This window comes from Anguilla rostrata, chromosome 5, assembly GCF_018555375.3.
Source record: "Anguilla rostrata isolate EN2019 chromosome 5, ASM1855537v3, whole genome shotgun sequence".
In the NCBI taxonomy this organism is placed as follows: Eukaryota; Metazoa; Chordata; class Actinopteri; order Anguilliformes; family Anguillidae; genus Anguilla; species Anguilla rostrata.
In genome coordinates, this window is record NC_057937.1 from 64034741 (window position 1) to 64178919 (window position 144179).

The 144179-nt window shown below is 43.1% G+C and overlaps 3 protein-coding genes and 3 long non-coding RNA genes across 11 annotated transcripts in view; 4 read left to right on the top strand and 2 right to left on the bottom strand.

Annotated features, from left to right (window-relative positions):
• LOC135255974 (semaphorin-4F-like) overlaps positions 1 to 4918 on the top strand; it is a 12971-nt gene extending 8053 nt beyond the window's left edge. For both annotated transcript variants that reach the window (XM_064337838.1, XM_064337839.1), the window contains 7 exons: positions 33 to 214; positions 1314 to 1446; positions 1736 to 1949; positions 2059 to 2162; positions 2259 to 2404; positions 3889 to 3944; positions 4050 to 4918. In XM_064337838.1, the coding sequence (XP_064193908.1) occupies positions 33 to 214; positions 1314 to 1446; positions 1736 to 1949; positions 2059 to 2162; positions 2259 to 2404; positions 3889 to 3944; positions 4050 to 4477 (1263 nt within the window). In that variant the 3' untranslated portion in view covers positions 4478 to 4918. The remainder of the gene's footprint in view (positions 1 to 32; positions 215 to 1313; positions 1447 to 1735; positions 1950 to 2058; positions 2163 to 2258; positions 2405 to 3888; positions 3945 to 4049) is intronic.
• Positions 4919 to 26506: 21588 nt separating this feature from the next.
• LOC135255976 (E3 ubiquitin-protein ligase TRIM39-like) lies at positions 26507 to 39686 on the top strand. Of its 2 annotated transcripts, XM_064337843.1 has the most exons (8): positions 26507 to 26661; positions 29778 to 30912; positions 32137 to 32232; positions 33051 to 33284; positions 34394 to 34541; positions 37721 to 37765; positions 37961 to 37987; positions 38514 to 39686. In XM_064337843.1, exons 2-8 carry the CDS (start codon positions 29788 to 29790, stop codon positions 39056 to 39058), a joined length of 2220 nt encoding a protein of 739 aa, XP_064193913.1. In that variant the 5' UTR covers positions 26507 to 26661; positions 29778 to 29787; the 3' UTR covers positions 39059 to 39686. The 2 variants fall into 2 exon arrangements, with proteins under 2 accessions (XP_064193913.1, XP_064193912.1); XM_064337842.1 differs by lacking the exon at positions 26507 to 26661 and having other exon boundaries at positions 28966 to 30912.
• A 2198-nt stretch (positions 39687 to 41884) lies between these two features.
• Positions 41885 to 50257, top strand: tex261 (testis expressed 261). Of its 3 annotated transcripts, XR_010330337.1 has the most exons (7): positions 42705 to 42905; positions 43096 to 43175; positions 43413 to 43566; positions 44603 to 44670; positions 46994 to 47096; positions 47896 to 48206; positions 49545 to 50257. XR_010330337.1 is itself a non-coding variant. In XM_064337845.1 (6 exons), exons 1-6 carry the CDS (start codon positions 42031 to 42033, stop codon positions 48009 to 48011), a joined length of 591 nt encoding a protein of 196 aa, XP_064193915.1. In that variant the 5' UTR covers positions 41885 to 42030; the 3' UTR covers positions 48012 to 48991. The 3 variants fall into 3 exon arrangements, 2 of the variants coding, with proteins under 2 accessions (XP_064193915.1, XP_064193914.1); XM_064337845.1 differs by lacking the exons at positions 42705 to 42905; positions 49545 to 50257 and adding an exon at positions 41885 to 42100 and having other exon boundaries at positions 47896 to 48991; XM_064337844.1 differs by lacking the exon at positions 49545 to 50257 and having other exon boundaries at positions 47896 to 48991.
• A 568-nt stretch (positions 50258 to 50825) lies between these two features.
• Positions 50826 to 64207, top strand: LOC135255982 (uncharacterized). Its single transcript, XR_010330342.1, has 3 exons — positions 50826 to 51772; positions 62466 to 62488; positions 64087 to 64207. It is a non-coding gene; the product is annotated as an uncharacterized LOC135255982 (long non-coding RNA).
• LOC135255980 (uncharacterized) lies at positions 54993 to 71874 on the bottom strand. The gene is made up of 4 exons (XR_010330340.1): positions 71795 to 71874; positions 56843 to 64667; positions 55603 to 56619; positions 54993 to 55492 (listed from the first exon to the last, which is right to left on the bottom strand). It is a non-coding gene; the product is annotated as an uncharacterized LOC135255980 (long non-coding RNA).
• Positions 71875 to 92544: 20670 nt separating this feature from the next.
• On the bottom strand, positions 92545 to 108630 carry LOC135255979 (uncharacterized). Of its 2 annotated transcripts, XR_010330339.1 has the most exons (4): positions 108549 to 108630; positions 94616 to 102441; positions 93121 to 94389; positions 92545 to 93010 (listed from the first exon to the last, which is right to left on the bottom strand). It is a non-coding gene; the product is annotated as an uncharacterized LOC135255979 (long non-coding RNA). The 2 variants fall into 2 exon arrangements; XR_010330338.1 differs by having other exon boundaries at positions 92545 to 94389.
• Positions 108631 to 144179: the final 35549 nt, after the last annotated feature.

The window sequence follows — 144179 nt, forward strand, 5'->3', positions numbered from 1 at the left end:
TCTCTCTCTGTCTTCATGTGTCTCTCCCTCAGGGGGATGTAGGAGGTATGAAGACGCTGCAGAAGCGTTGGACGTCCTTCCTGAAGGCGGGACTTGTGTGTGAGGACAGAGAGAGAGGCGAGCGCTACAACATCCTGCGTGCCGTCCACACCCTCGAGCACCAGCCCGGAAAGCCACACAGCACACACTTCTACAGCATACACAGCTCAACATGGTACAGCGCTTATACACTACACACACACACACACAAACACACACACACACCCAGCAGCACCAGCCCAGAGAGCCACACAGCACACACTTCTACAGCATACACAGCTCAACATGGTACAGCGCTTATACACTACCCACACACACACACACCCAACAGCACCAGCCCGGAGAGCCACACAGCACACACTTCTACAGCATACACAGCTCAACATGGTACAGCGCTTATACACTACACACACACACACACACACACACACACACCCAGCAGCACCAGCCCAGAGAGCCACACAGCACACACTTCTACAGCATACACAGCTCAACATGGTACAGCTCTTATACACTACACACACACACACACACACCCTACACACACACACACACAAACACACACACACCCAGCAGCACCAGCCCAGAGAGCCACACAGCACACGCTTCTACAGCATACACAGCTCAACATGGTACAGCGCTTATACACTGCACACACACACACACCCTATACACACACACTACACACACACACGTGCACGCGCACACACACACAACACACATGCGCGTGCGCACACACACACACACACACTGTACACATGCACACACACACACACACACACACACACACACACACACACACACACACAAAAACACATTTTCCATACACATGCAGTATAAAGTTTATCTCGGTTTGCAGGGATCTGTATCTCAGTGTGTGTTTGCAGGGACTCTGTATCCGCAGTGTGTGTGTTTGCAGGGACTCTGTATCGCAGTATGTTGCAGACTCCTGTATCGCATGTGTGTTGCAGGACTCGTATCCACAGTGTGGTGTTGCAGGGACTCTGTCATCCCAGTGGTGTGTTGCAGAAACTCTGTATCCGCATGTGTGTTGCAGGACTCTGTATCCGCAGTGTGTGTCTTGCACGGACTCTGTATCCCATGTGTGTTTGCAAGACTCTGTATCCGCAGTGTGTGTGTTTGCAGGGACTCTGTATCCGCAGTGTGTGTGTTTGCAGGGACTCTGTATCCGCAGTGTGTGTGTTTGCAGGGACTCTGTATCTGCAGTGTGTGTGTTTGCAGGGACTCTGTATCTGCAGTGTGTGTGTTTGCAGGGACTCTGTATCTGCAGTGTGTGTGTACAGCCTGGCTGATATTCTGGAGGTCTTGAAGGGCCCATTTAAACAAAAGAAGAGCTGCGAGAGCTCATCCAATCCAGAGACTCTCCTCAGGCCCCGCCCTGGACAGGTATGCCCCGCCCACATAATACAGTTCTCCTTATTGTACCTTACCCTGTAGCTGTTCCTTTCCATGTAACTGCTCTCTGTAGCTGTTCTTTACACTGCAGGTTTTCCCTGCAGTGTAGCTGTTCCTTACAGTACATTTCAGCTGTTGCTTATCATGTAGCTGCTCCTTATCATTTAGCTGTTCCTTATTCCATAGCTGTTGCTTATTCTGTAGCTGTTCCTTGTCTTGTAGCTGCTCTCTGTAGCTGTTCCCTGTAGCTCCTCCTGCTGATCTCCCTGTTGCTCCACAGTGCATCAGCGCGGCCCTGAAGGCTGAAGGGTTTGAGTCCTCTCTCAGTCTGCCTGATGACGTGCTGTTCTTCCTGAGGGACCACCCCTTGATGGAGAACAGTGTGGTAGCAGTGCCCCTCATGGTCCGGAGGGGAATTACATACACCAAGATTGCTGCTACTTTGATGTCTGTATCCAATGATAACCCTGCTGCCATTCTACACCTGGGCACAGGTGAGAGGAGCACAAGAGGTGAACAAAGCAGGAAGTGATTCTAAGAAATGTGTAATATGTGTTCATGCATATGTGTGTGTGTGTGTGTGGGTGTGTGTGTTTCTCACAGATACAGGGGAACTGCACAGAGTCTCAGTGGGGGGTCAGTCTGCCACTCTGCTCCAGGAGATCCCACTGTTCCACACACCCGTGAACAACATCTTATTACACCAGGTACTGTACACACACACACGCACACAGGGCACACATTCACACACACACACGCACACACTCTCTCTGACTGTGTCTCTTTGTGTCTTTGTGTTTCAGGACCAGGTGATAGTGAGCTCAGGTGTCTCAGTAGCTTGTCTTCCTGCAGGGGGCTGTGGCCTGTACCCCAGCTGTGAGCTGTGTGCCCTCACCAAGAGACATGGTTGTGTGTGGAGAGAGGGGGTCTGTACCCCCATCACATCCAGGTCAGCTTTCGCACACCTACATCACATCCATATATCACACACCTACATCACATCCCTATATCACATGCCTACCTCACATCGCTACGTCACATCCCTGTATAAAATCCCTATAGCACAGTGGTGTCAAACTCGTGCCATGGAGGGCCGTGTGTATGCAGGTTTTCATTCCAGCCTCAGATCTTGATTATATAATTAGTTAAATTATTTGCTGAATTAGGGATGCAGGTTTGTGCACAATGGTGACCCGACGTCTATGGTGACCCGCATTGTCTAAATAAAAATTTTCTTATATTCTGTGCTTCAATGCAGTTAAACGCATATGGCTGAATGAGTAATTGGACTCAATTAAGGCAGCATTAATTGGTTGGAATGAAAACCTGCATACACACGGCCCTCCATGGCATGAGTTTGACACCACTGCTATAGCACATCTCTATAATCACACACCTACATCACATCCCTATATCAAATCCCTATATCACATCTTTATATCACACACCTACATCACATCGCTACATCACATCCCTACTGTCTATCACATCTCTATATCACACACCTATATCACAGACCTACATCACATCTGTATATCACACTCATGCATCACATCCCTATATCACAAACCTACATCATGTCTGTATATCACACACCTACATCACACATCTACACCACACACATACATCACATCCCCATATCACATCTCTATATCTCATCTCTATATCACACACCTATATCTACATCACATCCCTATATCACATCTCTATTTCATGCACCTACATCACACACATACATCACATCCCTATTTCACATCTCTATATCACACTGTGGTGTGGGGGTGGTTGGTTTAAGCAGCCACACCTGCCCTGTGTCAAGCTAATTAGACCTGGCCAATTGGATAATTGGTTAAGAATTAGATAATTGGCCAGGCTAATTGGACCCAGGAACAGGAGTGGCTGCACCTGTGCGTAGTGAGGTAATCACTGCACACAGGTTAAATCTGCCATCCCCACCCACACAGGGGAGCCTCTCTGTCATGACAGTTTTAACATCTGCTCCTTGGCAGCAACATCTTGCCAACCCTTGTAAATAAATCTTGACTGCTTGAACATCATCTCCCTGTGTCTCTGTGCTGGAGGGCCCCAAGGAAAGCCACTTCGGTGGCCTGTGGCAGGCGTGTTTGCCACACACACCCCTACATCACACGCTATATTACATGCCTATATCACATCTGTATATCACGTCCCTATATCACATCCCTATATCACATGCTATATCATATCCCTATGTCACATCTCTGTATCACATTCTATATAACATCTCTATTTCACGCTCATACAGATATGGGTCTCTGACTATGTTGGTCTCTGTGTTTTAGGGGACCTGTGCTGTTCTCTGTGTTTTAGGGGCCCTGTGCTGTTGTCTGTGTTTTAGGGGCCCTGTGCTGTTCTCTGTGTTTTAGGGGCCCTGTGCTGTTCTCTGTGTTTTAGGGGCCCAGAGGCTGAAGGGCCTGAGGAGCCACAGTGGGTGTGTGAGAGTGCTGAAGGTGAGTCTTAACAGCACCCCCTGCTGGTATCTTATATTGCCTTGTATCCCAAGCAGACTTTAGACAGGACTGACTCCCCCACCCCTCCTCTCCTCCCCCTCTCAGCACGCTGTTCCCCAGATGTGCAGGTGCTCCAGGTGAGGGCGGGGCTGCAGATCCTCCTGCCCTGCGTACAGGTGTCACCCCGCCCCTGCTTCTGGACACACCCCCCCGGGCGCAGCACACGTCTGCAGCACTGGGACCTGGTGGTCATGGTAACCACAGAAACAGTGGGCTCGTACTCCTGCTACTGCCAGGAGGACCGGGCGGGGCAGGAGGGGCGGGCCCAGTGTCTGCGGGCAGCCTATCAGCTGGTCCTGGAGGACCCCAGCACGGGCAGCAGCGTGGGCGCCCCCCAGCCCCGGAGGTTCGTAGGGCTGTACCTGGCCTGCCTGTTCCTGGGACTCCTGTTTGTGGCCTTGCCATTCGCCAGGCTCCGAGCGCAGAGCCCCGCCCCTCGCCACCTCACGCAGAAGGAGGGCAGGGCTTCCTGAGGGCCTGCTGAATTCGATCTCAGTTCAGCCGAAATCAACAGAAACCCCGTTCCTGAATGAAAAGCAGTTCATTTCTTGCACTCACTGACTGAGCTGAAGGGGAAGTGACATCAGTGCTCTGGGATGGCTTTGGCGACACCAGCACTTCATTAGCATTTTACTCCAATTTCTTCTTATTTCTGTAGAGAAGCACGCCAGCACCAGAGGCGCTCCCTTTTCCTTTCAGACGTTACTGACGCTGGTCGGCTCACTAACCCCTAAAGCAGGGAAGCACTGTGTGCACTGGGACTGCAGACGCCTTTAGGGCTCAAATCTTTATGCCAATGTGTTTCTTTTCAGTGTAAATATCCAAAAATCAAGAGTGTTTTTAGATGTGCTGACCACACATAAACTGGTGTTAATGATGTTGTCGAATCATCATAATAAAGCATTCCATCACCATACCTGCCTGGTAAACACATGGAAATAAAAGAACCATGAGGGGCATTACTTGCAACTGCAAATATGATTTTATTTTATTAATTTTTAGCATTTATTTATTTAGCATCAATTGTATTAGCTGTAGGAGAAGTAGCTGTTTATAAATAGATTCCTATGTTGCAGATGGATAGAAAGGTAGATGCATCAGATGTGTGGATGGACACAACATAACTCAATATTTTTACTTTTATTAATTTTGCCTCCTGGCAGCACAGCTCAGACTTTCTAATTTGATGCATGTACGTAAAATTCATTAAAGAGTCACATGACCAAGTACAGGTGGCTCTGTACTGTCGTACAGCATCAGAACTTGTTATTCAACCAGAACTTCCTGTAGTTAAGAAGCAGAGGAAGGAAAGAGTACAGGAGCTGAGTATCTGGTGCCACTGTGGAATCTGTAGGGTAAATGTGTTTTGTATGATCTGTGGGGTAAATGTGTTTTGTATGATCTGTGGGGTGAATGTGTTTAGTATCCCATTACATTACATTACATTCATTTAGCAGACGCTTTTATCCAAAGCGACGTACAAAAAGTGCATTTTCATGATCGTAGACAACTGCTGAACACGGGTATCCCCTGTGGGGTGAATGTGTTTTGTATGATCTGTGGGGTAAATGTGTTTTGTATGATCTGTGGGGTAAATGTATTTAGTATCCCCTGTGGGGTAAATGCATTTTGTATGATCTGTGGGGTAAATGTGTTTAGTATCCCCTGTGGGGTAAATGTGTTTAGTATGTATACAGAGTACCAGGGTGGGACGTGCTGTGGTAACAGCAGAGAGCCTGTGGGGGGTGCTGTGCACTGAAACCCCTTCAGATCAGCCAGTGTGCTTCCCCTTCCTGTCAACAGGTCCCTGTACCTCTCCGAACTCTGCTGTGCTGGCGGTCAGTTTGGACACAGAGCAGGCTGATTGGAGGGCGTTTGGACACAGAGCAGGCTGATTGGAGGGCGTTTGGACTCAGAGCAGGCTGATTGGAGGGCGTTTGGACACAGAGCAGGCTGATTGGAAGGCGTTTAAACACAGAGCAGGCTGATTGGAGGGCGTTTGGACACAGAGCAGGCTGATTGGAGGGCGTTTGGACACAGAGCAGGCTGATTGGAGGGCGTTTGGACACAGAGCAGGCTGATTGGAGGGCGTTTGGACACAGAGCAGGCTGATTGGAGGGCGTTTGGACTCAGAGCAGGCTGATTGGAGGGGGTTTGGACTCAGAGCAGGCTGATTGGAGGGGGTTTGGACACAGAGCAGGCTGATTGGAGGGGGTTTGGACTCAGAGCAGGCTGATTGGAGGGCGTTTGGACACAGAGCAGGCTGATTGGAGGGCGTTTGGACACAGAGCAGGCTGATTGGAGGGCGTTTGGACACAGAGCAGGCTGATTGGAGGGCGTTTGGACACAGAGCAGGCTGATTGGAGGGCGTTTGGACTCAGAGCAGGCTGATTCCAAGTTGAACTATGGGGCGACATAGCTCAGGAGGTAAGACCACTTGTCTGGCAGTCGGAGGGTTGCCGGTTCAAACCCCGCCCTGGGCATGTCGAAGTGTCCTTGAGCAAGACACCTAACCCCTAACCCCCAACTGCTCTGGCGAATGAGAGGCATCAATTGTAAAGCACTTTGGATAAAAGCGCTATATAAATGCAGTCCATTTACCATTTACTATGCGGTTGTTCCCTGCACTTGGACTGGTACTTCTCTCTAGGGTTTTCGTCATACTTGTTCCTGGTTATGGTTATACACTTTGTTGTACGTCACTCTGGATAAGAGCGTCTGCCAAATGCCTGTAATGTAATGTAATGTACTTGAATAGTACGGGATCTCAAAAAATCTTTTATCCAATTCAACATCCTGCCCCGAATCCCTACATCATATAACTTAATTACCAACCCCTCTTTCCACAACGTATCGTAAGCCCTCTCTGTATCTAGGAAGACACCAATCACTGCCTCCTTATCCACTAGAGCTATCTTAATGTCTCTAACATCAGGATTGCGTCCATTGTTGCTCGACCTAGTCTAAACCCGCTTTGAAATGGAGAAAAATGCCCTCTCTGCTCTAGTCTATGCACAAGCCAATCAGTAGCCATTCTTTCCATTATCTTACAAATAACTGCTGTAAGGGCAATAGGCCTGTATGATCCAGGACTGTCGGCTTCCTTCCCAGGTTTCAAAATCGGAACGACCACTGCGTGCTTCCACTCAGCCGGAATTAGCCCCTCCTCCCACACTGTATTAATCAAACATAACATCTCCCCAAAAGCAAAGTCATCCATGTGCTTAAACAACTCATATCCCAGACCATCTCTTCCAGGGGTGGTATTATGCCCTTGCCTTACTGCACGCTTCAGCTTTTGCATAGAAAATTAATCCCATCCCTATTATTTTTTATTTAACCTTTATTTGCCCAGGGTAGGTTCACTGAGCACGGATGCTCTTTTGCAGGAACGCCCACACTCATACACATTCACACCTGGGAGCTGTGCAGTACAACCACAATCCTCCTGTTGTTGGCCACTGAGCAGCTCCACTGAAGGGAGAGAACATTTTTTTTAGCCAATAATGTAATGTAATGTGTAATGATTGGAGGGAGTTTGGGCACACAGCCACCTGATTGGAGGGAGTTTGGACACAGAGCAGGCTGATTGGAGGGTTGAGGACAGAGGGGGGAGCAGGGAATTTTGGCATGCCTGATTTTGCTAATTAGCAGCTCAACAAGAACTGTTGAATGAGGTGTGCTTTATATGGGTCGGAGTCAAAACCTACAGGACTGTAGATCTCCAGGAACAGGGTTGGGCAGCCCTGCTCTAGCTGTTGAATGAGCTGTGCTTTGTTTGGGTCGGAGTCAAAACCTACAGGACGGCAGATCTCCAGGAACAGGGTTGGGCAGCTCTGCTCTAGCTGTTGAATGAAGTGTGCTTTGTTTGGGTTGGAGTGAAGATGTACAGGACTGTAGGTCTCCAGGAACAGGGTTGGGCAGCTCTGCTCTAGCTGTTGAATGAGGTGTGCTTTGTTTGGGTTGGAGTGAAAATGTACAGGACTGTAGATCTCCAGGAACAGGGTTGGGCAGCTCTGCTCTAGACTGCTCTAGTCAGACTGTTTCCCTTAGAGTGTCCTCCTCAGACTATTAAATGCATTAGCAATTGTTTAAAATGAATAAAGATTTCACAGAAATAATCAATGGTCTTTGCTAACACCCGCTAAAACTGTTTGACCTCCTCTAAATCACTGACACCCGCTAAAACTGTTTGACCTCCTCTAAATCACTAACACCCGCTAAAACTGCCCACCCTCCTCTAAATCACTAACACCCGCTAAAACTGCCCACCCTCCTCTAAATCACTAACACCCGCTAAAACTGCCCAACCTCTTCTAAATCACTAACACCCGCTAAAACTGCCCAACCTCTTCTAAATCACTAACACCCGCTAAAACTGCCCAACCTTCTCTAAATAACTAACACCCGCTAAAACTGCCCACCCTCCTCTAAATCACTAACACCCGCTAAAACTGCCCACCCTCCTCTAAATCACTAACACCCGCTAAAACTGCCCGACCTTCTCTAAATCACTAACACCCGCTAAAACTGCCCAACCTTCTCTAAATCACTAACACCCGCTAAAACTGCCCAACCTCCTCTAAATCACTAACACCCGCTAAAACTGCTTGACCTTCTCTAAATCACTAACACCTGCTAAAACTGCCCAACCTTCTCTAAATCACTAACACCCGCTAAAACTGCCCACCCTCCTCTAAATCACTAACACCCGCTAAAACTGCCCAACCTCTTCTAAATCACTAACACCCACTAAAACTGCCCAACCTTCTCTAAATCACTAACACCCGCTAAAACTGCCCAACCTCTTCTAAATCACTAACACCCGCTAAAACTGCTTGACCTTCTCTAAATCACTAACACCCGCTAAAACTGCCCGACCTTCTCTGTCTGTAGCGCTTGTATGTGTGTGTAGAGCTGTGTGTGTGTAGGTGTTGTGTGTGTGTAGCGCTGTATGTGTGTGTAGCGCTGTGTGTGTCTGTAGCGCATATGCGTGTGTGTAGCGCTGTATGTGTGTGTGTAGGTGTTGTGTGTGTGTAGCACTGTGTGTGTCTGTAGCGCTTGTGTGTGTGTGTAGCGCTGTGCGTGTGTAGCGCTTGTATTTGCATTCTGAAAGCATTCTGCACATAGATGACTGCTTTGTAATTTGAGCACAGAGTAGATGGACAGTTCATTAATGACAGAGCAGATGTGTGGGCACAATACACCAGCAGAGGGCGCCATCCAGACATTTGAAGAGGCCAGGTGAAAGGTAAGCATGTGTGAAAGTTACTGTGCTGTTACCCCTGTGCTACAGTGTATTTATGGCTGTGCTGCTACCTGTGCTACAGTGTATTTATGGCTGTGCTGCTGTCTGTGCTACAGTGTATTTATGGCTGTGCTGCTGTCTGTGCTACAGTGTATTTATGGCTGTGCTGCTACCTGTGCTACAGTGTATTTATGGCTGTGCCGCTATCTGCTACAGTGTATTTATGGCTCTGCTGCTACCTGTGCTACAGTGTATTTATGGCTGTGCTGTTACCTGTGCTGTGTTATGCAGGACAGTGGAAGCGCAGGGTGGATAGGCCCACTACCGGGGCCAGTGTTGAAGAAGGCTCGCTCCAAGCCCCTGTTCCCTACCAGATGCCCCCATTCAACCCCAACTGCCCCATTGGGCCTGAGATCCCAGAAATACCCCAGCACAGTGCAATACAAGACACACACACACACACACACCACTGACCCAGACCTACAACTGCACTGGTGCTGAACATGCGCACACACACACCGCACACACCACACGCATGCATGCACGCACGCACACTCGATTTCACGTAAAGTTACATTCTGAAATATTTCACCTGAAATTCTTAACGCAACGCAAACCCAAGCTGCAGTTTCAAGCTTCGCAGCAAGGGGCATTATAGCAGGTAACAACAAGATGAAGTCGTCTTCTTTTATTTGTGCTTTTTTCTGCTTAGTCTTTCGCAACTGTCCTGGATCGTCCACCTCGCACGTTGAGTATGCACAACCAGGATGAGCATTTGCTGTGCGTCGGCTTGGCATTGTCATTTGTGTTCACATACTTGTGTAGGGTATGTTTCTGGCCTAACACTGGCGATGCATGCATGCTTGCACGTATGGTCTTGCTCTGACTGTCCTATGTGCTGTGACAGGGATGGACTTCCTGGTTCCAAAGAGAGGGTTCTTCTGCCAGCTCTGCTCCATGTTTTACAGTGGAGGTGAGGTCACCAATAAAGTCCACTGCAGCAGCCTCAAACACTACAAAAATATGGAGGTACAACATATTTGGCTGCTGGGAAATGTTGTGCAGTATTGAAGTGCAGTGCATTGTATCGTCCTCGTTGTGATCGTGTGTGTGTGTAATGTCCTCATTATGATGGCATGTGTATCCTCCTTGTTGTGATAGCGTGTGTATAACCTCCTCGTTGTGGTGGAGTGTGTATTGTATCATTTGTGACGGTGTGTGTATAATATCCTTGTTGTGATGGTATGTGTCTAATGTCATAGTTGTAATGGTGTGTGTATCGTACTCATTGTGATTGTGTGTGTGACATCCTTGTTGTGATGGTGTGTGTGTAATGTCCTCATTGTTATGGTGTGTGTAACATCCTGTTTGTAATGGTGTATTTATAACATCCTCATTGTTATGGTGTGTTTGTAATGTCCTTGTTGTGATGGTGTGTGTATATAATCCTCATTGTTATGGTGTGTGTAATGTTCTTGTTGTGAGGGTGTGTGTATATAATCCTCATTAATATGGTGTGTGGGTAATGTCCTTGTTGTGATGGTGTGTGCGTAACATCCTCATTTGTGATGGTGTGTGTGTGTAATGTCATCATTGTTATTGTGTGTTTGTAATGTCCTTGTTGTGAGGATGTGTGTATATAATCCTCATTGTTATGGTGTGTGTGTAATGTCCTCATTGTGGTCGTGTGTGTGTAATGTCCTTGTTGTGAGGGTGTGTGTATATAATCCTCATTGTTATGGTGTGTGTGTAATATCCTCGTTGTGAAGGTGTGTGTGTAATGTCCTCATTGTGGTGGTGTGTGTGTAATGTCCTTGTTGTGAGGGTGTGTGTATATAATCCTCATTGTTATGGTGTGTGTGTAATATCCTCGTTGTGAAGGTGTGTGTGTAATGTCCTTGTTGTGAGGGTGTGTGTATATAATCCTTATTGTTATGGTGTGTGTGTAATGTCCTCGTTGTGATGGTGTGTCATGTCTTTACTGTGGATCCACAGAAAGCAAAGCAGCGAACGCCTAATTCTGCAGTGAGGAGAGAGGGCGTCCATTGAAAAATCAAAGTCAAAGTGCCTGAGTCAGCTTCTGTATACGAGTACAACAGCAGTAGCTAATGCAATAAAGCAATTTCATTACAGAACGGCATTAGGTCTGTCTGTACTGCTTCATCTGTGTCCGTGAATTTGTGTGTGTGTTTGTGTGTGTGTATGTGCGTGTACATACGTGTGTACGCTTGTTGTGTGTGTATGTGTGTGTGTGTGTACGTGCGTGTACATACGTGTGTACGCTTGTTGTGTGTGTGTGTATGTGCGTGTACTTACGTGTGTACGCTTGTTGTGTGTGTGTTTGTGTGTGTGTACGTGCGTGTACATACGTGTGTACGCTTGTTGTGTGTGTGTGTGTGTGTGTGTGTGTACGTGCGTGTACATACGTGTGTACGCTTGTTGTGTGTGTGTGTGTGTGTGTGTGTGTGTGTGTACGTGTGTGTACATACGTGTGTACGCTTGTTGTGTGTGTGTGTGTGTGTGTGTACGTGTGTGTACATACGTGTGTACGCTTGTGTGTGTGTGTGTGTGTGTGTGTGTACCTGCGTGTACATACGTGTGTACGCTTGTTGTGTGTGTGTGTGTGTGTGTGTGTGTACGTGCGTGTACATACATGTGTACGCTTGTTGTGTGTGTGTTTGTGTGTGTGTACATACGTGTGTACGCTTGTTGTGTGTGTATGTGTGTGTGTGTACGTGCATGTACATACGTGTGTACGCTTGTTGTGTGTGTGTGTGTATGTGCGTGTACATACATGTGTACGCTTGTTGTGTGTGTGTGTGTACGTGCGTGTACATACGTGTGTACGCTTGTTGTGTGTGTGTGTGTGTGTGTGTGTACGTGCGTGTACATACGTGTGTACGCTTGTTGTGTGTGTGTGTGTACGTGCGTGTACATACGTGTGTACGCTTGTTGTGTGCGTGTGTGTGTGTGTGTACTTGCGTGTACATACGTGTGTACGCTTGTTGTGTGTGTGTGTGTACGTGCGTGTACATACGTGTGTACGCTTGATGTGTGTGTGTGTACGTGCGTGTACATACGTGTGTACGCTTGTTGTGTGTGTGTGTGTGTGTGTGTGTACTTGCGTGTACATACGTGTGTACGCTTGTTGTGTGTGTGTGTGTACGTGCGTGTACATACGTGTGTACGCTTGTTGTGTGTGTGTGTGTACGTGCGTGTACATACGTGTGTACGCTTGTTGTGTGCGTGTGTGTGTGTGTGTACTTGCGTGTACATACGTGTGTACGCTTGTTGTGTGTGTATGTGTGTACGTGCGTGTACATACGTGTGTACGCTTGATGTGTGTGTGTGTGTGTACGTGCGTGTACATACGTGTGTACGCTTGTTGTGTGTGTGTGTGTGTGTGTACTTGCGTGTACATACGTGTGTACGCTTGTTGTGTGTGTGTGTGTACGTGCGTGTACATACGTGTGTACGCTTGATGTGTGTGTGTGTGTACGTGCGTGTACATACGTGTGTACGCTTGTTGTGTGTGTGTGTGTGTATGTGTGTACGTGCGTGTACATACGTGTGTACGCTTGTTGTGTGTGTATGTGTGTACGTGCGTGTACATACGTGTGTACGCTTGATGTGTGTGTGTGTGTGTGTACGTGCGTGTACATACGTGTGTACGCTTGTGTGTGTGTGTGTGTGTGTGTACTTGCGTGTACATACGTGTGTACGCTTGTTGTGTGTGTGTGTGTACGTGCGTGTACATACGTGTGTACGCTTGATGTGTGTGTGTGTGTGTACGTGCGTGTACATACGTGTGTACGCTTGTTGTGTGTGTGTGTGTGTGTGTGTGTACTTGCGTGTACATACGTGTGTACGCTTGTTGTGTGTGTCTGTGTGGCACTGGCGTGTTTAATTTAAAGGTGGGAGTGTTTGATCGTTGCTACGCTTGATGTGGATGTGCCATTCACCCCAACCTGCGCTCTACAGGTGGGTGCTACACACATTGTTACCTACAGCATGTGAACATACGGTTGCACATAAAACGCTTTATGCACATCTTCCTGATAAATCTCTGTTTTATATGTTGTGTTCTTCGCTGCGCTAGCTTCGTGGCGTAAGCCAAGTATTACTACTGTATTTCTTCATCAACTTAAAATTGAATATCTTTACAAGATTATTAGTTAATGGCAACTTCGTTCAACAAAAATCTTCCATTCGTCCGTACTGACTACACGAGCAGACTTTCAGGGCTTCCACTTGTGCTTGCTTTTTGTGCAGTTTCTGATTCATCTTTTATTTGCATAGTATTTGGTTTGACTTTCTAAATACCATCTGACAAATTAAGCTGGGCAGAGTGATATTACAGAGTAGTAAAATCGTAAGGAGACAACAAAAATTAATGAAACAACTTGAAGCACAACAAACTGTCCAGAGAGGAAAAAGTGTAATGGTCCTTTCCTCACATCCCCTGAATCATGAGATCTTTGGCATCAGGAAAAAGACCGAGGTCTCTATCCTGTAAAACTGGGAGAGCACTCTGAAGCTTTGGGCCAACATCTGTTCACCTCAACAATCACACAGCACACCTTCATTTTAATGTGTAATTTTCTGATTTAGCATAGTCTGAAATCTCCTGATTTTAAGTCATTTATATAAGTCCAATGTAAATTCTATACTGAATTTATTGGGTTACAATTTTATTAATTATTTTTTTAAATTATTTATTTCTAATTTGTAATAATAGTAATGCATTTTGGAATCTTAAAAAAAAATTACTTTAATGATAATTTTGTAATGTAAATGTAATTTATGAAAATGATTTAATTTCACCAAGTTCCCCTTGGGAAAATGTTGTTCTATTCTGTTCTCGGTAAAGATTCTAAATTACTCTGGCTAACCCTTTCACTCAAGGTCTATAAAATGCTTTAATTCATCACCTCCCTCTGCTCACCTTCAGTCAGTTGATTTCTGTGTCTAACAGAAATTTATGTCACAGTATGTATATAAGGGTGCTTGGGAGGATTTGCAGTTGGAGATGAATAGCTGCTTTAGCAAATTCAATATTTGGGTGGGTGTCTCGGGTCAGTGTCTCGGGTCAGTGTCTCGGGTGGGTGTCTCGGGTCAGCGTCTCGGGTGGGTGCCTCAGGTCAGTGTCTCGGGTGGATGTCTCGTGTCAGTGTCTCGGGTGGGTGTCTCGGGTCAGTGCCTCGGGTCAGTGTCTCGGGTGGGTGCCTCGGGTCAGTGTCTTGGGTCAGTGTCTTGGGTGGGTGTCTCGGGTCAGTGTCTCGGGTCGGTGCCTCAGGTCAGTGTCTCGGGTGGATGTCTCGGGTCAGTGTCTCGGGTGGATGCCTCGGGTCAGTGTCTTGGGTGGGTGTCTCGGGTCAGTGTCTTGGGTGGGTGTCTCGGGTCAGTGTCTCGGGAGGGTGCCTCGGGTCAGTGTCTCGTCGGTGTTTGGTCAGTGTCTTGAGTGGTGTCCGGGTGGGTGCCTCGGGTGGTGTCTCGGGTCAGTGTCTTGGGTTCATGTCTCGGGTCGGTGTCTTGGGTCAGTGTCTCGGTCGTGTCTTGGGTCAGTGTCTCGGGTCGTTTGTCTCGGTCAGTGTCTCGGGTGGATGCCTCGGGTGGTGCTCTGGGTCAGTGTCTCGGGTCGGTGTCTTGGGTCAGTGTCTCGGGTGGATGCCTCGGGTGGGTGCCTCGGGTCAGTGTCTCGGGTCGGTGTCTTGGGTCAGTGTCTCGGGTCGGTGTCTCGGGTCAGTGTCTCGGGTCGGTGTCTTGGGTCAGTGTCTCGGGTCGGTGTCTTGGGTCAGTGTCTCGGGTGGATGCCTCGGGTGGGTGCCTCGGGTCAGTGTCTCGGGTCGGTGTCTTGGGTCAGTGTCTCGGGTCGGTGTCTCGGGTCAGTGTCTCGGGTGGGTGCCTTGGGTGGGTGTCTCGGGTGGGTGCCTTGGGTGGGTGTCTCGGGTCAGTGCCTTGGGTGGGTGCCTCGGGTCGGTGTCTCGGGTTGGTGTCTCGGGTGGGTGCCTTGGGTGGGTGTCTCGGGTGGGTGCCTTGGGTGGGTGCCTCAGGTCAGTGTTTTGGGTGGGTGCCTCAGGTCAGTGTTTTGGGTGGGTGCCTCGGGTCAGTGTCTCGGGTGGTTGTCTCAAGTCAGTGTCTCCAGTCGGTGTCTCGGGTCAGACTTGCACACAGATGAACAGCCTCCACCAGCTTTGCCCACCCCATGCCCAGGACAGCTCCGGGCAGAAGGAGGCCTTTGCTACCATTATCCTCACATCATGGCTCGATGGCCAGCCAACAGCTGGGCTCTGTGATTGAGCAGGTGTGTGGTGAGTGGAGGCAAAGTACGACACCTGTGTCATTCTTTCCTGACATTGATATGCAAAGCACCTGTCAGCACTAATGATGGTACATGGCCATTGTACTGTGTAGTGGAAAATGAACTCTGCAAGGTGGAGCTTTGTCAGGATCACATATTTCTGCATGATCGCACTGTGGCCCTCATATCCTGCAGAACCAACAGGCTGCCACTCAAACAGCAGAAACACTTCAGTCCAGGTCTGTACAGTGCTTTTATCCCTCCTTCTCTGTCCCGTCATTTCATCTGTTCATTTATCTGGTTTTTCAACCATACAATCTGTCTTTATCCACCATCTCTGTCTTTATGCCATTTGGATCTGTAATGGGAAAGGAAATCTGAGAGTTAAACATTGCAGCTGTGATTGTGGTTGGGTTTTAGATTTGGGTATGTACTGTATGTGGATGAGAACTGGCCTGTGCTTTCACTGCCTCAGAATTAACTCATCCTGACAGCTTTTTATTTCATACAAAAAAAATGCATTTAGCATAATTACTGATTTATTTGACTTTGCAGTAATAGGTTTTTTGTATATAAACATGTCTAGAGTTTGCTTGCTTTAATATGTCCTATGAATGTAATTTTCCTCTGTTTTCTTGTCAAATATTTAGCTATATTGAAACTTTAATATTTTTATCATTTATGTGGCTGAATGATTTCCTTAAATACCTTCATACAGACGATGCAGGATCGTGTAATTTATTACTATTGCAATTTTTACACGGCAAAATCCAAACTGCTAAATTGACATTTTGGCCATAAGATTATTGATGTCTCTTCATCAGTGTTGATTTTAAATTTTAAATTTAAGAATCTTCCCTCTTAATAACTGCTGCATGGGGAGGGAGGAAGGTCAGCAGATACTGGCGGGCATTAATATACGCATTTTATTATTATTATTATTATTATTATTATTATTATTATTATTATTATTATTAATAATAATAAACACATTGGGTAAAATTGGGTAAAATCTTGGCCATCAGAAAAAGGAAAATGTTTTAAGTGTCTTTGGAGTGGTATTTTGCAAAGACTGGGATATTTGGGTTTTTGTTGTAGGCCTCCTCAGTCTACGCCTGACCAAAGGACAACTGAAACCTCAGCCTGGCACCTGAGGGCACGCCTGCCAACTGAGCACACGCCTGCCACCTGAGCACACGCCTGCCACCTGAGCACACGCCTCCCACCTCAGCACACGCCTGCCACCTGAGCACACGCCTGCCACCTCAGCACACGCCTGCCACCTGAGCACACGCCTGCCACCTGAGCACACGCCTGGCCGAAGGATGAGCAACTCCTCCGGAAGCGGAAACAGCTCCGTTGCCACGGAGAACGGCTTCATGACCTGGAGGCCGGACACCTTCAGCGTGTTCCTCTGTGCCACAGGTGGCAACATCTTGGTGGGCTTCCCAACCAACAGCTGGGTTCTGTGGTTGATCGTGAGAGGGTCGAGAGAGGCACTGTTCTCAGAAATTTTCACCTTAAACCTGGCTGCGTTAGAAGTGGCCTATTGCCTGCAGAGTCCTCTAATTATAGTAAGTCATTTAGCCTGGAAACAGAGGCTTAGTAAGTATTTATTTTTCTTCAGTGGCCTCATTATCTTTGGCCGTCCCCTGTTCCAAGGTTGCATCTGTGTGGAGCGCTACCTGGCGGTGGTCCACCCCATCACCTTCCTCAGATATAGGCCTGAGAGGTACAGGTTGGGGTGCCTGGCTGTGGTCTGGTTCCTTACGTTTGTGGGGTGCTCATGCTGTGTGCTCGTGAGCTTCTCCGTCCTGAATAAGATGCTCCTGCTGTTCATGCTGGTCCTCCTCACACTGAAGTCCTTCTGCTGCCTGGCCGTGCTGCAGGCACTGAGACGTCCCGGGCCAGGGGGGCCGGGGGCAGGGGCTGGGGGGCTGCAGCACGGTAAGCAGAGGGCTTTCCGGATCATCGTGGTCAACCTGGTTTTTACCTTTGCTAACTACCTCCCAGTGATGGTGGCAATCCCACTGCAGGATCTCCTCTCTGTGACGCAGTTTAACACCGTCTATGCCCTCTGCTTCTCCTTCCCTGTGCTCTGGGCCTTCGTCCAGCCCATCCACTTCCTTTTACGGGCGGGGAAGCTGCAGTGCATCGTGGGATGCTGAAGGTGCAGGGAAATGCCGGCTCACTGCAAGCTGCCCATTTTGCCCTGCACCTGTACGCACCTGGGGTTGGATGAGCACACAAACCAGCTTTTCTTTTTAATGTGAAATGCCCACAGCTCCCTAAGTAATATTCCACCATGTTATCTTCCAAAATGTCAAGAGTACCTCCAAATGAGCCTGACGCGTCACTATATTTTCTGTGACCTGTGACCTGATTTCCAAAAATTCAGACTCTTCAGGACTCTTCACCTGTGGTTTTTAAGAAGACCTTGTTAGAAACAAATTCAGTTATTATATGCACATATACTTTGGTTAGTTCCTGAATTTATCTTTTTTTCAATGTTTACCTACAATAACACAAAAAGACAAGTATAACTTAAAAAATATTAGACACAATTTTCCTCAAATTGGCCTCCTTTGGCTTTAATTACAATTAAATACATTTTTGGAAGTCTATCCAATGATTTAGGAAGGTTGGAGGTGGAAGGGTGGGAGGGGCGTGGAGGGGTAATTTATTTCAGTAAAGCACAGGTAGCCTATAATACCTTTAGAAAGTATGCAAATTAACACATGGCTTCACCAAGTAACAAACCAGAAGCTCAGTACTTTCTGTGGGAAAGAGTTGCCATAGTAACACTTGGTGATTTATGTTCTTTTCAAATTTCCTGAGAAAATAATATATGCTGCACAGTCTCAGCTTTTACATTACTTATTCTGTACTGGTTCAAGAGGCCCGGACGTGAGTGGGACAGGCTGTGGGGTATGAGGTTGTGAGTGGGACAGGCTGTGGGGTAGGAGGGTGTGAGTGGGACAGGCTGTGGGGTAGGAGGGTGTGAGTGGGACAGGCTGTGGGGTATGAGGGTGTGAGTGGGACAGGCTGTGGGGTATGAGGGTGTGAGTGGGACAGGCTGTGGGGTATGAGGGTGTGAGTGGGACAGGCTGTGGGGTATGAGGGTGTGAGTGGGACAGGCTGTGGGGTATGAGGGTGTGAGTGGGACAGGCTGTGGGGTATGAGGGTGTGAGAGGGACAGGCTGTGGGGTATGAGGGTGTGAGTGGGACAGGCTGTGGGGTAGGAGGGTGTGAGTGGGACAGGCTGTGGGGTATGAGGGTGTGAGTGGGACAGGCTGTGGGGTATGAGGGTGTGAGTGGGACAGGCTGTGGGGTATGAGGGTGTGAGTGGGACAGGCTGTGGGGTATGAGGGTGTGAGTGGGACAGGCTGTGGGGTATGAGGGAGTGCTGAGTCATCGGACACTGGGCATGAGGAGATTAAGTCTGATGTGGAAATACATTTACATACACTATAGGATTCTGCCTTATTTTTACATCTGCCTGATCTGTCACAGGTTGCAAAAAAAAACCTGTACTGAGAGCTTCATTTCTTCAATGAACTAAATTAAGAATTTAGGATTCTGAGGTCAAAGTGAGGTCTGAGGTCAATTGTTATTCACTACTGATCATATTTTAAATTTATTGCATATCTTTTATGTCTGTTATTGTATAGGTTTTGTATTTATTGTGTTGCCTTCTTGGCCAGGTCTGTTTTTAAAATAGATTCTTTATCTCAGTGGTATTTTCCAGTTAAATAATATAAAAAGATTACGCAAAAAATAAAAAATATTATTATACAATAATTTATGTGATTTGTTTGCGCCTCACATATTTCCAAGTACGAATATCTAACAAATCATCCAAGGGCATTAAATAATACTATTTTTAAAATAAAACATTTATATACATATAAATAGTTATTGTAACTATTTATATGTATATTAACTTACTCTTCCTAGTTACTGAGCTGCTTGAACCCCACCACCAGCTCTGAGGGACACTTAAGTCAATTATAAAATGGAGAAATGATTTTATACTTCAAAATGATTCCTCATCTTCATTAGAAAGTACTGTATGCTAATGAAACTGCACCTAAATCTTTTTTTTTTTAAACTACAGAATGTAAGGCGTGTTTTGTTGTTTTTTGCATCACTTTACCTGTTTGTTTGATTTGCATTAGCTTCGATAAATTAAATAAAACACTGAAAAGTTTACCTGGGTGGAATACATTATGCTCTTACACAAATTTGTCCAAGTCCTATTTTGTGCAGACAAGCTCCTGCACATCAGCTGGCAGCGGCGTCAGATTTATCCAACATTGCAATGAAGTGAAGGCGTAAGGACACAACTCAGTTTGAGTTGCAAAGCCTGCTATGGACCTCTTTTTAGATGAGTGAAATAAAAAGCTGAAAGAATGTCAGCGTTTGCACTTCTAAATTACAGTGGTTTTGTGATGTACGCTACAGGGAACTGTATCAAGGCTTATTACAGAAACACTAAAATGTCCATGATGGAACACAAAATGGAAATGGAAAGTTATTTCGTCAGGCATAACAAATTCAGCACATATTTCCCTCCCTTCTCCTTGGAGTGCTCCTTTACATGGCCTACGCACTGTCTTTCTCTTCTTATCAATTCCACAGAGAACACACAACCTTGGTGGTTTGCTGGGACCGCACACACACAAATTGGTTACATTTCACACAGTTGCCATGTATGGAAGACTAAATGTCCCAAAATGAAATAAAAAATAAATGTGAAATTATAGAAATAAAAAATACATCATGAAATAGATGAATAATTAAATTTAATTTAATTTCGAAATAATTAAATAATTCCCTGTTCATGTTTGTCCTTTTCACAATAACGTGATTAAATTGAATTGAATTTTTATTTAATAATTACATGAAATATTTCCATGACACTTTCGAATGATGTATTTCCAAATGGTGTTTTTAATTCCAAACTTCCTTTTTCATTTCATAAAGAGACTTTTCAAAATAGTAAGCCCTCCTGTCAATCAACACGAGTGGGGTGGGGTCATTCATGGTCATTGGTTCCTCAAACATTCAGGCCAAAGCAGAAGCACAGAAAGTGTAGATTAACATTATACTGGAGGGCAACTCTCAGACAACTAGCCGTCAAATTAAGCAGATGAGGAGAGGCTTAAAGGAGACTGAGGTGTGGCCCGGGCGGGCATCATCCCCTTATTGTTACCAAGGGTTTTCAAGGCTGCACCCAGTGCTCAAGTAAGTATTTCATTCATACTTGGCAAAGAAAAACAAGCATAATTTACCCATGAAAACCTTTGTTCTAAACAAACAGAAGGTGTGGCCAGTCATTTGGGAAGAGGATGATGCAGAATGCTCTCTAGAAGACAAATGCAGAGTGGCAGCATACCTTAGGTGTTTCATTGAAAATGGTAATCAATTTAGTGCTTATGCTGGAAGCTACAGAGGACCTGGTTGAATATTGTGCTGAAAAGGGGTGAACATTACATTACAGGCATTTAGCAGACGCTCTTATCCAGAGCGACTTACACAACTTTTTACATAGCATTTTACATTGTATCCATTTATACAGCTGGATATATACTGAAGCAATGCAGGTTAAGCACCTTGCTCAATGATACAACAGCAGTGTCCCAACTGGGAATCGAATCGATCCTGTGACCATTTTTTAGGTTAGAAGACCAGTTCCTTACCCATTAGCTACCTTTTTTCTTAAACAAACTGTTGTCAAAATGTGCTAAATGTTGATTATGAACAATCATTCACACTGGAATTGACCTGAGCCCCAAAGATGTCACAGTGGTCTTGTTTTATTGTAATACATAAAACATTACAAACACCTCTGTTTTAGCCATTTGTGTTCTCACAAATTAGAAAATTACATATAGAATCTAATTTCAAATCATGGTAATTTCTAAAAAGAAATAAATGTCAAAAATGGCACCTTCCATCATCTGAGTAGATATTCTGGTTCTATTTGTGTCCATGTTGACTTGCATTGTAAAAGTATTATCCCAGCAAAAGTCAGTTCCAAAGAAAGGTTAAATGCCCCTTTATAGGGTGCCAAGGAATCAGTCATGACCTTTGGTCTTCCAGGTCCTGCCCTAAGCTATTTGATCCGGCATTACGCTGGTATGAGGCATGGTTTCAGTGTAAACTGCCAAAGTCTGACAGGATCAGGCATTAGGGTTTGGCAGTGCAGCAAGGTCTGGTTCATTCAAAGGGCGTGAGAGCTTCAGGAACGGAGACACCCGCTGCGTGGTGATTGTGCGGTCCTGCCCAGTCCACAGTCTTGATCAATCTGAAATATACAGAAGTTTGCATAATCTCATAATTTGTGCCCAATTCGAAAAAAATCATCATGGTGAATCAAGTTACTATGTCTTTTGAATGAGATGCTTTTGCTAGAAGATATTAACATGTGCTTTAAAGTAATTTTCTGTACTTCAGCCAGGATATATCAAGAAAAATGTTACAAGAATGTTGGTATGATCATGTAGCTCCGAAAGAAAATAACCTCTCAGAAGGAAAAATGAATTTCTTCATATGTACCTGTGAGGAGTCTAGCCCCTCTTTATGCTGATGACGCTAACGCTAACCCACGGGCCTCATGCTGATTCCATGCCTGTTTGAAACTCTGCAGGTCATGTTGGGTTAGGGTTTGCACCTGGGTAAAAGCACCTGTCCTCTATTGTCTGGGTTGTGAACAAAATGACAGGAACTACTAATAATTTAATTGAGGTAATTTTTAAGTCCCTAAAGCTCTGGTCTATTTAGTGTTATGGGAAACTTTCCCTCTGTGTCTCTCTGCAGGTGTGTGTTTGCTTAATTGAGAAACTTGGTGCTGACTCCTGGGCGAATTGCATCAAAGAGACAGGAAAAAGGGTTTGAATCTGAATAATATTGGGCATATTCGGGAGGAGAGAAGGCAGAACCCGAGTGTTGCCTAGTGTGGTATTCGTATTTGGCTCCATCCCTATGGGCCTGCAACAGGTTTTAGTGCCCTGGCTTCTTTTTTCCCAGCTGTGTCTGACGGCATCAGGCAGGAAATGGCAGGAAAAGGGGGTTTTCGGCTGTTTTACGACTGCAGTCCTACCCTGATAATCACACGCACGCATGCTCAGACAGAAAAGCACTCTCTCAGCCAACTCGAGCTGTGAAACACCCAGAATGACGGCTGTGCCATTTTGAAACTCGATTCATGATCATGATGTTCCATTTGAAAAACAGATTGTGAAAATATGTTTAAATTTTTGAGACAAATAGTACAGTACAGTAAATAAATAATTTGTATGTCCTTACATACCTTTGCACTTAAAATGCTATTTTTGTCTGGGTTCATAACTTCATAACTTTGTGGCAACATATAGCAGAGACATGAATTATGGCATTGGTTGAAGGGCAAAAATGTGAAGTCAAGACTATGTATGAAATCCTAAGAAATATGTGAGGGATTAATCATGGTATACATGCAATGTACATTAAAATGCAATTTTACTGTTTATTTCACACAATACACATCAACATCAAGCAAAATTACTATACACACTCTCCAACATGTTTCCTACCATTGGAACACAAATTGTGCAGACAACTAAAAGCAATTCAATCCTGCAATGGTTTTTCCAAGATGTCCCAAGACCTCTCCGCACAGATAATGTTTTGAACAAGTTATATATGCCAAAAAACAAGTTTTATTTTTTCTAAATTACATATTTTGAATTGAGGAAAAACAATTCTAACATTTCTGAGTCTCAATATCTTACAAGAATTAACATTATGTTGAATGTTGAAATACATGTTTGCTTGCAGGAATTACCACAGAAAACTAATATTGGATCAGGCTGAACTCTACATTGCTACTGTTAACATTACCATGCCAGAGATTTTGTCTGTTGGAAGCTTTGCAAAAGAGAGAGAGATGGCCTGTATCTGTGGCAGCTGCAGTGACCAATTGTGATGTCAGCTGCAAGTGTGTTGTTCAAATTCTGAACATTTCATCAGTGTTATTCAATGAGAAATTTTTTCCAGATAAAATCATAAATATCTAAAAAAAAATTTGCTCTATTGACACAATAAGTATGAAAACTAGGTTAAGCTACTAGCCAAATGTGATAGGTCCTGCTGAAAAGGAGGAGTAGCGTAAGAAGATGAAAAATTAGCCTTTTCAGTAAATTTACAATCCCACCAGTTGCTAGAGCCTCCTCTTCAAGTGAGTCTCAGCTTTTTCAAAGTCTGATTCAAAATGCTTTTTAAAGCTCTTCAGTTACTCCTGTCACAGTATAAAACTTTTGACTCCAAACCACCCATGAAATATATTATAAATTAGAATATATTTTATAGCACAATATTAAGTTGTTTTGAGAACTAGCTCACTTCAGTCTGTGTGCACTCCCTGCTTATCAGCAATCTACATTATGCAAAGGGTGGGGAGGGATATGCACTAAGATTACACCTGAATGGCTGGACGCAAGGACACCAATGAAGGCTCATTTGAAAAGCTACAGTTATATTTCAGTTGTCCTATTGCTTGATTGACTTAACAGTAAATCTATCACCGTTCAGAGCATTACATTTGTGCTGACTAAAGGAGTCCTGTATGTATGAGTGCATCAGGTGGTCTGATGTGCCGGCCATGTTCTAAGTGGAAACTTGTTGAATTAAGTTGAAAATGGTTTCTGACCTAGCAAACAGCTTTAGCTGGAATACGCGTGCTGGCATTTTTGAACCATAAAGTTGCGAGTTCTGGATAGACTGAAAGTGGGTGCAATGTAAGTACAATACATATGGACATTTACAGCTGTTCTGAATTATTTATTCTGGGATATGAGTGTGAATTTCCAGCATGTTTGTTGGCCACTTTTAATAAACTATGGATTCAATTTATCCCCATTCTGGTATGAGACTGTCCATACCACTAGGAGGCAGGAGGGATAGGGCTACTTCACAAAGTAATCAATACTATCAGAGATTGCCCGTTCTTCTTAATTAGGCTATTTAGGCTAGTGAAATTTTTTTAGCATTACGAAATTTTACACATTTTAACAACATTATTTAAAATTATGGAAACGTGGACTTTTTTTTCTCCACACCCAAACTTGGTGAATAGGTTATTCATGAAAAAAATCTGCAAAGTCCACATATTGTAAGTTGAAGTAGCTTGAAGTGCAGATTTTGTTCAATAGCCTGAAATGCAGGTTGTGTTTAAAGGGGCAGTTTCACACAAAAATGAAATTAAGGTGTTTCCACTGACTCAAAGTACTATCTATTCATCCACATAGTTTTGCTGTGATTTGATGAGATTTCTAGATATATGCTGCAGCTCATCCTGATCCTCAGTACCTCAGTGCGTCTGTAGTTTTTGTGGTGCACAAAGCACCAAAAGTTTACATTAAAAAACTCAATAATGTCTCTTATGACATGATGCAACAGTTACTCACGAATATCTGCAGAGCTTAATTGGTCCACAGTTTCATCTAAAACTATTTACTACAGAGTATGTAAACTGTGTTTTTCCACCTAAGGTCTTAACCAAAGCACGCCAGAATTATGTCAACTCAAGCATACTAGCTAGACTAGCAATTAATTCTTATGAAAATATTGGGTGTGACAAGAATAGTGTGGTTAACGGTGTGTGTTTGAGTAAAGAATAGTGTGGTTAACAGTGTGTTTGAGTAAAGAATAGTGTGGTTAACAGTGTGTTTGAGTAAAGAATAGTGTGGTTAACAGTGTGTGTTTGAGTAAAGAATAGTGTGGTTAACAGTGTGTTTGAGTAAAGAATAGTGTGGTTAACAGTGTGTGTTTGAGTAAAGAATAATGTGTTTAACAGTGTGTTTGAGTAAAGAATAATGTGTTAACAGTGTGTTGAGTAAAATAGTGTGGTAATGTGTTGAGTAAAGAATAATGTGGTTAACAGTGTGTGTTTGAGTAAAGAATAATGTGGTTAACAGTGTGTTTGAGTAAAGAATAGTGTGGTTAACATTGTGTTTGAGTAAAGAATAGTGTGGTTAACAGTGTGTTTGAGTAAAGAATAGTGTGGTTAACAGTGTGTGTTTGAGTAAAGAATAATGTGTTTAACAGTGTGTGTTTGAGTAAAGAATAGTGTGGTTAACATTGTGTTTGAGTAAAGAATAGTGTGGTTAACAGTGTGTGTTTGAGTAAAGAATAGTGTGGTTAACAGTGTGTGTTTGAGTAAAGAATAATGTGGTTAACAGTGTGTGTTTGAGTAAAGAATAGTGTGGTTAACATTGTGTTTGAGTAAAGAATAGTGTGGTTAACAGTGTGTTTGAGTAAAGAATAATGTGGTTAACAGTGTGTGTTTGAGTAAAGAATAATGTGGTTAACAGTGTGTGTTTGAGTAAAGAATAGTGTGGTTAACATTGTGTTTGAGTAAAGAATAGTGTGGTTAACAGTGTGTGTTTGAGTAAAGAATAGTGTGGTTAACATTGTGTTTGAGTAAAGAATAGTGTGGTTAACAGTGTATTTGAGTAAAGAGGGGTGTGGTACCTGTGTGTGTTTGAGTAAAACAGTAGGAGAAAGATGTTCAGCAAATATGTGTGCTGATGCTCAGTGTCCTCCCTCCCACAATCCAAACACAACCGTGTGGGCTGCGCCACAGGTGTAGACCAGGATGACGAGAAACCCTTCACTGTCACCTGTTGGGGAGTTGAAGTTTTACTGCAACAGCACGTATGAAACATAACTCACCAAAATGAGTGATTTGATGACCACAAAGGGCCAATATTCCTTGATGCTCTTCAGTGTTAAGCTGTGGTGTGTGGGTGATGCAGCGCAGTGAACGGGATGTGTGGAGAAAGCAGGAACAGCGGCAGGCCTGACACAGAGGCTGAGGCGCTGGTCTGACCAGTTTGTGCTGAAAAGCAGAGAGGAGGTGCCAAGGACACCAATGACAAGGCTGAAGTATGCGGCCCTGCCCTGCCTGGCCCCGCCCTCTCTGGCACAGCCAGCAAACGCTGCACACTCCACCGACACGGCAGGACAGGAGAAGGACCGGGAACCTGGAGAGCACATCCGCACAGAACCGCCACATCGCGCTCCAGCCCTACAAACCCCCAGCAGGAGGACCAACTGTCAATCAGGTACCACAGAATCCAGCAGAACATTCTGGATAGATTGGCAGCTGGAGATAGAGATCCAGCATACGGCACCTCAGCTATCTGCTCAGAGTTTGCCTGCATGGTGCTCAGCTGAATCAGGGGACTACCAGGTTCAGGTTCAGACAGCGTAACTCAGCACAGCAACCAGACTCTCGGGGGTTGCAGGTTTGTTCCCAAGACAGGGATATAGAGTGGATGTAGGTTAGTGCCCCAGATGGGGATAAAGGGTTATGTAGTGATTGGAGTTTTATTCTTGTTCTGTTAAAGAGCAACTGGTGTTGAGAAAAAGAAAAGTAACCTGGCATGTGAACAGAACTCTTGTTTGAGTAAGATATGCAAAGACGTGTGTGTGTGTGTGTGTGTGTGTATACGTGTGCATGTGTGTATAATAGAGAGAGATAATATTATTGTGTGTGAGTGTGAGTGAGTGTGTGTGTGTGTGTGTGTGTGAGTGTGCGTGTGAGAGAGAGTGCGTTATTACCTCTGCCCTCACTGAAGGGTTGTGTGTGTGTGTCTGTCAGTCCTTTGATAATACTGTATGGGAAATGGTCTCTCTGCTCTTGGGTGCTCTGTGTTTAAAAGCTTCACGTACACACATATTTTCTAATCTGTGTTGGTTGTGGCTCTGAGCTGCCTGGCCGCTGATTGCTGGTGATAGCCGGCTGAGGACACAGCTGATTTTCTGGAATAACTAGTGAGGGCAGGTAAACAGCCTCCTGCAGCCTGGTCTTCCAGTTTTGCTAAAGCTTACCTGGTTTTAGAAAATGACTGCAAATACCAAGTTTTCCCTGGTCTGTACAAGGACCCCCCCCCCCCCCCGGCACCCCCCGGCACCACTTGGTGTTTGGGTCAACCCCCCCAACGATGGCTCAGCACAGAACATACTTACTGCCTCTATGTTATGTTATGCTAAACTGTCTCAGACCCATGGAGATATCTTTCCTGTTATTTAAAATATTCTGAATTCTTTTGTAAAGGAGTCTTTTCATTCCTGTTGAAGAGAAAATCTGAAAGAGACAGTGAAAGATTTGAATTACTCGGTGAAACAGTTGAATGAAACAGTGAAAGATTTGAATGAAACAATGAATGTTTTTTTTCATTCATGTTGAACTACAGAGAAAATCTGAGAGACAATGAAAGATCTAAATGACACAGTGAAAGATGTGAATGACAGTGAAAGATTTGAATAACACAGTGAAAGATCTGAATGACAGTGAAAAATCTAAATGAGACAGTAAAAGATTTGAATAAGATTTTAATGGCACAGCGAGAGAATTAAATGACGGAAAGCTCTATATGACACAATGAAAAGTTTGAATAACAATGAAAGATCGGAGTGACAGTGAAAGATGTGAATGACACCATTGCCATAATAAACATGTTTCAGACCAAAAAATAAAGAAAATAACCCTATCTCCTAACCACAAAAACAGAACCACTGACACTGACAGTTGAATGTTTACCACATGCTGCGTAGCGACTCACCAAGGAAAAGAGGTGGTAAAAATGCAAAACATCTCCAGCACTGCAAAATACCCAGGCAACATCTATAAAGTGTTTGCTACCTTAACTGTATCTATGTAAGATCTCTAATTTAGCTGAACTGTATCTATGTAAGATCTCTAATTTATCACTAATGAACATGAATTCCCTAGTGGCAGTTAGCTAAGAGAAAATGTTTGTGTGTGAATGTGAGTGTGTGAATGTGTGTGTGTGTGTGTTTATGAGTTGTGTGTGTATGTGTGTGTGATTGTATGAGTGAGTGTGTGTGTATGTGTGTGGGTGAGAGATAGTGTTGGGCACGTGTGTACGGTGTGAAACATTGCTTCAGGTATTCCTGCTGAGGTGAGCTTGTTCAATGGCAGAGGCTGTGTTGCACCGCCTCAAAGTCTAGCTGGTCAAACCTCATTCCAGCATTGAGAGAGAGAGAGGGAGAGAGGTAAGAGCGAGGGGGGGAGAGAGAGAGAGAGAGAGAGGGTGAGAGAGGGTGAGAGGGAGAGAGAGAGAGGGTGAGAGAGAGAGGAGAGAGAGGTAAGAGCAAGGGGGGGTGAGAGGGAGAGAGAGAGAGAGGGTGAGAGGGAGAGAGAGAGAGGGTGAGGGAGAGAGAGAGAGAGAGGGTGAGAGAGAGGAGAGAGAGGTAAGAGCGAGGGGGGGTGGTGAGAGAGAGAGGGTGGGAGTGAGGGGAGGGGGGGTGAGAGAGAGAGAGGGTGAGAGAGGTGAGAGGGAGAGAGGGTGAGGGAGAGAGAGAGAGAGAGGTAAGAGCGAGGGGGGGTAGTGGTGAGAGAGAAAGAGAGAGAGAGAGGGAGAGGGGGGACAGAGAAAGTGATTGCTACCAGAACTGGGCCCTAGCAATTAACATGACTGAAAAATATAACATGACTGCCCAGGTGTCAGGGAAACTCTTATCACTTCACCATAAATCATGCAGCACTTGAAAACGGTGTTTTAGTGTGTTTAATTTTCGTCTCTCTCTTTCTCTCTCCCTCTCTCTCTCTTTCTCTCTCTCTCCCTCTCTCTCTCTCTCTCTCTCTCTCGCTTTCTCTCTCACTCTCTGTTGTTTTCTTTCCTTCTGTCTCTCCCTCCAAATCTCTTTCTATAAATTTCAATTTCCATTTAAAGGTACTTCATTGGCATGCCAATGAAGTGTTACTAAAGCAAATGTGACAAAGAAATAACAATGACAAAAGATAGAATATTTAGACCACTAAAGTCTGTACAGGTATGTCAGTCAGGAAAGCTCATTCAATTGAATATTTTAATGAATTAAACTGTAATTGTTGTTGCTTTGGCGCTGACTAGACTGGCTTTAGGTGCTAACCTATCAAACAGGGAGTACAATGCAAACCTCTCCTAAACGAGGGAAACCCCCCCCCCCCCCCAGGTGAAATGGTCATGGAAGGTGGGCACAGTTCTGAATGCATGCAAAGAGCAGCCCTGCACAGGCGCTCCATCAGTGATGTGTGTCTGTGATTGGTTGAGTATGAGAATATGTGGTTGCTGAAGATGTACAATGGTCGGCTGCTGCAGGAGTTTCCTGACCAAACTTGCTCTGAGCATTTAATGCACGCAGCTCACACTTTCTCTGTGCACCCTGGCAGTGCCGTCGCCATGGCGTCATCTCGAAGCTTCCTGTCGGAGGAGCAGTTTCTCTGCTCGATCTGCTTGGATGTGTTCAGTAACCCGGTGTCCACGCCCTGCGGGCACAGCTTCTGCAAGACCTGCATCGGGGGGTACTGGGACGCGCAGAGCAAGCTGTGGCAATGCCCGCTCTGCAAGGAGAGCTTCCGGAAGCGTCCTGAGCTGCACATCAACCGCACCTTGCGTGAGATCACCGAGCAGTTCAAGCGCATGTCCGGGGGCGGGACTGCAGTGGGTGGAGCCCCAGTTGGCAGTCTTCCAGTGGGCGGGACTGCAGTGGGTGGAGCCCCAGTTGGCAGTCTTCCAGTGGGATGGGTCCCAGTGGGTGGAGCCCCAGTTGGCAGTCTTCCAGTAGGCGGGATCCCAGTGGGTGGGGTCCCAGTGGGCGGGGTCCCAGGGGGTGGGGTCTCGGTGGGCGGAGCCTCTGAGGAGCGGCCGCATAGACCTGGTGAGCTGCCGGGAAACCTCTTCGCAGAGATGAGGAAGCGGTTCCTCAGGCCCTCATCCAGTGAACCACAGGCTCCACCCCCTGCACCCTCCAGCTCTGCCCCCAGCTCAGCCCCTCCCACGGAAACTACCTCTCTCCCAGCACTGGCTCTCAGGCGCTACACCCTGAGTGACATTCGCTCACATAACCCCGTCCTCTCACAAAGCTCCACCCAATCCCATAGCCCAACCCCCTACCAAAGCCCCATCCCCACCCATAACCCCGTCCCCTCACAAAGCTCCACCCAATCCGATAGCCCAACCCCCTACCAAAGCCCCACCCCTTCCCATTTCTCCTCCCCCTCACAATGCTCCACCCACTCCCATAGCCCATCCCCCTCCCAAATCCTTGCTTGCTACTCAAACCCCGCCCCCTCTCACAGCCCTGCCCCTGAGGCCCCTCCCCCCGGCTCAGGGCTGGGTCCGCGGCGCTACACTCTGAGTGGTCCTGCCGACTCCCTGGACACGCCCCTCTGCCCGCGGCATGGCCAGCGCCTCGAGCTCTTCTGCCGGGCGGAGCAGGAGTGTGTGTGTGCCGCCTGCATGGAGACCATGGAGCACCACGGGCACACTGCCGTCCCCGCCAAGAGGGAGTGGCTTATCAAAAAGGTGAGACTACGCCCAGCTCAATGCACAGGAAAACACATACACATTTATGCATACTGACTGTTACCCAGTGTGAGTGAAGATCAGGCTCTGGGTTGATCTCTCTGCACTGTTTCCCAGTGTGAGTGATGATCAGGCTCTGGGTTGATCTCTCTGCACTGTTTCCCAGTGTGAGTGATGATCAGGCTCTGGGTTGACCTCTGCACTGTTTCCCAGTGTGAGTGAAGATCAGGCTCTGGGTTGATCTCTCTGCACTGTTTCCCAGTGTGAGTGATGATCAGGCTCTGGGTTGACCTCTGCACTGTTTCCCAGTGTGAGTGAAGATCAGGCTCTGGGTTGATCTCTCTGCACTGTTTCCAAGTGTGAGTGATGATCAGGCTCTGGGTTGACCTCTGCACTGTTTCCCAGTGTGAGTGAAGATCAGGCTCTGGGTTGATCTCTCTGCACTGTTTCCCAGTGTGAGTGATGATCAGGCTCTGGGTTGATCTCTCTGCACTGTTTCCAAGTGTGAGTGATGATCAGGCTTTGGGTTGATCTCTCTGCACTGTTTCCCAGTGTGAGTGGTGATCAGGCTCTGGGTTGATCTCTGCACTGTTTCCCAGTGTGAGTGATGATCAGGCTCTGGGTTGATCTCTCTGCACTGTTTCCCAGTGTGAGTGAAGATCAGGCTCTGGGTTGATCTCTGCACTGTTTCCCAGTGTGAGTGATGATCAGGCTCTGGGTTGATCTCTCTACACTGTTTCCCAGTGTGAGTGATGATCAGGGTCTGGGTTGATCTCTCTGCACTGTTTCCCAGTGTGAGTGATGATCAGGCTCTGGGTTGATCTCTCTGCACTGTTTCCCAGTGTGAGTGATGATCAGGCTCTGGGTTGATCTCTCTGCACTGTTACCCAGTGTGAGTGATGATCAGGCTCTGGGTTGATCTCTCTGCACTGTTTCCCAGTGTGAGTGATGATCAGGCTCTGGGTTGATCTCTCTGCACTGTTTCCCAGTGTGAGTGATGATCAGGCTCTGGGTTGATCTCTCTGCACTGGTTCCCAGTGTGAGTGATGATCAGGCTCTGGGTTGATCTCTCTGCACTGTTTCCCAGTGTGAGTGATGATCAGGCTCTGGGTTGATCTCTCTGCATTGGTTCCCAGTGTGAGTGATGATCAGGCTCTGGGTTGATCTCTCTGCACTGTTTCCCAGTGTGAGTGGTGATCAGGGTCTGGGTTGATCTCTTTACAGTCTCAGCTCAGTATCTCAGAGGCGGAGCTGCAGGACCTCATCCGGGACAGGGAGCGGAAGGTGGAGGAGATCAGAGCTTCTATAATGAATATGAAAGTGAGTCCAAACCCACTGACTAAACCCTGCCACTTTACGTCTGTGTGCTGCGCAAGTGACCAATCACCTGCCACTTTACAGATATGTGCTCTCCCACTGACCAATCCCATGCCACTTTACATCTGTGTTCTCCCCCACTGATCAAACCCATGCCTCTTTACATCTGTGTGCTCACCCATTAACCAGTCCCATGCCACTTTACATCTGCGTTCTCCCCCACTGACCAATCTCCTGCCTCTTTACATCTGTGTGCTGCCCCAGTGAACAATCTCCTGCCAATTAACACGTACACATTTCACCTGATGCATAAAAATAACTTTTGATCAGAAACTGGATCAGAATAAAATCTCCAGAGATGTTTTCCATGACATTGTTGCGGTTGACTTTGGTCATGGGGGGGGGTGGGGGGGTGACATTAGTCGCTCACAAATAAAGCTGAAAGGAACAGAATTTTCCCACTTTGCTTTTCTTGAGGTTCAGTCATCTTCTGAACCTGGGGATAAGGCCGGAACAACTCTGCAGGCAGTGCAGGTGCACATACTACACCTGTAACCTGTATTACACCTGTGGAAGGTGCTCTGTTCCACACCTGTGGGAGGTGCTCTGTTCTACACCTGTGAGAGGTGCTCAGTTCCACATCTGTGGGAGGTGCTCTGTTCAACACCTGTGGGAGGTGCTCTGTTCTACGCCTGTGAGAGGTGCTCAGTTCCACACCTGTGAGAGGTGCTCAGTTCTACACCTGTGGGAGGTCCTCAGTTCTACACCTGTGGGAGCTGCTCTCTTGTACACCTGTGAGACTGCTTCCCTGTGTGTGCCAGACGTGGGCGGAGCGTGAGACGGAGGGCAGCGTGCGTGCGTTCTCTGCGCTGGTGAGCAGTGTGGAGCGCTGTCAGGCGGAGCTGCTGGAGGTGATAGAGATGAACCGGCGCGTGACGGAGCGGCAGGCCGAGGGGGTGATTCAGGAGCTGGAGCAGGAGATCGGCGAGCTGAAGAAGAGATGTGCAGCGCTGACACACCTGGTGCAGTCCGAGGACCACATGCTTTTCCTCAGGGTGAGTGCTCAGTGCAAACACCCTCGCCATCACACCCATGACTCCACCCACACAATGACCATTAAAAAAATACTTAAGGCCACGCCTACACATTGCTGGCTCTGTGTGATGTCACAGCTGCAATCTCTGTGTGATGTCTCGCATCAAATTTAAGACCTTGGTGCTTGCATACCAGGCAGCTAAGGGGTCAGCACCAGGGTACATTCAGAGGATCATCAGACCCTACACACCAGCCAGACCTCTCCGTTCTGCCACCTCTGGACGCTTGGCACCTCCCCCTCTTCGCGTCTGTACTTCCCGCTCCCGTCTGCTCTCTGTCCTGGCCCCTCGCTGGTGGAATGACCTCCCCGTGACGGTCAGAACAGCAGAGAATGTCACCACTTTCAAACGCAGACTGAAGACTCATCTCTTCAGGCTGCACCTCTCCCCAGCCCTCCCTAGCCTATAGTTCAGCTCACTGTACCTAGTTAGGATAATGATTATGTTAGTGTATCTGGCAGGATTGTTTTTTGTTTGATTAGGTGTGATTCCAGTGCTAGTTTGTACTTGGTAGGAGTCTTGCTTGCTGAACAAGCTTACTCTACAGGGTTGGAGTCCTGATCGATGTGGTCACTTCTGGCACTACGATCCTTACTTCACTCTAGTGTTTCTTTTGCACCTCTACATCATGAACCTATGCACTTGTTGTACGTCGCTCTGGATAAGAGCATCTGCTAAATGCCTATAATGTAATGTAATGTAATGATGTCACAGCTGCAGTCTCTGTGTGATGACACAGCTACAGTCTCTGTGTGATGTCGCAGCTGAGATCTGTCTCAAGATCATTTCTAAGTGGGTCTTATTTAAGCTGGTGTTGACTGCACAACCTTAAACATTGTTAAGACTACAAGTCACACCTGTGAATCTCTGCAAAGATTGTCTTCAGTCAAAATCTATAATATTTTCTATAACTGGAAAAATAAATTCTTAGAAATGACTTACCAAAAGTAAACCATGGTAATGAGACTGTGGTATGTATATATTAATAAGCTGTGTAAGAAGTATAAATGAACTGAAACTGATAGTCCTGCTGTGTGTCTCCAACTCCTGCCACCTCTTCTTTTTCACAGAACTTCCCAACACTGTGCATTCCTCCTCACACCAAGGACTGGTCCCAAGTCTCTGTGACCTCTGACCTTATGGAGGGGAGCATGCTCAGAACACTTTCCCAGCTGGTTGAGAGATGCCAGGAGGAGCTGAGGAAGCTGCCTGAGCTCAGTAAGCTTTAATTAATATAATGTTAATTACTAATGTAAATATCATCATCACTGAGACCAACCTTTACTAATATTATTCTGTTATTTACTGAGAAAAAATGTACTGAGCAGCGGGTTTATATTGTGTACGCACAACGTGGTCTGTACTGAGCAGTGGGTTTATATTGTGTACGCACAACGTGGTCTGTACTGAGCAGTGGGTTTATATTGTGTACGCACAACGTGGTCTGTACTGAGCAGTGAGCGTAGATTGTGTACAGAGCGTGGTCTGTACTGAGCAGTGAGCGTAGATCGTGTACAGAGTGTGGTCTGTACTGAGCAGTGAGCGTAGATTGTGTACACAGAGTGTGGTCTGTACTGAACAGTGAGCGTAGATTGTGTACACAGAGTGTGGTCTGTACTGAACAGTGAGCATAGATTGTGTACACAGAAACCCCTTTCACACGTGTCATGTGTGAACAACAGAATGTGTCGATTTTCCATCTAAAGGCTTCAGCATGCTGAAAATGAACTGGTTTGTATGGCGCTTTGGCCGACCAGGTCAGACTACCTTTTTTAAAGTTGTAAACTCAAAGGTGAGCCAAAAAGCTGTCTGTCACAGAGGGGGTGTGGGATTGTAATAGCAAGTAGTCATAGGTACAAGAAAGGTTCTGTTTGCTGTTGAATTAAATTAGTGAATGAAACATTGCATTTGTATAGTGCTTTTCCAGATGCTTTAGAATGATCAGGGGAAACTCACCTCAGCCACCGCCAATGTGTAGCACCCACCTCGGTGATGCATGGCAGACTTTTTGCTGCAGAACACTCACCACACATCAGCTGAGGTGGAGAGGAAAAGACTAATTTTTAGCCAATTAAATCAAGGGATGATTAGAAGGCTGTTTTTATTGGAATACTGCGGGTATCACATGCAAGCAGAGGCTTTTATTTGGAGGTTTAACATGTGGCTACAAACCTGGTGTGGGAAAGAGGGGTACAGGCTTATGGAGCACGGGGATTCCTTCTGGGACAGGGGTGACCTGTACAAGTGTGACAGGCTCCACCTGAACCGGAAGGGTACTGCTGCCCTGGGCCAGCGTATGCTTAAGGTAGCACATGATTATTTAAACTAGGGAATTGGGGGGCAGGGAGGTCCAAGAGTGAAAGGGGTAGGGAGGTGTCTGGGTGGAAGTGGTCAAGGCTTTCTGTAACAGTGTAAACACAAATGAGATCTTTTTCAAGCAAAGTTGTAGTAAGGGTATCTTGGGACGGCAGGGGATGAGGGATTGGGAGAGCATGTGAAGAAGTAATGAGCTGAAAGCTCTTTGTTTAAATGCTAGAAGTATAACAAATACATTTTTGGAACTTGAGGCTGCTATGAATAGTGGGGGCTATGACATAGTTGGGATTACATAGACATGGCTTGGGGAGGAGGATGGGGATGAATATAATATAGAGGGGTACAAACTCATTAGAAAGAATAAATTCAGTAAGAGAGTTGGGGGTGTAGCTCTATATGTTAATGAAACTTTTAATGTTCAGAAATTGACCAGCTCATGCCTATTGAGGATATTCAGATTAAGCTCATAGGGGAACATGAGAAGGGCCTTACGGTAGGCATGTGTTACCAATCGTCAGCTTCAGACAGTATTGTGAACTCTAGTAAGTGCTCTTTGGAAGCATAAAACAAGTTTGTCAGAAAAGTGAGACAATTATTATGGGTGACTTCAATTACCCTGCTGTTAATCGGGAATTGATGACAGAAAATGAAAAAGTGAGGAAGAATTTTTAGATGTTATAAATGACATTTTTTGGCACTGTATGTCAATCAGCCTACAAGAGGGAAATCAATTCTGGATCTGGTGCTATGTAATGATCCTGACAGAAGTTGTAGCATAGAGGCGATTGAGCCTCTTTGGACTAGCAATCATTCTGCAGTTAGTATTGATGTATTATGGCAAATTAACAAGGCCTCCTCTACAGCCAGAATTTTTTATTTTAGATTAGCCAATTTCTAAAAGATACCAGAAAATTTAAGTAATATTGACTGGGTGCAACTTCTTAACTACAAGACTATGAATGAAAAGAGGGACAAGTTCAAAAGAGTTACTACTGGCTGTACAACCCAAACTTGAACCACTACAAAATACTTACAACAGGGGTTTCTTTGCCAATCATATTTTTTGTGTTTGATATTTGTATTGTTTATTGGTCATAATTGGTTGCATTGCGAGATTCAAAGAGAAAGGATTCATTTGAATAAAAAGTTTTTGAAGAAAACAATATGTTACGCTCTAGTTGCTCAGCATGAGTAAATTAAAACAAAAATCTCTCCTAGGTTTTTTTATTATTATTAGAAATTTTGGCAAAAATCCACTTTGATTAGAATGGCAAAGCATGTGAAGCTTATGTCATCCTGTTTCTGTTACAAGTGGCATAACATGTTCATGCGTGAACAGACTCAACATTGAATTTTTCCTTATATGTGATCTATGTATGAACTAGAAAAATGAATACCTTGCCTGGATAGCTGAACCTGCCAATATTGTGTGTTCATGTGTGAAAGGGGCTTGAGCAGGGGTGTCCAATCTTATCCGAAAAGGGCCGGTGTGGGTGCAGGTTTTTGTTCTTGCCGAGCACTATGACACCTGATTCTACTTATCAAGGTCTTGATTGAAGACCATGATTAGTTAACTAGTTTAATCAGGTGTCGTAATGCTGGGCTGAAGGAAACACCTGCACCAACACAGCCCCTTTTTCCTTTTTGGATAAGATTGGACACCCCTGGGCTGGAGTGTGGTCTGCACAGAGGAGTGGGTTTTGATTTACCATTGTTAATGGTACCACACAGCAAGTTTTTCAAATGTGGTTAAGCCAGTCTCACACACATCTCATGCACTGTACTGAGACAGCACTAATTAGGGTGATTAATGATCCCCTACTCACACAGTGTTAACTGGTATTATTCTTAAATATCTTAAAATCATCTGTTGTAAATGGATTAATCTGGTCCACAAGCTGAATATGTGTGAAAGTCACTATAAAACAGTTTAATCTGTGGTGGAGAAATACAGATATTAGCGCATAATTAGATGTGATTTTACAGTAGCTGTGTGCCTTTGATAGATTTGATTTTATTTAAGCTGTAAACGTGGTGGACGTGATTTTATAGTTGCTTTTTTTGATCTGCTTTTTGAACAGGTCTGCGGCCTCCCGCGGAACATTCCCTCCTAAGACACCAGCCGAGTATGTCCCTCCAGCTCTACCTGCTCATAAACCCAGGCCCTGTTCATCATTTATAAAAAATCGTATTGGATTTAAATCTATGATTGAATTCAAATTAGAATTCAAATTAGATTATGTCATATTAGATTTAAATACATTACTTCAGAGCTTCAGAAATAAGACCTTCCTTAAATTATCTTTTTTTTCTCATTGTAGAGGTGAAAAGGATGCAAGAATATGCAGGTATGTGTATCACATCCATACACTAAATGCTACTTATTATTATGAATTTCATTGCATTTAGAGAGTTCCATAAGATTGTCCATAAGTCGTAAAACAGAGAGAAACAATCCAGTCATTTTCCTCCAGTTATGAGCAATATTAAAGTATTGCTGCCTACAACTTGGTATTTTGTTTGTCACAGAAACAGCTGCATTGCTTCTGGCACTATTTTTGCAGCACAATCAAAGGGTAAACTGCTGAAATTTAAGATATTGTTGTGATCTTGCTTGTAAATATTCTCTTTCACTCCAGAGTCTTTAGGAGACTCTTTCACACTGGCAGTGCTGCAGGGCTGTGATGTGATGTGATGAAACTGAGGCTAACAGACAGGTCCAATCGGAGTATAGGAGCCTGCCAACAGATCTCATATTTTTTCCCAGACTTTGAGCTGTAGAGACTCAAGAATGTAACTCAGACTGAGAGAAGGCAGACTGTTTTAAACTTCATTTTCATGTCCCACCCTCCCCTCTCCTCCCCTTTTCCGCAGTGGATGTGACGCTGGACCCCAGTACAGCGCACCCCCGCCTCATCCTGTCAGACGACAGGAAGCAGGTGAAGTGTGGGGAGCGGCATCAGCCTGTCCCAGACTGCCCAGAGCGCTTCGACCGTGTAGTGTGCGTTTTGGGCCAGCAAGGCTTCACTGGTGGGAGGCACTACTGGGAGGTGGAAGTGGGGGGGAAGACGGACTGGGATCTGGGCGTGGCCAGCCACTCCGTCAACCGCAAGGGCAAGATCACTGTGAGCCCCGCCCATGGGTACTGGTTCCTGAGTCTGCGGGACAAGAGCGAGTACGCCTTCCGCACCGACCCGTCCACCAGCCTGGGCCTGGCGCAGAAGCCCCGCCGCATCGGCATCTACCTGGACTACCAGAAGGGCCAAGTGTCCTTCTACAACGTGGACGCCAGGCTGCACATCTACACCTTCATCGACTCCTTCACTGACACCATTCACCCCTTCTTTAGCCCCTGCACCAATAAGTCTGGCAAGAACGAGGCTCCACTCATAATCTCCCCTATTGCACACTCGGACTGAGCCCCCCCCCCCCCCCCCCCATAAAGAGCAAACTGCCCCTCACGATGCAGCATCTGAACTGCTTTTACTCCTTTTGTACCAGTTAAGACGTTCCTGCTGAGTAAAGAAATAAAAGAACACATGCTTTCATTCTCACTAACATTCAGGGCACTTCTGTCATGTGATCCCTAGTTTTGGATTTCTAACACGTTTCTCACTGAATATTCTCTGGGTCCCGCAGAGCATTTTCAAAGAATGCCAAATAATTATTTGGCCCAGGTCTAAATTTTAACACACGTTCCTAATTATGCGAGAAGCATCAATGTCCGCTCTTTTAAAACTACTCAATTTGGCAAAGTCCTGCACAATTATGATGTTTAATTTATTTCTGGATTACATTGTTGTTTGTAAATAATCAATAATCAAATAATCAAGTATCTTTAATTTGACTAATTTTGGCAGGTTTGTTGATATGTTTTTGAATCATCTTGTTATTGGCACAATCTATTCTGTATTTTTGTCATTTATAATCTAGCTCAATGGGTAGCTCTACCCTTGTATTTAACAGTTTATTGTAACACAAGTTTATTGTGATTTGTATGCTTTGTTGCCTTTCTTAATCCTATCAAATAAAATATTTATCCATGTCCTTTTCGTCACATGGGTATGAATGGAAGCTCCTCAGCTTCTCATGGTTTTGGCTGACACTTATACCCCACAAAGCTACTGCAATGTCCTCCTCCTTTCCACATTATATTTATTTACTCTCAGGTGTTCATTCATTTAACTGTGGGGTCTCTTGAGATTAAAGATCTTTCTATAGCTTTTGTATGAACCTTTTTTTTTAGATAAGGATGTCTCTCTTAAATGCCTAGATGTAATTACAAATAAAAACAGGAGAGCAGTCAGTAGACATATGGCCCCATCACAAACTCTTTACCACTCCTTTACTTTCTCTCTGTCTTTCTCTCTACTGTGTCTATTTGTCTGTCTCACACCCCCCCTTCTCTCTCCCTCTCTATTCAAATACTTTATTGCCATGACATATTTCAAATTACATATTGCCAGAGCGTAATTATAACAACGATCAATCATAGTAACAATAAGAAAATGTAAATAGCAACAACAATAGCAGCATAAATAAAAATAGTGATATAACATTTATTAACGATTAAATATTCAATTCTATTAATTCTAATATTTATAATGTATAATGATCCTTCATTGTTAGATGTTTACTCACTGTCCTTCAGGCTGGGGCAGGCTGAGGCATATTGAGTTGTGAGGGAGGTTGTTGTCTATAGTTAAGGCATTTACCATTGGAATCAATAAGGATGGCCATTTTAGGGTGCTGTCAACATTGTGTTGGTCTCTGTTCATCTGTAGCTGGCTGTGTACTGGCCAGAAGAGGGGCTGTGTGGAGTACAGTACAGACTATAGTGCAGTACAGACTGTGTGGAGTGCAGTACAGACTATAGTGCAGTACAGACTGTGTAGAGTGCAGTACAGACTATGTGTAGAGCAGTAAAGGCTGTGTGGAGTACAGTACAGACTACAGTGCAGTACATACTCTGTGGAGTGCAGTACAGGCTGTGTGCAGTGTAGTACTGACTGTGTGTAGAGCAGTACAGACTGTGTGGAGTACAGTACAGACTGTCTGTAATGCAATACAGACTGTGTGTAGAGCAGTACAGACTGTGTGGAGTACAGTACAGACTGTCTGTAGTGCAGTAAAGTTGGTGTGTAGAGCAGTACAGGCTGTGTGTGGAGCAGTACAGACTGTGGAGTGCAGTACAGACTGTGTGGAGTACAGTACAGACTGTCTATAGTGTAGTACAGACTGTGTGGATTACAGCAGAGACTATGAGTAGAGCAGTACAGACGGTGTGTAGTGCAGGACAGACTGTGTGTGGAGCAGTACAGACTGTGGAGTGCAGTACAGACTGTGTGGAGTACAGTACAGACTGTCTGTAGTGCAGTACAGACTGTGTGTAGAGCAGTACAGGCTGTGTGTAGAGCAGTACAGACAGTGTGTAGAGCAGTACAGATTGTGTGGAGTGCAGTACAGGCTGCACTACAAACATTTTATTTTTAAATAAAATCGGTTATTATTTAAAGCAAGTTTCTGCTTCATTTGTTTTTTGTAATTCCACTTTATGAGTATCTTTATGTATCTCCCCTTTAATGATAGCGATGTAGTTGAATGCCCCCTTGTGGCCACACTATAATAATCGACAAACTGTCCTCACAAACAATTTGATTGTTTCTACATTTTATGAACTTGCATAGCAGTTGACAGTTCATGCTGTCAAACACATAATGTGAATGCCATTATTGGATTGGCTCTGTCCATCTGCTGGTGTCAGTTAAAGCCTTTCCTATTATTTCACCAATGCGGCAACATTATATTACACCAATTTCACGAATAGAGATAGAATTGTGCACAACGATATTCCACCAGAAACACACTGCTGGAGTAGCCTCAATAAACCCAGAGCTAATGGGAAGAACTTCCCCTTAGCCTCCACCAACTGACATTTTTTTCTCAATTTGGCTTACATAAATAATTCAAATGTGGTTAAAGTTCAGCGTCTCAGTTTTTATTAAAGGGTATACATTCTGGTTTTACCATGTGGAAACTCCAGTTTTTGTACATAGCGCTTAGTGCTGGGCTAAAACAAAAAACTTGCACCCACACCGGTCCTTTTCCGAGGAGACAGAGCACCCCTGCATTGTACTGTGGAAGAAAAGGTAAATCACCGATCCTGTCGATACCGTACTTCGTTAGGTTATATGGCTTATGATTCCTCCTCTCCAGAGGTGGCGCTACTATAGTTTCAAGACCGTTGTTTCTTGCTGCAGCATTCGCTTTACTTTTCTTTCCACTTCGTCTAAAGAATAGAGTGGGAGGAAGTTTGACCAAAATATTACTGAAGCGTTGCAAAATATTGGCTGAATTGTATATTCATAATCGGTTTTATTTAAGAAAAGCGATGTGGTTTATTTATCTACTCAGCTGGCTGTCTCTGGTGATTCAGATCTCCTTTGTGACTCTCGCAATCGGTAAGTTAGTAGCACAGCTAATGCTAACCATGTTGCCACGGCCAGCTCAGAATTACTGAAGGGGTCTGCCCGACTGATTTTGGCTGTGAGACAAACTTGCTACCTGTGACCTACATGAAAAAAATATAAATACGCTGTCTAGCAAGCAAGTGATTGAGTAACCAACGCAATACGATAAATAAATACCATACGAATATGACTTTTATGGTAAGTTAACTTTGGCTGGCTAACTTTGATTCGCTAGACTAGACTAAGTTAGCGAATTAGGGTTTTTAAAATGGGTAGCTTGTCAGCGCAAAGATGCTTGAGATTTGACGTTAATTATGAACATAATATGTAGCATGTATAATAATGCATAATATAATTATTGATATATAACGCTGTGTCATCGAGATAGACCTTTTGTAGCATGCTAGCCGACCTGTTTACCATGAGCATATGAAATGCTTTATTTTTGTGGACGAGGTTCGGTTGAGGGGTACACAGCGTGAGCTACCATCTGTGTACCCCAAGCCAAAGGTGAATTCTGGAGAGTGATCGTGTTACACAAACAGGGCAGGTGTAAACCGACGTGTGTAGCACTGAGCGTTTAGGTCCACGTAGGCGAGGCTAATCCGGAGGAGATAAAAATCCGTGACATATGACTGGCGTGTCGTGGTCGTGTTTCCTATGCTCCACTTTTCTGTTTGGCGGGATGAACGTTGCTGGTATAATTACAAACAGCACGGGGACGTCGCCGTAGGCGTGTGCACTCGTACTGGGAGCTTTGAAGATCAAATGGAATTGTGTATTAGTACAAAATTAGGTATTCGAATATATACTCTAATTATTTTATAAATGTTATAACAGAATCAATAGTTGTAATTCTCACTAGTGAAACTATTTGTGTGTGTGTTTGTTTGTTTTCTGTTGCAGTTATGTTACATGCCATCTGTTTGTCTTTTGTGGAAGATGTTGGTACATATTAGCTTTGATTGATTTTTTTTTGTCTCCAGCTGCAGGTCTTTATTATCTGGCTGAATTAATAGAGGAATACACAGTTGCGACTAGTCGAATTATAAAGTATATGATATTGGTAAGTGAATTATACAGTATATGATTCTGATGTGTGAATTATGCTGTATATATACTGATGTGTGAATTATGTATGTGGTACTAATGAGTGAATTATGCCGTGTTTGATGCTGAATTATAGGCCTACAGTGTATGATACTGGTAAACTTGGTTCAGAGGGTCATAGTTTATCCCTCTACTCTTGTGTGGTTTTTGCTTTTGGATTGTCTTCATTCAACATTTGTTTCTCATTTGACAGTTTTCCACAGTGGTGCTGGTGTGTCTGTATGTGTTTGAGGGTTTCCCAGTTCTGATGGTGGCCGTTGGCCTCTTCACAAACCTGGTTTACTTCGGACTGCTGCAGAGCTTCCCCTACATCCTGCTGACCTCACCCAACTTCATCTTGTCCTGCGGTGAGCCACGCCTCCCACACTACGTCCTGATTACACACTACAACTATGCCCTGATTACACACTAAGCCCTGATTACACACTACACGCTGATTACACACTACTCTCTGACTACACACTAAGCCCTGATTACACACTACACCCTGATTACACACTACTCCCTGATTACACACATCCCTACATCACATGCCGATTACACACTAAGCCCTGATTACACACTATACCCTGATTACACACTACGCCCTGATTACACACTACACGCTGATTACACACTACTCTCTGACTACACACCAAGCCCTGCTTACACACTATGTGCTGATTACACATTATGCCCTGATTACACACATCCCTACATCACATGCCGATTACACACTACGCCCTGATTACACACTATGTGCTGATGACACAACACATGCTGATTACACACTACACCCTGATTACACACTACGCCCTGATTACACACTATGTGCTGATGACACAACACATGCTGATTACACACTACACCCTGATTACACATTATGCCCGGATTACACACATCCCTACATCACATGCCAATTACACACTACACCCTGATGACACACTACGTGCTGATGACACACTACACCCTGATTACACACTATGCGCTGATGACACAACACACTCTGATTACACACTACACCCTGATTACACACTACGCGCTGATGACACAACACACGCTGATTACGCCTGTATATTTTCTGGTTTTCATGTAATTTTCTGGCCATAATTACTGAATTAGCTGTAACATTTACTCCATCTGGCATTTATATACATTTATTGATTAGAGCATGACTGACAGCTGAAGGCTGTTCTTTCATTGGTAGATATGAAATATTTTACTGCAATCTAATCTACGAGCGAACCAGTGTTGGTGTATACAGCCAATCATCTCATTTAGCTAGGGTAATTGGTGGAAACAAAAACCTGCATACACTGTGGTCCTCCAGGACCGAAATTGCCCACGCCTTCCTTACACCAATGTGAGGTCTCAGGTTTAACTGGTGCTTTCTCCTTTGTCCAGCGCTTGTGGTGGTAAACCACTACATGGCATTCCAGTACTTTGCAGAAGAGTATTATCCCTTCTCTGAGGTAAGGATGCACATGATTATTTATTTTAGAAAAATCTTCTGCGGGCAGGAAAATGGATTCCTGTCTGGCATTAAAATAGCATTTATGTTTGTGTTCTCACAGCCCCCGCAGAACATGTTAACTGCATTTTATTGATTTGGGCTGGCTGGATGTAATTAGGCCATTTCAGCTGGTGAGAGATTCAGGAGGTGCTACTCACACTCTGGCCACCAGGAGTTTCATATTAATTTGGGAAACCGCAGTCATCTGAGTGACCAGCAGATGTCGTTAGAGAAAGTTGAGATGTAGATCCCAGTCAGGCCACAGTCAGGGCTGGATCCTGGGCTGTGGGGCTCATCTGTAAACCAGAATGGTGCCTTAACAGGATGACCCTCCCAGCAGCCCCTGAGCCGTACAAGCAGCTCCTGTACGATTTGTTCATTAGCTGGTTAGTTAGCCTGCTACGTATGTACCTATTTAAGCAGCCAAAGTCAATGTATTATGCTAGCTGTTTTTACTACTTGTATAGGTTTATCATTACAACTGCACATGGCAGTGTGCTCAAATTGGCTGTTGTTAATTTTTGTGACTGAGTATAAGAGAACTGCAGGCGTAGCAATGGGTAATTGGTTGGCAAGCTAGAGGTCTGGTTTGCCTATTGGAAGCCTACCTGTCTGATTAGCTGCAGGCAGTAAATTCTGCTTGCTGTGGTTGCTATGTAGCCTGTCTCGCATGTCAGGCTCGATTGCACATCTGAAAATCAAGACCGTTATCCAGATATGTATGTAATTAAACCTGACTAAAGCAATCTATGTTGAAAGCAACTATTGCTGATTTCCCCAGGTATGGGTATTTAAGTAATATCCAAGGGCTACAGGGATGTGTTGATCAATTAATGTTACCTAGTTAGCTAATGCCTCATAATAGGCCTCTAATTACAGTAGTTGTTGGGCAAGACAAAGCCGAAATTTAATAGAGCACCAAGAACAAATCAAAAGGCAGTAAGGCCAAAATCAAATTCAGCCCGAGGGCATCAAGTTCAATGAGCATGTTGTAAAAGCACTTTTCAGACTCAACAACCAAGTCAGAAAAGAAAGGAACATGTAGCTGTCAAATTATTTTTAACCAAAACTGCTTATTTAAACCATGGAAATTATGTAAATGCTTAGTTTGTTTGCATGGTTGTATCCCTAGGTATACAATCCTGGTCAAAAGTTTTAGTACACCCATAATTTTCAAGCAGTCGGAGATAAACACATTTTATTTTACGTAAAAAATATCTGGATCTTAGATTAATAAAAAGTCACTTTTTGCTGCAGTAACTGCTGAACATATTTCTGTCATTTTTCCTACAAGGGCAGTCGTAACGTTCTGAAAGTTCACACCAACACTGCTTTAGAAGTTTCCACAGATTTGCTGAAACTTGTGGCTTGCTTCTCCTTGACATTTCTGTCCATTTCATCCCAAACTAGCTTGATTTTACTTAATTTGTTGAAAAATGTAAATAATTTGTTCACCTGTTTATTTAGCAAAATATGTTTTTTTTATTAACTCCAAAGTGTAGGTCACTGTCTTGTGAAATAAAAGATTCTTTAACTTCAGACTGTTCACTATGTACAGAGTACTGAAATGGCAGCACTAAAACTTTTTGACCAGTAGTGCATTTATTCTGTATGTATCAAGTATACATATTGATAAATAAAAATTATTTTAACATTACACTCTTGTTCAGTGAAACTTATTATGAATGTTAATTGGCTTGTTAGCCAATTTACGGAGTCACATTAGTTTCTGTCTTTGAATGAAACTGGGATGGCTAACATTGTCAGCCCTTTTTTTCATTTGGCGCCCAACTTGGGGCTGACTAAATTCAACTCCAACCCCAGCTCTGAATGGCCAATAATGCAACCACATTCGCCTTTATTCTGCACACCCCACTGCCAATTCAGGATCGTGTAGGCATCCATGATTCTCCTCCAAAACACATGGCATTGCCAGCTGCTTCTTTTCACACCACAGACTACAGCTAAGCTGGCTGTAGAGTCAGAGGAAGACCTTTCATATGCAGCTTTGACATGCAGTCCACGGTGCCCAATCAACCAGCGGAGTTAATCTGACTGAAACCTCCCACTGCCATTTGCACGTTGCACTATGGAGATGCCATCCAGCAGTCCCTAATATTTTCAGATTTAATTATTTTGGTGCAAGGTATTTCCAGCATATGTAACTTGCTCTTTCATTTTAAAGTTAATATTTAGCTGGCCGCCTGTTTGAATACAACACTATCTGACTCAAAACTGTGGTAGGTCAAGTATCCAATCTTTAATTTGTTCTTCCTCTTCAGGTTCTGGCATATTTCACCATCTGCCTGTGGATCATCCCCTTTTCATTTTTTGTGTCCCTCTCTGCTGGCGAGAATGTTCTCCCATCCACCATGCAGCAAGGAGGTGAGTGGCCCTCACCCCTGACCTCTCACCCCTTGGCCACCCTCCCTCTTCTTTTCAATGCTGGAGACAGCCACAGACTCTTTAGACCAGTGGTAACCAACCCTGTTCCTGGAGCTGTACCATCCTGTAGGTTCATTTCTACCCTAATTTGGCACACCAGAATCTACTAATGATGAGCTCAACAAAGATCTCTAGCTGTTGAATGAGGTGTGCTTTGTTGGAATTGGAGTGAAAACCCTAACAAAGCACACCTCAACCAGCTAGAGATTTTTATTGAGCTGCTAATAGAAGCAGCTCAATGAAGCTAATGGTCAATCTGCAGGAACAGGACTGGTTACCACTGCTTTAGACCACACACACCTGCTAAGCTCCAGTGCTGTAGGGTTGCAGCATATGCTGGCTTTTGGTGTTTCAACACCAGTGATTCATTTAAGTCAGTGATTGGCTAAAGAGTCCACACGTTGTTCTCAAGGATTTAACTCGTTGGTGATTGAAAGGAAACCACAAATATGTGCAAATACTGCAACCCTCCAGGACTGGAGTTTGACACCCCATGCCTTTGATACAGCAGGTACCACATACATGGGTTATCAATTTTAGTGATCATAGCACAGGGCAGTCAGGTGTCTTACCCAGTTTAAATGGAATGTTTCCTCAAGCCCCACCTTCTTACGCTAGTGTGTGGTGCTTTATGCACACCCCGCCCCCCCTTAACTACAGACCGCTTCTTTTGTTAATGTGCGGTTTCTCCTGTCCTACTGCCCCCCCCCCCCCCCTCCCCACCCGCCTCTCTTTCCAGATGATGTGGTATCAAACTACTTCACCAAAGGGAAAAGGGGCAAGCGCTCTGGGATTCTGAATGTGTTCTCCTTCCTGAAAGAGGCGGTGCTTCCAAGCCGACAGAAGATGTACTGAGGGGTTGGGCCAGTGGAAAGGGGGCGGGGCAAGGGAAGGGGACTGAAAACAAGCATCGCCTGAAAATATGGGGCTGTGCATGGGGTTGGGGCAGGCCAAATAGCAGCCAGATGTGTGGTACATTGCTCAACAGTGTGTCCTGAGGGGCAGAAACCCCAGATCAAAGCCCCGCCCATAAGCCCCGCCTTCACCCATGTAAGATCTTTGTCTTTATTGTGTTTGATTTTGTAGTAAATCTGAGTGAACCATGTCCGAGTGACATGACAAAATGTACAGACCAGGGACCTGTGTTTACAGCTGCCGCTCACACCTGGGACTCTGCGTGTGTGTGTGTGCGCGCGCCCATGTGCATGTGTGCACAATGTGTGTGTGTATGTGTGTGCGCGTGCATGCAATGAGTGTGTGTGTGTGTGTGACTGTGTGCACGTATGTGCAATGAGTGTCTCTCTATCTTTGTACTGCGACTGTGTGTTTCTGTGCGCAAAGTGTATGTGTGTGTCTGTGTGTGTGAGTGTGTATGTGTCTGCAATGAGTGAGTGTGTGTGGCTGTGTAACGACTGTGTGTTGGAGTGTGTCAGTGTGTGTTGTCTGAGTGCATTCGGTCATGCCTGCATCTCTGTGTATGCAGACGTGTGTGCCTGTGCATTTGTCTCTTAAGTTTGCGTTTGTGTTTGTCTTAAGTATGTGTGTATGTGTACATCTGTGGCTGTGTGCCTTGTGTGTGCACACGTATGTGTGTATATTTGTGTGTGCACATATATGTGTGTATATATGTGTGTGCACAAGTCCATGTGTCTGCGTGTATAAGATGTTTATGCGCTAATTGACATACATGATTATGCTTTGATCATGAAATGTGTGAATCTGCCTGCCACTATGTGATTTGGAGGGGACGTGGAATCACAGACAGTAACACTTTTTATATCATGTTTTGGATGTCTGATTGAATTTGAATAAATACCGTAATGTCTAATGTACAAGTAGCTCTGCTGTATTTGAGAGATGCTGATACCATCAGCAGCTTTATTAAGGGGATGCATACTGCAGGTTTTACAATAGGAGCCTGATGTCCCTGATTTCCAACAACAGATTGTGCACTACATGACAAGATGGCAAGTTTGCAAGTCAATTCAGAATGGTCTTTGCAAGGTTGTCTGTAGTCAGACTGTAATCCATCGTGGAACTTGCTGGATATGAATCATCAATCTTAATATGTGAATATTTCTATAAATACTGAACCCGCACTTGCAATAAACAACATTATGACATTGCAAATGAGTCGGCCAGTGGATTTGTCGGTAAGAAATTGTGAAGGAATATGTTCATTAAGTTGTCCAATCTAGCAGCATCCCAAACACCTATCACTGATTGTGTCACATTTCATTTTCAGCACAATGTGGGTCATCCCCTTGTCATTTTACCACTTCATTAATGAAAGATTAAACAATATTTGATTAGACTTGATTACTCTATGGAAAAAAAATACTTGTGCAAAGGTTGTAAATGTACCTCTTTGCCTTGCATTCATTTCAGAATACTACTTCCTCTATGAATTTGGAGAGTTCACAAGAATCGGACCCACTCGGCTTCTCTAGTACACTGCACTGAGGAAGGAACTCTCGTTTAACATCCCCCTTGATCATAGACTCCCTTGCTAACCAGACCAGCCAGCACGCCCTCAGCTAGTCTAAGCTATGAAGCCCTGGAAGTAAGCCTGTACTGTGCATGTCTGTGCTGTTGAGGGCGAAACACTGGAGCTCTCATGAAAGTGAATGGGGAACATCAGACTTTTGAAGACAAAATAAAAGTTTCCTGATGGTATTTTGAAACTCGGTGAATGAGTGTTACGTTTGATATGAAAAACAGACTGAAAATGTTTATCTTTGGCAAATCTGCAGTAAATAATTTGGCCCATATAAAGTATATGGAGTACCAAAGCCAAGAAATGGCACTTCCCATGATGGCCAATCGTATCGTTGGCCTGAACCAATCAGCTGAGGTGCTGGCTGGCTACGACTGCAAAAAAATATCCCCCTTTGGACCTTATTTCACTGCACTACGTAGTTGTGTGACAGAGAAGGGAGATAAATCTTGCCAGCTATCAGCTGTTTCCTGTTTACCAACAATGGAGAGTGCCTGCACTGCTCGGGGGCAGAGACTATTTAAACAGGATGAACTTGGGTGTTTAAACCTCTACCTCTTCTGCATCATTATGACTGTTAAATGGAATAAATGATTTGTATAAAGCCAGAGTTCTGTTTTTCTTGAAGGAAGAGAAAATCAAAGATATGACACCAATTACAGGTACCCCTATGAATGTTTAAATCAACATTTGGCTTTAAATAAGGGATACCATTATTTCTCAAACTCAATAAACATCCAGATTGTGTAGCACCAAATGCAATTGCTTAGCAAATTCAAGAGACACTGGAATTTTGTTTTTTGCCAGAAATTCTGAATATGTGACCTAAACGTCAATTTTTATGAAACAATTGTGTTACCAATGTAACTTTAACCCAACTATCAAATCACATTTTTTTATGCTTATAATATTTTATTGATTTTTGTTCCAGATTAAGTATCTTAGAGAGGAAAAGTGCTAATAGATGATAAACCAGGATAACACGCTTGTGGGAAATTGGTGTCGCCAACTGCAGTTAACCACATTTATATCCAGCGTTACTACTTACTTACCCATCTTTTATTTGGCTACCTTACTCTCCAAACTATTTATCCCTCAACCCCCCCCCCCCCAAAAAAAAACGAAGGTTTCAAACGAAGCCTACGCCACTGTCTGTAGGTACATTGCCATGGTCTGCCAAGTGCCGGTCTGATATTCACCCTGGCAGGAAAAGTTAAAGCGCAGTTTAGTCGAACGTAAAATGTCTTTGTAAAATCTGATATGTGAGAAAAATAATTAAAAATAAACAAGCAGAATGATGGCCAATTGAGGACAGACTGCAAATAACTGGACACACGGCGAAAACAAATCATTACTAAGACAGGAAAGGGAATATTTCAAACAACATTGATGGTAGCCTATAGTCCGTGAATGTTTCCAAGCAAGCACACGCCATAATGACAATACTGTCAGAAGGTTGGACGTGTTTAAGTGGCCTCAGCAAGGTTGTAATCACATTTCTACTAACGTTAGTCTAGTAAAAACAAAAAAAAACTTGTCACAAAGTAGGTTTACAACCAGCTAAGCACTATCCAAAAATTCCAAAGTTGCTTAGGTGGCTACCTAGTTACCTTAACACAACCTCCGCGACCGAAGGTTTAATACCAACGGAGCAGTAACGACTGTTATTTAGCTGACAAGCTCGTTTCTATTTCGAAACACTGTGCTTCAGCTTTGTTGTAAGTATCTCGCTTATTTAACGTAGCAGCTAGCTAGTCATATATTATGTTTGAACTGTTTTATAATAAGGTCGAGCTTACGTTATTAACCAGCTAGCTTAGTCTCTACATTTTTAAATATTCTAGCTAGCCAGCTAGCTAAGAAAGTTTGTTTCATTGGGCTGTGGTTAGCGAACGTTAGCTAACTTTAGTCACGGTAATTTATTATGACTACTTTTAGTCTGATGTAGCGAGCTATCATTGAGATTTGCGGACTATAACGTCATACAGTTCGTCCCTGTGTCATACATCAAGAATTTTAAATCAGAAGGACTTTGACAAAAGAAGAAACATCTCACGCTCTGGAAAAAACATCCCCTGAGGCACAACGTTTTGCTACAAAGCCATTTTAAAGCTTGCAGGTAAGATGTAGCGATCACTTCATGTGTAGATAACCATGAATTTTGGTATATATAAAGATTTCAACGAGATGCTAAACTTCCAATATCTGAAATAGCTGTGTTAATGCTCTCTTTCGTAGTTCTTTGGAGGTGTGATTTCTCAGCCCAATTTCCTTAATATTTTCCCTGTAAATTTCCTTATTATTTCCCTAAAAGCACGATGCTCATAACCAGAGATGGGCAGTATTTCTGTTACTTGTATTTGAAATACGTATTTCAATTACTTTTGAGTATTTTGTAAATTGTATTTGACAGGGCTGAAAAAATTCAAATGTAATTTGTAACAAGGTACTTTAGAGTTGAGTAATTTTGTATTTTCAAAATACTCAAAATACTTTCTCCGTGATTCCTAAAAAAAAATCATGCAAATACATCTTAAAATGAAGAACAATACACTTAGACACACTCAGGCATGGTGATTTTGTAAGCCCACAATACTCAAAGTATTTCTGTAATCAAGTTCATCTTCTGTGAAGTTCGCTCTCCCCCCCCCATGCTTCCTCCTGCCTCAACCAGTGCAGTGCACTGTCTGTCAAGGTCAACATTTTATCTGAACTGTAGTAACTATATAAAATATATCTTACTTTTTAGAATGTACACGTTGAAAGCCATAGTTAAAGGCTAAAGATAAAAAACAATCGATACATTTGTGGCTAAAGAAATGAGTGAGCCAGCTAGCCAGCGAGCTAGCTAGCTAGGGATACTGGCAGCAGCTGAGCTGTCTGTGGGAGGGCAAGACAGTGTAAACAAACTTGTCACGGCAGACAGACCTGTCAGATCTATGCTGATCTGCGCAGCGTTGGGTGAGCAGTATAAACTGTGAATGTAGCTGTGTTATGATCCACATTTTGCGATAAAAATAAATTATGCAGTCCTTCAAGCAAAGCAGAGTTCCTGAATTTTGTGTAGATACATTTTGCTGATTGTAGTGACACAAATGAGCTGCAATTTTTTGGGTGCACCTAAATTATGTGCTGGTGCAAATGAAAAAAAAGTTAGGTGCACCAGTGCCACCAATGTAAAAAGTTAGTCTGGAGCCCTGTAGGCTGGTGCATAGCTAGTGGTTAGCAAGTTAGCTGTCAGTTGGGTAGCTCATGGGAAGAGGGAGATTGGGAGCTTGTACACATTTTATGTTTATGATAACTTTACCATGTAATAGTACTTTTTCTTAAGTACCGTTTTTGTTTACCACCACTGGTGATTTGTGCATATCCTTTTTACCCACAGGTTTTATACTGTGCATGTTAGATTGCTAAATGACAGAAGATTAATTAAAAAATGAAGCAGGCAGTTAGTAAAAAAGCTCTGTTGAAGCATTTAATCCAAGTATTTGAGCACAGCCTCTTGTTATTTCTAGTGATTTCTTCATTTCAAATCCAAGAAGAAAGGTTGAACAGTAAAGTGAAATCTGTCTGGCATTTTGGGGATGTACTGTGTGAAAATGGTGTGAGTGTTCTCGTGTGCACACGTGGATATGTGTGCAAGTGTGTTTATGCCTGCGTAAAATATGTACATACACAGTACAGGCATATGCATATACAGTAGCATTCTACTTTCTGTGCTTCCTTCCTGTATGGTTCAAACTCTCACCAGAGCCTTGTGTACATTATAAAAATCTGAATGTTCTGCCATTTTTAACAGATTCAGAATACCCAATGTTACAAATATATTTTCCTGTATTTTAAAAATACAAAATAGCCTACATGTATTTTATCTTGATACATTTTCTGGCTCCAGTATTTTGTATTTTATTTTGATACATTTAGTTGAGGGGTATTTTGTATTTTGTAACAAGATACATTTTGATGTATCTTTGCCCATCTCTGCTCATAACCACTTTTGTTCAATTTCTCTCTTGAGCCCTATCTCCCTTTTACAAGCAAATTACAGCCTTTGCTAACACGTAAGGAAGACCGCAAAACCATCAAATCATATAGCCTAACGCAACCTATTTAAGGTGGACCGGAATTTTCGAATCGGGAGCCAACTTCAGCACCGTCGATTACAGGGTGGACACTCCATATTAATGCCCATAATTTTGAATGAGATGTTCGATATCAGATGTCCGCACACATTTGGGCATATATCGGCATACATATTTCCTACATCGGCTGTTATCGGCAAATCGTTCTTCCTGTACTTTAAGATAACGGAATCGGTCATTTCATATCGGTCGACCTCTAGTGCAAACAGTGGATGGTGCCATAGCCTTAGAAAGAGCTCAGTAATTTTATTCTCTAAATATCTCAGGTGGTAAATTATTTGACCACTCTGTTAGGCCTGTAAAAGTTAATAAATCGTACTGTACATTTCTCAGTTTACTTCCATGTATAATTCAGGACTGTGTTGGGTCACAGCTTCATGTACAAGAAAAAATCTGGGTCTTGAAGCAAAACCAGTTGAGAGCCACTGTTGAATTCCAGTGTCTGGATGTGACTTGGTCTGCTTTTTGCTAAGGCATTATGACAGGGGTCGGCATCTAATTTAGCTTTGGGTCATGAACGTTCCACAAAGTTTCACAAATATTTTACGTAAATTACAAATAGAATTATTGGTTCACAAAGAAATGTAGCTGATATACAAATAAATGTGGCTGGTTTACAAATAAATGTAACTGCTTTACAAATAAAAATAATCTATCTATGAACCAAAGCCGGAGTGTAATTGGCTTATGCAGCAAGACAGTGATCCAAAACACAAAAGCAAGTCTGCATCTGAATGGCTGAAAAGTTATGTCTTGGAGTGTCCTAGTCAAAATCCTGACTTGAACACAATCGAGATCCTGTGGCAGAACCTGAATGAATTTGACGCTAGTTTGTTTGAATGAAAGTATTTCACTCCTGACTCCTCATAATTTTTGGAAAGACCGGAGACTAGTGCTGACAGAAAAGAATTTGGGGTGGAAGCACTCTCTTGATTTCACCGGTCCTCACTTTCTCACCAAATGGCCAAAGGGCGCAGACAGTGGTTCACATTCCAACTTGTGTACGTTGGCCTGTATTCTCTCCTCAATTAATTCCAAAGGCTACTGAAATACTCCAAATCTCAAAAAGCTACATAGGCAAGTGCTTTCTTACAGTAAGCATATCAATGCACAGTGTGCATTGTATTTATTTATAGGTCTGTGACGTGGACTGCTTTTTATTAATGCATATGTTCTGAAAAGACAAGCAAGACAAAATATCTTTTGATGAAGTTTAATATAATAATGAAAACAGGAAATAAGAGAAAGAAAAATACATCCCTTTCACCAGTATTTAATTCTACAGTGAGATTCTATGCTGGCTTTTATATGATTCATCTCTGGGAGAGGCTATCTTGCAAGTTATAAGCAACTATTAAACAAACTATTTTTTCTTGTTTTAGAAGAATATTCATGTTATAGACCCAAATAAAAACATCCCCTATATAAATTTATCAGAATAAGGAAAAGAAAGTTTCAACTTTTAAAAAAAGGACAGTACAGAAAAAGCCTTTCAGACTGTGCGCTGCTCATTATCCTGAAATTCATGATAATTGGAAAGCTAATTTCCTGTATTTTATTTTCTATAGACTCTGAGTTGTGCATTGAGCTGTGCTGGTAAAGCACCCATAAGAAGTAAATGCAATTTAAAATGGATGTTGCAGTGATTTAATCTACTTCACCTTCAGATTAATTTAGGGTTTGTGCTACATTCTGTACTGATCATTGTAAACAGTGTGCACGCTCCCACATAGATCAGAGAAATTCAGAAGTGGGCTCTGCCAATTGAGAGCTCACACATGGGGGTGGAGTCAGGGGTCGCTGGCACAGCTTGGAGTTGGTATTTCATGGAATAAAAGATGTTCTGAGGGCAGTGCAAAGTTCATTGGTCTTGGTTGCTTTTGATTGGTCACACGGTCAAGATGCAAGGCTCATGAAAACTTGTTCTCATGAAGACAATGATATGTTAACTAGCATATATGCAAGCAGGGAACTGTCTGATAAATGATTAGAATATGTTTGATTAGCATTATGGAATCACATATAATTTGGTGCAGAGTGCAGTATTAAGCCATATATATCTAGCTAAATCTAGCTAAATGGCTAATGATCAGGCCTAAAATGTAATTCTAGTTACCAAATAGCTTGAATGTTGAGCATTATCTGTTAAATAGAATTAGTGAGAAAAAGTGAATTATAAACCCTTGACCATTATCAAGCACGCAACCTTTATCAAAATGGTAGGTAAGCTATTTCAACTTGAAAGACTGGTCTTAAAATTATGTTTTAGTAAACTAGCCAATAACCACTAAATTAGTAAGCTAACCAAGAGTAGCAAAAATAGGAAACTGCTTAACCTAAAATATAAGCCTAGCTAACAAATGTTAATGTTAGACTCTGTGAAAGTCAGCTGTGTTAATATGTCATGAATTCCCATATACATGAGCCGAATGGTATACAGTTTATATCTGAGAGTAGATCATGAACAATTCTGCTGAAGTTAGCTGGCCAGGCAGTTCTAGTTTACTAGTAATTTATCATTCGCTAACAGAGCACACACACAAGAGGTATTATAATTTCAGCTAGCCATTTTGATAATGTTGACCTGTTACTAATTAATGTTCATTACTCTCAGGAATTCAAAATACATTTAACCTGCAATGGCTTGTACAGCTTAGCAGTTAGTCAGCATTATGCATACAAGAATACAGCATTCATGGACTATGCATCCTATTCCTTACATCAAATCCAATCAAAAACCTCTTCCTGTAGAGCCACTCATCTGCAATTCATCTGGCCTTTAACACCCTCTGGTCAGTCCCCCGCTCATGTGTGGCCACTCCCACTGCAGAAAAAGCACAAATCAGTGAACATGAGCCACATATCAAGCACTTCACCAGCTCATTCTGCTTAAAGAACTGCTTGCATGTAGACAGAAAATGTGGAGTTAATTTTTATGTCTTCACATGACAATAGAAATGATCGTTTGTGTAAATGTTTTGGTAAAACTTCTTTTGGAAAAAATATGGCTTTTTATCCAAATATTTCTGTGAGATTTTGGACGTTACCTTTTTTACACGGATCTGGTGACTTGTTTCCTGTGGGGATCATTTGGATCAAGGTATCTTTTAGTGTTGATCCAGTGTAGAAGGTTTTGTTGAGTGTCTGGTTTTATTATATCTGTTTTCTTTTCCAGGAGTTTGAACCATGCGTTTACGAATGTTGTTGCATGCTTTGGAAAAGTGTATTTAAAAGTTTCCAATCTGGTCAGACTAATGTCTTCATCCTGAAAATTTTTTCGCAGCATAAATGTTGGCATTGCACTTAGGATCGTCAGTTTGAAGGTGCCCTCAGCATCATCCCTGCTCATGGTTTGAGCCAATAACTTCTTGAGCTCTGGAGATCCTGCAGTTGGGAACTTATTATATCGCTCATATGGTGCGTAAACAACTGGAAGTTGACATTTTGCATGTTTCGATAAGTCTGTTGCGACCTCAAACATTGCATTAGTTAATTTGCTGCCTGAATAAAAATTTTCTGCTACCAGTACAGTGTTCTTTGGTGGTTGACTATCTCCATTAATGATTATTCCAGTTGGTATTGCGTCTTTTCCAGGAGATAGCCACTCTTTGTTGATTACCGCAGTCTCACTTGTTTGCTTCATCATATTCATAATTTTTTCTTTTATGGTTACTTTGTCGTCTAATGCTGAAACTCCCTCTGATATGAACCAGGACCCTATTATGAGTTCTTCAATCCATTCTTCACGTTGGATAAAAACCTCCCAAAGTTTTGGGTCTTCCTCAAGGGCCTCAGCTTCTTTAGATCTCAGGTCACCTGCTGCATCAGCAATGTCTTTCTCACTGGCGCCTGGATTCATGCCATGTGCCATAGCGTGATACAGGTCGCCTTTTTCTACACTCACTGTCTTGCCATCGATGACCACATCATAATGTCCATCTGGGTGTTCATCACTTTTGGGTCTATAGACAAGTGTCACAGTTTGACTGGCATCTTCATTTTTGGGGTCCAGCTCCTGCATTTTGGTCAGCTTTCCATCTTTTCCCTCTGTTAAGATCACAACTTTAGTACCAGTGACGTCTGAGAGGATATTGATATCAGCAGTACTACCATTTGCCTCTGAATCCTTGACCTTTTCTGCATGCAACTTTGCTTGTTCTGCTTGCACATCTCCTGGCATGTGTTTACCATATGTACCCTCCTGTGAAGCTGCAATTAGTTTCTCAGTGTCCTCGGTTTTTAAGCCTGAGCTCAAATGATTTGAAATAACATCATTTACTTTGCCTTGAGCAATAGAAACCATATGACTGGAGAACTTCTGGTGAAACAAGTCAACTAAAGCTTTTGCCAGTAAAGTGCCGATGCTGTCAATTATTTCCTCCCTGAAGCCATTCAGCGTCTTATTCTCTGAATCGGATAGATCACTTGCCTTCACTTTCTGTTGTAAACCTTTTTTCTTATGAAACCCTTCCAGCCCTTCACACAGACCTGTGAAGTATTTGCCTGAGAGGGTGACCACTGCTTGTACAGCATCTGCTGCCAGTGCTCCCATATGGGCCACTTGGATAGCAGTCAGAATGGCTTTTGTTTTTCCTCCAGTGTCTTCCTTTACAGCATCAAGCACATTGTAGATGGATGAGCTAAGCTGGTTCTGCCAACTAAGGTCTTCAGAATATGGTGCTAATGCAGTGGTGCTTAGCTCTGTGAAAATGGACAATAATTGATTCTTCATTATGTTGTCTGTGAAAAGGTCATTAAATTCCTGTTTATTGTCAATGTGAGAGAGTATAACTGAATCTGTTATTGCACGCAGGGGATCCTTTTCCATATTGGACTTCACTTCGTCATTGATTCCCTTTTTCACTGCCTTTTCTATTTCCTCCAGTATTTTGCCAATTATTTCATTCTCTGCCCTCTCAATTCCATAGGCGGCTGTTTCCTCAACAATTTTTTTAGCAGTGACTTTTACTGCATTCTTCATATTGGTCTTCATAGCAACACTAAAGCCCTCTTTAGCCTGACTGGCAAAGAACTTCGGCATTGCCTTTAGCTGTTTGCCAAATCCCTTCATTAATGTTTTAGCAGCTTTGAAGCCCTTTGAAACCAGCTTTCCAATTCCAAACCCAATGAGAGAGACGCCAATAGAAATGGCTTTATCTATTGCCCATGATTGCCAGCTGAATTCTCCTGTTATCATAGACTCTACGCCAGTGATACAGTCTGAGATTCCTTCAGCGATGAGCCCCATACCCACTTGGGCTAGTGTCCCAAATGTAAATGCAGTGAGCAGTGCCCCTGCTACAATCTGTGCAAGTCCAAGAAAGAACACCACCAGAGCTTCCCATGGGAAACGAGGCTCCTCTTCCACAGTAAAGATGTATTTCAGACCTCGATCGTAGAGATTGAAGGTTTCCATTTGGAGCTCTTCTTCATCATCTGACACCAGAGTAAAAACTGGAGCTTTCTTTGCAAGAGCATCTCTCCCCTTTCCTTTAATTTCTTCCAATTTCTTGATGGCATCATTCATGTTTTTATCAAGATAACTGAGCATGTTACACTTGGTGGAGTACTGTTTTTCAAGGCTGCTTTTCTCACTCTTTGCAGATTTGGGAGCTGACATTTTTATAAAGTTCAGACCTGTCATGCATTCCTCACTAAGGTACTTCAGAGACTCTTTTGCCTTCTTCAGATCATTTGTGGCTTGAGTGAGATAATCACCTGATTGCTTCTTTATAATGCAGTATGAGTGGTTGTAAAATGCTATAGCTGCCCAACTCTCATCTAGTGCTGTGGCTTTTTTAAAGAGTCTGGCACTGACATCCCATTTTTTGTCCTTCATTGCAATATTCCCAAACTTGACGTAGTGATAAATACTAGAAGAGGGGGAATTCTGACTTTCAGTCTGCTTTTTTGCAAATGCCAAATCAGCTCTCAAGCTCTTCTGCAGTTCATGTCTCTTCAACTGTTCAATTTCTTTGGAGTGTGTTTGTAGCCAAATCCCCCAATACTCATTCATGATGGAGACAATAGCCTTCTGTTCATCTTCTTCTGTGCTGTTATAAATCACTTTAAGTGTTTCGCAGTATTCAGAAAACAAGTCTTCTCGCAGTTTCATTTCATCAATGTCCTTCTGCATGTCCTGAACCTTCTCTACTGCAAGACTATTCCGAATGTTCTTAGCTTCCTCCATAGAATATACTGTCCTGTAACACTCTTGTAGATGATCAGTAGACATGATTATCTGAGCCGATCCAGGGTTACCTTTGCGTGCGGTTCGCCCAAAGGCCTGGCGTTCCACTCTTTCATTCTCAGAAAGGAAGGAAAGGATCACAAATAATCCTCCATTTTTATTCACGTCTTTGGTGACTTTTATATTTGTCCCACGCCCTGCAAGGTTTGTGGCAAGCACTACATCACCTGGATTCAGTTTTTTCTGTATTTTGCTCAAACTGTCCGAGTCACTGCGTGAGTATTGTATGATTTCACCTGGGATGCTGTCTTTTAGCTCATCATATAGATCACTAACTCTATTGATAGTTTCACAGATCACAAGGGCTGCTCTTCCTCCTCTTTGGGAATTTGAAGTAATTTCATCCAAAAGCACTCGTTTCATTTCTGATTTCCATTCTTTAGTTGAGGACTTGAGAATACCTTTAACCTCAAATAACTTTTTCCTGCTGAATGATGGCATTTTGCAGGCAGAGAGACTTGGATATTGGTTATTCAAAAACATCATGTCTGATCTGCTCCCAAGTGTGCCTGTCAATCCATATATTTTTCCATTGTACTTTTCAAAAAATGAAACATTGGAAACATAGTTTGTCACTGCAGTCATTGTGCTTATTTTAATTTGGTGTTTAATCTCAACAAATTGTTGCAGACCTTCACCCCATTTCTTATTCAGTTCTATAGTACCTGTAGCTTTGAAATCCACCGGATAGATATGGTCATCTTCCACAACATATTCCTGCCCTTTTTTCAGCCTCATGGCTAGAAAGGCATTTTGAACCCATGTTTCTGCTTTATGTTCTACCAGACCTTTTAAAAATCCAGGGATATTGATTTTCTTTTGATTGTTTTCGCATGGAGTGTAGTCCAGTTGACCACAGATTAGTTCTGCAATGGGATTGACGAGAACGTCTTCTGAATCATAGAGAGGACAACACAAGCCATCGCGTATAACAAGAAATTTCAGGTTTTGAATGACTTGCTTGTTCTGGCTAGACTTCCTAAGGCTAAGTGATCCATTGTCATCTAAAAGGTAGACTGTAAACCCATAGGGGACGTATTCCTCAATTTCACTGAAGAAATTTATCTGAGCTTCCACACTCACATTTTTCAGTTTTTCAAGAATTCCATCTTTTTCAGATTTGTAGATTTCCTCTGTAAATCCTTTTGGGACAATGCCGCATTCTTCAGCAATCTGCAAAATGTCCATTGGGTCATCGATTTCAGTTCCCTCTGTGTCCATTGAGTCAAATATGGCCTTGTAGAATGAAGCGGGGGGACCACCTATGAGTGTCTCGTATCCTGCTGACAGGAGACTATACTGGCATACATGGCCCCAGATCATGGTCAGAATAATGTTGAGGTGCTGCATGGAGACCATGGAACTGGACAGGTAGGTCACCTGTATTCCCTGGTCCAGAAGCAGCAAGTCCACTTCATCAATGATGATGCACTTATAGCCGCGATCGGGTCTCACATCCTTCATCTCAAATGTCTGGCGGAGGTGATCTGCAGCATAGGTCTCCACAGTTCCATAGATTATATCCTTCTGGTAGCATTGCTTTCGATCTTTATCTTTAGTTTTATTAGTGTTTGTGTCCACTGTGAGATCAAAGTAGCTGAAAAAGTCAGCGCATTCTTCTGCATCCCTTTGACATAACACTGGAGAGCTGGACAGCACATCTACCTTTTCACCCCTAAGGGCACGCAGTGCTGCAAACATAGCTACAACAACAGACTTCCCTTCTCCGGTGCCCATCTGTAGGAGCTTTCCATTGTTAGCCAAGGCTAAAAAGCACCAGCTTGCCATTTGAGTGCCTCTTGGCCACCAATAGCCCTCAGCTATACGATGGTGTACAGCATTGCATAAGACAGCCAGAATCTCTTGAAGGTCTTCAGTTTTCATGCTATGGCTCAGACTCCGAGCTTGGTTTGCATCTGCATGGTTTTTAATGTCACCAGTTTTAATCAGTTCCTGTACATGCTTTACTATGGTATATGATTTCTCCAGTGTTTCTTCATCGAGGTCTTTCATGGCCCTTATTTCATAAAAGAGGGCCTCAAGACTTTTTTTCTCTCCTTTGAAGCTATTTTGCAAGTGCGTAATTAGATCCTGGGTTCCTGATGAATCTAAGAGCTGAAGGAGAGATTGGTTGTTATCATCTTTCCACTCTGAAGATAATTGATATGTTGTCATCAAATGTAAAATCTTCGTGATTGAAATAAAGCCTTCATCCTGATGGTGGGCAGTTAATGATCCAAGGAGTTTTAAGGTCTCTTTTGGTGGCCAAAGGCCCTGAGCTACAAGATTTGAGACAATCTGCAGAATTTCTTTTGCTGTACTTGAAGCTTGGAATTTCATTGCACTAGCAAGTAAACTCTCAAAACACCATTTGACTATGGGAGAATCACTGTTTTTTTGTTTTTCTGCTTTGCCAACAGCTTTCGTCATAGCCTCAAGAAAGGTAAGAACAAAGGCATCTGTTGATGGCAATTTCTTTCCTGTAAGTGTTTGTGAGAGGTTCATAACTTTCATGTCTACATTGTCCTTTAGGTCAGTATGGAGCACATTGAATATTTCCATAATAAATCTGTTCCTCAATTCGTTTCCTTCATTGGAAAGTTTACCCATGAGACTTTTCAATACCTTTGCCACAGAGCCCAGGGTCTTATTCTCCTTGAGCTTTGAAAATGTCAGATTATGGCCAGCACTGAGACATCCATTTTCTATGATAAATCCACGAATATGCTGAGGGCATCTTCCTTCCATCACCTCTAAGCTGTATTGAAAGAAATCAGTGATAAAGTCTTCAATGCCACCATACACAATGTCTGCTTCATAAATATCACCATATGACTCATTAGTTTTCCTCCTGTTTGTGTTGAGTGAAATTCCCAGATGCTTGTAGAAGTCGGACCACTCCTTGGTTTCCTGCTCTGAAAGAGCCCCAGAGCTCAGCACAATATCCAGTTTGTTTCCCATGCAGATTTGCATGGCTGCTATCATGGCTGTAACACATGCATCTTCTTCAAACCCAACCATCTTTGGTGGTTGACTTTTCTCAGCAAACACTATTGCACACCAGCTTAACATTTGACTCCGGGATGGCCACCAGCCTTTTGTGCGGAAAACTGCTTTGCACAGCTGAGTCAGGATTTCTTGGATATGGTCATCACCAATGTTCTCAATTTTGTAGTCTCGTTTTAAAACTTGTCCATCTGTTGGGTCATTTTGTGAATGCTGAAGGGTGTTCGAAGTCAGGTTTGTGATGTTCAGTACCCTCTTTATCACAGATTCATCCAAATTCCAGTACTCTATTAATCCTGCTAAAGCTTCATAATTGTCCAAATCTTGGTTTTCAAGGGTCTCCTGGAAAATTTTATAAAAATCTTCAGGACCAGACAAGTCAATAGCTTCAATGAGAGATCTTTCGCAGTTATCTTTCCACACTGGAGATACATCATACACTTGCAGTAAAGTCAGGATTTTTGTTATTGAAGCATCCTCTGTATATTTCTCTGACAATAATTTGAGGAGAGTCAGTACCTCTGTGGGGTTCCATCCATTTGTTTGCATAAGACTGAGGTGCATTTCAGTGACTTCTTTGTGGGTTTCTTTGCCATTGAGATGTGTGAGTATGGAAAACAGGACCCTTAAACACTGGATTTCCATCCTTAAAACAAAAACTGAGGCCATTCCAACTACTTTCTGAAGTGACACTGTGAGAGTGCAGAGGAAGTTTAGAACAAAGCAAGTCTCAGCAGAAAGGTCACCCTCAGCCCATCGTTTGGCGATGTGTACTGCATCAGTGCCTGAGTCATCATGGTCAGTGAAAAAATGCACAAGGCTCAAATACAGGGCTTGAGTGAGCAGGAAATTCTCAAAAATATTATCTGCTGATTGGCTGATGTTCTGCACCAGAGACTGCACATGATTGGAGACACTTTGCAGGGAAACTCCCTCAGATGTCCCCAGAGACAGGGTACACAGCTGTGTGATAAATACCTGTGCGTGCTGTAAGGTTCTGAGTGGTGGGCGAGCATTTGTCCATTTCTCAAACAGAAGGCTGTCCAGGGCCGACATAATCTGTCCCAGCTGACCATCTGCCAGGTGGCTGAGACTGAGGGTTGTAACTTGGGTGTCACATTGGGATGAGAGGACTTCTAGGAAGTCGTCACTAAATTCATCTGGCTCCTCAGGTGAAAACTCATCCAGCTGCTGTTTTAATACAGATTGCTTACGCTCAAATTCCACTGACTTTCTGCTCAACTGCTGTTGCTCCTGTTGCTGTTCAGCACGTTGTTGTGATTGCTGCAGTCTTTGGCTCAGTTTTTCTCTTCTTTGCTGCTGTTCCTGCTGTCTCTTCTTTTCTTCTCTTTCCCAGATTTTCTTATAAAAGCAGTCACTACAGAAGTACGGAGAATGACCCATCTGCCTGAAGTATTCACCTCCATTGAACACATATACAATTCTGTTATCAATAGTGCGTTTATAATAATCTGAGAACGCTTTGCAGGGAGGCAGTACTGAGTTACACCTGTCACATCTCAGCCTGTCGCCCATGTTGGCTTCTGTTGGTTGTTTGTTCCCCATTTTTTATTCTTCTTCAGCTAAGCTGAGGAATAGTTTTGCAAAGTATTTTTCTGAAAGATATAAAAAATTGTTCATGTTAATTTTTCAATGAAAATGTCATTATTTACACAGCATTCATTCATCCAGTAAATCAAATTATCAATTAGATGTCGGTGGGATTTTAATAGCAAACAGGGAAAGTGACCATTTCACAGGCTAAGAGAGAGGCAAGCCTGGGTTATGTTTCTAAAAAATCCTGTCTGAGAAGTAAAATTCAGATGGGAGGAGGTTAAGTGCTATTAATCGTACCACCGATGCCCCCGACCACAATAAGACAGAGATGGTGTAAGAGTAGCAGCCAACAAAATACTCAAGTCTTTGCAGTGAACATTTTATTAAATATATACATAAATATGCATGAATTATTGTAATTCTTGTATTTGCAATCATATTATTTGCTTGTAATCATTATGATTACTGATACTGTCTGCTTTTTGTCAGCACCAAGACCAACTCCAGCACTTCAGCTAGCTAAAGCTGTAGTTTACCACATGCTACAGGCTAATTTGCACCATGAATTTCATTACAAAACAACTAGAATGTGGGTGATGGGTTCTCAAAAGAAGACACCAGTGTCCAGGGTCATGTGACGAAGTATAAATCAGGCTTAAATGCGCACTCTTCTTGTCAAATAAATACATACAAATGACTAAATAAAATAATTATTGCCTTTAGTAAAGCTTTGCCCCTGCACTTTATGACTATCTGTTTACTCTGTTTGCACCAATTGCCTGAATACGCTGTCACTCTTGTGAACAAATACTATCCATCTGACTCCACGAGTGAGGCTGTTGTTTATGAGAACGAGTTGGTATCAGCTATGATGTCTGCTGTGTGGAACATACACAAAGTGGAATCCAAAAGCAACCCTACGGCCACTTGCAACATTTGCAATGCTAGTGTTTCAAAGGGCGGCATTAGCACAGCTTCTTACAATACAACAAATTTGATAAATCATCTGAGGAACCTTGAAGCATTGATTAAAAAAAAAAATCTACTTGGACATTTTGGATGTTATCTTAAAAACTGCAGGCTGCACATAGGGCTTTTGATTACTATTCAGTATTTGAATGTTATTCAGCCTTTAACACTTTTCTGTGTTCATGCTCCCAGTAAAAACAGTGATAGTGAAATTGATTAGAATTTTGATTGATCGTATTTTGGCTTTAACACCTAGCTGCTTCAGAGTCTGTAGCCCACCATTTGATAATGGTGCATTTGGAGACCATAAAACAAACATTAATATTGTGTAACTGTGTTTAGGCCTATTCTTTCTGAAGCTGATTATTTATTTTTTGTAAAATTTATCTTGCTTGCCCAGGTAATTGTTTTACTGATTTTAAGATGAGCTGGGTGTTTTTGTGCACAGGCTAGATGTTGAATAATTTTCAAAAGAGAAATAACCAAAAATATCTGTATCATATTTATTTATTAATTTATTTATTTAACCTTTATTTAACCAGGAAGTCTCATTGAGATTAAAATCTCTTTTTCAAGAGAGACCTGGCCAAGGTAGCAGCAGTAGGCCTACACAATAGTTACAGACAGTACAACAGTCAACTGAACATACAACAATACACAGAGACAGCTATTCAGTGTCGAGGAACACATAGCATTTCAAAAACATTTACATTCCTCAGTTGCAGTATTTTGTATGAGACTTTTAAAATCACCCAGAGGTATGAGATTAACTAAATTCAGCTCTTCCAAAAAAAAAGCTAAAAAAGAAAAATTCAAAACTGAAAACAAGATATTTGGTCAAACAAAATTACAAAGTAAATGTATTTTTTTCTGATATTAGTTTGAATCGTACAAATTTTTGTATGATTGACTTAGATTACATATTTTTTCTTTAAACTTTTCCATTTTCAGTTATGTTTTTTTGTTTCAATAAAATTTTGGTTGCATTTTGTTCTGAAATATAAATAAAATATTTCCTTAGGAAATAATGATAATGATGATTACATTACATTACATTACATTACATTACAGGCATTTGGCAGACGCTCTTATCCAGAGCGACGTACAACAAAGTGTATAACCATAACCAGGAACAAGTATGACGAAACCCCTAGAGAGAAGTACCGGTCCAAGTACAGGGAACAACCGCATAGTTCAACTTGGACCCTGATGGTTAAACTGATTAACACTAACAACGAGAACGGCAACAACGCAATCTATGGAAAAATAAAAATAAATAAAAATACAAGTAGTCGTTAAGACAGGCGCATCAACTAAGTAACCTATGAAACAGCTGCCTAGTTACAACCCTAAGTTTAGTCATTTACAGGGGGGAAGGGAGGGATGGAGAGAGGTGCAGCCTGAAGAGGTGGGTCTTCAGTCGTCGTTTGAAATGGTTCACAGTCTCAGCTGTTCTGACCTCCACAGGGAGGTCATTCCACCATCGTGGGGCCAGAACAGACAGGAGACGTGTTCTGGAAGTGCAGGTGCGAAGAGGGGGAGGTGCTAGGCGTCCTGAGGTAGCAGAACGGAGGGATCTGGCTGGCATGTAGGGTTTGAATATCTTGTGAAGGTGTGCTGGGGCTGATCCCTTGACTGCCTGGTATGCTAGGACCAATGTTTTGAATTTGATGCGAGCTATAACAGGCAGCCAGTGGAGGGTAGTGAGCAGGGGAGTTACGTGGGAGTGTCTGGGGAGGTTGAAGACCAGACGAGCCGCAGCATTCTGAATGAGCTGCAGGGGTCTGGTGGCAGATGCCGGTAGTCCAGCCAGAAGAGAGTTGCAGTAGTCCAGGCGGGATAGAACCATTGCTTGGACCAGGAGCTGGGTTGAGTAGGTGGTGAGAAAGGGGCGGATTCTGCGGATGTTGTATAGGAAAAATCTGCATGCCCGGGTGCATGCCTGCATGTCCATTTTTGATACTGTTTTGCTCTGCAGAAACACTTCCTTGCTTGCACTGCAGCAGGCAGTAATCATGCACACAAGGGGTTTATCCAGTCCAGTTCATCCAGTAAGCAATAAATCACAATGAATGACAATAAACTACACCTAATGTTAGCATGTAACAATAAAGGCAAACTATCTAACTGCTACTACTATTATATTTAGCTCCTGAGGGGTCGAAAAGTCAGAAAACCTCCAGTCAGAAAGAAGGTGGCGGAATTCCCTAATGTTTCCTAGCCAAGTGCTAAACCGAGGAAAAAAGTAGGAAATTTGGCCCATTTGAGTGAGCAGAGATGACACTACTCTCTCCTTCTAGGGCGCTGGCCTGACCCTCATGTGTTGCCAGGAAAATGACATCTCTCTTGCTAATTTCCATTAATTATGAATCCGAAACGTCTAAAGAAAATAAGTGTTTTAATTTTTTTCACAACTATGGTATGAACAGGATAATATGACGAGACTTGCGTTTATGTGAAACTAATGGACACTGTGTACAGGATGGTTCTTTGCCTCCATGACATGCAGTGAAATTACAAAAAAAAAAAAAACATGCATTATGAAATATATATTTTGATAAAATATTGCTACTTGGCCCCACTGCATCAATATTGTATCATAGAAAAAGTATTACAATACTATGCCATTTCCCCCACCTCTAATCCAAAGTTCATATGATATGCATTCTAATGTTGATTCATAACATCAATGCCAATCTTTTGCCTTAGAAATTCCTTTTATTATTTAGTCCTGCTTATTGAAATATGACCTATACATTCTTTTTAGTAGCTTATGCCTTAAAATAGTCTATTCCTGGGAGAGAAAAAAAAGTTTTATTTTGGGGAAAAAATATGTATCTCTAGTACAGTAGATACCCAAGTTTAGGTGCAACTTTTTCTCACAAGGAAATTCCATTTCTGTTCATTTAAATACAGATGATTGCTAAACATAAGCATACAGTACCAACTGTACCAGCATATCCGCTTGTGTGCATGATTACTGCCTGCTGCAGTGCAAGCAAGGAAGTGTTTCTGCAGAGCAAAATTGTATCAAAAATGGACATCATTATTAAACTTTGGAGCAGAAATTGCTCACATTTTTTATTATATACGTTTGCAAGTGCTAAATGAACTTTTATTTGGTGGAAAACCCTTGACACTTTTTTTTGATTGCATTTTGTTCTGAAATTCAGAACAATGCAACTAAAATTTTCCTGGAATCAAAATACATTACATTTATTTGGCAGACTCTTTTATCCAAAGCAATGTACAAGTCATTGCTATTTAGTAAAATTTATATTTCAGAACAAAATGCAACCAAAATTTTATTCAGTCATTGCTATTATTCAGACATTGCTATTTAGTAAAATTCTAGCTAAGTTAGTTGATAAGAAGTGATTCCACTTCAGGTAGTTCTTTTACGTGTTGTTTATTGCACACATTAGTTAAAAGTACCTTTTTTTCCTCTCCAGTTTCTGCTGCTAGCTGTCTGGAGCCACCTGTGCATTTTTTTTGTGCCATTTTTTCCCCAATTTAGTCGTTATACCAGTACCGTGTGTATCATGGTCCTGGTCCATGCGCTATACTCTGTTGGTCTAGGGAGGGTGTGGATCACCACATGCCTCCTCCGATACATGTGGAGTCGCCAGTCGCTTCTTTTCACCTGGAGGGTGTAACGCGTGCGTAGGTTCGCGCTATCTCCTTCCCTGCTAACCAGACGCCCCGATCAACCAGTAGGAGTCGCTAATGCAACGATCAGGACTCATACCCTCACCGGCTTCCCACCCGCGAACACTGCCAATTGTGTTCATAGAAACGTCTGACCAAGCCGGAATTACTGCTGCCGGGGATTAAACCCGGGTCTCTCTGCGGTGGTTACCTCTAAACTACCCAGACAGCCCCCTCCACCTGTGCATTTTTAAGCTGTGGTCTTGGTGTTTCCGTTGTGGCAGTAACTTACTCTTGACATACAGTGGGGAGAGAGAGGGTTATAGTTAGGGAGTAAAATTGTGGTCAAAGCTGCGTGAAAGTTGTGCAGGACTCCATTTTCTTCAATAGTGTAATAGAAAAAGCGAATGTATCCTAGCATACATTGGGTGGGATGCAGGAATATACCCTGGAAAGATGACCAATCTACCGCCGTGCACACACACCATTCATTCACACACTACCTACCTATGGGTAATTTACGATCTCCATTAACCTAATATAGGGTTTCCACCAGTGTATTGCAAGCCCGGCGGCCCGCTGGGCCTAAATTGACCCCCCGCCGGGCCTAAGCATCGGAGATTTTTTAAAAAATTTTTTAATGTATTTTTAAGATGTTTTTTGAACTACAGTTACAGTGGGGTGGCTTGGTTGGAAAGCTCACCAGCAACATCTGCTGGTTAAAACGTGAACGCACTATAGGAAAACAGCAGGTCTCTTCTTTGCACCTCATTGTGCATAGAGTGACGTTTAACACTTGATGTTTCTAACTATCACAAGCTAACGGTACCTAGCAAGGCACCATTTCTTTAGTAGGCTAACTAACCTCGTTACAAACTGTGTTATCACTTCATCTCGTCAGTAAGCACATTCTTTTTATATTAACTTAAGCAGTGTGTAGGTAATGTTAAACTAGTAGCATGAATGTAACGTTCGATACATTGTAACATTACATGATTTATTAATCGCCATCTAAATAACGACTTCACTTGTTTATTAATAACGTTAGCTTGGTGACATTGATGTGCACGACAACGTGGTCATTTAGCTAACTTTGCTAGCTAGCCAAACAGTCAGTAAGATCCATAGACATTTTGTCGTTGAAATGTGCCCAGTATTCCAAGGCTGTACATTGTTGTAAGATTCAGTAGCCAATAAGTAGGCAGTGTTGCGCATATCCCGCTCTTACAGCTCGTTTCCAGCCCAAACCATGGTAGGGGAGCAAACTTTTTTTTTGTCAGTGACATTTCCTTCTGATATCTACGACGGTAATCGCAAACACAACATTTATTTTGCCTTTTGCATAGCTATTTCCATAGATAAAATCGCATTATTATTATTATTTATTGGTAAAAACATTTCCTTCACATCCAGGGAGATAGCCAACTACTTGCACGTTACATGACATGTGTAGCCATTTAGTAATATGATCGCATTTCAGGCTAGAAAATAACCCATTAATCCAGAGAAATTGCTGAGTTGTCTTAAAATCTTTATCGCAACAGAATGTATCAAGACTGGCATCCCAGATCAAATTTGTTGTGACAGCTGCCGTCCAAAACAAACATCTGAGAGAGGCTGCCTGCGTGCGTGCCTCCCCCAAGGCGTTACGTCATTGTTTTGCAGTGCGCAACTGTCATAAAACATGCTGGCTTTGATAAGCGGAATCGATAAGTTCGAACCCATATAATTCTAATGAATAGGACAACTTGGAACCGGTTTGCGATTCCCATCCCAGCATTCCAAGGCTTGTTGTAAGATTCAGTAGCCAATCAGGACTTGAATACAAGTTTTTTGTAGAGTGCAAAAACTTTTATATTATTTATTTTAATTTAATTTAATTTATTTTGTTGTTGTTGAAAACACAGCATTCCAAGTCTGTGCATTGTTGTCAGATTCTTTGTAAGACTATGCTGTAAATAGTTGTTGATTATTTAAAATGTGTGTTGAATAAATGACTTATTTATAACAACATTCACATTACATAGTTATATTTTCAGATCTCCAGTCAGTTTTTAGCACTGACTTAATGGAATCAGTGTTTTTTATCTGCTTTTTTAAATTCTCGATTCCGTGATTCCGTCTGTGATTCTGTTATCACAGAAACTATAGGGCCCTACCTTAATGCTGCCATCAGTCTGTTGCTGGCCTGCGCCGGGCCCCCATCAAAAAAGACACTTGCCACCGGGCCTAACAACTTTTCAGGGGGAAACCCAGTAATATGTATATATTTTGACTGTGGGAGGAAACTGGAGTACCCAGGGGCAAACTACATGGACCCAGTGAGAACATTCAAACTCCCCACAGAAAGGCCCTAGCAGGGATTCAAACTTGTTAGGCAACAGTGCTATCCACTGTTGCCTTATTATATAAGAGTGTGGTCTTTACCGTATTAAGCACTCATATTTCTACAGTAGTCTAATACAGATATCATCACTATTCAGAATGCAAATTCCTGAAATGTCCTGCACATTTAGACTGTATTTTACACAGAGTCCTATCAGCATATGAAGATTAAAAGTGTACTTACAGGAAAGGAGAATGGAGCCCAGTCCTTTCTGTCACTTGGAGAGGAACTCACAACATTTATTTGCTGAAGCAGGTGACACCCTTCCACTGGACACACCTACTCTCTGAGACACAAGCTTTTTATTGGTTACACCTACTGCACAGGACACACCTACTGTCAGACACAAGCTTTTTATTGGTTACACCTACTGCCCTGGACACACCTACTCTCAGACACAAGCTTTTTATTGGTTACACCTACTGCACAGGACACACCTGCTCTCAGACACAAGCTTTTTACTGGTTATGGCTTCTGTACAGGGCATGCTGACTTTACAGAACACACCCACTCTACTGGATACATCCAGACTTCCAGCATCTATCATAAGTAACCGTGAATCTTCACAGAGTTAACACCTGAAAGGCTAGAAGCGATACCATTAGGTGTTTAAATTTTAAAATTAAAATGACTCTCGACACTGTAATTACCCTTCCCTTCGATGACTTTTCCTAAATAATTGAGCTTAAAATTACTGCATTTTTAATAAAGAAAAATCAAATTAGTAAAGAAATGGAGTTAGTTTGTGCCATTTTCTTCACACAAACCTCCTGCCAGACAATAGGCAGCAGGTGTTGGTACCCAGGTGTGAATGGGCTGCCCTTTCCTCTGGCACACTATTCAGCAACTGAATGACTGATGCTTTTGTGAATTTCTAAAGTGCTATAAGAACTCATTTTGCATGTATAATTACACAACATTCATTGCAATTATGTGATTAAGTTGATAAAATCTTTAGGGTGGGGATGAATAATTGTGGGTATTGTAGTTACAGAAATGATTTAGAACTCCAGAGGTAATGCCTCTTATGTATTTTCAGTTTCCACTGAAATTGAGACTTTGTGCAACTGCATGAAATGTAACAAATTTATTTACTTATTGGTTTATTTGTAAGGGACAAGCTGAAATGCACTGTCCAATGTATAATTTCAAGGAAGTTATACTTATCTTATACAACACATTTGTTAGACCGCACTTGGAGTAGTGTGTACAGTTCTGGGGACCGTACTACAAGAAAGATATAGAGGCTCTGGAAAAGGTTCAAGGAAGAGCAATCAAATTGATTCCTGTTATGAAAGATAAAAGCTATGAGGAAAGACTTAAGATGCTTAACCTCTTCAAGCTTAGTAAAAAGACTCAGGACTGATTTTATTGAGGCTTTTAAATTCACAAAGGGTTCAACAAAGTGAACTACAAGCGATTCTTCAGGTTGAGTTCTGTTAATAGAACAAGGGGACATGAATGGAAATTTGCTAAAGGTAAATTCGGTACAAACATTAGTAGGATGTTTTTTACGCAGTGGTCAAAGTGTTGAATAGCCTGCCAGGTCACATAGTATAGCCAAGTATTGAAAATCCCCAGTTACTATCTAGTTTGTAGGTAATCAGAGCACCAATTTAGTCAGGAAAATGGTGAAAATTGTTGGGCTGAATGGCCTATTCTTGTCATTATGTTGTGTTATGTTATGTACTGTGCTTCTAGCCAAAGCTATTTTCCAACATCAGTCCCTTAGTGAGCAAAGATGATCCACACGGTCAGTAAAATTAGCACTGTCAAAATATTTTTACAGTGCAACCTGTACTGATCAATTCCACAGAGAATACAAGGCTTTAGTGGTTTGTGAGAGCAGGGATTGTTTATTCATTGTTACTGTAATTTGCACTATTACAATACTTAAAGAACAATCCATGCTCATGCTAATCACCAAAGCTTTGTGTTCTTTGTGTAATTTATGAGACAGTGTATATGTAAAAGTGTGTGCCAGATAGCAGGAGCAGGGGAAGAGAGTCAAATCAAATCAAATACATTATTTGTATAGTGCCTCTTACAGAAAACTGTCACAAAGTAGCAGAAAGGGCAGGAAACTGAAAAAAGAGGAAAAACCGGTGGAACACCCAAATAGCAAGTATGTGAGGCAAAAAACTCCCAATGGGGAGAAAAAACCTCTTAATGGTGGCAAGAAAAAACTCAAACAGATGGGAACCCAGCTATAGAGGGGGAGCCCATCCTCCACTGGCCAACCTGATGTAAAGCAGGGGTAGAATGGAATGTAATGTAATGAGGGATCTATCACAGTAAATAAAATCAAAAAAATAAATAAAAACTGGCTTCAGCAGTTTACAGTTGATCCAATTAACTGGAGTAGTAGAAGACCAAATTGTTTAGTTCAGTACAGTGCAGTTTAATTCAATTCAATTTTATTTGTATAGCGCTTTTTTTTTACAAAGAACTATCACAAATACGCTTTACAGGATAGCAAGGCAAGAGACAGAGCAAACAGAGGAAACCCCAGGACACACATTAATTTATAGAATTGAGTTCTCCATTCCCAGCAACCAGTGCAGCATTCCATAGTAGCTGCTGTAGCTGATACAGGCTGAATGAGATCCAGCATATGCTCTGACACTTGCGCATAGACAGTAATGGAAGTGAAACATTTCATTTTCATTTCAGGCATGACATTAAAGACAAATGATGGAAGTTGGATGATCATACGACTAGACAAAAGTTTTGCAAATAATGTTTGAGGCATTGTACATGCAAATAATCCAAAAAGGTGGAGGCTAAGTGTGGATCAAAAATCAACCCATTACAGAAAAGGTATCATGTTTTATAATATACATGATACAAATAAGCAAATACCCATACATAAATGTAGGTATTGAATAGAAAAAAATAAGCCAGTACTTTCAATTTCAATCAATCAATCAATTTTATTAGTATAGCGCTTTTAACAAAGGAGCTTTGTCACAAAGCAGCTTTACAGAGAACCGGCCCCCAAAGAGTGAGCCTAGGGCAACAGTGGCAAGGAAAAACTCCCTGACCGATAGCAGGAAGAAACCTTGAGCAGAACCGGACTGAGAGGGGGAACCCATCTGCCGCGGGCAGGTACTGGTTTGTTATGGAAAGTCAATAGTGGCAGGAGGCGGGGGTCCCGAGCTGGTCTAGCTGGTCTAGGACTGGAGCTCCGGGCCGGGGGGGGTGCTCAGCAAACTTGGGCTAGAGCTCCGGGCAGGTGCCCAGAGTCGAGGAAAACGAGAAAAAACATTGTTAAAACATTGTTAGAGGTTTCAAAAAGTAGATTAACAAGCAGAGCAGAAGAGTCAGAGGTGCCTGCGTGCGATAAGGAAAACCCCGGCAGAATAAAGATATGGCAGCATAGCTAAGGGAAACAGAGGCAGGGGCCAACGCAGCCATGAGGGCAGGCTTGAGACAGTCATCACCAGACCATGACCAGTTCAGCTTAACACAGCACTACCAATGATGATCCAGTGACAGCACTAACCGCTCAGTCCACCAGAGACTCTATAGCTATGCCCGCCACCCACTCCTGCCCCTCAAATATAGGAGAGACTAAAAAGATATGTTTTGAGCCTAAGTTTAAATAAGGTGATAGTGTCTGTGCCCCAAACATGGGCAGGTAACTTGTTCCACAGGAAGGGAGCACGATAGGAGAAGGCTCTACCACCTATGGTATTTTTAGCTATTCTAGGAATAACAAGGAGGCCTGCACCCTGCGAATGGAACGTTCGTGAGGGAATATAAGGAAGAAGTAAATCATTTAAGTACAAAGGGGCAAGCCCATGTAAGGCTTTAAAGGTAAGAAGTACTATCTTATAGTCTATTCGGAATTTAACTGGCAACCAGTAAAGCGATGCTAACACTGCTCGAATCTCCTTGTTCTAGTGATCTAGTGATCACTGTATGAACTAAACTGTGTTCTTGGCTATAGATAGCTGTACGAAATTAATATTGTACCTTATTGAACCTGTGTTTTGTAGTTGTCCAATGACCATGATTTGCACTTTTTGTACATCGCTTTGGATTAAAAACATCTGTTAAATAAATGTAATGTAATGTAATATTTTTCAAGATGTTCTCACAACATTTTGCTACCACTGATAAAGTTGCCTACTAGAGCTTTAATGCTGATATATCATAAACATAGCCTGTGGTGTCTCTTCTGGAGAAAAGTTCTGTTTCTTGATTCACTGTGGTGTTCAGTCAGAAAGCAGGGGAACACTTGCCAGAGAAAAATGCTGTTGATGGTTGAAGAACTTTTTAAGAAGCATGATTTCTCTCATTTAGAGAGCTTTTTCATGACAGTTCCACGTGGTTCTGGTTAATTTTTCAGCCTTATTTTCATTATTCCAGTACAGTACAAAACATGCCTGATTTGCAAATCTATATGAAAATAAACCTTTTCAGAACTCCCTTCCTTTGTGTCTAGCTTGTGTTAGTCAATTTTGTTTCGTTTGGTATTCTTTTAAGAACCTACCAATAGTTTTAATTTTAAAAAAGCTTATGATATTATATACTTAGATTTCCGAAAGGCATTTGATAAGGTACCACATGAGAGACATGTTAGCAAAGTGAAGACGGTAGGAACTACAGGATGTATTTCAGAGTGGGTTCAGAGCTGAGTACAAGGTAGGCACAAAGAGTAGTAGGAGGGATATTATCTAAGCAGGGAACTGTTGGAAGTGGAGTCCCACAAGGATTGGTGCTGGGACCATTGCTCCTTCTCATTTATATGTTATGCTATACTTTTGGTAACATTCAACGTGTGGTCTCTCCTTTTGCCATAGCTATTGAGCTGGCCATGACAAGAAGATATGGTGTTAACGTTTCTGAAATCCTCCGAGACTGTCATTATTCTACATAGAATAATGAAAACTGTGAACACAGCTGTAAACTGTGTCATGTACCTATACAGTAAAGTGTGCACTTTGGTAAAGCCACTAATTTTCGTGAGAATTCTCTCTTATTTCTTCTTCGTGTTCTCTTTTCAGCGGTCAAATGTGTTATTACTTACAGCCTTTGGATTTAGATAATACAGCACTTTTGGAAAATGCCCCCACACTCATTACATTACATTCATTTGGCAGACGCTTTTATCCAAAGCGACGTACAAAAAGTGCATTTTCATGATCGTAGACAACTGCTGAACACGGGTTCAGTAAGGTACAATTACTTATTTTGTACAGCTATTTCTAGCCGAGAACAATGAACACTATCCTGGTCTAACATCTGCAAAGCCAAACTAGGCAGAAGAATAAGCTACAGTATTAGGACAAATACAATTTACCAAGAAGTGCAGGGATGGGGCAACATGTAATAAGTGACAGGAAAAAGGGTTTTAAAATTTTTTTTAAATATATATACAGCGTGGTGGTGGTTATTCTAGGTATAATCTGAAGAGATGAGTCTTCAGGCCACGGCGGAAGATGGATAGTGAGGGGGAGGTTCGGAGAGGGGCGGGGAGTTTGTTCCACCACTGGGGAGCTAGGGTGGAGAAGCTCTGTGATCCCTTCGGGCGGGTGGGAGGGGTTACAAGATGCCCTGCTGCCGCAGAGCGGAGTGGTCGGGCAGGCACATAGAATTGAGTCATGTCCTGCAAGTAGATGGGGGCTGTCCTGTTGGCAGCAGTGTAGGCAAGGGTCAGGGCTTTGAATCGGATCCTGGCAGCGACCGGTAGCCAGTGAAGTAATCGCAGCAGAGGAGTGACGTGGGAGAATTTGGGGAGGTTGTAGATGAGTCGGGCAGCGGCATTCTGAATCATCTGTAGTGGCTGTATGGCACAAGCTGGCAGGTTTACAAGGAGAGAGTTGCAGTAATCAAGGCGAGAGGTCACCGTAGCCTGGACGAGCAGCTGGGTGGAGTGCGTCGTCAGATATGGTCGAATCCTCCTGATGTTGTATAGGAGGAATCTGCAGGACCGTGATGTTGCCTTGATGTGCTCCTTGAGGTCCAGTTGGTCATCCAGGACCACCCCCAAGCTCTTGGCAGAGTGAGAGGCAGTCACTGTGGTGCCGTCAACCATGATTGAGAGTTCACGAAGCAAGGAGGTCTTGTACGGGAAGAAGAGCAGCTCAGTTTTGTTGAGGTTGAGCTTCAGATGGTGGCTGACCATCCAGGTGGAGATGTCAGCCAGGCAGGAAGTGATCTTATCATTGACCTGTGTGGCCGAGGGGGGGAAAGAAAAGAAGAGTTGTGTGTCATCTGCATAACAATGATAGGAAAAACCATGTGAATTAATGACTGAACCAAGAGATCTGGTGTATAAGGAGAACAGCAGAGGACCCAGTACAGATCCCTGCGGCACTCCCATAACAAGTGGATGAGAGGCGGAGGCAGACCCCTTCCAGGTGACCTGGTAGGTCCTATCTGCAAGATAGGAAGCGAACCAAGACAGGGCAGTCCCGGCAATTCCCATCCCAGCCAAGGTGGAGAGGAGTATTTTATGGTTGACCGTGTCAAAAGCTGCAGACAGGTCAAGAAGGATCAGGACAGAGGAAAGACGTGAGGCTCTTGCAGTGGCAAGTGCCTCCGTCACAGCTAGGAGTGCAGTGTCTGTTGAGTGCCCGGATCGGAAGCCAGACTGGTGAGGGTCTAGCAGGTTGTTCTGATGGAGAAAAGAGGTTAATTGTTTAAGAACTGCTCGTTCAAGGGTTTTGGACAGAAAGGGTAGAAGGGATACGGGTCGATAATTTGTTACATCGGAGGGGTCTAAGGTGGGTTTTTTGAGTAGTGGGGTAACACGAGCCATCTTAAAAACAGAGGGAACATGACCAGAGGAGAGAGAGGAATTAATAATGGAAGACAGATAGGGAAGGAGCTCGCTGGAGATGGATTGGAGAACTTTAGATGGGATGGGGTCAAGTGGACAGGTGGTTGCGCAAGGGCAACCTTAACAAGTGTGCTTCTGAGAGGAAGAGTTAACTGGTTAGGCGATTAGTCCAGTGATACTTCATCAGTTTTTTCTTTACCGGAGAGGAATGGCCATATTTGGCCAGAACCATATTTATAAACTTTGGAATGGCCTCAGGGTTTAATGATTGGCTGTAATAATGTCTAGGCTCTGATGTAGGGGTTTGGATGCCTCTGTTTCAAACTGGATAGAAACCAGATACTTCATAGTATGAAGATTGATAGCCTGGTGGCGCTGTAGTGCATGCGATAAAATTTTGACATTTAAGAGCCCAGCCCCCATGTCCTGTTTGCCCTAGTCACATAATTTGGTGGATACGTCCTTCTCCTCATGAGGAACAAATTTGTCTGAAGGGCCCATACAGTTTTCCATTTTGGATTTTACATCATTTAGACTTTTTTGAAAAACACTTGTTTCTCCTCCTATAAATTTTGTCAGATGTGCATGGGATTTGGTATTTTGGCCTGACTCGCATACAGTTGCTTTATACAGGAATTGCTTTTCTTGCACTTCTGTGAAAATTTGGCCGAATTATGAGCCAATGAAATTGCAGGCGACATGGCATTTAAAAGTGCTAATAATTCTAAAACTATTTGATGTACAGTCATGAAACTTGGTACGTTCATCAACAGTTAGATAAAGACTCCTGCCACGAGGGTTTATCCCAATCAAGTCACATGGTCGTGCTATAGAGATCCATACATATTTAAAAATTCATAAAAATTCAATTTTGTGTCAGAGAGGGTGCAAAGTTGTTGCTCCACCATCTCACATGGAACATATATATGTAAAGTATGTTTCCACCTTCATAGAGTATACAAAGGACAGTTTGTGGAGTGTGTGAGTAGCTGTAAGAACCTGGGTGCCGGTATTGATGATAAGCTGTGATTTGATGTAAATACAGAGGATTTGTGCAAAAAGGGGTCAGAAGCACCTTTAGTGTTTAAGGAAGCTAAGATCCTTCAATATTGATAAAAGTCTTATGGAAATGTTTTATAAACCATATCTTGAGTCAGTTATATGTTTCTCTGTGGTTTGTTAGTTTTATAATCTTAGTATCAAGTGCAAAAATGCATTAAATGCTGTTGTCCTGTAGAAAACTCAGCCTCTCAGATTGTAGTCATCCATTGTATTCAGTGTTTCTGTTCTTTCTGTCTGATTAACATTATAGGCTGCCTAGATTAAAATTGAATCTATACAAACACTAATTTATTTCAATTGTAATCAAATTAATGAACAGAAATCTTTGGGACCGTGGGGAGCTTGTATACTCTTCATGTCTCTGCAGAGATTTATTATTCTTATTTAATTTTATTTTTATCTTTTATTTTTATTGCCTTTGTCTTTTGTCTATGTGCATGTTTTGTGTCTTGTTTGTATGCTGCAACCAAATTACGCCATTATAATAAATAACTGAACTATTCAGTAAAATTTTTTTTTTTTGAATAGAGCTTTTTGCAACACAAATTGTGACAGAGCAGCTTTACATAGGCGCCAGACCTTGAGGCATCCTCAGAGCAAGCCTAGGGCAACAGCAGCTAGGAACAGCTCCCTGACTGACAACTGAAGAAACAGCAGAACCCAGCTCAGAGAGGGAGTCCATCTGCTTCACGCTCACACCAGGCAACAAGGGGGTTGGAGCTCTATTGTTTTGGTGTTAGGACCAAGCACAAAATGGTGCGTAGTAGTGTTGTGAAGTTCGTAAAGTATCAGTACAAGTTAGTTCATCAAAATGACTCGAACTCAAAGTTTTAAAGTCACATTTGTTACTTTCTCAGACTTAACCATTAAAAAAACACTTGCTTTACATAACACTATTTCTACCTGTCTGGTTCTAGCATGAGTCACTCGCAGCTTGTAGCAAGATGTAGGTGCTCAATACAATGTATTGTAACAGCTGGGTGTGACTGTATTTCTCTTCTTCTGCGTAGGTACTGCATCTTTAAAAAGATGTGCCCTTTTAACAATGAGATAAGTGTCTCTGTCCAGTACAATGCAGTGGGTTATTTCCCACTCACAGAAAACTCTCACATGGTGTGAATTCACCCTTAGTTCAATAACTATCCACACAGTAGCTACTGCTAAGCACGCTTTCCTACTGTAACACATTTTCAGGATCCAATATCAATCTTAATCTTGCTGCGCTGCCTAGAACTCTGGGAAAGTGAGTGTGCTACAGTATGAAACTTGAAAGGCTGTCGGTGGTGATGAGGTGGTTATAGTTGCATAAAAAAATCTTGAATGCCAGTTTGCAATAAATTACTCAGTATGTAAAATATATAGGCTATGTATCCTACATTTGTTGGTGTAATACAAAACTGTCCCAGAGGGGTTTTGTATTTTCTATTTAATTTGTTTTCTTGTTTATATATTTATTTTTATTATTCTTTATTCCTATCATTGTTCCTTGTCTTGACTGCAATTTCTCATGTGTTAATCTTGCCATAGGCTACCTTTATTATATGTTAAATTTGATCTGTTTTATATTTATATGTTTCTATTTCTCTTGAATTGTTGCTGACATAAAGACTTTTGCAGTGAAGTCCAGCGTCATTTATTTGTTTCATGTCGATTGCAAATAACTGTTAGTTTAGCTTAACTTTTTTCCCCCACTTTTCACTCCCATTTGATTCTGTCAGCCATTTTGTGAAGGACACTTGATGGCAGTGAATATGTAACATTGTGGTCCCTGATAGAGGTCCTGTGAGGCCTTGTAGTTCGAGCACATTTTTATTCTTCCTCACCATGTTTAAATAAAGGCTTTTAACTTCATTAAGGATGCCTTACAATTTTGACTGGCATACTAAACTCTTTTTGACACATTGGTATGTCCTCCCCCCTCCATAGAGCACCTTTTGGCTTGTATCTTTGCAGCCCCCTGATGTATGCTGTTATCCGTATAATTGTATGTCTGTTACATTGCATTACATTACAGGCATTTGGCAGACGCTCTTATCCAGAGCGACGTACAACAAAGTGTATAATCATAACCAGGAACAAGTATGTCGAAAACCCTAGAGAGAAGCACCGGTCCAAGTGCAGGGGACAACCGCATAGTTCAACTGGGACCCTGAAGGTTAAACTGATTAACACTAACACAAACGAGAACAGCAACAACGCAGTCTATGGAAAAATACAAGCAGTAGTTAAGACAGGTGCATTAACTAAGTCACCTACGAAACAGCTACCTAGTTACAACCCTAAGCTTACAGTCATTTAAGAGATTACAGGGAGGTAGGGAGGGATGGGGAGAGGTGTAGCCTGAAGAGGTGAGTCTTCAGTCGTCGCTTGAAGTGGGTCAGTGTCTCCGCTGTTCTGACCTCCACAGGGAGGTCATTCCACCATCGTGGGGCCAGAACAGACAGGAGACGTGTTCGGGAAGCGCAGGTGCGAAGAGGGGGAGGTGCCAGGTGTCCTGAGGTAGCAGAACGGAGGGGTCTGGCTGGCATGTAGGGTTTGAATATCTTGTGGAGGTATGCTGGGGCTGATCCCTTGACTGCCTGGTATGCTAGGACCAATGTTTTAAATTTGATGCGAGCTATAACAGGCAGCCAGTGGAGGGTAGTGAGCAGGGGAGTGACGTGGGAGTGTCTGGGGAGGTTGAAGACCAGACGAGCTGCAGCATTCTGAATGAGTTGCAGGGGTCTGATGGCAGATGCCGGTAGTCCAGCCTGTATCTGTATTTGACCCTGGTCCGAATGCAACTCTCATAAAACCAGCATTTATATTTATTCCACGGCCGCTTTGAATATTTACCTCTGATTGGAGAGGTGTACGGTTACATGAACTTAATGTACTCTGCAGAGGGAACAAAGCTTCGCTTTGGGTGTTCTTTACATTAATTTGTACATTCATTTCCTACAACCGTAACATATCAAATGATGTAACAGGATTACAACCATTGCAACTCACCATGACCTATGCATAACTCAGAACAAACTTTTTACGACATAGAAGTCACATGTTTGGGTAACAATATATTGTCAAAATGAAAATAAAATATAAAATATGCTCCTAAATAAAATATGCTTTTAAAACAACGCCTCTCATACAGAAATTACATCAGAATATGTTCATACATAAAACAAATTTACTAAACATTGTGTACTTCATCCTGTCATACAATAGTAATCTTATTACCATCCAGCTAAGCATATAACCATGAATCTGTAAATTCCAAAAGGCACTGAGAATACGGAGGATAAATAAACAGTATAAGACACAGGACCCATCGAGTGTATGTAGGAACTGGAGAGGCCCATCTAGTGGAAAAAATTGGGTACTACCACATAAATTAATTTGATCTGACACAACTTCAACATCAGAAACGAATTAATCTGAACATGGTGAATTTGTGACTTCCAAATTCGCTGGAATTACATTACAAAGGATGAAGAAACAATATTCCAAGCCACAGGTTCATGCATCTTGTCCCACATAGAGAACTGAGGGTCTGAAGTTTGGACTTGAAAGTGTTAACTGCATTTGCAACAGAAAAGTTGTTTTGCTGAAGAAAAAAAACAAGGCCAACACAAGAACTGGAATATTCTGCATTGTCAACAATGTTTTCTAAGGAGCTGAAGCATATGACAAACTTTGAATTAATCAAACTTTATTCCAGACCTTAAGCTTGGAAGAAACACTTTCACTCTTGTCTTTATTTATGTCCATTATAATAGGCTTGCACTGTTAATTTTTGCATGCAACTATTATTATTTGATTTATTTATTTTTATTTCGCACTTGTTGTACGTCGCTCTGGATAAGAGCGTCTGCTAAATGCCTATAATGTAATGTAATGTAATATTTTGTTATTATTTCTGCCAACTGAGTTCACAGGATTAAAATTTTCCCATTTCTGTCTGTCCGTCTACTTGCCTCTGTCTGTCAACAGGATAGCTAAAAAAAAATATGAATGGATTTGCATGATACTTTGTGGAAAGCTTGTTCATGGTGCAAGGAAGCACTTTTAACACCACTCATGCTCTCATGCTAGTGGATCTTCACCGTCACATTTAGAAACAGCTGACTGTGTGAGCATCACTGTACAATGCATCATACAAGCTATTTGCATGATCGCTTTTGCATCCCTGCTAGCTCCTAGGACCAAATAGGATATGTGTGTGTGTGTGTGTGTGTGTATATGTTAGGATGTGTGTGTGTATTAGGGTGTGCCCCCTTCAAGGGGGTGAAAAGAGGAGCCGAGTGCGTAAGTCTCCCCTACTGCCAGTACATCTGCTCAATAGGGTGCGATTGAGCAGCCCTATTTAGGGACCGCACTGCTCACCCCAACTGGGGAAGGGCCTAGAAAAGGTGGCCTAAAAACTGCCCACTCAACCCACGCCTGGATGGGATACCGCACCTATCGGGTCATTCCACTTCCGCGGTCAAAATAAAAATAAGAAATCATACAACCTGAAACTGGCAACATGGAACGTAAGGACTCTCTCCTGGACTCGTATGGCAACTCTGATAGACCCCATAGGAGAACAGCCTTGGTTGCTGCCGAGCTGAGTCGCTATAACATCGACATTGCTGCTCTGAGTGAGACCAGGCTCCTGGATGACGGCTCTCTAACAGAGGAAAGGATGGGCTACACATTCTTCTGGAAGGGTTACCCCCCAGGCGGACAACATCTGCACGGTGTGGGACTGGCTATCAAGAATACACTACTACCAAGACTCACTGAAACACCTGTTGGCATTAGTGAAAGACTAATGACCCTTCGTATCCCCCTGGTCAAGAATCGCTTCGCCACACTTCTTAGTGCTTATGCACCAACCCTGCCATCCGAGAGTGAGGCCAAGGATTGCTTCTACCAGTCACTGGACGAGGCTCTTCGCCGGATCCCCAAGAGGGACAAGATCTTCTTGCTTGGGGATTTTAACAGCAGGATATGGAGTGGAGTGCTTGGCAGACATGGTATTGGCCAGGCCAATGCAAATGGCATGAGATTACTTACTCTCTGCTCTGAGCATAACCTGACCATAACCAACACCATCTTCCAGCAGAAGACTAAATATAAGACATCATGGATGCACCCTCGTTCCAAACACTGGCACCTGATTGACTATGTCATAGTGAGACGCAGTGACATCAGAGATGTTCTCATCACTCGTGCCATGAGAGGTGCAGAATGCTGGACAGACCACCGTATGATTGTGACCAAGGTCCACATGAAAGTGCGCTCCCCCTTGCGGCTGCGAGGGCCTAACGGGAGGCAGCTAGATTGCACCCGCCTGGGAAACATTGATGCAAGAAATGAGTTCCGTCACTCCCTGGCTGAGAAACTAAGGGAGATGGAGTTCCCCTTGAGTTCAGAGAACACCATGGATCAGACTTGGATCTCTATCAGCTCGGCTCTCTATGAGGCAGCAACCCAAACCATCGGCTATAAGAGCAAGAACCACCAAGACTGGTATGACGATAACTCGGATACCATTCATAACTTGCTGAAGAACATGCACAAAGCACACCGGGCAACCCTAAACAACCCCTTATCCAGCATCACCAGGCAGCAATGGCAGAGAGCTCGACAGGAAGTGCAAAGGACTATTCGGACCATGCAGAACAAGTGGTGGGCAAAAAAGGCACAGGAAATCCAGTCATTTGCCGATAAAAATGACATGCACAATTTTTACAATGCTGTCAAAACCATCTACGGCCCAATAAATCGCTGCATCACTCCCCTGAAAACAGCAGATGGTCTAACAGTCTCGAAGGACCAGAATTAGCATCCTGTTGAGGTGGGCTGAACATTTTGATACCCTTCTTAATCAGGACTCTGATGCAGACCCCACCATTCTGGACGAACTGCCTAAACTTCCTCCTATTCAGAACCTCAGCCAGCCCCCAACCTTCCTGGAGGTCCTATCAGCTATCCGTTCCCTCAGAAACAACAAGTCCCCTGGTAATGACAAGATCCCTGCTGAGCTGCTAAAGCAGTGAGGGTACCTCTGTACAAGAACTCTTCACCAATACATCACCAATGCCTGGGCTGATGAGAACATCCCACAACAATGGAGAGACGCCAATATTGTCACCATTTACAAGAACAAGGGTGACAAGGCCGTCTGTGGCAACAGTAGGGGTATATCACTCCTTGCTGTTGCTGGTAAGGTCCTGGCTAAGGTGATGCTTCAGAGGCTGGTCAACAACATCACAGAGTCAATGCTGCCTGAATCACAGTGCGGGTTTAGGAAGAACAGGAGCACGGTCGACATGATTTTCACAGCCCGACAGCTTCAAGAAAAGTGCTGGGAACAACACAAGGACCTGTTTATGGCCTTTGTCGACCTCTCCAAAGCCTTTGACACTGTCCAGAGAGAACTTTTGTGGGACGTCCTCCTCAGGTTTGGCTGCCCCAACAAATTCTTCAACATCCTCCGCCAGTTTCACGATGGAATGACTGCTCGGGTGACCATAGGAGGACAAGAGTCTGCCCCTTTCCCTGTACATACAGGGGTCAGGCAGGGGTGTGTGCTAGCACCGGTGCTCTTTAACATCTTCCTCCTATGTGTCACCCAGCTTCTCCACAAGGAGATTGAGGACAGCAGCGGTGTGGCAGTAGAATTCAGGCTAGATGGCAACCTCTTCAATATTAGGAGGCTCCAAGCAACCACCAAACTGCATAGAGAAAGGGTCCTTGAGCTGCAGTATGCAGATGACTGTGCTCTTGTGTCTCACACTCCACAAGACCTCCAGTCTGTCCTTGCGGCGGCAGTGAGAGCGTACAGCAGGATGGGACTGACCGCCAACACCACCAAAACGGAAGTTGTCTGCCAATGGAGTGCCACCATCCCACCTACACCACCAGCCTTCACTGTTGCTATGGCCAGCTACACCATGGACGACGCTCAGCAGGAGGGCAGAGGAAGCGCTACAAGGACCAACTGAAGACTGCGTTAAGGAAGTGCAAAATCAGACCCGAGGACCTGGGGGATGTTGCTGCTGACCGTAACAACTGGCGGCAGCTGTGCCTGGATGGGATCTGCATGCTGGAGGAGGAAAGAACAGCCAGGAGACAGCAAAGGAGACTCAGGAGGAAAACACCCATGGTTGCTGCTACCACTACCACCACATATATATGTCCTACCTGCAATAGGACTTGTGGGTCCAGGATAGGGCTATTCAGCCATCAAAGAGTTCACCGATAAAAGACAGAAGTGGACGTCATCATCGGATTCGATGGACAACCAAGAGTGTCTGTTAGGATGTGTATGTTTGTGTGTGCATTTGTGTGTATCTGTTTGTGTGTTAGGATGTGTGTGACTGTGTATATGTATGTGTGTTTGTGTTAGGATGTGTGTGACTCTGTGTGTATGTGTCTCGCAGACACACACACAATATTATTAGCCTGTGTGGCAAAAATATCTTTTGATCAAAATATGAAAATGTTATTTGTAGGCCTATTCTTATTTCATCCCACTAATCTTGCTGTTCAGTCCCACTTCTGTTACAAGTGTCAGAATAAAATGACAAAAGACACTAGTTAGTATATTATGGCAAAAACAGTTATTTTTATCAGCAAGTGAATTAGTGTAAAATGCAGATTTTGTACTGTCCTGCATACGAATCCCATCTGACACACCAAACTGTGGATGTATCATTGTCACCAGCATCAGCTGGACAATTCTGAGTGCTTACTGAACACTACACTTGGAAATGTTGAGCTTATTTTTAAGTTTTTGCTAGGAATAACCTTCTTTATTTCTTTTTTGTTCTTTGCCACCTTCTTTATCTTTCATTGGTATTTTCAGCAGAAGCAAGTTGAATTCACTTGGCATTCACAATGACGCTTCGGTGAAGTATGACCACGGTCTATTCAGCAGTCTTCCAGTTCACTCATTCAATCTTGTGGGAGACGTTGTCAGTGTAATCAGTGACTATGATTTTAATAAGAGCTCTTAGACCATTTTATGTAAGAAAGTTAAACAAATTTCCCTGTCATTATAAAATGCTGTTACAGTGTAAATGGATGGCGAAATAAATCTCTGATTCGGCCTCTATAAGCATTGGTGAGAGATAACTGGCTTTTTCATAGTTTAGCTTGTCAGCGAGTTGACTGGTTGTTTTCTGTTGCCACAATTATCATATAGTGATGTCTCATTGGGACTGTTACAGGTTTTCCATTAAAACTAACTTGGTTTTGCTCTGGGATAGACCAGTTATGTCAGTCACAGTGGCATTTGTTCTCCGAAACGTTGCCATTTAGGAATCATTTCACTGCTGAAAAACAATAATTATGACACATCTCGACGTGGCTATTTCAATGTGTTCATTAACCACACTTGTGTCTTGTGTAGATGACAATGGCAGCACAGAAAGAGCTTAGAAATGAGAACCAAATTAAAAAAAATAAATAAATAAATAAAAAATTTAAATTTAAATTTCACTTGTTGACCTGGTGAATAAAGGGCACAATTTTACTTTATTTTGTATCTCCTTTATTCATTTTTATAGTAATCATGTTCCATGCATTCATTTCATTTATTCAGTGATCTTATTTTATTTATAATCTCTATTCAGCATAGACATGTTGCACTTAAAAAAAAAATTGCAGTAGTTCAATAAAGGGTGCTGGAATTGGACCTGGTCCTTGACCCTGAGAGTGGGGGAACTGATGAGCCTCAGGGCACCCAGATGGCCACATCCTCCAGGAAAAGGGAGTTATTGATAGTGGGGGACTCAATTATTAGAGGGGTAGACAGCATAGTCTGTTTGTGTGACAAGGAGTCTCGCACGGTGTGTGCCTGCCTGGTGCCCAGGTAGGAGATCTCCTTGAGCGCGTGGACAAGCTCCTGGCCAAAGAAAAAAGGGATCCAGTTGTCATGGTCCACGTAGGGACCAATGACATAGGTAAGGGCAGGTTTGAGGTCCTGCAGGACAAAATAGTAGAATTAGCAGAGGCGATTAGGAGCACAACCTCCACGGTAGTCTTCTCTGGAATTCTACCTGTACCACGTGCAAGCAGAACTTTATCTGGGGGTTTAACACATGGCTACAATCCTTTTGTAGGAAAGAGGGGTACAGGGTTATGGGGCACTGGGATTCATTTTGGGACAGGAGTGAGCTGTACGAACATGATGGGCTGCACCTGAACCGGAGGGGTACCTTTGCACTGGGCCAGCATATGCTCAGGGTAGCACGGGATTATTTAAACTAGAGACTTGGGGGACAGGGAGGATAGAGAGTGAAATGGGTAGGGAGGCGCAGACTGCCCAGATGGAAGCTGTCAAGGCTACCTATAATAGAGAAAACATTAATAAGTCTTTTTAAAGCAAAATTTTAGTAAGGGTGGCTTGGGATTGCGGGGAGTGAGGGAACAGGAGAGGATGTGTAGAAGCAATAGTCTGAAATGTCTTTGTTTAAATGCTAGAAGTATAAAAAACAAATTTTTGGAAATTGAGGCTGATATTAATGGTAAGGGCATGACATGGTGGGGATTACAGAGACATGGCTGGGGGAAGAGGATGGGGATGAGTATAATATAGAAGGGTATAAACTTATTAGGAAGGATAGATCCAGTAAGAGAGGTGGGGGTGTGGCTCTATATGTAAAAGATAATCTTAACGTGCAAGAAATTCCAGAAATTGACCAGCTCATGCCTAGTGAGGATATTTGGATTAAAGTCATAGGAGAACATGAGAAGGGCCTTAACATATGAGTGTTACCAACCACCAGCTTCAGACAGTAGTGTGAATACAATGCTCTTTGAAAATATAAAACAAGCTTGCAGAGGAGGTGAGACTATTGTCATGGGCGACTTCAATTATCCCAGTATTAATTGGGAATTGGTGACAGGACAAGGAAAAAGGGAGGAGAAATTTTTAGATGTTATAAACACATCTAAAAATGGGGTGACATAGATCAGGAGGTAAGACCGATTGTCCGGCAGTCGGAGGGTTGCCGGTTCAAACCCCGCCCTGGGCGTGTTGAAGTGTCCTTGAGCAAGACACCTAACCCCTAACTGCTCTGGCAAATGAGAGGCATCAATTGTAAAGCGCTTTGGATAAAAGCGCTATATAAATGCAGTCCATTATAAATTACCTGTTTTTAACACAGTATGTCAGACAGCCTGCAAGAGGGCAATCAATTCTAGATCTGGTGTTATGTAATAACTCTGACAGAATTTGTAGTATGGAGGTAATGGAGGTAATCATTCCACAATTAGGTTTGATGTATTTTGGCAAACTAAGAGGGCCCCATCTAACTCCAGGATTTAAAATTTTAGGCGGGCCAACTTTAAAAAGATGCGATTGGAATTAAGTAAGGTAGACTGGGTGCAACGTCTTGATTGCAGGACTGTGAAAGAGGGGCAGGTTCAAAAGGGTTATACTTGATGCACAGTGTAAATTCATTCCAAAGGTGCAGAAAGTAAGTTGAAAAAGCAGTCTCCACAGTGGATGAATAAAGCTATACAGAAGAGTTTGAGGGAAAAGAATAAACTGTTTAAGATATATAAAAATGACAGTGCTGAACATTGTAGTATGCGTGCTAAGGTTAAAAAATAACTAAGGGTAACCAAAAGGCTCTGTGAAAGGCAAATTGCAGAAGATGCTAAAAGTAATCCTAAACGTTTCTTTCAATACTGTAGTAGGAAAAGGAAAGTTAAAGAGGAGGTTAAGGGCATTAAAAATAATGAGGGAGTACTGCTTTATAAGAATAAGGATATTGCGGATGCCCTAAATGGCTACTTTGTTGAGAGTTTTACCAGAGAATAGACCGGAAGGCATATTCAATACTCAGAATGTCTTGGCAGATATTGAGATAGGGGATATAGAAGTATTAGATAAATTACATAAACTAAAGACAAATAAAGCAGCAGGCCCTGATGGCATATACCCAAGGGTACGAAAGGAGTTAAGTGAGATAATTCTTAAACCACTGGCAAGTATTTTTAGATGGTCTTTAGAAACTGGAGAAATACCAAATGACTGGAATCAGGGTATTGTAATACCAATATATAAGAAAGGGGACCGTACTGATCCAGGAAACTACAGGCCTGTCAGTTTAACTTGCATCACATGTAAATTGCTTGAATCTATCATTAGAGACAAACTAGAATTATTTATTGAAAATAATAACATCCTAAGGGATAGCCAACATGGTTTTTGCAAGGAAAGATCATGCCTGACAAACCTTTTGACATTCTTTGAGGAAGCTACCAAGTGTCTAGATGGGAGCAGGGCTTATGATATTATATACTTAGATTTCCAAAAAGCATGTGGCACCTTTGATAAGGTACCACATGACAAACTCATTATCAAAATGAGGACAGTAGGAATTACAGGAGGCATTTCAGAGTGGATTCGGAACTGGTTACGGGATAGAACACAAAGGGTAGTAGTATGAGGGATCTTATCTGAGCAGGGTATTGTGGGAGGTGGAGTTCCACAGGGATCGGTGCTGGGTCCACTGCTCGTCCTCATTTACATAAATGAACTTGACACGGACATTGAAAGTACACTAGTTAAATTTGTAGATGATACAAAACTGGGAGGTTTAGCTAGCAGTTTGGAATCTACTAAAGTAATCCAAGAAGATTTAAACAGAATCCAGAAGTGGGAAGAAACCTGGCAAATGAAATTCAATATAACTAAATGTAAGGTTATACATGTGAGGAATAAAAACATAGGGCAGGATTACTTTATGGGTGGTACAAAATTAGAATATGCACATGTAGAAAAAGACTTGGGAGTAACAGTTGATCAGAGGCTCTGATCAACTGAAAAAAAAAAAAGCCAAAGCCAACAGGATGCTGGGATACATAGCCAGGAGTATTGAGTATAAATCTAAGGAGATCATACTCACCCCATACAATTCCCTTGTCAGACCACACTTAGAGTATCGTGTGCAGTTCTGGGGACCGTACTAGGTGCTGGAAAAGGTCCAAAGACAGGCAACCAGATTGATGCCGGGTATAAAAGATAAGTGTTGGGAGGAAAGGCTTGAGATGCTTGGACTTTTTAAGCTTAGTAAAAGGAGACTTAGGGGAGATTTGATTGAGGCTTTTAAATTTATTAAAGGGATTAACAAAGTGAACTACAGGAAATTATTCAAGTTGAGTTTGGTTAGCAGAACGAGGGGGCATAAATGGAAACTGGCAAAGGGTAAATTTCACACAGACATCAGGAAATATTTTTTCACACAGTGGTCAATGTGTGGAATAGCTTGCCTGGGCATGTAGTGGAGGCAGAAACACTGGGGGTATTCAAGGCCTGGCTTGATACAGTGTTAGATACTATCTAGCTTTTAGGTAAACTAAACATTAAGTACAGTTTAGTGGTCGGAATAGACGAGCAGTGTTAGGCTGAATGGCCTGTTCTCGTCTTACGTTATGTTCTGTTATGTTATTTCTTTATATTCACATTCACTTAATCTATTTACTCATATCAGACCCTGATTAGGCCTGGCTCGGAGTTGGATTTCCAGTCAATCACAAATGGTGTTGGAAGGGGTTGATGTCAGGGCTCTGTGTGGGCCAGTCAAGTTCTTCCACAGCATTCTCGACAAAACCATTTTTATATGGACCTTGCTGTATCCTCAGGGGCATTGTCATGCTGAAACAGGAAAGGGCCCAAACTGTTGGGGAATCACAGAATAATCTAGAATGTGATTGTGTGCTGTAGCATTAAGATTTGCCTTCACTGGAACTCAGACCAAGGGGTGTCCAGATACTTTTGGTCTTATAGTGTATGAATTGCTATAGGAGAAGGATTACTCAAAACTGTTACTTATGACAAAATTCCTGAGGCCTTTTCCCTGAACTAATTCCAGAGGTTGCAGAGTTCAAATATGATCCACATCTCAGAACAGCAGGCATGTGTTTTCTTACAATAAGCAGATTAATCCTAATCAAACTTAATAAAATGCAAAAAGTTGGGTTTTATTCCACAGTAGTGTGCACTGTATTCTGTTTTTTAGTCTGTGATGTGGGTTGCATTCTGTGATATGAAGTGATTTTATTGAATGCATAGTTTGTGAAAAAAAAATTAACAAAGAACTTTGGATGAAGTTTATTATGCTAATAAAAACAGGAATTCAAAGAAAGAAACATACATCCGTTACACCAGTATTGAATTCTAGTATAAGACTCTATGCCTGCTTTTATATGATTCTTCTCTGGGAGAGGCCATCTTGCAAGTTACAAGCAACTACTTTTTTTACTACTCTATGAACCTTAGACCTTTAATACAAATATAATTTGTAATATAAATTTATCAGAAAGAAAAAAGAAAGTGTATTCTACCAACTGTTAATTGTATTTATCTCTATTTGAAATGAACTGCTCTTTGTCCTGTGATCCATGCCGATTTGAAAGCTCCTGTATTTTATCTGCTGTAGAATACTGCATTGAGCTGTGCTGGTAAAACACCCATAAGAAGTAAATGCAATTTAAAATGGATGTTGCAGTGATTTAATCTACTTCACCTTCAGATTAGTTTAGGGTTTGTGCTACATTCTGTACTGATCATTGTAAACAGTGTGCACACTCCCACATAGATCAGAGAAATTCAGAAGTGGGCTCTGCCAATTGAGAGCTCACACATGGGGGCGGAGTCAGGGGTCGCTGGCACAGCTTGGAGTTGGTGTTTCATGGAATAAAAGATGTTCTGAGGGCAGTGCAAAGTTCATTGGTCTTGGTTGCTTTTGATTGGTCACACGGTCAAGATGCAAGGCTCATGAAAACTTGTTCTCATGAAGACAATGATGTGTTAACTAGCATGTATGCAAGCAGGGAACTGTCTGATAAATGATTAGAATATGTTTGATTAGCATTATGGAATCACATATAATTTGGTGCAGAGTACAGTATTAAGCCATATATATCTAGCTAAATGCCTAATTATCAGGCCTAAAATATAATTCTAGTTACCAAATAGCTTGAATGTTTAGTGTTATCTGCTAATTAGTATTAGTGAGAAAAAGTGAATTATAGACCCTTGGCCATTATCAAGCACGCAACCTTTATCAAAATGGTAGGTAAGCTATTTGAGCTTGAAAGACTGTGGTCTTAAAATTATGTTTTAGCAAGCTAGCTAATGTTACCTTCATGACCACCAAATTAGTAAACCAGCCAAGAGTAGCAAAAATGGGAAACAGCTTAACCTAAAATATAAGCCTAGCCAACAAGTGTTAATGTTAGATTCTGTGAAACTCAGCAGTGTTAATATCATGAATTCCCATATACATGAGCCTAATAGTATACAGTTTATATCTGAGAGTAGATCATGAACAATTCTGCTGAAGTTAGCTGGCCAGGCAGTTCTAGTTTACTAGTAATTTATCATTCGCTAACAGAGCACACACACAAGAGGTATTATAATTTCAGCTAGCCATTTTGATAATGTTGACCTGTTACTAATTAATGTTCTTAACTACTCTCAGGAATTCAAAATACATTTAACCTGCAATGGCTTGTACAGGTTAGCAGTTAGTCAGCATTATGCACACAAGAATACAGCATTCATGGACTGCGCATCCTATTCCTTACATCAAACCCAATCAAAATGGTTCTGCCCTCAGAGCAGCTCTCATTCCATTAAGCACCAATGAGTGCATCATGTCTTTATGGGGGATTCTTCAGGTAAGCTAAATTGTAGTTGTTAAATCATAGCTCATTATCGCCTAATTACCGTCACAACTGGTCATATAAACAAGAGGCACCAGCTGTATGTTACCCATTTTTAAACACTAGGCCTACATATCACAGCTGATCAGATGTAGGCAGGTCAACAAAAGGAGAGAAGGGAGGAGGAGCCTCTTCCCGAAGAGCCACTCATCTGCAGTTCATCTGGCCTTTAACACCCTCTGGTCAGTCCCCCGCTCATGTGTGGCCACTCCCACTGCAGAAAAAGCACAAATCAGTGAACATGAGCCACATATCAAGCACTTCACCAGCTCATTCTGCTTAAAGAAATGCATGCAAGTATACTGAAAATGTGGAGGTAATTTTTATGTCTTCACGTGACAGCAGAGTTTATCCTTTGTGTAAATGTTTTGGTTAAACTTCTTTTGGTAAAAATATGGCTTTTTATCCAAATATTATTTCTTTGGGATTTTGGACATTACCTTTTTTTACATGGAACTGGTGACTTGTTTCCGGTGGGGATCATTTGGATCAAGGTATCTTTTAGTGTTGATCCAGTGTTGAAGGCTTTGTTGAGTGTCTGGTTTTATGATATCTGTTTTCTTTTCCAGGAGTTTGAACCATGTGTTTACAAATTTTGTTGCATGCTTTGGAAAAGTGTATTTAAAAGTTTCCAATCTGGTCAGACTAATGTCTTCATCCTGAAAATGTTTGTTTCGCAGCATAAATGTTGGCATTGCACTTAGGATCGTCAGTTTGAAGGTGCCCTCAACATCATCCCTGCTCATGGTTTGAGCCAATAAATTCTTGAGCTCTGGAGATCCTGCAGTTGGGAACTTATTATATCGCTCATATGGCGCGTAAACAACTGGAAGTTGATATTTTGCATGTTTCGATGAGTCTGTTACGACCTCAAACATTGCATTAGTTAATTTGCTGCCTGAGTAAAAATTTTCTGCTACCAGTACAGTGTTCTTTGGTGGTTGACTATCTCCATTAATGATTATTCCAGTTGGTATTGCGTCTTTTCCAGGAGATAGCCACTCTTTGTTGATTACCGCAGTCTCACTTGTTTGCTTAACCATATTCATAATTTTTTCTTTTATAGTTACTTTGTCGTCTAATGCTGAAACTCCCTCTGATATGAACCAGGACCCTATTATGAGTTCTTCAATCCATTCTTCACGTTGGATAAAAACCTCCCAAAGTTTTGGTTCTTCCTCAAGGGCCTCAGCTTCTTTAGATCTCAGGTTATCTGCTGAATCAGCAATGTCTTTCTTACTGGCGCCTGGATTCATGCCTTGTGCCATAGCGTGATACAGGTCGCCTTTCTCTACACTCACTGTCTTGCCATTGATGACCACATCATAATGTCCATCTGGGTGTTTGTCACTTTTGGGTCTATAGACAAGTGTCACAGTTTGACTGGCATCTTCATTTTTGGGGTCCAGCTCATGCATTTTGGTCAGCTTTCCATCTTTTCCCTCTGTTAAGATCACAACTTTAGTGCCAGTTACGTCTGCAAGGACATTGATATCAGCAGTACTACCAGTTGCCTCTGAATTCTTGACCTTTTCTGCATGCAACTTTGCTTGTTCTGCCTGCACATCTCCTGGCATGTGTTTACCATATGTACCCTCCTGTGAAGCTGCAATTAGTTTCTCAGTGTCCTCTGTTTTTAAGCCTGAGCTCACACGACTTGCAATGAGATCATTTACTTTGCCTTGAGCAATAGAAACAATATGACTGGAGAACTTCTGGTGAAACAACTCAACTAAAGCTTTTGCCAGTAAAGTGGCAATGCTGTCAATTATTTCCTGCCTGAAGTCATTCAGCATGTTTTTCTCTGAATCGGATAGATCACTTGCCTTCACTTTCTGTTGTAAACCTTTTTCCTTATGAAACTCTTCCAGCCCTTCACGCAGACCTGTGAAGTATTTGTCTGCGAGGGTGACCACTGCAGTTATGGCATCTGCTGCCAGTATTCCCATATGGCCCACTTGGATAGCAGTCAGAATAGCTTTTGTTTTTCCTCCAGCATCTTCCTTTACAGCATCAAGCACATTGTAGATGGATGAGCTAAGCTGGTTCTGCCAACCAAGGTCTTCAGAATATGGTGCTAATGCAGTGGTGCTTAGCTCTGTGAAAATTTCCAGTAATTGACTCTTAATTTTGTCGTCTGTGAAAAGGTCATTAAATTCCTGTTTATTGTCAATGTGAGAGAGTATAACTGAATCTGTTATTGCATGCAGGGGATCCTTTGTCATATTGGACTTCACTTGATCACTGATTCCCTTTTTCACTGCCTTTTCTATTTCCTCTAGTATTTTATTAATTATTTCATTCTCTGCCTTCTCAATTCCATAGGCGACTGTTTCCTCTACTATTTTTTTAGCAGTGACTTTTACTGCATTCTTCATATTGGTCTTCATAGTAACACTAAACCCCTCTTTAGCCTGACTGGCAAAGAACTTCGGCATTGCCTTCAGCTGTTTGCCAAATCCCTTCATTAATGTTTTAGCAGCTTTGAAGCCCTTTGAAACCAGCTTTCCGATTCCAAACCCAATGAGAGAGACGGCAATAGAAATGGCTTTATCTATTGCCCATGATTGCCAGCTGAATTCTCCTGTTATCATGGACTCTATGCCAGTAATACAGTCTGAGATTCCTTCAGTGATGAGCCCCATACCCACTTGGGCTAGTGTCCCAAATGTAAATGCAGTGAGCAGTGCCCCTGCTACAATCTGTAAAAGTCCAAGAAAGAACACCACCAGAGCTTCCCATGGGAAACGAGGCTCCTCTTCCACAGAAAAGATGTATTTCAGACCTCGATCGTAGAGATTGAAGGTTTCCATTTGAAGCTCTTCTTCAGTATCTGACACCAGAGTAAAAACTGGAGCTTTTTTTGCAAGAGCATCTCTCCCCTTTCCTTTAATTTCTTCCAATTTACTGATGGCATCACTCATGTTTTTATCAAGATAACTGAGCATGTTGCACTTGGTGGAGTACTGTTTTTCAAGGCTGTTGGTAATACCCTTTGCAGATTTGGGAGCTGACATTTTTATAAAGTTCAGACCTGTCATGCATTCCTCACTAAAGTACTTCAGAGAATCTTGCGCCTTCTTCAGATCATCTGTGGCTTGAGTGAGATAATCACCTGATTTATTCTTTATAATGCAGTATGAGTGGTTGTAAAATGCTATAGCTGCCCAACTCTCATCTAGTGCTGTGGCTTTTTCAAAGAGTCTGGCACTGACATCCCATTTTTTGTCCTTCAGTGCAATATTCCCAAAATTGACATAGTGATAAATACTAGAAGAGGGGGAATTCTGACTTTCAGTCTGCTTTTTTGCAAATGCCAAATCAGCTCTCAAGCTCTTCTGCAGTTCATGTCTCTTCAATTGGTCAATTTCTTTGGAGTGTGTTTGTAGCCAAATCCCCCAAAACTCATTCATGATGGAGACAATAGCCTTCTGTTCATCTTCTTCTGTGCTGTTATAAATCACTTTAAGTGTTTCGCAGTATTCAGAAAACAAGTCTTCTCGCAGTTTCATTTCATCAATGTCCTTCTGCATGTCCTGAACCTTCTCTACTGCAAGACTATCCCGAATGTTCTTAGCTTCATCCATAGAATATACTGTCCTGTAACACTCTTGTAGATGATCAGTAGACATGATTATCTGAGCCGATCCAGGGTTACCTTCGCGTGCGGTTCGCCCAAAGGCCTGGCGTTCGACTCTTTCATTCTCAGAAAGGAAGGAAAGGATCACAAATAATCCTCCATTTTTGTTCACGTCTTTGGTGACTTTTATATTTGTCCCACGCCCTGCAAGGTTTGTGGCAATAACTACATCACCTGGATTCAGTTTTTTCTGTATTTTGCTCAAACTGTCCGAGTCACTGCGTGAGTATTCTATGATTTCACCTGGGATGCTGTCTTTTAGCTCATCATATAGATCCCTAACTTTATTGATAGTTTCACAGATCACAAGGGCTGCTCTTCCTCCTCTTTGGGGATTTGAGGTAATTTCATCCAAAAGCACCCGTTTCATTTCTGATTTCCATTCTTTAGTTGAGGACTTGAGAATACCTTTAACCTCAAATAACTTTTCCCTGCTGAATGATGGCATTTTGCAGGCAGAGAGACTTGGATATTGGTTATTCAAAAACATCATGTCTGATCTGCTCCCAAGTGTGCCTGTCAATCCATATATTTTTCCATTGTACTTTTCAAAAAATGAAACATTGGAAACATAGTTTGTCACTGCGGTCATTGTGCTTATTTTAATTTGGTGTTTAATCTCAACAAATTGTTGCAGACCTTCACCCCATTTCTTATTCAGTTCTATAGTACCTGTAGCTTTGAAATCCACCGGATAGATATTGTCATCTTCCACAACATATTCCTGCCCTTTTTTCAGCCTCATGGCTAGAAAGGCATTCTGAACCCATATTGCTGCTTTATGTTCTACCAGACCTTTTAAAAATCCAGGGATATTGATTTTCTTTTGATTGTTTTCGCATGGAGTGTAGTTCAGTTGACCACAGATTAGTTCTGCAATGGGATTGACGACAACATCTTCTGAATCGTAGAGGGGACAACACAATCCATCACGTAAAACAAGAAATTTAAGGTTTTGAATGACCTTTTTTTTCTGGCTAGGCTTCCTAAGGCTAAGCGATCCATTGTCATCGAGAACGTAGACTGTAAACCCATAGGGGATGTATTCCTCAATTTCGCTGAAGAAATTTATCTGAGCTTCCACACTCACATTTTTCAATTTAGCAAGAATTGCATCTTTTTCACATTTGTAGATTTTCTCTGTAAATCCTTTTGGGACAATGCCGCATTCTTCAGCAATCTGCAAAATGTCCATTGGGTCATCGATTTCAGTTCCTTCTGTGTCCACTGAGTCAAATATGGCCTTGTAGAATGAAGCGGGGGGACCACCTATGAGTGTCTCGTATCCTGCTGACAGGAGACTATACTGGCATACATGGCCCCAGATCATGGTCAGAATAATGTTGAGGTGCTGCATGGAGACCATGGAACTGGACAGGTAGGTCACCTGTATTCCCTGGTCCAGAAGCAGCAAGTCCACTTCATCAATGATGATGCACTTATAGCCGCGATCGGGTCTCACATCCTTCATCTCAAATGTCTGACGAAGGTGATCTGCTGCGAAGGTCTCCACAGTTCCATAGATTATATCCTTTTGGTAGCATTGCTTTCGATCTGTATCTTTGGTTTTATTGGTGTTTGTGTCCACTGTGAGGCCAAAGTAGTTGAAAAAGCCTGCGCATTCTTCTGCATCTCTTTGACATAACACTGGAGAGCTGGACAGCACATCTACCTTTTCACCCCTGAGGGCACGCAGTGCTGCAAACATAGCTACAACAACAGACTTCCCTTCTCCGGTGCCCATCTGTAGAAGCTTTCCATTGTTAGCCAAGGCTAAAAAGCACCAGCTTGCCATTTGAGTGCCTCTTGGCCACCAAGAGCCCCCAGCTATACGATGGTATACAGCATTGCATAAGACAGCCAGGATCTCTTGAAGGTCTTCAGTTTTCATGCTATGGCTCAGACTCCGAGCTTGGTTTGCATTTGCATGGTTTTTAATGTCACCAGTTTTAATCAGGTCCTGTACATGCTTTACTATGGTATATGATTTCTCCAGTATTTCTTCATCGAGGTCTTTCATGGCCCTTATTTCATAAAAGAGGGCCTCAAGACCTTTTGTCTCTGCTTTGAAGCTATTTTGCAAGTGCGTAATTAGATCCTGGGTTCCTGATGAATCTAAGAGCTGAAGGAGAGATTGGTTGTTATCATCTTTCCACTCTGAAGATAATTTATATGTTGTCATCAAATGTAAAATCTTCATGATTGAAATAAATTTTTCATCCTGATGGTGGACAGTTAATGATCCAAGGAGTTTTAAGGTCTCTTTTGGTGGCCAAAGGCCCTGAGCTACAAGATTTGAGACAATCTGCAGAATTTCTTTTGCTGTACTTGAAGCTTGTAATTTCATTGCACTGGCAAGTAAACTCTCAAAACACCATTTGACTATAGGAGAATCGCTGTTTTTTTGTTTTTCTGCTTTGCCAACAGCTTTCGTGAGTGCCTCAAGAAAGGTAAGAACAAAGGCATCTGTTGATGGCAATTTCTTTCCTGTAAGTGTTTGTGAGAGGTTCATAACTTTCATGTCTACATTGTCCTTTAGGTCAGTATGGAGCACATTGAATATGTCCATAATAAAACTGTTCCTCAGTTCCTTTCCTTCATTGGAAAGTTTATCCGTGAGACTTTTCAATACCTTTGCCACAGAGCCCAGGGTCTTATTCTCCTTGAGCTTTGAAAATGTCAGATTGTGGCCAGCACTGAGACATCCATTTTCAATGATAAATCCACGAATATGCTGAGGGCGCCTTCCTTCCATCACCTCTAAGCTGTATTGAAAGTAATCAGTGATAAAGTCTTCAATGCCACCATACACAATGTCTGCTTCATAAATATCACCATATGGCTCATTAGGTTTCCTCCTGTTTGTGTTGAGTGAAATTCCCAGATGCTTGTAGAAGTCGGACCACTCCTTGGTTTCCTGCTCTGAAAGAGCCCCAGAGCTCAGCACAATATCCAGTTTGTTTCCCATGCAGATTTGCATGGCTGCTATCATGGCTGTAACACATGCATCTTCTTCAAACCCAACCATCTTTGGTGGTTGACTTTTCTCAGCAAACACTATTGCACACCAGCTTAACATTTGACTCCGGGATGGCCACCAGCCTTTTGTGCGGAAAACTGCTTTGCACAGCTGAGTCAGGATTTCTTGGATATGGTCATCACCAATGTTCTCAATTTTGTAGTCTCGTTTTAAAACTTGTCCATCTGTTGGGTCATTTTGTGAATGCTGAAGGGTGTTCGAAGTCAGGTTTGTGATGTTCAGTACCCTCTTTATCACAGATTCATCCAAATTCCAGTACTCTATTAATCCTGCTAAAGCTTCATAATTGTCCAAATCTTGGTTTTCAAGGGTCTCCTGGAAAGCTGTATAAAAATTCTCAGGACCAGAAAAGTCAATAGCTTCAATAAGAGATCTTTCGCAGTTATCTTTCCACACTGGAGATACATCATACACTTGCAGTAAAGTCAGGATTTTAGTTATTGAAGCATCCTCTGTATATTTCTCTGACAGTAATTTGAGGAGAGTCAATACCTCTGTAGGGTTCCATCCATTTGTTTGCATAAGACTGAGGTGCATTTCAGTGACTTCTTTGTGGGTTTCTTTGCCATTGAGATGTGTGAGTATGTAAAACAGAACCCTTAAACACTGGATTTCCATCCTTAAAACAAAAACTGAGGCCATTCCAACTACTTTCTGAAGTGACACTGTGAGAGTGCAGAGGAAGTTTAGAACAAAGCAAGTCTCAGCAGAAAGGTCGCCCTCAGCCCATCGTTTGGCGATGTCGACTGCATCAGTGCCTGAGTTATCATGGTCAGTGAAAAAATGCACAAGGCTCAAATACAGGGCTTGAGTGAGCAGGAAATTCTCAAAAATATTATCTGCTGATTGGCTGATGTTCTGCACCAGAGACTGCACATGATTGGAGACACTTTGCAGGGAAACTCCCTCAGATGTCCCCAGAGACAGGGTACACAGCTGTGTGATAAATACCTGTGCGTGCTGTAAAGTTCTGAGTGGTGGGCGAGCATTTGTCCATTTCTCAAACAGAAGGCTGTCCAGGGCTGACATAATCTGTCCTAGCTGACCATCTGCCAGGTGGCTGAGACTGAGGGTTGTAACTGGGATGTCACATTGGGATGAGAGGACTTCTAGGAGGTCATCGCTGAATTCATCTGGCTCCTCAGGTGAAAACTCATCCAGCTGCTGTTTTAATACAGATTGCTTACGCTCAAATTCCACTGACTTTCTGCTCAATTGTTGTTGCTCCTGTTGCTGTTCAGCACGTTGTTGTGATTGCTGCAGTCTTTGGCTCAGGGTTTCTCTTCTTTGTTGCTGTTCCTGCTGTCTCTTCTTTTCTTCTCTTTCCCAGATGTTCTTATAAAAGCAGTCATTACAGAAGTACTGAGAATAACCCATCTCCCTGTAGTATTCACCTCCATTGAACACATATACAAGTCTGTTATCAATAGTGCGTTTATATAAATCTGAGAAGGATCTGCATGCAGGCAGTACTGAGTTACACCTGTCACATCTCAGCCTGTCGCCCATGTTGGCTTCTGTTGGTAGTTTGTTCCCCATTTTTTATTCTTCAGCTAAGCTGTGGAATCCTTTTACAAAGTATTTTTCTGAAAGATATAAAACATTGTTTATGTTAATGATTTTACAATGAACATGTCATTATTTACATTATCTTTCATTATTTTTTCTTTATATTTGTGTCATCTTTCAGATTTGTTCTTTTTCCAGTTAAAATATATGTGGAAAATTTTTGAAAGAAGTTCGGCATGCTCATTAAGTTAGTAAAAGCAGTTTCACAACATTTTACCATAAAATAATAGGATAATACTATGCAGCTTTTATGTCATCTACAAAAACACATGATCACATGGCCTTGCTGCTGATTGGCTGTAATATGAAAAGCCAGTATATATACTGAACAAAAATATAAATGCAACACTTATCAATAAAAAGATTTTATTGAGTTCAAAGGTAATAAACATAAATCAGTCAACTGAAATAGATTCATTAAGCACTTATCTATTGATTTCATGTGATTGGGGATACAGATACGCATTTGTTAGTCACAGATTCTCCAAAAAAGAAGATACCATGAAATGAACAGTATACCGATCACTATCTTGTGTGATCACCATTTGCCTCATGCAATGCAATTCATCTCCTTTGCAGTGAACTGATCACATTGTTGATTGTAGCATGTGGAATATTGTCCCACTCCTCTTCAATAGCTGTACAAAGTTGTTGGATTTCGGTGGGAACTGGAACACGCTGTCGTATGCGCCAATCCAGAGCATCCCAAACATGCTCAATGGGTGACATGTCTGCTGAGTATGCAGGCCATGGAAGAACTGGGACATTTTCAGCTTCGAGGAATTGTGTACAGATCCTTGCAACATGGGGCCATGCATTGTCCTGCTGAAACATGAGGTGATGGTGGTGGATGAATGGCACAGCAATGGACCTCAGGATCTCATCACGATATCTCTGTGCATTCAAACTGCCATGGATAAAATGCACTTGAGTTCTCTGCCCATAGGATATGCCTGCCCATACCAACACCCCACCACCACCATGGGCCACTTTGTTCACAACGTTGACATCAGCAAACCGCTCACCCACCCGACGCCATACATGCTGCCTGCGATCTGCCCTGTACAGCTGAAACCGTGATTCATCAGTGAAGAGAACCGTTCTCCAGCGTGCCAGTGGCCATCGAAGGTGAGCTCTTGCCCACTCATGTCGATTGCTACACCGAACTGCAGACAAATCAAGACCCCGGAGAGGACATCGAGCACACTGATCAGCTTCCCTGAGACGATTTCTGACGGTTTGTGCAGAAATTCTACGGTTGTGTAAACCAGGTGTTTCATCAGCTGTCCATGTGGCTGGCCTCAGACGATGCCGCAGGTGAAGAAGTCGGATGTGGTGGTCCTGGGCTGGCGTGGTTACACGTGGTCTGCGGTTGTGAGGCCTATTGGACGAACTTCCAAAATCTCTGAAACGATGCTGGAGGCGGCTTATGGTGGAGACATGAACACCCATTACTCTGGCAACAGCTCTACAGGACATTCCTGCAGTCAGCATGCCAATTGCATGATCTCTTAACTCTTGAGGCATCTGTGACATGGTGTTGAACAACAAAAAACTCAACATTTTAGGATGGCCTTTTATTGACCCCATCATAAGGAACACCTGTGTAGTGATCATGGCTTTTAATCAGCATCTTGATATGCCACACCTGTGCAGGAGATGGATTATCTTGACAAAGGAGAAATGCTAGCTAACAGTGATATAAACAAATTTGTGGGCAAAATTTGAGAGAAATAAGATCTTTGTGCACATAGAACAAATCTTTGAGGTATTATTTAAACATATTAAAAATGGCTGCAAAAATAAAAGTGTTGCGTTTATATTTTTGTTCATTCATTTTTGTATATGATTCCCCCAGAAAGGCCCCAGTCTTGCAGTTTACAGCTGCCTAAGGGTTGAAACAACCAAAACCCCAGTCAATGTATCCAAAAGTGATGTGATTCTGAAAAGCAGTCATTCATCCAGTAAATCAAATTATCAATTAAATGTCAGTGGGATTTTAGCAAAAACAGGGGAAGTGGCCATTCCACACGCAACTGAAGAGGAGGCAATCCTGGGTTATGTTTCTACAAAATCCTGTCTAGGGAGTCCAAAACGGAGCTTTAGAATGTTGCCAGCAGTGTGTGCGCACGTGAGCTCGACAATACATTTCTCACAGAAAAGGTTGTTTGTCACCTTTTAGTTCATTACAGTGGTGACAGAAGTGACAAGAAGTAAGTGGTACTGTGTTGTTAGCCTTTATAGGCCTATTTCACATTTCCGGATATGTAAACCGGATGTAGGGGTCTCTCATTTCCGGTTATCTTAACAGCCACCAAAACAATGGCAGCGACGAAGAGCTTTTTTGTTTTGTAGCGTTCCCCTCTGTATCAATTCGAAAAATAATTTATTTGCCCTTTCACAGCTTTCCCACAGATGTACTCCAAAATAAGAAAAAAACTTGCTAGGTAGAATGACTGTCATAATGTTGCAAACTAACATAAACTAACCCATTACGATAGATAGCTAGTTAGCTACTGCTTTGTGAATAAGATTACACTTGATATTAAACTTTTCTCCTCACATACATTTGGGTCTAAATGTCTGAGTCCCCTACCAACTCCGTTGTTTTTTATTTTTTTATTTTATTTTTTTATCATTCATTGAGAACTAACGCAGTTTCAGTCATGTGATACTTGTTACTCAAGAATGTCATAAAATCAGTTAGCTAGCTATATTTTATGTTATGATTAGCAAATTACGTTTTAGCCAGCTAGCTTGTTAGCAAGCACATATTTGGATGTTCAATGTTGAAACTGCAGATGCATGTATTGACGGACATCGCGACAAGCCTACTTAAGATATATCAGCTGATTTAAAAATGTGTGGGTAGTTTTTATCAGCGATGAAAACAAACAGCTCGGTAGTGAACTGAGCACCGACATTACACAGGCGATTTGACAAGCAATATAAATCTTTATTAGAACAAGTACAGCACAAACAACATGTCACAAAAGAGTAACGGTAGTACAAAACTTAGTTCAGAGATATTTCACTTCGGTATAACATAAGAAATTTTGTGGAGCCTAAGACATTGTACTTACACAGCTTTGCATCCCCTGCTGACCGTCAACGTTAACAGAATCGCTTTTCCTCACAGCTGTCAGGCTCCCTGAATTCATTCATTTTCGGGACAACCGAGAGGAACAGAGACGCTGTTAACGGAAAGCAGATGTTGCTTCACCTTACGAAAACACAATGGAGTCACCTCCAGAAAATAATTTATGTTATGTCGAAGTGAAATATCTCTTTAATCGGCTAACTTGCTGTGGTTAGCAAGCTAGCTATTTAGCTTTCTGGCGAACCAGAGCTAACGTTATACTTACCTTCATGACCGAATATAAACTTCTCAAAAAAGAATTTATAGCCCTTGTCTAGTTTAGACTGCTTAATGTTCATTGGCAATGCTTCGACAATGCGGATAACATCGGACATAGTGAACTTTGGCAGAGCTATTAGGGACTGTGAGAACACGTCGCTGTTTAGGCTCAATTTTTCGCTGTCAGAAATGGACTTGCGTCCGTAGCGACGCTAACCGGAAACAAAGTATCCCTACATCCGGTTTTGGTCGCCATCTTGTGAAATAGGCCTATTGATCGCCGTACAGGGTTAATGTGAAGTAGCTAGCACAATCTGACAGCACTAACCCATAAAAATGTACTTTGAATGGTACCTGTTCAATCGAACGGTAAATGTGAAAAGCATTTGATTATAGTCAGCGGCACCAAAATTTTGTTGAACCCTCAATAAACAGCAAAAGTCCCAGTAGAAGATGGAATTAAACCTTTAAAAGTTATATATTTTCTGAATCGTTATCGATTCCGCTTGGCCACAGTGCGTGAAACTAGGCGATCTGTGTGTACAGTTGCTATGTAAATTACGTCAGAAGGATTCAGCCTTGTTGTTTGCTAAATAAACTTCACAGCACACTTTTTCAAAATCCATTTAAACCATTCACCAATGAGCTGGGACGTTGAAGTTATAAGGCAGGATTTATAAAGTGTCCAGCGAAAATATTGACCTGGCTATTAGTCAAAATTCTGAGAGAACCTACTGCCATAAATGAGCACGTATCAATCTACCAGTAAAAGCTATAATGTTGTCAACAATCGAATGTTCAGTGAAATCTATTGGTTTTCAATTCCGTCTGAGTCCCGATCTTATCATTGATGGAATGTTTGGAAAGTGCAAGCTAAAAGGCCACAAAAACAGCCAATGTACAATCGCTTTTCACAATACGTTAATTTAAGGCTAAACTGATATTTTAATCACAATACTTTCCGGAAATAAATTTTCCGATTGTCCTCTCTACTGTCTGAGAAGGAAAATTCAGATGGGCTATTAATCGTACCACTGATGCCCCTGACCACAATAAGACAAGGATGGTGTAAGAGTAGCAGCCAACAAAATACTCACGTCTTTGCAATGAACATTTCATTAAAGATATACCTAAATTTGCATTAATTATTGTAATTATTGTATTTGCAATCATTTTATGTGCTTGTAATCATTATGATTACTGATACTGTCTGCTTTTTGTCAGCACCAAGACCAACTCCAGTACTTCAGCTCAGAGGCGTCACTAGGGGGGTGACACCATCAGAGGGGGGTGACACCAAAATTTTTTTGTGCAGTGTTTTGTGTAGCGACGGGTTGAAACGGCTAACTCCAATGCAGACACCGGGTGTCACCAACCCTAGTGACGCCACTGCTTCTAGTTTACCACAGCCTACAGGCTAATTTACATGTGAATTTCATTACAAAACAACTAGAATGTGGGTGATGGGTTCTCAAAAAAAGGAACCAGTGTCCACTGTGGGGGGGGGGGGGGGGGAGAGATAATTGGGTCAAAATATTGCTACAGCATGTTTGGTAGACCAGGGTTAGCCACATAGCTAGCAAATTTAAGGCAACTCTGACAGTCGATCTGTAGCCAACCTGTGTCAAGAGTGCTAGTCTTAATTTGTTTTACGTTCTATGTTCTATTTAAGTAAGACAATTGATAGGCCCTGCATTGGGGGAAAACGATGATATCACATATATCATTTTGAAATAATAATGCTATTTCAAATTGGTATCACCAATTGTCCAGTTAATTACCTGGGAGGAAAGAAAACCTGGGCCGAATTTGGATTCAAGGGCCAGATTTGAGTATCCCTGTTCTACATAACCATGTTCATGGGCAAAAGACTGCTTTGTTTGAATGAATGCACTATATTCAAAGCAGAAATGAAGAGTGGGACTTTCCTGTGTGGTAAACACAGAAGCAGACGTGAGATTTACTCTTTCCAGTATGCTCACAATTCTAAATTTTGTAAATGAAACATAAAGCTTCAGCTGTAGTCTTAAACAGCACAAGAACCTTTATTTTGGTGCTGCTTAAAGGGCAACTTGCAGGCTGGCATAACCATGATTTAATATGTGGAGAAATGATGCAGAAATGGGATTTTAAAGTTAAAATTTTTAAAAATACGCTTAGAATTACACGTGCTTACTTTCGCAACATGATAGGCCACGCCCACCTCAAATCCAGGGAAATCGAACATGACGTCACATAAGTGAGTCGGAACAGAGCTAGAGCTCTAGCCAAGAGTACTCAAAGTTAGTTGAGATCATTTTTAAACCACTGGCAGGTTTATATAGGCCATCAGGACCTGCTGCCTTGTTTGTCTTTAGTTTAAGTAATTCATGCAGTGCTTCTTTATCCTCTATTTCAATATCTGACTTTCTGAGTACTCAATATGTCTTCCAGTCAATTAGTAACCTCTTCTCTAGTAAAACTCTCAACAAAATAACTATTTAAGGCATCCGCAATATCTTTATTCTTAGAAAGCAATGCTCCTTCATTTCTGAGGCAACTGATTTCCTCTTTGACTTTCCTTTTCCTACTACAGTACTGAAAGAAATGTTTAGGATTACTTTTTGCATTTTCGGCAATTTGCCTTTCAAAGAGCCTCTTTATTAAGCGCTCTTATTTTTACAGTAGTCTAATGCAAATGTCATCACAATTTAGAATGCAAATTCCTGAAGAGTCCTGCACATTTAGGCTGTCCTATTAGCATATGAAGATTAAAAGTGTACTTACAGGAAAGGAGAATGGAGCCCAGTCCTTTCTGTCACTTGGAGAGGAACTCACAATATTTATTTGCTGAAGCAGGTGACACCCTTCCACTGGACACACCTACTCTCAGACACAAGCTTTTTATTGGTTACACCTACTGCACAGGACACACCTACTCTCAGAGACACAAGCTTTTTATTGGTTACGCATACTGCACAGGGCACACCTACTCTCTGAGAGACAAGCTTTTTACTGGTTACACCTACTGCACAGGACACACCTACTCTAAGACACAAGCTTTTTATTGGTTATGGCTTCTGTACAGGACATGCTTACTTTACCGGACACACCCACTCTACTGGACACACCCAAACTTCCAGCATCCATCATAAGTAACTGTGAACCTTCACAGAGTTAACACCTGAAAGGCCAGAGGCGATGCCATTGGGTGCTTAAATTTTAAAATTAAAATGACTCCCAACACTGTAGTTGCAATACCCTTCACCTTCCATGACTTTTCCTAAATAATTGAGCTTAAAATTAATGCATTTTTGAAATAAAAAAAAATCAAATTAGTACAGAAATGCAGTTAGTTTGTGCCATTTTCTTCACAAAAACCTCCTGCCAGACAATAGGCAGCAGGTGTTGGTACCCAGGTGTGAATGGGCTGCTCTCTCCTCTGGCACGCTATTCAGCAACTGAATGACTGATGCTTTGGTAAAAACTTCTGGATCAAGTGCTATTAGAACTAATTTTGCACATATAATTACACAAAAATCACTGTAATTATGTGATTAAGTTGATAAAATCTTTAGGGTGGGGATGAATAATTGTGGGTATTGTAGTTACAGAAATGATTTAGAACTCCAGAGGTAATGCCTGACGTATTTTCAGTTTCCACTGAAACTGAGATTTTGTGCAACTGCATGAAATGTAACATTTCTTTACTTATTGGTTTATTTGTAAGGGACAACCTCAAATGCACTGTCCAATGTATAATTCCAAGGAAGTTATACAATAAATTTGTTAGACCACACTTGGAGTATTGTGTGCAGTTCTGGGAATCATATTATTAGAAATATATAGAGGCTTTGGAAAAGGTTCAAGGAAGAGCAACCAATTTGATTCCTGGTATGAAAGATAAAGGCTATGAGGAAAGACTTAAGATGCGTAACCTCTTCAAGCTTAGTAAAAAGACTCAGGAGTGATTTGATTGGCTTTTAAATTCATGAAGGGGTTCAACAATGTGAACTACAAGGGATTCTTCAGGTTAATTTCTGTCAGTAGAACAAGCGGACATGAATGGAAATTTGCTGTACAGATATTGTGAAGATTTTTTTTCACGCAGAGTGGCCAATGTTTTGAATAGCCTGCCAGGTCATGTAGTAGATGCAGAAACTGGGGATTTTCAAGACTAGGCTATACTATCTCGTTTGTAGGTAATCACAGCATTAATTTAGTCAGCTAAATAGCAAGCATTGTTGGACTGAAAGGCCTGTTCTTGTCATTATGTTATGTTATGTACTGTGCTTCTAGCCAAAGCTATTTTCCAACATCAGTCCCTTGGCGAGCAAAGATGGTCCACACCTTCAGTAAAATGAGCACACTGTTAAAATATTTCTACAGTGCAACCTGTTCTCATCAATTCCACAGGCAAGGCTTTAGTGGTTTGTGAGAACAGGGATTGTTTATTTATTTTTACTATAATTTTTTACTATTACAATACTTAAAGAACAGTCCCTGCTCAGGCTAATGACCAAAGCTTTGTGTTCTCTGTGTAATTGATGCGTAACAAGAGAGACGGTGCCTATGTAAAAGCGCACTCCAGATGGCTGGAGCCATTTTATTTGTATAGTGATTCTTACAGAAAACTGTCACAAAGATGCAAGATGCTTTACAGAGTAGCAGAAATGGCAAGAAACAGCAAAAACACAGCAAAAAGAGCAAAAACAGGACTGGAACCCCCAAATAGCAAGTATGTGAGGCAAAAAACTCCCAGTGGGGAGAAAAAACCTCTTAATGGTGGCAAGAAAAAACTCCCAGATTGGAGGAAATCGCAGGAGGAACCCAGCTATAGAGGGGGAGCCCATCCTCCACTGGCCAGCCTGATGTAAAGCAGAGGTAGAATGGAATGTAATGTAACGAGGGATCTATCACAGCAAATAAAATGGCTTCAGCAGTTTACAGTTGAGGTAATTAACTGGAGTAGTAGAAGACCAAATTGTTTAGTTCAGTACAGTGCAGTTTAATTCAATTCAGTTCAATTCAATTTTATTTGTATAGCGCTTCTTACACAAAGACACTTTACAGGATAGCAAGGCAGGAGACAGAGCCAACATAGGAAACCCCAGGACACACATTAATTTATAGATTTTTTTTATTTTGGAACAAAGGTGGGTAAATGCAGTTGCTAAGAGCAGTTCTCAGTTCCCAGCAGCCAGTGCAGTGTTCCACAGTAATGCGACCATATCCATATGACAAAAGGCCAAGAACTGCTGTCTTTATTTATTATATGTGCAATTTCAAGTAGAATAAATTATATGGTGTTGTTACGAGTTGGAGAAGAGGTGTTAATTTTGTATTGTGTGCTGTTTATTTGCTCATGTTGGTGCACTTCTGTTTCATGGTACTGTTTTCAGGCAAGTTTCACGACAAACAAACAAATTGCTTGTGTGCATATATGTAAACACTGATCTGCTTGTCTCACAATTCAGCCATCGTTTGACTATGTTCTGATTACAAGGGACTTGTTTTTCTTTCTTATTCTTCTTATGATTATTCATGATATGTGCGAGTTCATCGGTGGTGTCATTTTTTCGTCATATAGTTTAATACTAGCTGCATGCTCTGTAGTGCATTTGGCGACTATTCTGAAGCTGTGGCTTCCTCATTGGCGGAAATTAGTATCAGCAGAAATAGAGTTTGAATTGAAATAATATGAAGACACCTAAAATGGCAACTTGCAGGCTGGCATAACCATGATTTAATATGAGGAGAAATGATGTAGCAATGGGATTTTAAAGTTAAAATATTTTAAAAATACGCTTAGAATTACACCTGTGCTTACTTTTGTAACGTGATCGGCCACGCCCACCTCAAACCCAGGGAAATCGAACGTGACGTCATATAGGGGAGTCGGAACAGAGCTAGAGCTACGATCAATAACAAAGTAAGCAATATTAACAGAAATATGAATCACAATCTCGACATCGTGGAGCCTCTTGCCAATACTTGTGATGGGCCACGGCGGTCTCATTTCGAGCCTGCTAGGCGCCCAAGGGACCGGAAACAGGATGACAGAAATAACGGGGCACGCCAATAGATGGAGTCGTGGTGTGAGGAGAACCTGTTGCGAACTGGACAGATGTCTTGCGAATGACTCGTGAGAGCTACTCTGCTATGACAATGTTTCTGCTGCTTAACATTGTTTGCTAAGTTAATGCATATCAGGCAGTACCTAAAACGAACAGTTATCAGGTAGAGGCTGCATCCGAAAGCTTATGTTTAGCCAGCAACACCCAGTTAATTGATTGTACTGCAGTCCAATGGTAAATGCAGTCCATTTACCATTTCCATTTACTGGAGCACTAATACAATAATTCCAAATAAAGCATGTTTATTTAAATAAACTATGGGAAATATGCAGACTATGCAGAAGTATAAAACAGCATTAACTGTCTTATATTAGTTACTCTATAGAAAACGGTCCTGACGATAGATAACGAGCGTGCCCACACAATTACTGTATTGTTGCATAATTACCAGTGGGTTGGTTGTAGCCAGCTAGCTAAATAATATCACAGACTGGAGGGTAACTGACACGTGAGTTCAGTACAAATTAACGGTATTTTTTTCAGTCAGTTAACTCAGACTGGACATTATTGTCTTGTGGGGACCACATCTGTACAAATGGCCTAATTATAAAACCAGGGTTAGTTGGCCTAGAGTCATGTCTATGTTACCTTAGCTAACGTTAGCTAGCTCTCCTACTAGTGAAATGGGATGTTGCTAGCTATATAACAGAAGCTTTTAGACGCAGCCTCTGGTTAGCTCTGTTTTGAATTATTCTGGTTTACTGGATCCGTAGGCAGAAGCTAATCGCTTTCTCTAGAACTATAAAGGCAGTTAACTAAATCTAATTATGTGGCCTGCGCATGCTGCAGAAGTATATGCTCAGCCCGTCCGCGAGTGCTGCACACAACGCAAATAGAGTCTTATGCAACAGTCGAAGCTTATATTAAGAGAGAGAAGGTGCTCTCAGTATGGGACAGTGCATGTAACAAAAATACATACCCGGTGAGTCTTTCTTCAACTCAAGCTGTTGGTAGGCATGTGAGAGATCTAATTTGGTAGAGTGCCACCGGCCAGTGTTGTGAATAGATCCTTGGTGTTCGGCAGGGGATATGCCTCCTCCGCCACACTGATTAACTGTGACCTTATAGTCCCCACAGATGCAAATTGACTTGTCTGTCTTGGGTACTACAACGATTGGAGCAGCCCATTTACTGTGGTCTATTTTTGAGATAATGACAGAATTTTCCAGCCTGTCTAGCTCTTTTTCAACAGTTTCTTTGAGCACGCATGGCACGGGTCTTGCCTTCCGAAAGACAGGTTCGGCATCCGGCTTCAGTGTGATATGGGCCTTGAACTCACGAATAGTGCCGGGCTCCTCCGCAAACACCGTCTCTACATCTGCATCGATACTGCCCCCTGCTGGGGTAATCGAGAATATGTTTGCCCAATTAAGTTTAAATTTCGCCAACCAGTTGCGACCTAGGAGGGCCGGTCTGTCTCCTTTTACGATCACAAGGGGTAAATCTGCACTCTGTTCCCCATATTTAGCATTTACAGTCACTTGGCCCATGAAGGGAATGTTTTCCCCCAAAAAGGTCGACAGCCGCATTTTTCTTTCCTCAAGTGGCAAGTGAGAGAGATTCTCCTTGTACACTATCTCAGACACCAGGGTTACGGCAGCTCCCGTGTCAAGCTGCATGTCTATGCGTTTCCCTTCTAGGTTAACATTGACAGTAATGTCCTTTTTCCCATTGCTGGTTGTGTTTATGGTGTACACCCCAAACAGTTTGTCCTCGTTTCCATGTCCATTTCCATTGGGAGTTGTGTCTTCAGCCACATATTGAGTATGTCCATGTTTGTTTTTGGTTGTACACGCCTGAGCTGTGTCCAACCTTTGAACAATTGTGGCACTTCTCTGTTTTTAACCTACAGACATGTGCTGCATGGTTACCTCCACATTGGTAACATGGCTGGTGCATTTTTGTCACCGTTTTCTGTAGTCTCGAATCTGCAACTGGCCCACTTTTCCAAGCACCCTTGCTTACTTTTGTTCTGTCTATTTTGTTCACAGTTGCAGTTCCTTTCATTTTGCTTGCAAACTCCAGTGTATTTTTCGACGCCATTTCCATCGACAGCCACGTCGCATGCATTTTTAAAGCTAAACTCTCGTTCAGCCAGCAGCTTCCTCTGTATAGCTTCCACCCTCAAACCACTAACAAATCTGTCCCTCAGAGCTTCGTTTAAACGGGTACCGAATTCACAATGCGTGGAAAGTTGTTTTAATGCAACCATGTAATCCCACACTGTCTCGTTCTCTAATTGATTTCTTTTTTGTAATCAAAAACGTTCAGCTATGTCTAGCGGTTTGGGCTTATAATGGACGGCTAGTATTCCACTTAGCACATCTTAAGTGAGGCTGCTAGGCTTACCTGGCATGGTGAGATTCTTTAATAGCCGATAGGCTTCTGCACCTATGATGGACAGGAATACGCTGACCTTTTTGCCATCTTCTACCTCGTTGCAAATCATCCATTGCTCCAGTCTCTCTAGGTACGACTCAAAGTCTTCCTGACCTTCGTATTCGGAGATTTGTCCAATGCAATACGCCATGCTGTTCTCCGTGTCATGTTCACTGTGCAGCCACGCGTTAGCTTGGTTCGTCTTGCTTGCTAGCAGCTAGCTTGTAGTGTAACGTCAATTCCGTCTAGACACTTTTATTCACTAGCTCCGCAATATCTTTAAACCGGGATTCCCATCCTCGTTGCCACTGTAGTATATTGGATGATTATACACTTGATTACATGAAATAACGAGGTCCATCGATAACGTAACTGGCTTGCTTTACATCAGTACACTTCCGGGGCACAACTACAGTTCCTTTGTCTCCAGTAGATGGCGCAAGTATTCCACAGACAAGGTAGTATAGCTATGCAAGTATATGAACAATATACTAAGATCAAGATACTACACCCGGGCTCTTCAGAGAGACTACCCAAAGTAGACACGTGACCGCATATTTAACGTTGGCCATCGGTTTGTGAGTCAACCTTTATAACCTGTTATAGCCACAGCCATCTGCCAAAGTGACCTCATATCAGCCGATCATAATCTGTGCGGCGTATGCAGGCACTGGTTGCTAACTACGCGCTTTTAAATTCTTGGAAGAGAACTGAGGAACTCTTGCCCTGGCTCTGCAAACACTGGGCTTCTAGCCTCACGTATCTGTTCCTGAACAGCTCCCATTATCTCCACCTGCCATTGCAGAAAAATAAGTGTCAAATCCCCAAAACGTTTGTAATTATGAAATTACACGCGCCTAGAAGCCCAGTTACATCCCATTTCACCAGTAGGAGAGCTAGCTAACGTTAGCTAAGGTAACATAGACATGACTCTAGGCCAACTAACCCTGGTTTTATAATTAGGCCATTTGTACAGATGTGGTCCCCACAAGACAATAATGTCCAGTCTGAGTTTAACTGACTGAAAAAATACCGTTAATTTGTATTGAACTCACGTATCAGTTGATATTATTTAGCTCGCTGGCTACAACCAACCAACTGGTAATTATGCAATACAGTAATTGTGTGGGCACACTCGTTAGCTTTCATCAGGACCGTGTGCCATAGAACAACTAATATCGGACAGTTAATGCTGTTTTATGCTTCTACGTAGTCTGCACAGTTCCCGTAGTTCATGTAACTAAACGTGTTTTATTTTGCATTATTGTATTAGTGGTCCAGTACAATCAATTAACTGGGTGTTGCTGGCTAAATATAAGCTTTCAGATGCAGCCTCTACCCGATAACTGTTCGTTTTAGGTGCTGCCTGATATGCATTTACTTAGCAAACAATGTTAAGCAGCAGAAACATTGTCATAGCAGAGTAGCTCTCACGAGTCATTCGCAAGACATCTGTCCAGTTCGCAACAGGTTCTCCTCACACCACGACTCCATCTATTGGCGTGCCCCGTTATTTCTGTCATCCTGTTTCCGGTCCCTTGGGCGCCTTGCAGGCTCGAAATGAGACCGCCGTGGCCCATCACAAGTATTGGCAAGAGGCTCCACGATGTCGAGATTGTGATTCATATTTCTGTTAATATTGCGTCTTAGCTCTAGCTCTGTTCGGACTCACTTATGTGACGTCATGTTCGATTTCCCTGGGTTTGAGGTGGGCGTGGCCGATCATATTGCGAAAGTAAACACAGGTGTAATTCTAAGCGTATTTTATTGATTTATTTATTTATTTAACTTTAAAATCTCATTGCTGCATAATTTCTCCACATATGAAATCATGGTTATGCCAGCTTGCAAGTTGCCCATTAAGCAGCACCAAAATAAAGGTTCTTGTGCTGTTTAAGACTACAGCTGAAGCTTTATGTTTCATTTACAAAATTTAGAATTGTGAGCATACTGGAAAGAGTGAATCTCACGTCTGCTTCTGTGTTTACCACACAGGAAAGTCCCACTCTTCATTTCTGCTTTGAATATAGTGCATTAATTCAAACAAAGCAGTCTTTTGCCCATGAACATGGTTATGTAGAACAGGGATACTCAAATCTGGCCCTTGAATCCAAATCCGGCCCAGGTTTTCTTTCCTCCCAAGTAATTAACTGGACAATTGGTGATACCGATTTGCCAAACTGCATCACAGCTGACTCCCAGGTAAAGGGAGGGTGGAAATCCGGCAGTTCTCGGCCCACAAGGACCGTGATTTGAGGAAGAGGGATGTAGAACATGAAACAATTTTGCAAAAAGTTTATAGAGCACGTACTTTCAAATGGTACCACACACAAGACAGGTTGTTACAAAAACAAAAGATTGTTGTATAAAATAATGCCTATGTTACTGTCACAGGTAGAAAAGTTTTGCATGATAACAAGCCCCGGTTTTACTTGTTTGTTTCAATAAAGATATTCTGAGGCAAATGAGCGATTTGCCTCAAAGCATTGCTTCAAAATATTCTAGCAGTGGCATCAGAAATTCAGCAGCGCCTGCTCCATGTAGAAGAAATGCTGAACTAAGCTAAGTTTGAACTTCGTGTGAGCTGGTGTAACCCTGTCCTGACAGCCAGAGATCTCATTTTGTATTACTTCTGGTTGTTAATATTTTTCCACTGTCGGGAGATGACCATGGCCCTGAAACCTAATTACCACCCCCTTCAATTACCACCCTCTTCTATTACTACTCCCTTCCTGGGACACATATGTGAGAAGCTCAAAACGTTATATCATTATATTCTGCCATAAATAATAATAAAATGATTTTTAGGTCTCTTCATGACATGACTAATTTTTCCACCGAATTATGGAGAGTAGTATCAAGTAGTATAAGTACCAATATCGGTATCAATAAAATCCTAACGATACCCATCCCTAGGTGGGAGTTGTGTCTCTTTCTCTGTGGGCAGACCCAATGGGTGTTATGATCCTCAAGATGTTTTCACAACATTGCTACCACTGAGAAAGTTGCCTACTGGAGCTTTAATGCTGATATATCATAAACTTTTTTAGTTTATGAGCCAGCTCCCCATTCCAGTCTGTGTTCTCCCCCTCAGAAGGCGTTTCCAGCGACATGGCCCCCCTCGACAACGGAACCCCTCAAACCTCTGCTACCCCCCGCTGACCCCTTGTGAGAACTTCACGGTCACAGGGGGGCTATGGAACTGCCAGTCTGCTACGCGCAAGGCAGACTTAATCTCCGCCTATGCCTCCCTCCAATCCCTGCAGTTCCTTGCCCTCACAGAAACCTGGATCACACCAGACAACTCTGCCACTCCTGCTGCCCTCTCATCCTCCTACTCCTTCTCCCACACCCCCCGGCGATCTGGCCGTGGTGGTGGTACTGGTCTACTGATCTCCCCCACCTGGAAATTCTCTGTTCTCCCCCTCCCTGACCTGACTATATCCACTTTTGAATTCCATCCTGTCTCTATCACCTACCCTGCTAACCTTTATATTATTGTTATTTATCGTCCCCCGGGGCCCCTGGGAAGCTTCCTGGATGAGCTAGACACCCTGCTCAGCTCCTTCCCTGAGGACAGCACCCCGCTGATCCTCCTTGGAGATTTTAACATCCACCTAGAAGCCTCCCAGTCTGCTGCCTTCCTACCCCTACTCCACTCCTTTGACCTCTCCCTACAACACTCTCCTCCAACCCACAAGGCAGGCAACCTCCTAGACCTGATCTTCCTGAGGACCTGCTCCAGCTCCAATCTTACGGTTACCCCCCTGCATACGTCTGACCATCATTTCATCTCCTTCTCCCTCCCCCTCTCTCCACATCCTCCCTCTCCCCCTCCCATCCCCACTGTCACTGTCCGCCGTAACCTCTGCTCCCTATCACCCTCTTCTCTTGCTCCCAGAGTGACTGCTTCCCTCCCCCCTCTTCAATCATTTTCCAAGCTCCCCACTAACTCTGCATCCTCCACCCTAACTTCATCTCTCTCCTCAGCACTCGACTCCCTATGCCCCTTCGTCCCTAGGCCAGCACGTTCATCCCCTCCCAGTCCATGGATGTCTGACATCCTACGCACCTCCAGGGCCACCCTCCGCGCTGCTGAGAGGAAGTGGGCCAAATCCAGGGACCCATCTGACCTCTCAGCCTATCAGTCTCTCCTGACAGAGTTCTCTTCTGCTGTCACTGCCGCTAAGCCAAAATTCATAACTCCATTTCTAACCCTCGTCAACTTTTCTCTATTTTCTCTTCTCTCCTCAGCGTGCCACCTCCTCCACCCCAGTCTTCTTTCACTGCAGATGACTTTGCAGCATTCTTTGACGAAAAGATTGCAGACATCCGCAGCTCCTTTTCCCCCTCCGCCCCCTCTGCGTCCTCCGCCCCCTCTGCGTCCTCCGCCCCCACTGCGTCCTCCGCCCCCTGTTTCTCCACATTTTCTCTCCTCTCAGACACTGAAGTCTCCCAGCTTCTGCTCACTCACCGCCTTACCACCTGCGCCCTCGACCCTATCCCCTCATCTCTCCTTCAAGCAATCACACCAGACATCCTCCCTTTTGTCACCTCCCTCGTGAACTCCTCCCTATCTTCTGGATGTTTCCCCTCATCCTTCAAGAGGGCCCACATCACCCCGCTCCTGAAGAAACCCACACTAGATCCTTCAGTCATTCAGAACTACCGCCTGGTATCTCTCCTCCCTTTCCTATCCAAAACACTTGAACGTGCTGCATCTAACCAGCTCTCTGCTTTCTTCTCTGAGAACAACCTGCTTGATCCCCACCAGTCTGGCTTCAGGCCTGGCCACTCGACCGAGACTGCACTCCTCTCGGTCAGTGAGTCACTCCATGCCGCACGAGCAGCCTCCCTCTCCTCTGTCCTGATTCTTCTAGACCTCTCAGCTGCATTTGACACTGTGGACCACTCTATCCTCCTGTCCTCCCTGGCAGCAACAGGGATCCGCGGCACAGTCCTTGACTGGATTGAATCTTACCTCTCTGACCGTTCCTTCCAGGTTGCCTGGGCGGGTAAGGTATCACCACCCCGTCCCCTCACCACCAGAGTTCCCCAGGGCTCAGTCCTCGGTTCCCTTCTCTTCTCCTTGTACACCAGATCCCTTGGCCCTGTAATATCTGCCCATGGCTTGTCCTATCACTCCTATGCCGACGACACGCAACTCTTTCTCTCCTTCTCCCCATCGGACACACAGGTCCCTGCCCGCATCTCCGCTTGCCTGAGGGACATTCAGAGCTGGATGGCGAATCACCACCTGAAGCTCAACCCGGGAAAGACGGAGCTAATCTTTAATCCTGCTCTATCCTCTCCCCTCCTCGACTTTTCCATTTCCCTAGGGGACACCGTAGTGACATCATCACCCTGCGCCAAGAATCTCGGAGTGGTGATGGACAACAGGCTGTCCCTCTCCAACAACATTGTAGCAGTAACCCGGGCATGCAGATTTTTCCTGTACAACATCCGCAGAATCCGCCCCTTTCTCACCACCTACTCAACCCAGCTCCTGGTCCAAGCAATGGTTCTATCCCGCCTGGACTACTGCAACTCTTTTCTGGCTGGACTACCGGCATCTGCCACCAGACCCCTGCAACTCATTCAGAATGCTACGGCTTGTCTGGTCTTCAACCTCCCCAGACACTCCCACCTAACTTCCCTGCTCACTACCCTCCACTGGCTGCCTGTTATAGCTCGCATCAAATTTAAAACATTGGTCCTAGCATACCAGGCAGTCAAGGGATCAGCCCCAGCATACCTCCACAAGATATTCAAACCCTACATGCCAGCCAGATCCCTCCGTTCTGCTACCTCAGGAGGCCTAGCACCTCCCCCTCTTTGCACCTGCACTTCCAGAACACGTCTCCTGTCTGTTCTGGCCCCACGATGGTGGAATGACCTCCCTGTGGAGGTCAGAACAACTGAGACTGTGACCCATTTCAAACGACGACTGAAGACCCACCTCTTCAGGCTGCACCTCTCCCCATCCCTCCCGTTCCCCCCTGTAAATGACTAAACTTAGGGTTGTAACTAGGCAGCTGTTTCGTAGGTGACTAGGTGCATTAACTGTCTTAACGACTACTTGTATTTTTTCCATAGATTGCGTTGTTGCCGTTCTCGTTGTTAGTGTTAATCAGTTTAACCTTCAGGGTCCAAGTTGAACTATGCGGTTGTTCCCTGCACTTGGACCGGTACTTCTCTCTAGGGGTTTCGTCATACTTGTTCCTGGTTATGGTTATACACTTTGTTGTACGTCGCTCTGGATAAGAGCGTCTGCCAAATGCCTGTAATGTAATGTAATGTAATAAACTTAGCCTGTGGTCTCTCTTCTGGAGAAAAGTTCTGTTTCTTGATTCACTGTGGTGTTCAGTCAGAAAGCAGGGGAACACTTGCCGGAGAAAAATGCTGTTGATGATTTAAGAATTTTTTAAGAAGCATGATTTCTCTCATTTAGAGAGCTTTTTTATGACAGTTCCACTTGGTTCTGGTAAATTTTTCAGCCTTATTTTCACTATTCCAGTACAGTACAAAACACGCCTGTTTTGCAAATCTATATGAAAATCCCTATTATTTAATTCTGTTTGAATTCCACCCTGCAGAATTTGTGTCCCATTCAGGGACCTGGAGCAAAATTTAAATTTCTTTTTGCATACATGTTCTTCCACAGATGTAAAACTCCATTTACTATATCTAACTCTGAGATGGTTGAATATTAATTATTTTCCTTGTGGAGCTAAACCTTCACAACACTAATATGTTCCCTGTGATGACTCTTTGGTGTTGTTTGAATATGCAGAGCTACAGCAGTCATTGATGATGGGGTGCACCTGGCTTGGTGCACCCCTGTTGCACCTTCTCTTACCTCTCCCACTTCTCATCTCCCCATTTCTTTAGGAGACACTCCCCTACACCCTTCACAGAGTGCCCGAAATCTTGGAGTTGTGCTCGACAACAGGCTGTCACTCTCTGAGAATATCGCGGCAACCACCCGGTCGTGCAGGTTCATCCTGTACAATATCCGCAGAATAAGACCACTCCTCACCAATTATTCCACACAGCTCCTGGTCCAGGCCATGATACTGTCACGTCTGGACTACTGCAACTCCCTCCTGGCTGGCCTCCCAGCATCAGCCACCAGACCCTTCAGCTCATCCAGAATGCAGCAGCACGTCTGGTTTACAACCTCCCTCGTGACTCCCACGTCACTCCCCTCCTCATCTCCCTCCACTGGCTACCAGTGCAAGCTCGCATCCGGTTTAAGACACTGGTGCTTGCTTTCCAAGCAGTCAAGGGGTCAGCTCCTGGTTATCTGCAGAAGATGATCAGACCCTACAAGCCGGCCAGATCGCTCCGATCGGCTACTACAGGGCGGCTGATTCCTCCCCAACACGAGCACAAAGGTCTCGACTCTTTGGAGTTCTGGCCCCACGATGGTGGAACGATCTTCAGTGGAGTCAGAACAGCAGAGTGTCTGAGCACCTTTCAAACGAACTCAAGACGCACCTTTCTTGTTGTACCTCTTCCTCTTCCTAAACACCCCTCCCATAACTAAAAAAAAAAAAAAAAATTTTGTTCAGACTATCTTGTTTTTCCTTATTGTATGCATCATAGTAAAGGCTTTTTATCTACATGTTGTTCAATGGACTTAAGCGGACTTGATCCTGAGTTTGGTTACTCTGTTGTAAGTCGCTCTGGATAAGAGCGTCAGCTAAATACCTATAATGTAATGTAATGATAAGAACCTCGCCTTTCATTTCTAGAACTCCCTTCCTTTGTTTCTTGCTTGTGTTGGACAATTTTCTTCATTTGGTATTCTTTGAAGAACCTACCAAGAGTTTTAATTTAAAAAAAGCTTATGATATTATTGTAGCAAGCCGAGTGCCACCGCTCGTTTAAGAGATGAGAGAGACAAGTTTATTTTTTTGGACGCGACTGCGTCTTTTTTATTTTACGGCCGCCACATGGCTTTCTGTTCGCAATACACAATACACAATTCACGGCTGACTGTCCAGGCGAGGTAATCAGCACATTGTCCATCAATCAAACAATTAACCATCAGTGCTGATTAATAATCCCCAACAGCCGTGGCGCAGAGTTCCGAGAGCCGCCCCGCCCACTCTCTCTCTGCAGCCAACGCAAAACCACGCCCACCCTACCACATTGTCTGGTGTGCCGCCCACCCTACCGCCCGACTTAGGCCGGGGAGCCATCCGGCCGATGACCGACCCCCCCCCCCACCCCCTTCGGGGCGAGAGAGGAAGTCCGCCACCACCATCTGCGCCCCCGGCCTATGAACCACCTTGAAATTAAAGGGCTGTAGAGCCAGATACCAACGGGTGATTCGCGGGTTGGTATCCTTCATGCGGTGGAGCCATTGGAGGGGAGCGTGGTCCGAACAGAGGGTGAATGGGCGACCCAGCAGGTAGTAGCGCAGGGACCCGACCGCCTACCGGATGGCGAGGCACTCCTTTTCTACCGTGCTGTACCTCGCCTCCCGCTGGGATAGTTTGCGGCTGAGGTACAACACCGGGCGGTCGACTCCCTCCACCTGCTGGGTCAAAACAGCCCCCAGCCCTCTGTCCGATGCGTCGGTCTGCAGGATAAAAGGAAGAGAGAAATTAGGGGTGAACAAGAGCGGCTCCCCGCAGAGGGCTTCCTTTACCCTCTCAAACGCTTGCTGGCACGGCTCCGTCCACTGGACCAGATCTGAGGCACCTTTGCGAGTTAAATCAGTCAAGGGGCTGGTCAGCTGTGAAAACGCCGGAATAAACCGCCTATAGTAGCCGGCCAACCCCAAGAACCTCCTCACCTCTTTTTTCGTCTTGGGTCGTGGACAGGTTGCAATCGCCGCGGTTTTATCCACCAGAGGTCGCACCTGTCCACTTCCCAAGTGGTACCCCAAATACCGTACCTCCACTCGGCCAATCGCACACTTCTTTGGGTTAGCCGTGAGCCCCGCCTGCCTCAAGGACTCGAGCACCGCCCCCACATGCCGCATATGCTGTGCCCAGCTGCTACTGTGGATGATAACGTCATCCAGATAGGCAGCAGCATACTCAGCATGCGGACGCAGCAGCCGATCCATCAGGCGCTGGAAGGTGGCTGGGGCCCCGAACAACCCAAACGGAAGTGTTCGGAATTGGTACAAACCGTCCGGAGCGGAGAAAGTCGATTTCTCTTTGGACTTTGCAGACAAGGGAATCTGCCAATAGCCCTTAGTCAGATCCAGTGTCGAAAAAAAACGAGCCGTGCCCAGCCGATCCAGGAGTTCGTCGACCCTAGGCATAGGATAGGCATAAAAATGTGACACAGCATTCACTTTCCTATAGTCCACACAGAACCGAATAGAGCCATCCGGCTTACTTACCAGCACGATGGGGCTATTCCAGGCACTGTGGGACTCCTCTATTACACCCAACTCCAGCATGGCCTTTATTTCTGCCTGCACCAATTTCTTTTTGTGCTCCGGCAGTCTATAGGGACGGGATGGGGTCTGATTGATTGAATTTACTACCTCCGACCCCAGCTCGTCCCTCTCCTGATCCACCGTTACCACAGAAACAGCCGCCACCTCTTTCCATGCTTTTATTGAGGCTTTAAATTGAGGTGATAAATCTGTTTCGCTCCCTCTCTATCAGCACGCTCCACCTCATAGTCAACCTCCCCAACTCGTCGTGTGACCACGAAGGGCCCTTGCCACTTGGCGAGTAATTTTGTACTGGAGGTTGGAAGTAATACCAGGACTTTATCTCCAGGCGAGAATTGTCGTAGTTTCGTCCCTCTATTGTAGTGCCTCTGCTGACGTTCCTGAGCCTCGAGCAAATTCTCCCGTGACAACCGACCCAGTGTATGGAGTTTTGCTCGCAGGTCCATGACGTATTGCACCTCATTTTTGCTGGGGCTTAGACCGTCCTCCCAGCTTTCTTTAACTAGGTCCAATATTCCCCGAGGTTTTCTACCGAATAACAGTTCAAAGGGAGAAAATCCCGTGGAGGCCTGGGGAACCTCCCACACTGCAAATAATAGAGGGACTAACCACTTATCCCAATTTCGGCTGTCGTCGTGAATGAACTTTCGAATCATGGACTTCAGAGTTCTATTAAACCGCTCCACAAGCCCATCTGTTTGGGGATGGTATACACTGGTTCTAATAGAGCGGACGCCCAGTAGTCCGTATAGCTCATTTAGTGTACGTGACATAAACGAAGTGCCCTGGTCAGTCAGAATCTCTTTCGGGATTCCGACGCGGGAGATAATTTGAAACAGAGCTTGTGCAACACTCTTAGCTGAAATATTGCGCAACGGCACTGCTTCGGGATACCGGGTCGCATAATCCACCAAGACCAACACGAAACGGTATCCCTGGGTGCTCCGTTCAAATGGCCCGATGAGGTCCATAGCGATTCTATCAAAGGGAACCTCTATTAAGGGTAGTGGGCGCAAAGGCGCTTTTGGGGTGGCCGGGGCGTTCACTAATTGACATTCGGGACAGGACGCACACCACCGACGTACGTCCGCCCAAATGCCCGGCCAGTAAAACCGAGCCATTATTCGGTGTAGTGACTTATCATACCCTAAGTGTCCCGCCATGGGGTTGTAATGAGCCGCCTGGAAAACCATTTCCCGGCGGTTTTTGGGTACCGACTACTGGGTCGTTTCTTCACTGGTCTGAGCGTCATGACACACTCGATACAACCTGTCCCTAATAATAGAAAAATAAGGGTGCGAGAATACTGCATCGGGGCGCACCTGCTGACCATCAGTCCGCATCACTTGGTCATAGGCAAAGCGTAAGGTGTCGTCCCGAGACTGCTCGAGTGGGAAATCCTCCGCAGGTTGGAATACAGGACCCCGGGGAGTCTCAACCGGAGGCTCGCCTGGGTCCCTCCCCGTGTCGGACGGCCCTGCGTCACCACCGTCAACAGCACACACGTCACACTTCCCTATCGGTCGTGATCGCACCCCCAGCATGTTTCTAGAAATCTCCCAATCAGTACCCAAGATTAGGGGATGCGCAAGCCGGGAGCTAACCGCAGCCTTCACGATATGCGTTTTTCCCTGGTAACAAATTTCCACGGGTACTACCGGATACTTGTGCACATCTCCATGCACACACCGAATGGAAACCCAGGGTGCCTTTACCAATGCCTCGGTTCGAACCAGGTTTTGTTGGATCAGGGACTGCATAGCCCCCGAATCCAACAGCGCCCGGTGTTCACTCCCTTGTACCCTTACCGGGATGCAGTACGCTCCCTCCTGATCGGGAGCGGAAGTGGGCGGCCCGACCACCCGGACCACCTGCCCCACTTCCATAAGTGGACAATCGCGGAGCAGGTGACCCAGCTGTCCGCACCGCCAACACCCCGGTCCGAGCGTCTGAGGCGCCCTCTGCGAGCCAGAGCCCCCCGCCACTGAGCCTGGACCTGGAGAGGGAATCGGAAAAAAGGGGGTATTAGTTTGAGGGAAGGGAGGGGGCAGAGCCCTGGGGACAGAGGAGGGGCCAGTACGAGGAGGGGGTCTCCTCCTGGGCGCCGGTTCCGGCTGTGCTTGCTGCTGGGAGCTGGGGTATAGCGCTAGGTGGTCCTCCGCCAGGGTAACCGCCCCCTCTAGGTTGGTCGGGCGATGGCAGCACACCCAATTGGCCGTTCCCTCCGGCAACCCTTCCAGGAACTGTTCCAGTATGACCTGCTCCACCACGCCCCCGGCGGACCGGATCTCTGGTTCCAGCCAACGCCGGGCCATGTGGGTTAGCCTTTGGGCGTATGCGAAGGGACGGTCATCCGCCACCAGGTTCGCCGTCCGGAACCGGTGCCGGTAATCCTCCGGGCTGCAGCCCAGTCGGTCCAGGATCGCCCTCTTCACGGTCTTGTAATCCGCCCGGGCTCCGGGCGGCAGTCCATGCGCCGCCTGTTGGGCTTCCCCAGTTAAGAGGGGCAGGAGGTGTACTACCCACTTCTTGTGGGGCCACTGGCACGCCTCCGCTGCCACCTCAAAACTCTCCACGAATGCCTGGATGTCATCGTCGGCGGTCATTTTGGGTAGGTGGATCCGGAGAGGGGATCGGGACGGCGGGTCCCGGGAGCTGGTTTCCCCGGCGGCAGCCAGCTGTCGCAGCGCCTGTGTCTGGAGGGAGGCAGCCTCCGTCTGCTCTGCGTGTACAGCCGCCTGCCGCTCCTGCATTTGGGCCATCCCCTCCAGCATCCGCGCCAGCGCTACGAGAGGCTGCGCCGTCTCGCTCCGGTTTGGGTCCATTTCTGACCTCCTCTCTCTCTCTCTTCCTGCCGTCCCCCCGCATGGGCCACCACTGTAGCAAGCCGAGTGCCACCGCTCGTTTAAGAGATGAGAGAGACGAGTTTATTTTTTTGGACGCGACTGCGTCTTTTTTATTTTACGGCCGCCACGCGGCTTTCTGTTCGCAATACACAATACACACTTCACGGCTGACTGTCCGTCAGCTCTTCTTCCGTCTCCAGTCCGTCCGTTTCTGTCTCTGTCGACCAGCTTTTTAAGCGTCCAGGCTCACTGTCGAGGTAATCAGCACATTGTCCATCAATCAAACAATTAACCATCAGTGCTGATTAATAATCCCCAACAGCTGTGGCGCAGAGTTCCAAGAGCCGCCCCGCCCACTCTCTCTCTGCAGCCAACGCAAAACCATGCCCACCCTACCACAATTATATACTTAGATTTCTGAAAGGCATTTGATAAGGTACCACATGAGAGACGTGTTAGCAAAGTGAAGACAGTAGGAACTACAGGATGTATTTCAGAGTGGGTTTGGAACTGAATAGAGGGTAGGCACAAAGAGTAGTAGGAGGGATATTATCTGAGCAGAGAGATGTTGTAAGTGGAGTCACACAAGGATCGGTGCTGGGACCCCTGCTCTTACTCATTTATATGTTATGCTATGTTACGTTATACTTTTGGTAACATTCAAAGTGTGGTCTCTCCTTTTGCCATAGCTATTGAGCTGGCCATGACAAGAAGATATGGTGTTAAAGTTTCTGAAATCCTCCAAGACTGTCATTATTCTACATTCCTGTAAACTGTGTCATGTACCCATCAGCCACCTTTTGGCTGTGTTCTGATTACAAAGGACTTGTTTTTCTTTCTTATTCTTCTTATGATTGTTCATGATATGCGCAATTTCATTGGTGGTGTCATTTTTTCGTCATAAAGTTCAATACGCCCTCAAATTCATTCCTTAGTTTCATTTTTCTGTAACACATACGCAGCAAACGACCAAGGATTCAGTGGAGCTACAAACAGTGGTTAGCACCTCAAGCAGCACCAAAATAAAGGTTCTGTTTATGACTACAGCTGAAGCTTTATGTTTCATTTACAGAATTTATAATTGTAAGCATACTGGAAAGAGTGAATCTCACGTCTGCTTCTGTGTTTACCACACAGGAAAGTCCCACCCTTCATTTCTGTTTTGAATATAGTGCAATTTGTCATTCATTCATTCAAACAAAGCAGCCTTTGCCCATGAGCATTGTTATGTAGAACATAAAACAATCATGCAAAAACAGTTTATAGAAATCTGAACACACTGATGTGAAAACACTCCTGGGGTAAAGATAATGGAAGCGGATGGAAAATTCCTCAAGTAGTGTCGCTTTTCTTTGATAAACATGTCTTAGTGGTAAAGAACTTGAGTAGGTCAGTGTTTAGGACCAAATGCGTTTTCGCTGCTGATCAGCAGGAAAGATGGTCCCTTAGATAGCTGCTGTAGCTGATACAGGCTGAATGTGATCCAGCATATGCTGCGACACTTGCAAATAGACAGTAATGGAAGTGAAACATTTCATTTTCATTTCAGGCATGACAATGAAGACAAAGGATGGAAGTTAGATGATCATACGACCAGACAAAACCATTGCAAATAATGTTTGTGGCATTGTACATACAAATAATCCAAAAAGGTGGAGGCTAAGTGTGGATCAAAAATCAACCCATTACAGAAAAACTATCATGTTTTGTAATATACATGATACAAATAAGCAAATACCCATACATAAATGTAGGTATTGAATAGAAAAAAATAAGCAAGTACTTTCAAATGGTACCACACACAACAATGTTAGATTACTTATTAGCTTATGACAGGTTGTTACAAAAACAGAAGATTGTTGTAAAAAATAATACCTATGTTACTGTCACAGGTAGAAAAGTTTTGCATGATAACAAGCCCTGGTTTTACTTGTTTGTTTCAACAAAGATATTCTGAGGCAAATGACCGATTTGCCTCAAAGCATTGCTTTAAAATATTCTAGCAGTGGCATCAGAAATTCAGCAGCGTCAGCTCCATGTAGAGGAAATGCTGAACTAAGCTAAGTTTGAACTTCATGTGAGCTGGTGCAACCCTGTCCTGACAGCCAGAGATCTCATTTTGTATTACTTCTGGTTGTTAATATTTTTTCATTTTAGGGAGATGACCATGGCCCTGAAACCTAATTACCACCCCCTTCTATTACTACCCCCTTCCTGGGACACTTATGTGAGAAGCTCAAAATGTTATATTGTTATATTCTGCCATAAATAATAATACAATGATTTTTAAGTCTCTTCATAACATGATTCATTTTTCCACCAAATTATGGAGAGTAGTATCAAGTAGCATAAGTACCAGTATCGGTATCAATAAAATCCTAACGATACCCATCCCTAGGTGGGAGTTGTGTCTCTTTCTCTGTGGGCAGACCCAATGGGTGTTATGATCCTCAAGATGTTTTCACAACATTGCTACCACTGAGAAAGTTGCCTACTGGAGCTTTAATGCTGATATATCATAAACATAGCCTGTGGTGTCTCTTCTGGAGAAAAGTTCTGTTTCTTGATTCACTGTGGTGTTCAGTCAGAAAGCAGGGGAACACTTGCCGGAGAAAAATGCTGTTGATGATTTAATAACCTTTTAAGCATGATTTCTCTCATTTAGAGAGCTTTTTCATGACAGTTCCACTTAATTTTTCAGCCTTATTTTCACTATTCCAGTACAGTACAAAACACGCCTGATTTGCAAATCTATATGAAAATCCTTATTATTTAATTCTGTTTGAATTCCACCCTGCAGAATTGGTGTCCCATTCAGGAACTTGAAGCAAAATTAAAATTTCTTTTTGCATACATGTTCTTCCACAGATGTAAAACTTCATTTACTATATCTAACTCTGAGATGGTTGAATATTGTTGAATATTAATGATTTTCCTTGTGGAACTAAACCTTCACAACACTAATATGTTCCCTGTGATGACTCTCTGGTGTTGTCTGAATATGCAGAGCTACAGCAGTCATTGGTGCACCTGGCTAAAGTGTGAACTTGGGTAAAGCCACTCATTTTCATGAGAATTCTCTCTTACTTCTTCTTCGTGTTCTCTTTTCAACAGTCAAATGTGTTATTACTTACAGCCTTTGGATTTAGATAATACAGCACTATTGGAAAATGCTCCCACACTCATGCATTTTAATGGGCGTAAAGCAGTTCAGTACAACTCTTTGTTCTTTCTGTTGTAGCTAAGCACTTCGCAGTTTATTTATACTGGCATGTAATGTATGAAGGAGATGATTTGGAATTCTGGTCCCTAATAGCCTCAAAATTCGGAAGTGGGCGGGCTCTGCCATGTTGAGAGCTCACACATGGGGGCGGAGTCAGGGGTCGCTGGCCACTGGCACAGCTTGGAGTTGGTGTTTCATGGAAGGAAATCTGTTCTGAGGGCAGTGCAAAGTTCATTGGTCTTGCTTGATTTTGATTGGTCACATGGTCAAGATGCAAGGCACATGAAAACTTCTTGCCTGTTCTCTTAAAAAAATGATATTCCAGCTAGCATGTAAGAAGGGAAGCTGTGTATCTGATAAACCATTAGATTGTTTGATTAGCTGTGTGGATATATATATAATTTGGCACAAACAGTGTGCAGTATTAAGCTTGATAAAATTTTGCTAAATAGCTAATGATCAAGCCTAGAATACACCCCAATTCTTGTTAACAAATAGCTTTATTTCCTGGGAATTAATGAGCATTACCTTTTAATTAGCGTCAATGAGGTAAATTTTATTAAAGACACTTGCCCAATATCAAGCAAGTAAAAAAAAAAGAATAAGCTAGTTCAACTTAAATACAGTCTTATGATCATGCTTTAGTAAGCTAACTAATGTTACCTAAGTGGCTATGAAATTATCTACCTACCCAACAGTAGTTAAATGCCTAACAAGCTTGCCTAAAATATAAGGGTAACTACAGGTTAGCGAACTAGTGTTAATGTTGTATTACGTGAAACACAAGTGGTAATGCCTCATTAATTTCCATAAACATTAGCAGGCTAACAATTAACCTCCATTAAACACAAAAATAAAGAGTTCATAAACTGTGCCTATTCCCTACATTAAAGCCAATCAAAATGTTTCTACGCTCAGAAAAAACATATTTCACTACATAAAACACCAATGTGATGAATTCATCACATCTTTATGTGAGATTCTTCAGGAAATTTAAATTTGGTTGTTAAATCATCACAGTCACTTAAAAAGTAATGCCACCTCAGCCATTTTTAAACACAACATAACAGCTGATCAGATGTAGGCAGGTCAACAAAAGGAGGGAAGGGAGGAGGAGACTCTTCCTGTAGAGCCACTCATCTGCAGTTCATCTGGCCTTTAACATCCTCTGGCCAGTCCCCTGCTCATGTGTGGCCACTCCCACTGCAGAAAAAGCACAGACCAGTGAAGCCACATATCAAGCACTTCACCAGCTCATTCTGCTTAAAGAACTGCTTGTATGTAGACAGAAAACATAGGTATTTTTATGTTATTTGATGTCAATGCAGTTTATCTTTTGTATAAAGTTTTTGGTAAACTGTTTGTTAAATGTATCTTTTATTCGAATATTATTTCTATGAGATTATAGATGTTATATTACCTGGAATCTTTACATGAAAATGGCGACTTGTTTCTTGTAGGGATCATTTGGATCAAGGTATCCTTTAGTCTTGATCCAGTGTTCAAGTTTTTGTACAGTTTCTGGTTTCATGAGATCTGTTCTGCTTTCCAGGAGTTTGAACCATGTGTTTACCATTTCTGTAGCATGCTCTGGAAAACTGTCCTCAAAAGCATCCAATCTGGGCAAGCTCATGTCTTCATTGTTAAAATATGTTCTTTCCAGCATAAATGTTGGCATGGCACCTAGGATCGTCAGTTTGAAGGTGCCCTCAACATCATCCTTGGTCATGGTTTGAGCCAATAACTTCTTGAGCTCTGGAGATTCTACAGTTGGGAACTTATGATATCGCTCATATGGTGCATAAACAACTGGAAGCTTACATTCATTATAATCAGACAAGTCTGATGCAACCTCAAACATCACTTTACTTAATTTGCTCCCTGTGTTAAAATGCGCAGCTGTTAATATGCTGTTCTTTGGTGGTCGATTATCTCCATTTGTGATTTTTACAATTGTCCCAATTTTATTTTTTCCCCCTTGAGTCTGCAACAGGATCTGGGCTGTTGTTTTCTCACTTTGATCCTTCAGGTTGTTCAAAAGTTCTTACCTTTTCTCTTTTAGTTGATCTGCTTCACCTGATTGAACATTCTTTGATATGCGATAGGACCCCACTACGAGTGCTTTAATCCAAGCTTTCCGTTGGATGAAAGACTCAAAGTGGATTGGTTTTTCTGTGAGGGCCCCAGCCTCTGTAGATCGAGGACTTGAGCAAGTGTTCCATAAGTTTTTTGTGTTGTATGAATTGTTTCCCTTTGTCATAACATTATTCACTTATTCATAGAATGAACTCAGCCGGCTCAATCTAGGACCCTGAGGAGATAGGTTGGAGGGAAGGGGAGGAGTTCAGAAAATGGAGGGAAAGAGTAGAAAGAAGAAGGGCGTGGCTGGTTAAGGTAGAGAGAGGGCATAATCGTCTAACTAAGTTTGAAGAACTTTGTGAGGATTATTTGGTTCTTTGGATTGCCATGACTGTTGGATTCAATGGACTTGTTTTCTGTGTTTGTTTGACGCTCATCTTGGGACCCTACTAACGGTGGAGACTCCAGATAAACACAATCCACATAGAAAAGGTCTATTTTCATTCCAGCTCAAAAATTCACTATATCGGTAGCCTAATCAGTGAATTTTTCCCCTCTAAAATCGGTATCGGTGTCATGCCCCCGTGTTTCGGTTGTCATATGGTTTTCCTTGTGTTCCGGTTATTTCTGTTCCGTGTGCTTTGTTCCTCACCATGTCTTTGCTTTTCCCCACAGGGTGGGCGTGATCTTTCCCCATGCACTCCCTAATGACTTCCAGCCCTCAGCCATTTTCACACGCGTTCAGGTCGCATTCCTCACACCCTCCCTGATTAATTCCAATTAGCACCAGACTATAAAGCCACACTTTTTGTTTCTGTCTTTGCCAGATCGTTGATTTGTTGCCCAGCGTCGCACCTTGCAATCGCGTTTAAAACCTAGCCTAGCACTATTTTCTATACCCCGTTTCCTCTGCACCTTCCTCGGTTTCCTCACCTTGCACTGTTCCCTTGGCCACTGATTGTTCATGCACCTTGTTCAGTGTTCCCCTGTCTGTCGTACCTACGTGTTGTCTGCATTGCGTCTTGTTCCGTGTTCCCCTGTTCTCCCCAGTTACCTCCCCAGCTCCAACCTCCCGATCCAGCCCGTCCTTCGCCAGCCTCCCAGTCTCCAGCCCAGCTCCGCCACCGACACCGGAGGTATTCCGTTCAGCGCCACGCCAAGCCGGATCCCGGATCTCCTCACAAAACCTCACAGCCCCTGCTCCAAGCCTGCCTGGGTTCCTACCACAGCCTGTTCAGCGCCACGCCAAGCCGGATCCCGGACCTCCGCACCTACCCTCACGGTCCCTGCCCCAAGTCTGCCCTGGTTCCTACCGCCCTCTGTCTGTACTCAAATAAACCCCTTTTTGAATTCCATCTACTGCTGTCTCTGAGTCCTGCATTTGGGTCCAGTCCGGCTCCTAACAATCGGTCTCAAAAATCCCATATCTACAGTTTTCATTTCGCTGAGACATTTTTTGGTCTGCGAATTTGGATTGTATATATCTTAACTTTTACTTCGGAGTCTTGTTTTGTGGCATATACATCTGGGACTTTGCTAAGGAATCCTTACTGGGGAAACTGAAATTACAAAAAAGGTGGAAGGTTTGCATGGCATGGATGTGAACAATACTGGTGTTTGTTGAATGTTTTTGTTGCTGTAAGAAACCCAGGGATTAATATACTTTGATGATTATTGAGTCCTTTATAATTTCTGTGAGCAACTGTAGCAGAAAGTTAGAGAAACATTATAGTACGTTGAAAAAATGTTTTTCATCAGATATTATTTCTTTTTGTTCTGTGTTTGTTATGAGTAAGTGATAATAGTAATTCATATATAATTGTAGGCTATGACAGACATGCATGTCAATGCATGCAAACACACATAGCCTACATTCTGAAAGAAACACATAGACATGGATTCAATCATTTCTCCTTTACCATGAATGACAAATAAATGAAAGCGTGTGATATTTTCACATGGAAGTGTTTAAATAGCCTATTGTACAAGACATACCTACTAATTGTATGACGGTAGAGGATCTATAGGGCTAGCTAACATTCCTTTGGAAATGTGGCATTGCAGGGTAGCTACAGTAGCATAGTTAAAAAGTAGTTATCAGTACAGGTGCAGCGGTGATTGTGAACCGTTTTTGTTTTAAAGAAAATCAATATACCTGGCGTGAAGTAGTCGTTATCTTGTGTTGATTTCTATTCAAACTGTAACTCTCCAACCGGGCTGAATTTGAACGCAGATTTTGGAGCTTAATTTCTGAGGCATCTGTACCTGTACTAGTGTTACACACTTGGTTTGTCGTCTCATTAGCTAGGTAGCTAAGGTAAACTCGGTTAAAATGCCGAAAACGGAACTGCCTGCATATGAAAATTAGAGCTGCCGCAATTAGTCGACGTAATCGATGACGTCGACGCTGAAACGACAGCGGAAGCAGCGGGTAGAGGTGCTGCTGCTTTGAGTAAATCTCGAATAAAACCAGAGATCACATCTGTCGATGGCAAAATCATTGTGGAAGATGAACTTTTAAACTTCCTCGCCATAAAAATGAAAACTCTGAGCCAGGACGACATTATTTTACTGGCTGCGAACCACTTCGGGTCGGAGTGGGTTGAGAGTTCCAAGAAAGTTCTTTTCGAACTCTGTCCAAGCTCCACTCAACGCTTTATAGTACGTAAAGGGCCCCAAAAAGACATAAATAACGTTAAGAGTTGTTTGAAATTACTTAACAAGGTAACATCCCTCGCCTTGTGTCTCATTACTTAGGCGAACTTCCGCCTGTGACTTTCAACAGCCTTGACGTTTCTTGCCTGCTTGGTGAAATCGAACGTCTAGGCACAGAAATTTCTACCATGAAGCAGGCTATGTTTGTGCAGACATATCTGCGATGATCTCCGTATGGTAACAGTGGATATAAACCAGCGTTTGTGCGCGATTGAGCAACCTGGTCTAAGCAGAGGGGGTGTGCCCAGGAATCCCCAAATCAGCGAGGAGGCCCCGAGCCGGGGTGTGAGAGTGTAACACAGGCGCTTGGAGCCTCGGTCCTGGATACCTGTGCAGCGGATGGAGCCTCGAACGTGGAGCTGAATGGCGGCGCAGCTGGATTAACGGTCACCTATGTGGAGCCGTGTAGTAAAGGAGGGCCGCCATCTAAAACATGTCACTGGAAATGCTACCATACCGTCCAAACCCCGTCTGAATCCTCACAGAGAGAAGAAGACATTGTTGGAACCAGCGCTGGGGGAAATATACAAGTTATAAAGGCTGAGCTGGTGAGTGTTTTCGCTACAAAATTCTCACCTGACTTAGACTCGGAGACACTGGCTATTTACGTGAAAGACAAACTCCACCGCGGTGTAACCTGTCAAAAGATAGACACTGCTCAAAGTCGGTTCAGCTATTTCAAAATAACCGCCGAACGCAATGGGGTTGGCGGAAGGAATGACCCACAGCTTTGGCCAGAAGGGACTTTTCTATGAGCCGCGCAAACCCAGGGCTACCGCAGGGCTAGTGGATGTAAAAACCCTTACTGCTGCAAGGAATGTGCGTGTGCCTGAAGCTGGGGCATCTGCTACAATGTAGATATGATCGTGTTTCATGACAATTAGAGTTGTGTCATATAACTGGCATAGCTTGCGCTTAGGACAGAGTGCTGGGGATAAAGTGCGACGCATTGTTATTGACAAGCTCCTGGAGAACATTTATATTTTGTGTATACAAGAAACTTTATTAGCTAAACAAGACCTAGATAAACTTAATTTTGTTAATATTGATTTCCATGGGGCAGGGGAGTCCACAACAGATCTGAGCATGGGAATAATAAGTGACAGAATACCTGAGGGGGTGGCCATTCTCTGGCATAAGAAATATGATCCACTGATCAGTGTGATTAGGCTAGAGGTGGACTGGTGCAGAGCAATCAAATTTGTACATAATAAGAATGTTTTTATAATCTCTCTCTCTCTCTCTCTCTCTGGACATGGAGCTGACTTTTTTTTTTTTTCCTAATACGAATAATAACGAGCAACTTCGGGTAGAATAAATATCTGTTTCCATCGCATTATTCGTGCTTTTTCGAATACAGTATTCGGATTCGGACACATCCCTATAATGTATGATAAAATTGTGAATTGTCTAAATAATGCCAGTAAATCATTCTGCCACAAAAGGGGTAAACAACATAATCTCAGGCCAGGATGGAATGAATATGTGTCTGAACTCCATTTAGAGGCCAAAGAAGCTTTTAAAAACTGGGTTTTATCAGAGTGGCCCAGAGTGTGAAAACAGGAAACACGCAAATGCTAGATTTTAATATGCTGTGCGCTTTATTAAAAGAAATGAGCAGGCCATGAGGGCAAACTCCATGGACAAAAAGCTTCAGCAGAATAATGTTTATGAATTCTGGAAAGAAGTTAAGGTTATCAATAACAGTAAGATGCCCTTGCCATCCAGTATTGATGGGGTTACTGGGTCTGAAAATATTGCTGAACTGTGGGGAAAACATTATAGGGATATTTTTAACTGTGTTAAGAGTGATGAATTTAATGTTGGTGATGTTTCTAACAATAATTGTGTGGTTATTAGACCTGATGAAGTGTCCTATGCCATAGAGAAATTGGCAGTTATGTTATGTTATGTCAGTTATGTTACACACATATACCTGGTTATACAAACTTGACAAGTAGGCTACACCTTTTTAACTTGCCAATCTCTCTTCTGCTATAGAAGAACAAAAAACTAGAAACAGTCTTAACTATCAAACTTCACTTTCGCATGTGGTATATTAATCTGGATGTTATCTTTTACTTAAGCAGTATATGTGCAAAGCAGTGGACCTTTTTTGGCATAAATGACTCCATAAGTAGGTTTTGATATCATCCACTGACACCTGCATTAACAGTGTTTCCTTATTAAAAGTATGAAACAGTACATATTATTGTCCTGGTTTGTTGGACTGTAATTTTTTTTTCAGGTTTTCTCAAATGTAAGCACATTTTTTTCAAATAACACACCATTTCTTCCAGAAACTTGTAAAATTAAAACATCTTTTGGTATCCACATATGTATTTATGTGGTTTGCAGAGGAACAAAACAAAAAAGCTGAAAAAAATACTGAATCCTAGCTTATTCCACACAGAAATCCAAGAATGGCCTGGACAATATTATTGGCACCTTTTTAGAAGCTGCAAGAAATAATTGGATTTCAAGCAGGTGATTCACATTGAACTCACCTGTAGTGAGTCACAAGTGCCTGCAATCTAATAATCACTCATTCAACCAGTTTAAATGGAGCAAAGTACTCATTCTGCTGTTTTGTGTCACTGCATTTACCACACTGAGCATGGAGAAAAGAAAAGAAAAACAGAGAATTGTCTGAGGAAGTCAGACATAAGATCGTAGCCAAGCATGGATAATCTCAAGGCTACAAGTCCATCTCCAGAGACCTTGATGTTCCTGTGTCCAACGTGCGCAATGTTATCACGAAATTTATGTGTGGCCTCTTGTGGCGCAGCTGGTAGAGCGCTTACCACATGCTCATTGGTGGTTCGAGTCTGACCGCACAACATTTTCGCACGTCTCTCCCACTCTTCCCCGTTCTTCCTGTCTCTCCACACTGTCCTATCCAATAAAAAAAAATATCTTAAAAAAAAAAAAAAAGAAGTTTAAGGCCCATGGTACTGTAGCCAACCTCCCTGGAAGAGGACGCAAGAGAAGAGTTGACCAAAGATTGCAGTGAAGGATTGTTCGAATGGTGGAGAAAGGACCTTGGACAACTACTAAACAGATTTAAGCTGATCTTCAGACACAAGGTACAACCGTTCTATGGTAGGAGACCCAGGAGGACCCCACTGCTGAGAGAGAGACATAAGAAAGCCCAGCTGGAGTTTGCCAAAACACACCTGAACAAGCCAAAATCCTTCTGGGAGAATGTCCTGTGGACAGATGAGACCAAATTAGAGCTTTTTGGTAAATCGCATAAACTCTGTTTACAGGGAAAAAAATGAAGCCTTCAATGAAAAGAACACTGTCCCAACAGTCAAACATGGAGGAGGCTCACTGATGTTATGGGGTTGCTTTGCTGCCTCTGGTACTGGGTGCCTTGAATCTGTGCGTGGCATCATGAAATCGGGAGATTCACAAGGTATTTTGGAGCTTAATGTTTTACCCAGTGTCACAAAGCTGCATCTCCATCGAAGGTCATGGCTCCGTCAGCAGGACAATGACCCAAAACACACATCAAAAAGCACCCAGGAATGGTTCAAAAGAAAACCCTGGACTGTTCTAAAGTGGCCAGCAATCTAAATCCCATTGAACATCTATGGAGAGATCTGAAAATAGCAGTTGGAAGAAGGCACCATTCCAATCTGAGAGAACTGGAGCAGTTTTCAAAAGGAGAGTGTGCCGAACTGCCAGTAGAGAGGTGCAGGAATCTCACTGAAGTCTGTAGGAAGGGCTTGACAGCGGTTATTTTCTACAAAGGCTGTGCTACAAAATATTAATCTAGGGTGTCAATAATTTTGTCAACGACATTTCGGTTTATTTTATGATTTAAAAGGATATGTTAAGTTCTGAATCAAAAACAAAGTTTCTGTACTATTAACAGTGAAATAAAGAATTGTGGAGACCAAATACTTTTGTCAATTTCAACTTATTTTACAGACAATTGAGTTTTTTTTTTTTTTTAAATGTGCAAGGGTGCCAATATTTTCAGCCACAACTGTACATTGCGTATTATAGCACAGCTGGAACACTGTATTGACCAATCAGCACCAAGGACCAGAACTATCCATTTTATAAAATGATGCACGACACAGGAATATCAGCCTATCAGAAACCTCAGCCTTTATTCATGCATACATACACATGGAACTAACTTCTTTATCTTCCGCACAAGACAAGTAATCAAAAAGGTAATCTTTTCTCTGATACACGCAAGCGTGTGGCACACACAGCCCCAGGCCACGTGCACCGGTGCCGCTGTGATCACACACCACTGAGTGACACCCACCTGACATCCCCCTTCTTGCCTGCAAGTAGACCCCACACCGCGGATGCCCCAATGTCCAACACCTTCATGGCAAGGCAAAAGCACACCACCCAATGTCCAGTTTTCCGAGAACAGCCCCAGTAGTGACCTGCGGGGGTATAGTCTCCCTTCAATACCTCTGCCAGTGTGCCCTTTGTCCACCCGCCCCGACTGCAGGCACCTCCTACCAGCCCAGGGGTCCTCACACTGTCTGGATCCTACCAGCCCAGGGGTCCTCACACTGTCTGGATCCTACCAGCCCAGGGGTCCTCACTGGACCAACGCTGTCTGGCTCCTACCAGCTCAGGGGTCCTCACACTGCCTGGATCCTACCAGCCCAGGGGTCCTCATACTCTCTGGCTCCTACCAGCTCAGGGGTCCTCATACTCTCTGGCTCCTACCAGCTCAGGGATCCTCACACTGTCTGGATCCTACCAGCCCAGGGGTCCTCACACTGTCTGGCTCCTACCAGCCCAGGGGTCCTCACACTGTCTGGATCCTACCAGCCCAGGGGTCCTCACACTGTCTGGCTCCTACCAGCTGAGGGGTCCTCACACTGTTTGGCTCCTACCAGCTGAGGGGTCCTCACACTGTCTGGATCCTACTAGCCCAGGGGTCCTCACACTGTCTGGCTCCTACCAGCCCAGGGGTCCTCACACTGTCTGGATCCTACCAGCCCAGGGATCCTCACACTGTCTGGATCCTACCAGCTCAGGGGTCCTCACGGGGCCCAACGCTGTCTGGCTTTGCTGCCTCCACTGGCTCCCCGCTTCCTGTCTGCTCATGCATGGAGGTGTCTTGCCTGGTGAGCCCCTCTGCATGATGTTGGATGTCTTGGCCCATTCTGGACAACATCTGCTCCACTGACACCACTGTGCTAGTCCATGACCAGCTTCCAGCAAGTGGCCCTGGATTCCCTGGCTTCCAGTGGAGCCACCACTTCACCGCCAGGTCCCACCTGCACCCCTCCTTCCAGAGTTGCCACATCCTTTGCCCAGAGCTGTAATTCCTGCCTGCCCTTTCTACTCTGCTCCAGGAGGTTAGTCATGTTAGTGTCTGGCACTGTTTTTTCCATTAACAGAAATCACCTGGCCTGTAACAAAAGACAAGCTTTCAGTATTTAGAATTTCTACAACAGGGTTCTGTGTAAAGTCCACACTACTCGATTTCTGTACCATCCCAGGAAAACATAAAGGAAAGATTAAAATTTTCATTTGCGTACACTGCTTATGAAAAAATCTTGTGAAATTTGCTCGTTTACTTGTGTTAATTAAAATATTCACGTGGAAAGAAAATGTCATGTGAAATTAACATTTTCACATATAATTGGCGTGTGTCACATCTGAATGAAAATATCCACATGTGAAAGTAGGTCACATGAAGTCTTCATATGGTAGTCTTCATAGGTCACATATGAAATCTTCAATGTGAATTGCATGTTCATGTATGATTAAATTTTTACACTTGTGAACTACAAATTTCACATGTGAAAACAAAACCTGTTACTTGAAATAAATAGCATAGGTTACCCTTTTCCATTCTCATCTTATAAGTGGGGTTATTTTTACATTTCTCACACAGACTCTTCACATGTTGCATGTTCAAATGTGAATTTCACATGGTTTTTTCATAAAGGTCCTTGCATAAAAGATGATATGAAGTTAAATTTTCCACCATATTCCCTTTCTGTAATACTGCAACTACAGTACAATTTACATTTATAAAATGTACAAGTATTTACATTTACACTCTTATCCAGAAAAATGATTATTTTTAAATTATTTTTTGAAATGTATTTATATTTGTATAGCTGGATATTGACTGAAGCTTTTGAGTACCTTGCCGAAGGGTACAGCAGTAATGTGCTACATGGTAATCAAACCTGCATCCCCTCAGCAACGAGGCCAGTTCCCAAAGCTTTACAGCTCTAAACCGTGTCTAATATTTATTCATAGGTCCTCTGATTGTGCTGTTTCAGGTCTAATGTCTCAGATCTCATAGGTCCTCTGACTGTGCAGTTTTCTCTCTTGTCCAGTGGTGGTAAACCACTCCATGGCATTCCAGTACTTTGCAGAAAAGTATTATCCCTCAACATTAATCTCAGATTCCTTGTTTTATTTCAAATCCAGTGCGCTGGAGTACAGAGCCAAATCACTGTTCCAGTACTTTTGTGACTGTATCTCTATAAAAAAATTACTTAATCTTTTTTTCTTTCTTTTTTTTTGTTGAAAGTTTTGCTGTCATCAGATTCATTGCGGTGTTCAGTCAGATGACAGGTCAAGAAAATGGATCAAGAAGTATGTTTGTATGAGTCTTCATTTACACAAATTAAATCATTGTTCTTGGTTTTCGGGAAGTTTTTTTTGCCTCAGTACAGTATTTTCAGTATTCCTCACAGTTCAGTTAATTACAAAACAATTATGATTTAAAAAAATATATGGTAAACTATATGAAAATCCCCATTGTCCAATGCCACGTGAAGCCCACCCTGCTGGATTTGTTTGAAAATGTTATTTTGCATACATGTTCTTCCACAGATATAAATGTAATTTTACATTTACACAATTTACATTTATGCTTTTTCCCAAACACTCTAATCCAGTGAAATATTTGTTTGAAAATTATTTATCGTGAAAACTTATATTTGAACACACAATCCATTTGTACAGCTGGATATTAACTGAAGCTATACAGTTCAGTAATCATTACCCTTGTCCTTGGCATGGAGTACTGTAAAAAGTGTACATAATGCTTTTTCTATCCCCATTGCTTTGTATTGCATAATATCTTGCCTTTTTGTTCTGTATAGTATGCTGTCATATTGTCATTTTGAACTATGCAATGTTTGTGTCCTGCCATGCACCTGTAATGCCTTTAGTGATGTTCCTGCCCAGGGACTACAGATGCAAATTCTCTACTTTGCTAACTCCGGTATAACTACTATGTCACGCAAGGTGTCTGTTAAATAACTAATAAACTAAACTAAGCTATTAAGTACCTTGCCCAAGGGTACAACTGTAAGCCTGTATCCTCCGAGCTCCCCAAGCTTTGTATTACATGGCTGTGTAATTCTTTGTTTGGCTGTAAACTGTCTTACATTCCAGACTCGTGTCCCTGCAGTTAAGACTGTAATATTCACAAATATTACCGGAACATTTTCTCTTGGCTTTCTTTGAGTTCTCTCTTCTGCAGTCAGGTACGATTTCAATGACATTTTGCTTGTGAGAATTACAGTATTCAATTCGATTTTGATCTAATTTTTATTTGGGTAGCTAATTTTTATTTTGCAACGCAAATTGTGACATAGCAGCTTTACATAGGCCCCAGGCCTTGAGACCTCCTCAGAACAAGCCTAGGGCAACAGCAGCAAGGAGCAACTCCCTGACTGACAGGAAGAAACAGCAGAACCCCACTCAGAGGGGGAGTCCATCTGCTTCACGGCCACACCAGGCAGCTAATTAAGCTAACAGCTCAGTACATTGAATATCATACATAATAGTCTTATTATTGGCTTGAGGGGAGCTGGTCTGGCTCTTGGCATAAACTGGAAGGAGGACAGGACAGGCAGAATAGCTGAACTGGAAGTCAGGATTTGCTGCTTGAGATACAGTTCCAGAGAGGTGCCTGGATAAGGGAGAGGAAACCGAACAGAAAAGTTGTTAGTGGACAGTAGAGTGATTGATGAATAAAGCATTATCGTTAATATCGATCAAATTTATGTAATTCTGACAGATAAGCTCTCTCCTGATTCAGGTCTTATCCACTAAAGCCAGCAAGAATGACTGTGTCAAAGATGGCAGTTAAATTTAGAAGGCAAATAAATAGATATAGCTATTATCAGAGGAGAGGAGTAGATCATTTAGCACTTTGAGAAGAGCAGCCTGTGCAGTGATGAGGTATTGTGATTATACACTGCACCCTGACCACACACCTCTACACACTGCTCCCTGACCACACACCTCTACACACTGCTGTCTGATTACACACCTCTACACACTGCTCCCTGATCACACACCTATAGAAACTGCTCCCTGATTACACACCTCTACACACTATGCCCTGATCACACACCTCTACACACTGCTCCCTGATTACACACATCTACACACTATGCCCTGATCACACACCTCTACACACTATGCCCTGATCACACACCTCTACACACTATGCCCTGATCACGCACCTCTACGCACAGCTCCCTGATTACACACCTCTACACACTATGCCCTGATTACACACCTCTACACACTTGCCCTGATTACACACCTCTACACACTATGCCCTGATCACACACCTCTACACACTATGCCCTGATCACACACCTCTACACACTATGCCCTGATCACACACCTCTACACACTATGCCCTGATCACGCACCTCTACGCACAGCTCCCTGATTACACACCTCTACACACTATGCCCTGATCACACACCTCTACACACTATGCCCTGATCACGCACCTCTACGCACAGCTCCCTGATTACACACCTGATTACATGCCTCCCCGTCACTACACCCTGATTAGACCTCCGCAGACAACAACCTTATTAAATGTCTTTTTGCTGGCTGCACACTGATAGTCTCATTATTTATGGCATGTTGCAGAATATACAGTAGCAAGAATAGGTTTGTGAACCCTTTGGAATTACATGGATTTCTGCATCAATTACTTATTAAATGTGGTCTGATATTCATTTAAGTCACAACAATAGACTAACACGATCTGCTTAAACTAATAACAAACAAAAAATTATTGTCAATACTGAATGCATCATTTAAACATTCACAGTTCAGGTTGGAAAAAGTAGGTGAACTTTTAGGCCAATGACTTATGCAAAAGCTAATTGGAGCCAGGTGTTCCAGTCAATGAAATGAGATTGGAGGTTCCCTGTCCTATGAAAAAGGCTCACAAAGTTTGGTTACCGTGCCCTGATCAAAACCATTTTCAGAGGGCCTTAGCAGAAGAGAAGAGATGCATAAAGCTGGAAAAGGCTTCAACAGCATTTCTAAAGGCTTGGGTGTACATCAATCCACAATAACACAAGCTGTCTACCAATGTAGGGAATTCAGTACTGTTGCTGCTCTCCCTAGGAGTGGGAATCCTGCAAAGATCATAGCAAGAGTGTAGCATGCAATGCTGAAGGAGATAAAAAATAGTCCTACGGTAACAGTAAAGGACCTGCAGAAATCTCTTGAACTTGCTAAAATCTCTGTTCATGTGTCCAATATAAGAAAACCACTAAACAAGAATGGTATTCATGGGAGGAAACTACAGAGGAAAACACTGTTCCCCCAAAAAAACATTGCTGC

What these genes read in the sequence shown, in the direction of transcription:
- LOC135255976 (XM_064337842.1), top strand. Translation starts at nt 29,668, where the DNA reads ATGTGGTTGCTGAAGATGTACAATGGTCGGCTGCTGCAGGAGTTTCCT. An exon ending in CTTCTATAATGAATATGAAA is followed by an intron (nt 32,233 to 33,050) that starts GTGAGTCCAAAC and finishes TGTGTGTGCCAG; the next exon opens with ACGTGGGCGGAGCGTGAGAC. An exon ending in GAGGAAGCTGCCTGAGCTCA is followed by an intron (nt 34,542 to 37,720) that starts GTAAGCTTTAAT and finishes CTTTTTGAACAG; the next exon opens with GTCTGCGGCCTCCCGCGGAA.
- tex261 (XM_064337844.1), top strand. Translation starts at nt 42,770, where the DNA reads ATGCTCCACTTTTCTGTTTGGCGGGATGAACGTTGCTGGTATAATTAC. An exon ending in GTGTATTAGTACAAAATTAG is followed by an intron (nt 42,906 to 43,095) that starts GTATTCGAATAT and finishes TTTTGTCTCCAG; the next exon opens with CTGCAGGTCTTTATTATCTG. An exon ending in CAACTTCATCTTGTCCTGCG is followed by an intron (nt 43,567 to 44,602) that starts GTGAGCCACGCC and finishes TCCTTTGTCCAG; the next exon opens with CGCTTGTGGTGGTAAACCAC.